At 40.0% G+C, this 144,179-nt stretch overlaps 1 protein-coding gene and 1 pseudogene across 1 annotated transcript; both read right to left on the reverse strand.

Annotated features, from left to right (window-relative positions):
* Positions 1-17,580: 17,580 nt before the first annotated feature.
* On the reverse strand, positions 17,581-73,476 carry LOC130040161 (ras-related protein Rap-1b-like). The gene is given in 7 exon segments (XM_056132203.1): positions 17,581-18,185; positions 18,187-18,265; positions 18,428-18,619; positions 18,912-18,987; positions 24,438-24,514; positions 26,442-26,532; positions 73,366-73,476. Coding segments are annotated over 7 exon segments (1,104 nt in total). The 3' UTR covers positions 17,581-17,707.
* LOC130023442 (uncharacterized) lies at positions 22,147-22,354 on the reverse strand (annotated as a pseudogene).
* Positions 73,477-144,179: the final 70,703 nt, after the last annotated feature.

Here is a 144,179-nt window from a genome sequence, read left to right on the forward strand (position 1 = left end):
TCAAGTATAGGCAACCACAGATTATTTTTTATGTGCTCATAGTTTTTATAGTTGGATGTTACATAATTGTATAGCATATCCATGCTGTATTTAGTCTTATTGTATCATCTTCCTTAACTTAATAAAAATTTAAGTTTCCTTCATATTTTTATTGTTTATTTTATTAAACAATATTATTATTATTATTATTATTATTTTATTTTTGTAGTACCAGAAACACACTCATGAAAGATATAAGCTCTATCACTGCATCACTTCCACAGTCTTTGCTTCGGGGTGCGGTGTATTGCCATCTGGACAATGTTAATTCTCTCAATCCATGAGCAGGGGATGGGTTTCCATTTCCTGGCATCCTCTTATAGTTCTCAAAGTAGCATTTTGTAGTTTTATTGGCATAAGTTCTTTACCTCCTTAGTTAAGCTGATTCCAAGGCACTTGATTTTTCTGAGAGCATTGGTGTGAATGGGATTTCTTTTAATATCACTTTCTTCTCTTTTATTATGTGCATATAGGAAATCCATGGACTTTTGGGTATTGCTTTTATTGCCTGTGACTTTACTATACAAGTCTATTGTTTCTAGGAGCTTCTTGGAAGAGGTTTTAGGGTTCTCTAAGTATAGTCATCTGTAAATAGGGAGAGCTTGATTTTTTCCTTTCCTATCTGGATGCCCTTAATATCTTTTTCTTCCCTAACTGCTATGGCAAGTACTTCCTGTACTATATTGAATAGAAGTTACGAGAGTGGGCATCCTTTTTTTGTCCCTGATCTTTCAGGGAAGGCTTTTGGCTTTTTCCTATTGAAAATAACGCTTGTCATGGGTTTGTGGTAGATGGCTTTGACTATGTTGAGGAAAGTTACTTCAATTACCATTTTGTGGAGAGTTTTCTTCATAAACAGGTGCTGGATCTGGTCAAATGCTTTCATGCATCTATTGATATGACCAGGTGGCTCTTATCTTTTCTCTTATTGATAAGATGGATTATGTTGATTGACTTGTACAATCGTCCTTACATCCCCGGGATGAATCCCCAGGATTCATCCTTGCATCCCTGGGATGAATCTCATTTGGTCATGATATATGAACTTTTTGATGAGTTGTTGCATTCTATTTGCTAATATTTTGTTGAGAATCTTTGCATCTGTGTTTATCACAAATATTGACCTGCAATTTTCTTTTTTTTTTTTTAATAGTGTCTCTTTCTGCTTTTATTAGGGTGATAATGTGCCCCATAGAAACTGTTTGGGAGTGTTTCTGTTTGTTCAAGAGACTAATTTTTTAATTTTCCTTATTTTTCAGTTTTGGGGCCACATTCAGTGGTATTCAGGGGACCATGCAGTGATGGAAAAATGTATCTGATCTCTTGTATAAACTATGTTCTCAGTCCTTTGAGATGCCCCTATGGTCCCATTATTTATTTTTAATTTTTGGCTTTGGGACTGTATACAGAGTTTTTTTTTTATTCTTACCCAGAGTTTTAATTCAGAGTTCAGGGATCCATCCTGGAGGGCCATAAGATTTCATAAGATTTCGGGGCTGGAGCAGTAGCACAGCGGGTAGGGCATTTGCCTTACATGCAGCCAACCCAGGTTCAATTCCCAGCATCCCATATGGTCCCCTGAGCACCGTCAGGGGTAATTCCTGAGCACAGAGCCAGGAGTGACCCCTGTGCATCGCTAGGTGTGACCCAAAAAGCAAAAAAAAAAAAAGATTTCATAAAATTTCAGGGATTGAACCTCACATTCAAGCCAAGTACTTGTGTTTGTATTTCTCTGGCCTCATGTGGCTCTACTTTAAAATAGCTACATTCTCCGCATGGATGATTAGACTATAGCAGGCATGCAAGAGAGATCAATTGAGTAGGTAATTAAGTCAAACACCAGAAAATATTTATTTTTTGCAATGATAATTTTGTGGAGTTTTCTTTTAGATAACATAGATGAAAGAAACAAAAAATTACACAGAACTTTGCTAAAACCTATAGTTATTATTGCTGCCTATTAGTAAGAGCTCATGTTGCCAATTTCCAAGAATTATGGAGGCTCAGATCTGAAGAAACTCTGAGAGGTGAGCATGTTTAACTCCCTCCAGTTATCTAGTCCTGCAGATTCCTAAATCCCCCCAGAAGTTGATCCCACACTCTTTCTTTGCAGTTCATTTTATTTATTCTTTTTTTTCCCTTAAATTTTTATTAGTGAAACACCATGAGGTAAAGTTGTAGACTTACAAATTTTTGTGCTTGGGTTTCAGTTATACAATGATCGAATACCCATCCCTCCACCAGTGTCTATTCTCCACCACCACCAGTCCCAGTATCCCTCCCACTCCCCTTCCCCCCATCCCACGTACCACTGTGGCAGGGCATTCCCTTTTGTTATCTCTCTCCTTTTGAATGTTATGGTTTGCAAAAGAGACATTGAGTGGCAATCTTGTTTGGATTATAGTCTACTCTCATCACGCATTTCCCATCCTGTGAGGAACCTCCCAACACCCTTTATTTGGTGCTCCCTTCTCTATCTGAGCTGCCTTTTCCCCTAGTGTGTGCGGCTGTCCTCAAAGCCATGGAGTAATTCTCCTGGTACTTATCTCGGCTAGTCTTGGGTGTTAGTCTCCTATTTTTTTACTTTATGTTACCCAGATGAATGCAATCTTTCTATGTCTATCCCTCTCTTTCTGTCTCATTTCACTTAGCATGATACTTTACATGTAGTACCACTTGTATGTAAATTTCATGACTTCATCCTTTCTAATAGCTACATAGTATTTCATTGTGTAGATGGAATGTGTAGATGGAAACCAGTCATCTGTTCTTGGGCACTCAGGTTTTTTCCAGATTCTAGCTATTGTAAACAGTGCTGCAATGAACAGACAACTGCAGATGTCGCTTCGACTATACTTTTTTTTTCCTCTCTGGGGTATATTCCCAGGAGTGGAATTGCTGGGTCAAATGGGAGCTCAATTTCTAGTTTTTTGAGAATCATCCATACTGTTTTCCAGAAGGGCTGAACCAGTTGGCTTTCCCACCAGCAGTGAAGGAGGGTCCCTTTCTTGCCACATCCGCGCCAGCACAGGGTGCTTTTGTTCTTTTGGATGTGGGCCAGTCTCTGTGGTGTGAAATGATATCTCATGTTGTTTTGATCTGCATCTCCCTGATGATTAATGATGTAGAGCATTTTCTCATGCGTCTTTTAGCCATTCGAATTTCATCTTTGATGAAGTTTCTGTTTCATTTTATTTATTCTTGCGCACAGATCTTGAAGGTATTATGAGTTAGGGTTCCAAAACAAAGGCAATGCCACATTAAAATGTGGGAGTGAAGTCTTTGGTTTCTTGTACATATTAAAAAATATTGTCAATAGCATTATACCTCCAAAAGCAATATATAGCTTAATGAAATATATAGCAATATATAAAGACATGAGTGAAGAAGTGCTACTGGAAAAACAGTCCTGCAGATTTACTCCATGCAGGGATACCATACACCTTTGTTAAACAAAACAAAAGAAAACAAACGCCCCCACGAAACCACAATATCTGTGAAGCATAATAAAATGAGGCATGCTGCTTTTATTTAGGGGCTGTGGGAGAATGTGCTGCCCCCTCACTTCTATTTTTTTGTGTACTAACGTTGCCTCAGGAACCATAGAGCACTAGTTGAATCCTGTGTCCTCACACCACCTCTTTAATAATTGAAAATAGGAGTCCTGGCCCCTTTTTGTTTTAGGTCTCCAGGGAGAAGAACTTTTATTTCAGCAACTGCTTTAGGTTTGGTATGGTTTTGCTATTTTATCACTTCTTCTAAAGGTTCCTGCTTTTGTTCCTGTTTTCCTTTAGGTAATCAATCTCCAAACATGACCTTTAACTCCGATCTGATGGCCTCAGTCTCAGGTCCTTCTGTCTCTCTTGTGGAAGGTTGGTGTAAATATCATCTACTTTTTTTTTGTCTTTGTGCTTCTCTATCACAAAATTCCCTCAGTCAGTGGAACTTCCCCAATTTTCCTTCTCTTCTTCCTCCTCTATTCTTTTTCTTCCCCCTCCTCTAGATCCTCATCTTCTCGCTCTTCCTCCTTTTTCTGATTCTCCTTCCTCAATGAAAATTGCCAAATTTTCCTATCCAGACCCTTCTCTTCCTCCTTTTTCTGATTCCCCTTCCTCAATGAAAATTGCTAAATTCTCCTATCCAGACCCTTCCCAGTCTTAGATTTTTTTTTTTTTTTTTTTTTTTTTTTTTTTTTTTTTTTTTTTTTGCTTTTTGAGTCACACCAGAGATGTTCAGGGGTTATTCCTGGCTCTGCACTCAGGAATTACTCGTGACGGTGCAGGGGAATCATATGAAATGCAGGGGATCAAACCTGGGTCGGCCGCATGCAAGGCAAACACCGCACTATCACTCTAGCCCCAGCCTTATTTTTTAAAAGTCTCTAGTCAGGTCTTCACACTGAGCTACGAACATTGCACGATGTAAGTTTGTTTCTTTTTCCTGTCCTCCAGAAGACTATACTCTCTTGAACATTTGCTTAACTAATCCATATCCTTGCACTTCTAATTTTGAGGTATCTGCCATCAGACAATCAAGGCTTCTTTACCTTTTTCTCGGTTTATTGTTTAACTGATACTAGTTTAAACCTCTGACAAGGTCAGTAGATCCGTCAACATAAGTCCATTGATGGGTCTCTGTTAGTATATTCTTTAACTTGCAGCCCATTGCATGCAATCTGGTCCAGGTCATGGTGTCTCCTGTTCTACAGGAATCTTCTAAGATATCTCAAAACTTTGTTGATGACACTATCTGCTATGCTTATAACAGTTTGAAAAGTGATTACCAAAGGGAATGTATGCATTTGTTAAATCTTACTATGGGTAAACCCATAGTATCTTTTTCTAGTTCACTGCTGCTATCTGTTAAGGTTCCTAGTAAGTAGTAAGCCCCTGAGGTCTTGGAACTCAGGCAGGGAGTCTCAAGCACAGCAGAATCTACCTGCTTTAGTGTTCATAGTGATTAATTTCTCTAATGTGTTAGATGCTGTTCTAACTGCTTTGCATAGCATTATTTCACATAATCTTTACATTAATCCTACAATGTAGTTACTTTTATTATCTCCATTTTATCGATGATACAATTGTGGGAGGCAGGAATATGAGGCAGCTTACTCTCAAGATCATTTAGCAGATAAGGAATAGTTTGGGACATTTACTTCCAGACCACCCTCCTCCCAACATTTTTCTCTTTCTTGCTTGATGTTCACATCAAGCTCTCTTCCTATATTCAGCTAGTCTCAAGTTTAGTGTTCTGCCCTCTACCTCTAATGTAATAGAGCATAATGACTACAGACATAGACTAAGGAATGAGAGTGACTTGAATTCAAGTTTGTGTTTTAGCTAGTTGTGTGATTTACGGAAAATCACTTAATATCTTTGTCTTGTTTTCCAATCTTTATTATCCTAGTGATTAAACTATTTACTCCTCAGGTTACAATGATTATGATTGTTAAAATTATGCATAAAACACTTTTCCATAGCACCTGTACACTGAGTGCAGACACACAACAGATACTATTGTTCATCAATCCTTATATCAGCTAAATATGCACTGGGTCTGCATAAAGCTCTGAGGTTCCAGCAGAGAGACTTGAGGTTATCACTATGCCCACAAGACTACTCACTGCGAATTCTTTTTCCAGTCTGTTCCAAAGGCTCTCATTCCTAGTGTTTGCCTATCCATCCTCACCTCATGTGACAAGATCTGGACAGCCTGATGCTCGCTGTCTTCCTAAGCATCAACAATCTCTTTTTTAAAACAACATGTTCTGAAATTTTGTTAGAGCATACTGTTCAAGTCTCAGTGCTAGATGAAAGGAGTCTTGAATCGCCCCAAAGCCAACCCTTGGCTTTCTCTGCTTTGTCAGTGGTGGTATTCCTTTAGGATTTGCAATTTCATTGGTATCCTTTTACACATATTATCTGTTTTAGCCCTTCATTCTCATGATTGAATGAAATAATTTATGAATGATCAACATTCTTGCTCAACTTTTAGTAGGAGGAAACCATAATGGGGAGACAGGGTTGACGAAAGAGATGGGCTCCAAAAAAAAGAGAATAATCTAATTTTTACAAGTTCTTTGAAGATCTGCTGCTTCTCAATGCCACTCTTTATCAAAGCACTCTACAAGTTTCCATGGATTTTTGCACATTCCACCTCACTCCCTTCCAGGACTGCTATTCACGTGATGTGGTCCAGTCATACTAACATTTTCCAATTTCTTCAGGGATTTTTAGCAAATGTTTTGGTTCCCACCTCACTGATTACTGATTAATTTTAATCAAGGAAAGAGAATTCATAATTATTTTTAGAATGGACTGAAGCAGTTTTGCTCCTTGAGACCTGGCAGTATTTCTCATTTATTTCCTAGAGTAACTTAATGGAAGACATACAATGATCCTTCATTAAAGATGCATGAGAATGTCAGCAGGCTCTGCAGAACGAGATGTGGGACCAATTCTCAGGTCTGCTTCTTGCTAGCTTTGTGACTTCGAGCAAGACACTTAACTTCAATTCCTGGAGTTAAAATCAGGCTGAATTGCTCCTTGTCTCAGGAGCTTTGTGATAGGATTAAATGAATCATGCCTACAAAGCATTTGACACAGTCCTTGATCCATAGGTTGCTGTCAAAGATGGTTTTTAAAATTATTATTAAGACTGTATGTCAACCACCTACTGTGCGAAAAGACATGTACCAATGTTTCACATGCATCGTCTTCATTAAACTTCATGTCAGCCTTACCAAGTGGCAGATATGGTATTTATTTTATGATAAAAATGCTGAGATTTAGATAGGTTTAGTAATTTGCCTTTGGTCCACAGTTAGCTTCAGTGAAAAGTTAGTGAATACATGAATACTTAGGTTCCTGATGTACATGGATTTTTCATTTCTTCTTCCCAGATTCTGATCTTTGGTTTCCACAGCTCCAAAAATTGAAGGCTTCTTTCCAATTTAGCTTCTTATCCTTCCCTCAGCAAGCTCTGTATTCCTGCCAACTTACTGTTTCAATGTTTGAGGAACATTTTCTCCAACATTTTCTATTTGTGTTTTCCCCAACACCTATTCATTCATTCATTCATTCATTCATTCATTCATCCAACCAATGACTCTTGAACACTGTAGCTGAAGTTGGCTGGGCTAAAAAGTTGAGGAGGTTGGGACTTTGCTTTGAAGGAAGTTATAAGACAGCAAGGATTATGTAAAAGGATGCTATCATGAAATATTGTTTAGATCCAAAGATAACAGGTTATTATATATCAAGATGTGCTATGAGAGGAATCACCCAGAATTTTTGAAAAGAGCTAGTCAGTTTATGGGCTGAAGTGATAGTACAATGGGTAGGACATTTTCCTTGTATGTGGCTGACCCTGGTTCGCTCCCTGGCATCCCATTTTGTCCCCCAAGCATTGCCAGGAGTAATTCCTGAGTGTAGAGCCTTAACACTCTCCCTCAAAACAAAGGAAATGAACAGTCATTCAGAGTTCCCCAGCAACTGTGGAGGTCTCCAAAGGATTCACACACTCATCCCTTAGGATAACAAGTCATTTAAAATATCATCTGTGCTCAAAGAGCATAAAGTTAGCTTACAGCAAGACTAGTCAAGCAAAAACATTCATACACCCCATTGCTTTCTTTTCTCATCTTTTTCTAACTCCTGAGGAACAGAAACCGAAGAAAGTAATGGAAGAAAAGCCTGCATTTCAGGTTTCTCACGTAACACAAGTCTTACTTAAGGAGGAAAAGAAAATTAAGGTTGTAATCAAGTGTGGAGTGAGGAATGTTGTATGAAGGGCAATCTGCTATCTGAATGCAGTGTGGTGCCAAAAAGCATACTAAATTTTATGAACTAAGAGTGAGCAGAAAACTCAGATTGTGTACATGTTTCTTTTAGGGCAAGAGATGACCACATTTTATTTATTTATTTACCCTTTTACTTTCTTTATTGAATCACTGTGAGATAGACCCTTACAAAGCTGTTCATGATTAGGTTTCAGTCATATAATATTCTAACACTCATCCCTCCACCAGTGTTCATTTCCCAGCACTAGTGTCCCCTGATTCCCTCCCATCACCCCCAATCCTCCACCCCTGAGCCTGCTTCTATAGTAGGTGCTTTTCTTTGCTCTCACTGTCTCTGTCTCTCTCCAGAACACATTTTAAAGCAACAGTGGGAGCCCCATGAGTCTGCTTTCTGTTTACAGCAATTTACCCCATGAATCCAATTTACTCAACATACATTTGTTATAGTTATTATTCAACATAGAACTATTGTTCTACAATAGAAATTAAGATGGAAACTATACAATATCTGATGGGAGAACCAAAAAGTAGTGTGCTATTGACTGCCTGGAATTTTCTCTTTATTCTCTTCACTCCTGACATGGATTCCACTCTAAGACCAAGGTCAGTTACAGCTCAAGGTCAGTTCCAGACCAAGATCAGTCTTCCAGCCCAGGATATTTCTAGTATTCTCTGGATATTTCTAGTATTCTAAATATCTAGCTTTCTCTAGATAGTTCTAGTATTCACTTATATTCTTTTATATTTATTCCATATCTTTATATTTATTACATTTTTATTTATATTTTATTTAGCTTACATTTTATTTATATTTATTATATTCTTTTATATTTATTACATGAATATTTAGTATTCTAAATATCCAGGCTTCTCTGGATATTTCTAGTATTCACTTACATTCTTTTATATTTATTACAAGTCCTCTCACTGACTATTGCTCATTAGAAATTCCAGATGGTCACTTTTGTGAATATTCCTTCAATAGGGATGTTCTTGGGGTTATTATGTGCCAATCATACTTGGTCTTTTTATTTTTTAGATTAGATTTTTATTATTAATTTTTAGCCTTTGCGATTTAGAATACTGCTAGTAGTAATGTTACAGGAGTAGATGTTTTTACACACTGCTCCCCCCCCCCCACCAGAGTTTTAGCATCCTGCACCATTGTCTCCAGGTCCCCTCTCACCTCCCATCCCCTTTCTTAGAAGAGCCTGTTCTATAAGCAGATTCTTAGGGTCTATTATCATTGGCTGTTTTTCTCTCTTTTTTTTTCACTCCCTGATATGTTTATACTTCATATACAAGAAAGATAATTGGGTATTTTTCTTTTTCCCTTTGATTCATTTAAGTTTATAGGATGACATCTGCTCTGGTTCAATCTATATTATAGCAACTTGGAATGTTCCATATATATGTATATATGCTGAGTAATATTCCAGTGTATCTATATATCACAGTTTCCTAGTCCATTTCTGTTTGGCATTTAAGTTTCCAGATATTGGCTATTGTGAATATAAGCTTCAATATTTTCCTCACGCTTTCTAGGCCGTGTTAATCCAGTTAGTACAGTGAATCCCAAAGTTGAATGCACAGACACAGCTCCTGTGTGTCAGGCTAGTTTGGTCTTTTTGCCAGCTGTCTATTGTCCCATTGCTATTTCTGGCTGGAGCGATAGCACAGCAGGTAGGGCGTTTGCCTTGCACGTGGCTGACCTGGGTTTGATTCCTCCACCCCTTTCAGAGAGCCCAGCAAGCTACCGAGAGTATCCTACCTGCATGGCAAAGCCTGGCAAGCTACCCATGACATATTCCATATGACAAGAACAGTAACAAGTCTAACAATGGAGACGTTACTGGGTCCGCTCAAGCAAATAGATGAAAAATGGGAGGGTAGTGCTACAGTGCAGCAGTGTTATTTCTAGAGATCATCTTCCCTGTGCTCAGGGCACACCCTCACACCACTCCCCATGATGATGTCTTACATCTGCCAGAACTGCCAGTACCAATGACCATAAATTGGTTGTCTTACTTTTATCATGGGTCAGTAGTTTAAAACTCTAACATCATGCATTTGCCCAATATCTTTGTTTCAGAGGTTGGTAAGGGAGAATCTATTCCCTACCTCTCATCTCCCCTTTTGCGACCTCTTCGACTTCACTGGCATTTCTTGATTTATATCAGTATCACCCTAATCTCTACCTTTGTGTTGGCTCGAGGCCCTATATAAAAGGCCCTCCCGTTGATCATCGATTTGCTCGAGCGGGCCCAGTAACGTCTCCATTGGAGACTTTGTTGTTACTGTGTCTGGCATATCGAATACTCTCGGTAGCTTGCCGGGCTCTCCGAGAGGGGCGGAGGAATCGAACTCGGGTCGGCCATGTTGGCCGCTTGTAAGGCGAACGCCCTACCGCTGTGCTATTGCTCCAGCCCACCTTTGTGTTGGCATGTACTGCATTCTTTTCTGTGTCTCAATATCCCATCATCATATATTTTATTAAAATTTTCTTATTAATTGCCTTTATTGTTATGAAATCTCTAACCAATAATGCTCTGAAAGTCATGTGGTGCTGGTGCTGGGGATTGAACCCAATGCTTTGTACATCTTTTTTTAATTAAAAAAATTTTTTTTATTGGTGAAACACCATGAGGTACAGTTATAGACTTACAAATTTTTGTGCTTCGGTTTCAGTTACACAATGATCAAGTACCCATCCCTCCACCAGTGCCCATCCTCCAGCACCACCGGTCCCAGCATCCCTCCCACCCCCCATCCCCCCATCCCACCCTGCCTCTAAGGCAGGGTATTCCCTTTTGTTCTCTCTCTCTCCTTTTGGGTCCTGTGATTTGCAAGAGAGGCATTGAGTAGCAATAATGTTTGGTCTATAGTCTACTTTCAGCATGCTTCTCCCATCCTGGGAAGATCCTCCCAACACCCTTTATTTGGTGCTCCCTTCTTTATCTGAATTTCCTTTTCCCCTAGCACATGTGACTGGCCTCCAAGTCATGGAGCAGCAAAATTCCTGGTACTAATCTTGGCCACTCCTGGGTGTTAGTCTCCCATTTTGTTATTTTATGTTCCCCAGATGAATGCATTCTTTCTGTGTTTATCCTGTTCTTTCTGACTCATTTCGCTTAACATGATACTTTCCATGTAGTACAACTTGCATGTAAATTTCATGGCTTCATCTTTTCTAACAGCTACTGTACATTTAAGGTACCACTTGAGCCACCTACTATGACTCCTACCATTTCCTTTTTATATGGATTTCAGTTACCTTGCACTTGGAACACACCTGACCCCAGTATGACCTCATCTTCATTGAATAACCTGTGCAATGACGCTATTTCTAATCCAGGTCACATTGAAGTAATGGGGGTTAGGATTTCAACCAAGTTTTTGGGAGAAGACACAGTTCAACCCATCACAGTCAATTCTGGTGCCTCTTCACTCTTCCTGAAAGTTTTTGTTACTAGCTGACCCTTGTATGCACTAGACAGACACTGGCTCTAATGAGGACCCAGGAACTTGCACTAGTGTTTGAGCCATTGTTGGCACTTTTCTTCATTTCTTTTTTATAAACAGCTCTTATATCTTTATGCCCTTCCCTCCACACCCTCCCCCCCCCCCCCCCCCCGCTCTCACACACACACATACACACACACTTACTCTGGCTCTTCATCTCAACCTTAGTTCCTGTCTCTGAACTCTAGTCTTCTGGTACATCCAATTTCAACCTTCCCCAATTCAGTAGCCTTTGATTTGGCTTTTTCTTTTGGCACCCAGTTTCATATTTTCCCATATTCCAGTCTTATTAAATCAAACTTTGACCTCCATCCCTGGTCAGAATCTTGCTCAGGCCAGCATAGCTTCTTCTCAAGGCCACTGACTGCATATGACAAGTGTTCAGTGACACACACTAAAACTCCAGAACCCCGTGGGGGAAGTATTAGCTCTTATGGCAGAACCTATGTGTCCAGGACAGTGTTTCCTCTTCCTTTGGAGCATGCAACTGGATTGTAGGTGCCAGCATCTGGGCCTTTGGGATGACAAGGGGCCTGTTTCTGATTAATAAAGTGTTAAGTACAAGGTATTTGCTTACCTAAAGGTGTAATTCACAAAGCTTGATGTCATCCTCCCAAGTCCCCCTTCTTCTCTTGCTTTTTGGGCACTGAGACCTTGACAGATCTCATGGGGGGGGGGGCGTAAAGTGAGTGGAACTACAGATTAGAAATAGTTTGAGTTCCTCAGGTAGTGTTGACTGCTGCTCACTGAATTTTAACCTTGAATGCTTCTACTTGAGAAAAAAATAAATTCTCCTGCCCGCAGGCATGCACGTGTGTGGGGGTGATGGGGTGGTGGTAGGGGAGAAATTTATTAAGCAGCTAGATATAATTTCCTAGATAAAATCTTTGAGGAAAAAAATTTGAGTATTTTTTTCTCACAATTAGGTTTCTCTATTCTTCCTTCTCAACTTTATCTCTACCTCCAGCTTGCCTGTTTTGAGGAATAAGGAGAGTTATTCCCTCCCTGCCCTCATCTTTCTCTCTCTATCAACTTATAAGAGCTCTCCCCATATGTGTTGTTAGTGCCCTTTAATTGGTGGGATGAGGATCCAGGGTTATGTTGAAAAATTTATTGTTGATAAAGCCTGCACTCTAATTTTAGTTTTTCCTCTCTCTCATTTCATTATTTTTGTAAATGAAAAGGTTACATTTATATGTGAGAGTGTGTTTACATATATGTAGCACTGTTGCACTGTCTTCCCATTGTCCATCTATTTGCTTGAGTGGGCACCAGTAATGTCTCCATTGTGAGACTTCTTGTTACTGTTTTTGGCATATTGAATACACCACGTGGAGCTTGACAGGCTCTGCTGTGCAGGTGGGATACTCTCGGTAGCTTGCTGGGCTCTCCCAGAGGGACAGAGGAATCAAACCCAGGTAGGCCGTGTGCAAGGCAAACACCCTAACTGCTGTGCTATCGCGCCAGCCTGTGTACATATATAGAGTATATATGTTTTAACTTATCAACCATAGCTCCCTGAGACATTTTCTGATATTTTTTCGGTCTCTATTTCCTTTCATTGATAACATTCAGAGAATTTAGGATTATAGACTCACCTCACTTTATTGTCCTTCTTACTTAATTTATTTTTATATAGTGCTAGGATCAAACTATTTAGCTTCATCCTCAGACTCTCATGCTCCGTCGTCCTTCTTAAGCTTCCTATAGGAATCTGTTGGCAGTGTGCTGCCACCTACTCTGCATACAAAGAGCTTGTCTCTTTCTGGCAGTGGTCATGACCCCATTTTGCACAGAGATAATGAGTGTCAACTGCCATCAATTAAAATCTCCCCTCTGAGGGGTGTCCCCCAGGTTTTTTGAGGTCTTTGACCAGGTCCAGGTGTCTCAAATGTTGGTCCAGATAAGTGACTAAAATCTTCAGGTGAAAGTTCACTATCTCAGACAATTTTTCTGCAAAGACAAGGAAATCCAGAAGGTTTTATGAAGGATTCATCAATAGTTTATGATTTTTGGATCTATTAAGACTTCTTTATGTATATAGGAACCTCAGTAATGGCCAGAGAAATAGTACAGTGGTTAAAATATCTGCCTTGCATCAGGCTGACCTTAATTTGTCCGCAGAACTGCTTATAATCTCCTGAGCACCACCAGGAATGATCCCTGAGCACAGAGCCAGGAGTAAGTCCCAAGCCCCACTGGGTGTAGCTCAAATACCTTGCCCTCACATACAAAGAAAAATAACCTCAGAAAGAAAGGGGAAGCCTTTATCCAGATTAAAAGTCTTCGAGTGCCCTTAGGCTTCAGAAAATCCACTGCCAAATCAATAGATGAAGGTTTTATTTTCTAAGCTCTTGAAAAATACTAAGAATTTATAACACAGACAATTACCCAAGAAGCATAGATGCTTCTGTCTAAAATTTAGTTTCCTTGTCTGCCTATACATGCTGATGCTGAGAGATTGAACTTGGAGATCCTGGACCCCATATGATTTACACTTACAGAGTCTCAAGTGTCTGGATGCCAATAACTACCCTCAGGTAAATGATTCTCTAATGTGCTGGCAGCACATTTTCAACAAGGCTTTTCAGAAAGGGTCACTTTATGGGCAGAGAAGATAGGTTTTGTTCTTCAGGCCATTGCATAGAGGTGGGAGATAGAAGACCTTGTGACAGTGGCAAAGCACACACATTGCATTGAAAGTACTAACTCTTAACCTTGATTTTATTTAACGGGGAAGACCCTGCAATCCACTCATCCCAGAGTTGTTTTTTTATGAACACATTTTTATTGAGACAGTTAGTTTGTAAATGATTCATTTTAAGTATATAACACTGTAATTGGAGATCTGTGTACTCTATATTGTGATCACTCTAGAAGTTTAGTTTTCACCCATCACCATTCAATTGACCCTTTTGACCTCTGCATACCCACCCACCTCCTTCCCTGTTGGTTCACTGCCAGATTAGTGGACAAAGATGTGTTGTATGTGATAGTGGTATATTACTCAGTTATAGAAAAGGATAAATCTCACATTTGTGACAACATGAATGGACCTTGCAGAGATTATTATGCTTAGTGAAATAAGTCAGACAGAGGAGATACGATTTGATTTCATTCAGATAAAGAATAGAAAGAAATAGAGTAAGCAAATAAGACAAACACAGACTTTTAGATACAGACAACACCTGTTGCAGAGTTTTTAAATTTTTAAAAATTTTTTGGCTTTTTGGGTCACACTCAGCGATGCACAGGGGTTAATCCTGGCTTTGCACTCAGGAATTACTCCTGGCAGTGCTCAGGGGACGAAATGGGATGATGGGAATCAAATGCAGAGATTTGAGATTTGCACAGCGGTAGGGAGTTTGCCTTGTGCGCAGTCAGCTCAGCCGAGCTGGGTTCGATTCCTCCGCCCCTCTCGGAGAGCCTGGCAAGCTACGGAGAGTATCTTGCCCACATGGCAAAGCCTGGCAAGCTCCCCGTGACGTATTCAGTATGCCAAACACAGTAACAACAACAAGTCTCAAAAATTGAGACGTTACTGGGCTTGCTCAAGCAAAATCGATGAACAATGGGAGGACAGTGGACAATTTTTTAATTAAATATTTTATTAAATAATAATGGCAATGTGCTAGGCATGCCCTAGATCTATGTCCAAAGTACTTAAAAGCCTGTTTACTTTTTTCCTTTGTCAAATAATGCCTCTTGTCTCTTTTACTGTGTCTTGAGTGTAGCTCAGTTGCCTCTTCTTGAGAAACTGACCACCTCCAACATCCATGGCAAGCCCCCTCTGAGACCTTCCAGGACTCTCTCATTCAGCTTCCCTCCTTGCATTAATCTATGTCCCTCAGGGAAATTCATGTCCTGCAGAAAATCTTGAGCTCCTTTTCCCTGGTTTTGCAGAAAAGTTAACTGAGACAATGTGCCTAAGTGAGACTGGATATCAGGGACACAACCAAGATAGAATCAGATCTTTGGACACCAGAATCATATGCTCTCATGCAAGGGCTGTATCTGCTTGGTCATGTAATAGAAACATGCATTTCCTGTTCCCTCTGTAGAAACTTCCTGGGACTGGAGACCTCTTTGGAGCACAGATACTTGGAGATCCTGAAGCAGAAAACAAATACCGTGGCATGCTGCCTTTTTTCATGAACAAAAATATTAGAATTTTATTAACTTTTTCTTTTGATTATTTCAGTTCTTTTTGTTTTTGTTTTCTCAGAATTTCTGCACCTTGGCACTTACTGGAATTAGGGGCCAGGTAAGTCTTGTCTGTGGAATTGAATTCTGCATTGTAGGTAGTTTAGGAAAATATCTTGATTTCTACCCACCAGATGCAAAGAGCATCCCTCTCCCTTAGACAATCAGAATCATCTCCTGACTTGATTGCATGTCCCCTGGAGAACAAGCCTGGCCCTGGTTGAGAACCATTTCTCTAAGCTGGAATCAATTCCTGTATTTACCTCTCTCTCCAATTTAGTAAAACTCTCATGGGACAACTGCCTTGTGCTCAAACCACCCCCCATATCACCCCCTATCATCCCTCCACTTCCTTTCTCTCCCATTATAAGAAATCAGAGCTATGAGGACGGCCACTTACAGGAAACCATAAAATCATTCTCCCGCTCACTCACCTTGGCAGTGAAGATAACACAATCAGGTTACAAAGGCAGGGTTTTTGGAACTTCAAAGCTGAACCGAGGGAGTGGAAGGACAGAGCCAGGGAGCTGAGGTCTTATCTGTAGCTCGAATGTTCTCACTCTTATCAGCACAGAAGGGGACCCTGGGTGGGGGGCAGTCAAAAGGCCAGGTTGCTTTCTATTCTTCACCTGTCCTGAATCCAAATAAGAATAGGAATAAGGAAGGAAAGCAAAGTAGGAAGAAGGGTGACAAAAAGTGGATTAGGGTGGGTGAGTGAGTATGTACTCTATATCCCGCTCCCATTCCTACAATAAGCCTTCCTGACCTGGATTATACTGCAGAGCTTGTGGACCAAGGAACCTGAAACTTAGACATCTCAGTGTTAGTTTCATGAATATCATTATAATACAACCTATACCTTACCTGCTGTTTTTTTTTTTAATAATGCAAGCCCTTGCATGGCAATCCAAATTTATTGAACTACTGATGCTAAGTTATACAAAATTGCACCACTTTAATTAAGGCTTTTAGTTTACATTTGGCCACCTCCAAGTAGTTGTAACATTAGGTTGGTCAATTTAAATACTCTGGCTCCCTTTTGGATAGACACACAATCTTGACACCCAAACGTTAATGCATACAAAGCAACAAGGAATTGTTAAATAAAACAGCAATAGTTACTGCAACTTAGGCCTTGTAACGAATTAAACATGATTAAAATTACTTCCCACATTCACATCCACAGTACTCTTCCACCATTTAACATCTCAACCAAAATGTTACACATGTGAAACAATCACTAACAGGCAAACGTACTAAACCTGTATATTTGGTATTGCAAATACACTTATGCGTGAGCAAGCAAGGGATTCATAGTGAGAATCTACAGTTGCAGAAGTCTGAAAATGATTTACAAAAATTGTCAAATCACTAAAAAACTATTTGAAAATATACACTTCTTGTTGTAGACCCCCACTATACATATAACTATAAATATTGTTCCCTATTTAAACAAAAAAGAAAACATATAATAAGAGATTTGAAAAGCCTGGACATTTCCTTCCCAACAGATATTAAAGGCAAAGTCTTTAATCTAAGACATTATACTGAAAAGACTATCATATTTTAAAGACAAGATCACTGTCTCCACAGGTTTTTAAAAAATTAAAAGAAATATAGCTGTGTTAATCAAAGCACTTATTTGTATAATATAATGATAATGACTTTAATTTCTTAAAAATTTACAATAAACTACAAGTATCAAAGAAGCAAAATTATCTGGAGTAGTCTATATAGGAAATCTTTGGACTTTCTTTAATTATGCTAAAATAGTGGTGCTTTTAGGATTTACATTATTGTACTCTCCAATACAAAGTATGGGGCATGTTAAAGTATACAGTACACCATTTTCAGACATAAAACATTGTTGGATGAAAAATGTCTCTTAGCACTAATACTGGATTGTAGCCTCTGGTTTGACCAGTTGTATACTCTAGGACTATTATATAAGTAAAAATCTCTCTTGTGATACTGTAAAGTGATTGGAATGTGCAAACTGATGTGAATCTGCCTCTTAAAGGGTACCACAACAGGAAAGTCCATTTAAGATGTTGGTAGGTTTAATAAAGTTGGAATGCTGGCACTGTTGAATTGGGCAACAGTTCTTCAGACCTGGCTCAGAGCTACAATGCATTTCGTGTATTAAAGCAGCTGACAGGAGGACTTTTTGCCAGCCTTACTATGCACTGGAGTTTTTCTGTTAACTTGCCACACTAGGTCATAAAAGATCTCATTAACATTTATTTTTGATTTTGCAGAGGACTCTAAGAATGCACAGTTGTTCCATTGTCTTGCTCGATTTTGACCTTGTTCCTTTCCTACAATTCTTCCATCTTCCAAGTCACACTTGTTACCAACCAGAATCACTGGAACGTCATCAGTGTCTTTAACTCGAAGAATCTGTTCTCTCTGATCTTGTAAATCATTACATGTAGACTGTGCTGTGATGGAATACACTAATGCAAAGCCTTGTCCATTTTTCATGTACAAATTCCTCATTGCTGTAAATTGTTCTGCTCCTGCGGTATCCAAGATTTCAAGCATACATTGTTGTACATCTACTTCAACTTGCTTTCTGTAAGAGTCTTCTATTGTAGAATCATGCTTCAACAAAAATTCTTTGAACAAACTGTGCAGTCAGAGCAGATTTTCCTACGCCTCCTGAGCTGAGAACCACACGCTTGTATTCACGCAAGGTGCAAATGTGTCAAAGGCTAGTAAAGAGAGGGTGGGAAGGAAGCAAATCACCAACTTAACCATAGGATGAGTGCTTTCTGGGAACTTCTCACGCTGTCACTGGGTGCTCTCGCCAGCAGCGCGGAACCCTGTGCTTGGGGGCTCTGCTCCTGGCCGCCCCCTTACCTGCTGTTAAGGGAGGACCTTCGCTGAGTAGCGCTGAGTGAGGGAAAGCTGTTTTGAGGCCATCTACTATAGGCAATGAAACCCTAAACATAAATAGCTGCAACTGCAGTCGAGCAATAAGAGTCTTTACGAGATCACTTTGCCAGAGTTGAGGGTAAATCACTTGTAGAGGTTTGGGCAAGTAAGAAGAACCTAAGAGGATAATTAAAGTTACAGAAACTTTCTATAATTTCCAATAAGTTAAACTGTATTTGATATATCTTATGTGCAAATAAACTCATCTCATAAACTCTGGAATAGGGGACCTATTTTAAAGTTGAGAAAATGGAGGCCCTGAAGTGTTTAGTAACTTTCAAGTCACAGAGCAAGTTGAAAGATAAACTGGGAACTGAATTAGAGAGCCCCATTTTAGCATGCATGCTCTAAATCAAGGTGCTGTCTATCCATAGCTCAGAGGGGTCAGGATGCTAGATAGAAGAAATACCATGAACTTGGGTATTGTTTGAAGGAAGAGCAATGGACTCAGTCTTGTAGATGTAATATTTGGCCTGCGAGGAGGCCTGGAGGATGAGGAAGCAGTTTAGCCCTAAGCAATGATCGCAGAAGTGTGGGTAGATGGAATCACGGATTTGGAATTATGGAAAGGGATTCATGGACAGTAAGAATACACTGAAAAGAGAATGGGAGAAAGAATAAAAAAGAAATCCATCTGCATAATGAGAGGTTCATTGGAAATTCAAGGGAGTTTCAGGAAGGAGGGCACGGTCACCAGAGACAAAAGCTATAAAGAAGTCTATTAAGATAAGAGATAAAAAGAGGCATTGTTCTTCACTAGTTTCACGGTTTCTTCTTGGTTTCCCCACGCACATGGAAGCCTTCTTGAGATCAAGAAATGCATGCAACTCTTCTTTAGATTCCTCCCAATGTTCAGACTTGTAGAAGGCCTCTTACATGTTAATGGGTGCTTGGGTTCTTGTTGACCTTTTTCATTATAGAGACAATGAGTTTACATTTAAATTGTGCACATCTGTTGAGGAGGATATTCTGAGTGCCTACAAAACTAGGTAGGTCCTAATTGTTGATGCATATGAGCAGCGACTGCAGCTTCTTGATCTTCTCCTGAATAATCAGGACAAAGTGAAATCTTTTGACTACTGAAGACCATCTCTATGCTTGATTTTTCACTGAACTCTTTTTTGTGTGCTTGTAGTGGGTGGGAATTTGGATTAATAGTTTTGGCTGTAGTACTCAAGTAGTAAGATTGTATTTAGCAATGTCAGTAGAGCTGAGAATTGAACCCAGGATCTCATACATTCAAAGGTATGTGTTCTACCAGTTGAACTACATGTACACTACCCCTGACATTTGGAACATGTAGCTCAATTCTTACAACGTGGGTATTATACCTTAATTATCTAAATGAAGTAATTGTGAGAAATATTTGCTTCTATTATGGGCTGGAGCGATAGCACAGCTATAGGGCATTTGCCTTGGAAGTGGCCAAAATGGCCAACCTGAGTTTGATTCCTCTGCCCCTCTCGGAGAGCACGGCAAGCTACCAAGAGTATCTCGCCCGCATGGCAAAGCCTGGCATGCTCCTCGTGACGTATTTGATACGCCAAACACAGTAACAATTGTCACAATAGAGATGTTACTGGGCCCACTGGAGCAAATTGATGAACAATGGGAGGACAATGACAGTCAAGGGCCATGCTAGTATATGAGATACTGTCAACATAATTATCCAGACCCATCTGACCCAGAAATCTTTAACAAAACCTGCCACATGAACTGATTGCTCCTGTCTCATTTTAGGTGGCATCTTCATTTTGGTGAACTTCACAGCAACAGTTTTTTACGCTCCATCCACCATATTTTGCATATTTTTATTTTTTATTTAGTAAATGATTTTCAGTCATACAACACTGCTATACTACATGCATCATTAGAGTGTCAGAATTCCTTCACCAATGTATCTAGATAACCTCTCACTTCCCTTATCCTACATTGCTCCATTGCAAACTCAATTCTGTAGACAACTCTCAAATTCTATTGTTAATGGTAAATTTTTTTATTCTAATACTATGTTTCTTTTATACTTTTCATTTATTTTATTGGCCATGTCCAGCTGTGCTCAAGACTTATTCCTGACTCTGTCCTCATGATGCTCAGAGGGGCATATTTAGTGCAAACCACAAGCGAGTTAAACATTGAAAACCCTGTAGTACCTTTCTGGCCCTGTACTTTATGAGAGAGAGAGAGAGAGAGAGAGAGAGAGAGAGAGAGAGAGAGAGGAAGAGGAAGAGAGAAATTTCATTTGGTATTTTCCCTTCTCCTTTTAATCACTTCTCTCAGTGTGATACTACCCAGTTCCATGGATGTAGCAGAGAACATCAGGATTTTACCTTTTCTTATTGTTGAATTGAATACGTTTTTGTTTATATACCAGAGTTTTCTTTATCCACTCATCTGTTCTTGGGCACTTGGGTTGTTTCCAGATATTGGCTAATATGAATGATGCTGCAGTGAATGTAGGAGTGCAAATATTTTTACAATTGAATATTTGTGTGTTCCTGAGGAAGATGCCCAACTAGTTAAATCTGACTCCATTCTTAATTTAAAACCTCTGTGTTGTTTACCAGAGAGACTGAAGCAGTCAACATTCCTATTGACAGAAGATGAATTCCTTTTCCTCCATAACTCCACATACATCCCCACCATTGCTTGTTTCTGGCTTTTTTAAAAAACCACACTGGAAAAGCTCATCATTCTCCTGCTTCTGCACTCAGGGATTACTCCAGTGGTGCTTTGGGGACTATATGGGATGCTGGGGATCATATCTGGGTTGGACATGTGCAAGGCAAGCACCCTACCCACTGTACTATTGCTCTAACCCTATTTCTACTCTTTTAGTTTTGTGGCATATTCACTGGTATGATGGTGTATATCTCATTGTAGGTTTGATTTGCATTTCCCTGATGATAAGTCATAAACTTTTTTAAAAACCAGAGCTTCTTATCTATTCTCTACACATATATTTTCATTTATCAAACTTTCTTTCTTAGAATTTTGCCTTCAAACGATAGCTACGATCATTTCTCTGAATTCATCTTACTGTTATATTTCTTCAGAGTTGTTATTTTCAGAAAGTAAGAAGTAAAATGCTGTCCTCAGTACACGTATCTAGATTTTTATCATCTGAATCCTTTTGTTTTGGGGTGGGAGGCAAGTCAAATTTTCCCTCTGTCCAGTTGTACCTTATTTCTTACTTCCCTGGATTCCCTATTCTAATTTTGTGCACCCTGTATTATAGGGTGGGAATTAATGTGCCTTAGTTCTCCTTCTCTTTGGTGCTCAGAGTGCATACCTGTGTTCTGTAAGTTTTAGTTTTCCTCCCCCTTTCATAAGGATTCAAAGACTTTCCAAGACCTCATTAAAAGATTCTAGTATTTTTCCTCTGAGTACTTAGTACCCTGGGTATAGATGACTAGGTATGCATTCTGCTTGATATTTTGTTCCATTCTTTCACTTGACTGTTGATGTCTTAGAGAACAAGGATCATGTAACCTTCCAGTTCAGAGTAGAAGCTGAGCCACTCCATTTAAAATAAGTGAGTGGATTAAAAATTTTAAGTCTTTACTTTTTAATTGAGTATTGTTTTTCACATTATATATATTTCAAGTGTATAGTCTTGGATATCTATGTACTGCTTTTCTTTTTCTTGGTGCACCATTTATGGAAGTACTGTAATTCCAGGTTGATGAGTGGAATAGATGGAGCAAGTCCCTATTCCTAATTTCCTAAATTCCTATTTCCTAATCCAAAAAATACATTTCATATGTTCTCCTCAGATAGAGAATATATCAGTTATTAAATTAATAAGAATAGATACTACACTTGATCTTAGCCAAAAGGGCGAGAAGCAATATCTATATACTACTTTATGTTCACCACCTAAATTCTACTTTCTAGCCTTCACCAGAGTCAACCCATTTTACCCAATTTCCAAGTCCCATTCTCCTTTTCCTTCTATTTTGTTCTTCTCCAGTGAATGATTTTTGAGGAATAGTCTGCACTGGAGCAATAGCACAGCAGGTAAGGCATTTGCTTCGATTCCTCCACCGAGGTTCGATTCCTCCATCACTCTCAGAGAGCCCGGCAAGCTACTGAGAGTATCTTGCCCGCATGGCAAAGCCTGGCAAGCTACCCATTATGTATTCGATATGCCAAACACAGTAACAACAAGTCTCACAATGGAGACGTTACTGGGCCTGCTCGAACAAATTGATGAACAATGGGAGGACAGTGCTATAGTGCTACAATCTACACTGAAATGTAGGAAGCAGTGGGATGGCATGGGGACTCCACAGAGAGGTGGTATCGCAGTGATCTCACAAAAAAATGTCTTCTTGTCTCTTGGAGAGGCACTTAGGATACCCCGCCTCTGCTTCCAGACAGTGATAATCCTGCCAAACCTGTCTGGGTCAAAGCCTTGCCTTGAGTCTCATCTTTGGAGTTCAGATTTCTTTTGGCTTTGACTGAAGCAGGAAACACTTCCACTGTGAGGTTCCCCTCTTGTGTGCTGGCAGAGAACAGAAAGCCAGATGGAAAATACCTCCAGCCCTGAGCTTGGCTGGAAAGCGAGGTGGGTGAGCATGAAGGCCATCTTTCTCTCTCCATTTAAAACATATTTGGCAGGGACAGTAATCCAGACAAGTGCATCTGAAGTGTTGTAAAAATTAGCAGGACTTGGGGATGAAAGGAAAATAATTGAGATGAAGACAAAGCAAGCTATCGCCTCCTCAATTATCTTTCCTCTCCCATCCAAACAAAGGGATGCATTCTTGTTTTAATGGAAACGCAATGCCTTTACTGAAAGGAATGTCCAATAATGGAATGTTCAGGCAGCAAAACAATAACGGAGAATTGGGAGGCAAGTAGGCCCTCCAGGGGCCACCACTTACTTTTCCTGCTGGTGGGAGCAGCCCCTTAGTGTGTGATGTAAGACCATGAACACTTGATGATCTCATCTAAAAGAGAGGAAACAGTCTCTGAAATACAAGAAATCTCACAATCATTCTTCTTCCTTCCACTGGTTAGAAAGTACAGTCACTGCTCTGGCACCTTTTTCCCACTGGAAATAAGCCCTTTCCCTCCCAGACCTTTCATCCTAGTTGGGGAGGGAGAGAGTAAATGCATGACTGTAGCACTGTAGCACTGTCCTTTCATTGTTCATAGATTTGCTCGAGTGAGTCCAGTAATGTCTCCATTGTGAGACTTGTTTTTACTGTGTTTGGCATATTGAATATGTCCAGGTAGCTTGTCAGGCTCTACCCGCTGGTGAGAGAGATACTCTCAGTAGCTTGCCAGGCTTTCTGAGAGAGGTGGAGGAATTGAACCTGGATCTGCTGGGTCTCTGCATGCAAGTCTAACACCCTACCTGCTGGACATGACTAAGAAGAGAAATCAGGCACTGTGCTATAAAGAAAATAAGAGGGGGGGACTGAATAGAAGGTACTGATTTTGGGGGGTAATGGTGGGGTAATATGTGTTATTTTGAGAAGGATTGTGGGAGAAAAGGATAAAGATAGAATTTATCAATGACCTAGCATATATATGTGTGTGTGTGTGTGTGTATATATATATATATATATATATATATATATATATATATATATATATGCTTTTTGGGTCACACCTGGCAATGCATAGGGCTTATTCCTGGCTCATGCACTCAGGATTTACTCTTGGCTGTGCTCGGGGGGCCATATAGGATGCTGGGAATCGAACCCGTGTTGGCACGTACAAGGAAAATGCCCTACCTGCTGTGCTATCGCTCCAGCCTCAAGCCTATATTTCTTGCATAACCCTTATAATGCAATGAGATCCTCAGGGCTTCTCTCAGAGAGGCTTCTCTCTTTTGTGGTTCCTTCTAAGAAGCAGCCAAAAACTGCTCAGAGAAATAAAAATGCCTGGAAATAGATTTCTCTGGGATCTTTAAAGAAAATACCTGGAACCTTCCAGTGACAACTCGAGGATGGGGCTGAATGAGGGCGGACTCCACCCTGGGAGTGGTTAACAGCTGTTCTGAAAAGTCAAAACACAGGTCGTTTACACTTTAAGGAAGTAGGTGCACTTTATCGGTACAGTTAGCAAAGGTAAACATAGCCATGTCTTTTGATGATTCTCGGAAGCCGTTCACCTGGACAATAGCAATGTGCAAGGAAATGCAGCAGTCTTCAAATATTGGGAAGAGTGGCAGGTGGCAGGGGAATCAGCCTTATTTGGATCAGCTATGGTGAGGTGAGAGTGAAGCAAGCATCAGGTTGTTGGTCGGAAAATGCTCATAATCCCAACAAACTAACAACAATATGAGATTTCCAATGGTAGGAGAGAAACACTACATGGCATCACTAGAACCACCTGCTAAAGGATCCTCTTCCATCAGATTAATGAGGATTCAAAGCAGGAATACACTTTAGAGTGAGAGTTGGAACTATATGAATGGTTTCCGACCTTGGTGATACATCAGAATCATGCCAGAACCCAATGTTGACATCTAATAGTATGAACTCTTGGATTCCTTTAGTAATTGAAGATTTAAGGTACTGATGGGAACTTCCATATACAATTACACATTTTTCTCATAACTTGGATAGCATCATGTCTCCTGGGAATTAGCTAACATGATATCTGCAATTTGGCTGGGTTCTACATATAATAAATTTATTTCAATAATCTTTTGGTGAATTATATTCAGTGTGCTGGACATTGAGCATGTACAAAAGGTTCTACATGGTGTCTGATGCATGGCAGACACTGAAGGTTCCTAATTGTCATACCTCTCTCTCAGCACTAGGGAAAAGAAATGGAGATTATAGTAAAGATGTCTCTGCTATTTTTCTGTTTCCAGCAAGAGGGACTGTAGTTGAATTATTTGTAAACTGCCATGAGAAGGACAAAAAGTACAGAGGATAGAGATTTTGATTTGAGGTTTTGTTTGGCAGAAAAATTCCAAGGGGAACTAATGGGGAGGGCAAACTACAGAGAGACATCCTGACTCATTTGGAGAGTAAAGTCTTTGCTACTCAGCCTTGTGGGTGCTGCTTCTGTGAGTGGTCTACTTACCATTTCAGAGTTTTGACAGAGAAAGCTTAACTTGGAACCAAAGTCTCTGGGCAGGAAAATGGAGAATTTTGCCAACATGCTCATTGGAACCTCCCTAATGACTAATTTTTTTTCCCTGTCGCAGGACCAGATCATGGTACTATATCTCATGTTAACTTATTTGAATTACCAACAAGTGGCTGGAAGTCATAGACAAATCATCCCCACTGTGTGCACCAGCCTACTGCAGTCATCCAGCAGCAGATTTCTAAAATTGTTCCTAATCTAAGTTGCACAATTAATCTCTTTTTCAGAGACCAGGAATCATGACTGAAAGGTATAGTTTTGGTGTCTAGAATGGATTTAAACTCTGTAAGTCTCAGGAGGAAAGGAAGGAAAAAGGCTTTGATGATTCTATGGTTAGATCTAACACTTAATAGATGTTAATACCCAGGATTTAGGCATATCAGTTCTTTGGTATCAGTGTATTTCCATTATAAACACAAAAAGTCAGAGTTTCAGAGGTACTTGGCTAAGATACATGTACCTAAGAAACCAGTTTTTTAGTAGGTGTATGATATAATCCTAAACCAGCTTGCAAATGCCCTACCCGCTGTGCTATCACTCTAGCCCCAAAGTACTACTTATTTTTAATGCCCTTTGGAATAATCTGGGAAAAAAATTAAAATACCGAGGTCAGCATTTTACTCCCAAGAAATTCTTGTTTTGTTAACTTGAGGGTACATCCTGGGTCTTTGATTCCTTTTTGTTTTGATTTTGGGGGCCACAACCACCAGTACTCAGGGGTTACTTTTGGATTAGTGCTCAATTGTTCAGAAGTTTCTGCAGAACAGAGCTGGGAGACTGGTGTCAGGGGTCAAAGCCAGGATCCTTGAATGCAACGTACTCTCCAGCTCATTGAGCATTCTTCCTAATCCTGGGCCTTCAATTGTTTTCAAGATCCCTAACTGAGGATTGAAGATGTACTGGTCCCAGAACTGCAAAGTGGGAGAAGCAAAAGCTCAAATAGTAGAAAGGGGGGCTGCAGAAATTCAGCTCTATAGGGGAACTGGGGCAGCATATGACAAGGGACCCAAGGAACAAACAAAACTGGCTCTGAATCCCAGGCCTAATATAAAAACAATGAATGGAACCCAGGAAAGGGAGACTGTATTGTTGGCAGTAATGAAGAAGATGAACACAAAGCCCAATAAGACTCCAATTAAAAACTGGGCTCCAGAGAATGGAGGACAGCAGGAGGATGTAAAATATTTGGGACCTAGAAGGAGCCCAAGTGAATTTAAGATTTCCATAGGAGGCTGTCCCGCTATCCTAAAAACATATTAAGCTATAATCTTGGGAATTATATAGGCAACAATGCTAATGAGAATGATAATAAATGTTCTGACATTAGTTAAGTGAAAAAAAAACTCATAAATTCATTTTACTTTATAGTCTATAGGGGTTTGAATGATGTATTCATGTTAAAAGATGTATTCATATTAGAATTCCTTAAAAGATATATTCATGTCAGAGTTCCTAGGACCTAAGATTATGATCTTATTCAGAAAATCGGTCTTGGTGGCTGTAATTGAGGCAGGGATCTTGACATGAGATCATCCTTTTGTATTTGAAGACAATAACCTAGTGACAAATGTGCTTATAAGAGAACAGTAGGTTTGAGGGAGGAAGTTAAGGGCACAGGAAGACAGAAAAAAAAGACTAAAATGGTGTTTCACAAATATATATATATATATATATATATATATATATATATATATCTCCTCCAGAATCTGGAAAGTCAAGGAAGAAGTTCCTGCTTCCTGAGCTTCTTCAGAAAGCACAACTCTCTCAATATCTTGATTTTATATTTTGGGTTTCTAGAAACCCAAGGAACTATATTCTTTTATTTTTATTTTTATTTTTATTTTTTTATCCCTTTATTTTATTTTATTTTACAGTTGTAGATTTACAATTTTTTGTGCTTTGGTTTCAATTATACAATGATCAGATACCCATCCCTCCACCAGTGCCCATTTTCCACCACCATGGATAATATCCCTCCCACCCCCATCCCCCCATCCCCCCTGTCTCTGTGGCAGGGCAATGCCCTGTGTTCTCTCTCTCCTTTTGGGTGTTGTGGTCTGCAAAAGAGGCATTGAGTGGCAAACATGTTCAGTCCATAGTCTACTTTCGACATGCATCTCCCCTCCTGGGAGGATCCTCCAAACATCCTTTATTTGGTGCTCCCTTCTCTATCTGAACTGCCCTTTCCTCTAGGATACCCGGCTGGCCTCTAAGTTATGGAGTAATCCTCCTGGTGCTGATCTCAGCTATTCTTGGGTATTAATCTCATACTTTGTTACTTTATATCCCCCAGGTGAATGCAATCTTTCTATGTCTATCCCTCTCTTTCTGACTCATTTCGCTTAGCATGATACTTTCCATATTGTACCACTTGTATGTAAATTTCATGACTTCATCTTTTCTAACAGCTACATAGTACTCCATTGTGTAGATGTACCAAAGTTTCTTTAACCAGTCATCTGTTCTTGGGCATTCAGGTTTCTTCCAGTTTCTGGCTATTGTAAAGAGTGCTGCAATGAACAAACAAGTGCAGATGTCACTTCGACTATACATTTTTGCCTCTCTGGGATATATTCCCAGGAGTGGTATTGCTGGGTCAAATGGGAGCTCAATTTCTAATTTTTTGAGAATCGTCCATACTGTTTTCCAGAAGGGCTGAACCAGTGGACATTCCCACCAACAGTGAAGGAGTGTCCCTTTCTCGCCACATCCACGCCAGCATCGGTTGCTTTTGTTCTTTTGAATGTGGGCCAGTCTCTGAGGTGTGAGATGGTATCTCATTGTGGTTTTGATCTGCATCTCCCTGATGATTAATGATGTAGAGCATTTTCTCATGTGCTTTTTTGCCATTCGGATTTCTTCTTTGAGAAAGTTTTTGTTCATTTCATTGCCCCATTTTTGGATGGGGTTGGATATTTTCTTCTTGTGGAGTTTAACCAGTATTTTGTATATCCTGGATATCAACCCCTTGTCAGATGTGTATTCGGTGAATATCCTTTCCCATTCTGTAGACTGTCTTTGTATTTTGGTCACTGTTTCTTTGGAGGTGCAGAAGCTTCTTAGTTTAAGATAGTCCCATTTATCTATCTCTGTTTTCACTTGCTCGGCCAGTGGCGTGGCATCTTTGAAGATACCATTAGCTTCAATGTCGTGGAGGGTTTTGCCAACTTTATCTTCAATGTACCTTATGGTTTCTGGTCTGATGTTGAGGTCTTTAATCCATTTTGATCTTACTTTTGTACATGGTGTTAGGCAGAGTTCTGAGCCTATTTTTTTGCATGTAGCCGTCCAGTGATGCCAACACAATTTATTAAAGAGGCTTTCCTTACTCCACTTCACATTACTTGCACCTTTATCAAAGATTAGATGAGCATATGATTGAGGGGAGATGTCAGTGTATTCAACACTGTTCCATTGGTCTGCAGTTCTGCCTTTGTTCCAGTACCATGCTGTTTTAATTATTACTGCTTTGTAGTACAGTTTGAAGTTTGGGAGGTTGATTCCTCCCATTTTCTTTTTCCCAAGAATTGCTTTAGCTAAGGAACTATATTCTGTTGTACTAAGCTACTCAGTTTGTGGTCGTTCATTGTGCAGTCCTAGAAATTGAACTCATCACTTTTGGGCACTAACAACTCTGGGGCTGTCAGTCTTATTTATTCCAATTCATTGACAAGCTGAGAGATTCTTAATGTTTTGCAGATATTGCAATGGTGAACGCAAATACACACCCAGGAAATCTGGTTCCACAACTTAAACACACAGGTGACAGCATTTGGTTCCGTATGTTGGATTCTGGGGACTCAGCAGGGTTCTACTACACAGGTTCCACAGGGGTCCTGCTTGGTGCCTGAGTTTTTGAATTCCTTTCGAGTCAACTCATTTTAAAGGTCTTGATTGAGTCAAGAACAGGAGAGGGTCAAAGCAATGTTTTAAAAATGGAGGGGACAGAGAAGATAATAAGAGGGAGTAAGGCACGAACATGATGTTTAGCTGGTTTTGATACTGCTTGTTATGCCCTACATATCACTGGGAGTGACACCTGAGAAGAGACTCGGGAGTAACCCTTAAGTAAAGCTGCATGTAGTCAACCCACTGCTCAATAATGGAGGCAAAGTTCACACAACACGAAAGTTACCAAGTAAAAGTGAATAATCCAGAGCTGGTTGGTACCCCAATAGTACTTTACAGTCATTTCCTTAACATGGAGAATTTTTATCATCTCAAAAAGACCTGTATCCATTAGGTGGATGCGTCTAATTCTCTCTCCACTCCACTCAATTTATGTTTTATCTGGAGTGTTATAAATAGCTCACATAAAAGAAGTTTCCATACTATGGTCCTTTGCATGTGGTTTCTTTTTCTTAGGCTAGTGTTTTCAAGGTTCCTACACATAACAATGAAGAATATACCAATACTTTATTCTCATTACTGTTGAATAATAGATTCAGGCACACCTTGTTTTATTGCACTCTGCTTTATTGTGCTTTGTGGGTGCTGTTCTCTCTCGCTCTCTCTCACTAACAGATTGAGGGTTTGAGGCAGCCTTCCCTTGAGCAAATCATGCTTACCAAGTACTGATCACAACCAGTTCCAGAATACAACAAGCAGGTGACTTCTAGTAACGGTTGCTGCTAAGTACAAGAAGGAAATAATGAACAGTTCATATGAGTGTATCTTATACGGTTTTGTGTGGCTCAGAAATGCTCATCTTATTATTTTTTTTCTCTTTGGGTCACACCCGGCGATGCACAAGGGTCACTCCTGGTTCATACACTCAGGTATTACTCTTGGCGGTGCTCAGAGGACCACATGGGATGCTGGGAGTTGAACCTGGGTTGGCCGCATGCAAGGTAAACGTCCTACCCGCTGTGCCCCTCATCTTATTCTTGAAAGCCAATATGATCATATCACAGCCTTGTCTAAACTTCTTCCATGGCCACCTGCTTGGTTAACCTGGTTCCTGCAGCCTTTCCCAAGTACACTGCCCCCTACTCTTTTCTTAGAATCTGCTGTACACATTTGCTCCTGGTCTTCTTAATGATTCCTGCTCAACAGTACCTCGGTGTTTTTTTACTTTCTCTGCTAGCAATATCTTTGTTTCCTGTTCAGTTGGTGAAGTTAAATCCTGCACTAGGCATTTCTTCTGCATGAAGTCCTCGCCACCCTCCATTTCCCCCCACCAATTTTTATTTAGGCACTGTGATTTAAAATACTATTAATAAGAAAGCATCAGTTGTACAGTATTCCAACACTTAATATCCAGAATCAGTCAGTTTTCTTCTACTAGAGTATTAAAGTCCCTTTCCATCCCATACCTGTTAAGGGTATGTACTTTATATTCCTTTATATGTTCCTTTATATTCCACATATGAGATAGATCTTTCTGTGTTTGATCCTCCCTGAGTTGACTCAGCATAATGCCCTCTACTTAGATCTCTGTGGTAGCAAATTGTATTATTTTATCTTTTTTGATAGCTGAGTAGTATTTCATTATGTATTTGTACCACTATTTTTTTTCTCAGTTAAAAATAGACAATTTTATTGTGGGAAATTTTGAAAGCACAATTTACTTCATAATTTTGAATGTGGGGATAGTGGTCCAATGGCATTTTCATAGCACTTTATTTTTATCCATATAATGATTTTGTATTTGGCTTTGTTTTGGGGTCACACCCAGGGTTCTCAGGAATTACTTCTGGCTCTACACTCAGGGAACACTCGTGGTGGGGCTTGGTGCACCTTATGGGGTGCAGGGGATGAAACCTGTGTTGGCCACATGCAAGACAGGTGGCTCTATCCACAGTTGTACCACTATTTTTTAAAAAAATGTAGGAGTACTTATATTTATTCAGCCACTAAATAAGTTGACTGAAGCAGGCATGAACTTCACATTACTTAATTTTTTTTTTGTTTATTGAATATCTGTGAGATAGACCATGACAACAGTGTTCATGATTGGGTTTCAGTCATACAATGATTCAACACCCATCCCTCAATCAGTGTACATTTACCACCACCAGTGACCCCCATTTCCCTCCCACCATCCCCCAAAACCCTACTCTGCACCCCAGCCTCCCTCCGTTTTTGTGCATTATGGTTTGCAATACAGGTACTAAGAGGTCATCGTGTTTGTTCAGGGCATTCAGTATTATTACTGGGATGGTAAGGCAGGAGCAGTTTTTTAACTGGGTGGCAACTTTCCTGAGTACACTGCCTAAGTCACTGTGGATGTGACTGCTGAGGCTTCGGCAGAAGGAGGAAGGTAGCCCATCCCAAACCCAAGAAAACCTGGAGATTTCAGACACAAAACCCACATACCCAAATTTTTAGCAGACCCAAGTAAGGTCTGTCTTGAGATGGTGGAATCAGGCTGGGAGCATGGCAGTATTTTTGGATTGTAGGAGCAAGTGGCTGCCAGGGGCTCTTCCTGGGCAGGCACCAGACTGACCTGCCTCTCTTCAATTTACCCCGATCTGTTCAGTCTTGTGTGGGTCCGAGATTTTAACTGTGTCTTTTGATATTTTTTTGAGATTTATTTATGGGTCTCTGAAACAAGGCCGAAAAATGAGCTTGTATATCTGAGCTGGAAGCAGTTTGTGGGCATGACTCCCACATACCTAACTTTTGGTAGTTTCGTTTCTCAGGAAACTTGGTCCAAAGTTATTGGAGCCTGGCCAGGGGCACAGCGACAATTGGGGGTATCACAAAGCCTGAAGGCACCATCAGGCTGCTGATGCACTCACCCCACAGGTTCAGGTTGACCTGTTGGCGGCACCATTTCTTTATTAAGTCATCTGGGTTGTTTACAGATCCTGCTACTGTGAATTGGCCTGCAAGGAACATTTTCACCCTCCATCTTATCTTCAAAGCAGTGATGGCTTTTGATCCTCATCATCTCCCAAGCAGATCTTAGGCAAGCCTCCTTCACAAGCCCATTTCTGTAAGCAGACGGTCAAGAATGGGTTTCACTTATTTCTATTCTATGCCTAGGCTTGCTCTCAATCCTTGATGAATGAATGAATAGATGAATGGACAGGCAAGACATCTCAAAGCTTAGGGTAGGTAAGGCAGGGAATCGCCATATGTGAGGGTGTACCAGTTATGCCTGTTAAAACTGGTTCTGTACTGTGAACATACTTACCTTTCAGACAAATACTTGGGACTTTACCTGGATCTCCAAATCCTTTTAGTAAAGCAGACAGCTCAGGATAACCTCACTTAAGAGGCTGAACCTCACTGGAGGCTGAATCTTTATTCCTGAGCTTGCCTGTCATGATTATTGAAACAAGGGCTTACTGTCAGCAATCTGTTCATTTTCATCGAGCGTTAGGTGGGTTGCGAAGAACTAAGAAACCGTTCTTGCTCTGCAGGGGTTTCTGTTTCTTGGAGAGAGCCCACAGAATTGCTGTGCAGAAGAACGTAAACAATAAAAATAGAAATAACGACACTTTATGGAGGACTGATGGTGGGCTTGGTAGTGCTCAGGAATCAGCAGATATTATCATACTCTCAATAGACATCCACAGTCAGCCCTGTCAATAACCGAACTTGGATGAGGAGGGAACTGAAGCTCAGGGAGAGGCACAGTAACTTTACCTAGTATCTCACCCCAAGTCTTGGAGGCACCCAGGGGCCAGGGGTTGCTGGGAATGTGGGTAGCAGCACTGCTGTTTTTGTGTTTAGATTCAACCACACCAGATCTCACCTTACTGCTTTTAACTAGGACTAGCGAGCTCTGTATTGAGGCAACTGTTATAAGACCAATTCCTAGGTTCTTAGAAAAAGTTTTGCCTTTAGGTCTTAATCTCTCTCTGTTTCACTCTCTCTCTCTCTCTCTCTCTCTCTCTCTCTCTCTCTCTCTCTCTTTATCTGTATGTGCATGTGTGTTTCCTCTCCTCATTTTAATTTGTTCTGCTGTAGAGCAGTTGGACTGAATTGCCTAATATGGTTCTGCAGCCCCTCCTGCTCCACATCTCTGTATTTGGAGAGAGGACCTTCTCCCTTCTGGTTTACAGGCAAAGGGAAATGATTGTTTCTGGAAGCAAACCAAACATAGGAAAAGCAAAGCCTTGTGGAGTGGGGGAGAAGAGTCTAGCATCTAGTTCACAGAGAGAAGGCTGCCTCATTGAACTTTCTGGCCTAGAGCTGCAAATGTTTAGGTAAAGGGAACTCAGGGTGCATATCTTATTTGTATCCAGGCACGTTTCTGTTCCTGTTGAAAAGGCTTGGCAGCTGAGAACCTGGAGAGAGACGTGCAGGAGGCGGAAGGATTGCTAAAAATAAGTCAGGCCATCAGAGGACTGGAACCCACTTTGTATCTGACACGGGGATATTTCCTCTGATTACTCATGAGTAGGGCAGCAGGAGGGAGAGGGGAAGAGGAGACTTGGCTCTGACGAGGACCTGAGTGGGGGAATGTTGTGGGGATGCTGGTGGAGGAGTGCCTGGGCCACAGCTCTGGTTTGAGTGGAGTTGGAGGAAGTATTTGGTAGTCAAAAAAGTCAAAAGACTTCTGAACCCAGTGCTCTCAGAGAGACTTACTCTCCTTACTCTCTCTCTCTCTCTGTGTGTTAAGGGAGAGTGAGAGAGAGAAAGACAGATAAAGTGAGAGCAAGAGAACACCTTGGAACAGGATGAGGAAGGAGAGTTGACATGTCGACATTAATCTTGCACCTCCCATGATTACAACAACAGTGAGCTTAACAACAGTGAGCCTGCTGTCCTGCAGGGAAACAAATGCTGAGTTCAGGCTTGAGAGAACTGACATTATTCTTCTGTGACAATTGCAGACATGGAGGAGGTCACTCACACATACAACATACAATGCCAAACTTCTGTAAAGACATGTAGGTTTCCTTGGAGCCTGGAAGCAGGATACTCAGCTTAATAAAATCAGAGCCTCTATGCTGCTTTCTACCCATTTCCTGAAAGCACCGGCTCATCCTTCATCCTAGAAAAGCCACCCAAGCATCCCTCTAACTTGAATTGTTTTATTGCATCCCTAGGTAGGTTGAGGTGTAAGACCTCCACACATATTTTGAAGATCTTTATGATTTGTCTGTTATCAACTATTTCCATCTGTTTTCTGCCACCAAAACTATGATTTCCTCTAAAAGAGAAGAGGGAATATCTCTGCTTCTCAAGTAACTACAGAGCAAAAGTCACAAATAATGGAATTGGAAATTGAGCACACTTGATACCCTAACCAATTTGAGGGCAACGTCTTATTGTTTTTCTGCTTTGTGTGCACGTGTGCATGTGTGTGTCTGTTTGTGTGGGGTACCTAGGGAATTCTCAGATAGTTTATTTTCATTTTTCTCCCAATACTTTTATTAGAACATATTAATCTCAGGACATTTTTTTGTCTATTTTCCTAGGCACATAGATATCTCTTTCAATATATGGTTTTAAATATTTTTTAAACAACAGTTTGTATAAATTATGTTTTTCAGATCACTTTTCCACCCAATGGTATTTTAAAAAATTATTGGGGAGTAGGATCAAATAAGAAAAGGATTTCATTCACATGCAGTAAACATGTATTTAGTTTTTGTATGTCTCATCTAGTGATGGATGCCCAGGGAACCATGTGGTGCCAGGGAGGAAACACAGGGACACCCACAAAAGCATATGTTCCATCTCTCTGAGCTATTTCCTGGGTCCCCAGATCATAAAACTTTTTTGTTTATCCTAGTGTCACAACTGAAGTGCTGAGGAACCACACGGTGTTGGGAATTGAACCCAGGCCTCCAGCATGCAAATCCAGTGCAAATCCTAGCCCATAACAGGAATCTTTAATGAATACAATTTTATGGATGTAAATGGACACATATATCTGTGATACTTCCATGGCAATCAAATAACATCTCATTAATTATCAGACAACAGCATGATTAGTTATTGTTTCTTATTTTCATGGTGGAGTCGACTATAAGACCAGAAACTACACTGGCTTACTATAGAAAATGTTAATTTGTTGCTTACAGAAGTCCACAGGGAATTCCTTAATGGGAGAGAGAAAGAGAAGGCTGTAGTGGGTGCTACTGGGATTGCATTTGGTGCCCATCTCTGTCCATCATTTGCAGGTGGGGTTTAATTGAATATGGCAACCAGCTGCCAATTCTTCCAAAAAAATAGTTTGTAGAGTGATGGTGGTAGGGGAGACATGGGTGTTTACATTCCACCTGGTGCTGGTGGTAGCCCTTTGACTAAAACTTTATGACTCTGACTTAGACTATAGATCGATAATCAGATGATACAGATACACAAACTGTCTCCTTCCTGTCCCTTTGCCAGGGACCAGGCTGGGATATGATTCATACTTCAAAGTCTTAAGAATTAGGCCAAGACTAGTCCTTAGCTGAGACCACAGCTTTGCTTGATTGCTTTCCATGTTCCAGGTGACTTTCTTCATTCCCTTTTCTTCATTCCGAGGTCCCTTTCTTCATAGCACTTGTGAATCCCCATCATAGATTCTGCTGAGGGGGAACTCACATAGCAAATCAGGCATGCCAGTTAATGAAGACCTGTTGTGCAAAGCTACCATGCCTATGACACCATCTCAGCACATTTGGGAAGGAGAGAAAGTGAAGGGAGGGTGGTGAAGAGACAGAATGGGTCATGCCTGGAAGAGGTACCCATGGCCATCGCCTACATTCTGCTAGCCAATTCTTAGTCATAGTCACACTTGGCTTCAGGAAGTCAGTCTAGCTAAGTGCTGAGAGGAGAGGAGAGAGTTTATGTGACCATCTAAGTCGGTCTCTGAAATAACACTTCCTATCAAACGTGAAAAAACTGAGAGTTAGCATCATTCATTCATGATTCCATTTTGAGTGGAAACAGATCTGCTGCACCATCACATTGGGTCAAAGATCACAGGATGTTGTCAGTGACTAAAGATGTTGAGGTTCCTAGTTGCAGTGAGACCTTTGTCCCAGGGTTAAATGGGCAGGGTATTATACTACTATGTATGGAAACACTCTGACTTGACCAGAATGTCCCTCATTTCAGAAATAAATTGTAACAACACATTCCTCTACTTCTTTCTAGGGACAATGTATCTATCTATCTATCTATCTGTCTGTCTGTCTGTCTGTCTGTCTGTCTGTCTGTCTATCCATCATCTACATGGTTTGTTTAACTATGCAAGCAACTTAAGCGGGGTCCTACTTTTTCATTTCGATGGGTTTATAATACCTGGTTGCATATTTGAAATGAAAAAAAAGAAATGTCTCTTTCATCTTATACAGTTCTTCTGTATAGTGGGGCTTATATATATATATGGTTTCCATTATGTCTGTAGTGCTTTCACAAGCTCTGTCCTAGTCCAGGCTTAGCTATAGGCAAGACCAGCTGTACTCTACTACGAGTCTCTGGCTCCCTCTCTCACATACTCAAATTTCCTTGATCCCTAACCCAGGAAATCTTTTTTTGTATACCTTTTAGATTAGGAAATGATAAGGGAGATCTCAGTTGGAGCGCAAATTTTAAGTGGGTGCTCTCCTCAAATCCTTCAGTAATCAAGGTAAGAAATGCTCCAATTCGATTCTTAAATATAAAAAATGGATGCAAAAAAATAAGACCTTGAATAGCACATCAAATTTTAAGGACAGCCCTGTTCTGTGTTGACCTTGTTTGACTTGTCTGCCTATAAACTCCTTTATGGCAGGAACAAGAAGAACTTTGCATTCTAGTATGATCCCTGTGCTGTCACTATGTCTGGCTCATGCAGGGATATAAATATATTTGCTTAATAATCTACAAACTGACCACTGATTTTAAGTAAATGGATGCGATTTCTGAGAGAAGTGGTTTCAGATCTGGTCTGTAGTTTCAGTTCATTGCCTCATTCTTGTTATGGTACTCAAGCCTGATATTCTTTTTTTTTTAAACTGTCACTTGATCACTTGATCACTTGACATCCCATTACTCATTGATCTGCTCGAGTGGGCACCAGTAAAGTCTCCATCCGTCCTGTCGTGTCTAATATAGTCCAATGGCATCTGTAAATTATTTTTTTAAATTTTAATTTTATTATAATTTTATAAAGTAGTTCACAATATTTGATGACGTTTAGTATTCAAACACCAATCCCACCACCATTACACCTTCCCACCACTATATTTGGATGTTTCTATCCCAAACCCCACCCCCTGCCCTAAAGCAGAACTGAAATAATCTATTTTGTACTGTTTGTTATGAACAAACCGCTGAAAATTCTCCTAAAACGTTTTCTAGGAGGAGAGTGTGTGAAGATTGTTGTATTTCACCTGGGGGTTATTAAGTCCTCCTATGAGAGATTGCTAATATGTTGTTAAGGGTTGAGCCTTGTAAGTATACATATCTGGGAATATATTTCCCTCTAGGATTGGTTGCTTTCTATTTTAAACCCCGTCAAATACGGTGCAGTGCTCTTAGAGTATGAGTGGTGTGAGGTATGAGATATTGAAGAATACAGTCACTCATGGGTGAGGCTTGGTCCGAGCATGTGGAGAGTGGCCATGAGCATGATGGAGGTTGAGTTCTGGAGGGTTGTGGCTGTTGGGGCTGGGTCATTTGGGGTAGGCAGGAGCCTCACTTGCCCCCCTCCGAGGTGCCCTGAATAAAACAGACTGGTGTGTGGCTGGCCACATGGCTATGGCAGTGTCGTGTTTTGCTCTCTTCCGAGAGAGAAGGACAATGAGTCTCTGGATCAGGACCGTGATGAAATTATCTGGTGCCAGACAGATGTGGCTTGTGGGTATCACTGTAGAGTTGCTGGAAGTGTGGGGGGATATGGGCAAAGGTTACCCATTCCTGGTTCTGTTGAACCCAGAGTTTTCAGTCACTAGTCCTGCATACTTGGGTCTTCTGCAGATTCACTTGTGGTTGAAGGCCTGGTATTCTTGAGGCGTGAAATGAAGCACCCGAGATCAACTAGTCTGGACTACACAGAAATGGGTGGGCAAGTTTCAGTTTTCTCCAGTAAACTGTATTTTAAGTTTATTGCTTCATACTGGTCAATTGAGTGAGCATTTTTTGAACACCACCTTGGCCAAGTGCCTGCCATACAGCTATGTGAGACAGTTAAGACAAGACTTCTATTTTTAATGAGCTGGTGATCCCTTTGCTCTACAAACAGTTTAGCTCTACTGCAAATATAGGAGTCATGGTGTGGTTGCTATTAGAGCATGAAAGAGGGCTACAAGCTCAGAAGGGAGGCTCAGGGAATACTGGGGATAGAAAAGATTCCTTAATGAACTAGGAAGGAGGAATGAGGGATTTAGGTAAGAGGAAAAGAAACAGATTTATGAACAGAGAGCACAGTGTAAGTAGAAGTCCAAGGGCAGGAAACAGCAAGCAATCTGTGTGTGAAATGTGCATGGTATGTATGTATGTGAATTTATGTGTGTACATAGGATCTTTTAGAAGTCTAGTATTTTTTTTTTATTAGTGAAACACCATGAGGTACAGTTGTAGATTTACCAATTTTTGTGCTTGGGTTTGGATTATACAATGATCAAATACCCATCCCTCCACCAGTGCCCATTTTTCACCATCATGGATCCCAGTATCCCTCCCACACCCATCCCCCCCATCCCACCCTGCCTCTGTGTGGCATTCCCTTTTGTTCTCTCTATCATTTTGGGTGTTGTGGTCTGAAAAAGAGGCATTGAGTGGCAATCATGTTCTGTCCATAGTCTACTTTCAACATGCATCTCCAATCATGGGAGGATCCTCCAAACACCCTTTATTTGGTGCTCCCTAGAAGTCTAATATTCTTGAGGCATGAAATGAAGCATCTGAGATTAACTAGTCTGGACTACACAGAATTGTGTAGGCAAGTTTCAGCAATTTGTTTCTAACACATTGTTTCATGGCTCTCTTGGTAGATTGACCACTTTTTTTAAATATATATATATATTTATTTATTGAATCACTGTGGGAAAAGTTACAAAGCTTTCAGGTTTAAGTCTCAGTCCTGCAATGATCAAACACATTTCCCTTCACCAGTACTTATTTTTTACCACCAAGAACCCCAATATACCCCCCTCCCATCCCTTCCAATACCTGTGAGGCAGATGAATTCTACATAACACTCTATCTACTTTGATTACATTCTTTATTTCTACAAAAGATGCACCATTATTGTTTAGAGTTTACACCCAACAATCAGAACTGCTGAAAAGGCATTTTGAAAAAATTTGTTTTCTACAGTTAGTTATGAACCATATGATGTTGCGCGGCTGCAATAGCAGCTGCGCAATTTTGGATTTCTGATATTTTACTTATTAAGCCTGGAAGTATTTCTGCCAAGAGCTAGATAATTACGAGATTGGTTTCTGTGGCTCTGGAGCCATGACTGTGCCGGAGAGCCGCTCCTGGGGGGCAACTTGTGACCTCGGTAGGGCATGAAGGACGAGCTGGGAACACTCCCTTCCCATGAGGTTTCAGTTGCCCAGTCACTGCTGGCTCATACCTGGCTTTCCAAAAAGCTCCGAGGAGGCTGCCATCTTGCTGCCCAGGGGGGAAAAAGGCAGAAGGGAGCAACACCCCTTCCCTCCTGGGTAGGGATGGTATCGTGGATTAATGCATAGTCTATTCACTTTTCTGCTGCAAGCTGCTGCACTCTGCATTAAGTCTTTGTGCTTCTGGAGCCATGGCTATGCTGGAGAGCCACTCATTGGGGGGCAACTTGTGACCTCGGTAGGGCGTGAAGGACCCTGACCACTGTTATAACATTCTATGGGTTGTCCTGGTGAATGATACCTAGTTGTTTTCTGAGATGGTTTGGTATATGGTCATATGTTTGGGAGCAGCAGGAAGTCATTGGTCAGTAGAGCATAGAATGGGTTAGAGTTGAAATTTAGCAGAAGTTTGGTTACAGAGCTAGACATAGATGCACTGCTCCTCCAATTCTCAACTCAACTGCAACCCATTAGAATTTCTCCTCTCATGCTTGGGTATGTCTCCAAGGTTGTCACCTGCTACTTGCCTCTCACACACACCAAGTAGGGACATTTTTTCCTCTTGATGCAATCTCAGCCAGGCCCTGACACCAGATTGAGTGTTGCTACTGACCCAAGGCAACAATGTCTGTTATAAGTCTTTGATACAAAGTCACAGTAAAAGCAGTGGACACCACTCCTTTGCCAAATAATTGTCAGTCCCTGGCTGTGGGTTGCTTATCAGAATAACCCAGTAAAGCTTCCTGTCATAATTTGCACAAGGTGTGGGCTTATCTTTCGGGAACCTTTGGAGTGGTGAGTGGAGTTGCAAACCCTTCCCTGCGGCCCATTTCATCCTGAGATGAGTGTTGCTCTAAGAGAGATGAAAAGTGCCCTGCCTAGTCATTAAGATTTACACTATCGGCTCTTCCAGTCTGTATCAAAAAGACATTTGTGATGGCATTTGACCCCAGGGAAGAATCTGGGCCATTGGATGGCAGTTGTAGCTCGTTTATCTATATCTTTTGGCATAAACTCCTTCAACTAGCAGCTTCCCACCAAAATCTGGTTTCAGTCTGCAGCGTTGGACAGAAGACACTGCAGGAAATTCTGCCAGGGAGACCCTCTTAGCCAGACTAAGAGAAATCAATTGTTCAGGGAGAAAAAGTATTTTGCATACCTCCCACTTCAACCTCCTAACACAGTGATGATAACTGACTCCTATTCTTTCCCGCAGTATGACCTTGAGTGTTTTCTTAGTCACTCTAAACCTCACTTTATTCATGAGTAAAATGGGAATACTTTTCCTTGTCTGTCAGCATCAGTAATGAGAGTGTATGTGGAATGGGGTTGAGGGGTTAATGCACAATATGCATTTGATCAGAACTGGGTGACTTTTGTACCTAGCTCCAATTTAATTCTCTCATCAAAACTGAAAAAGGAAGTACAGCTTACACAGAGAAAGTTAGTAACTGATGCTCAGATGTTGACTGCAAAATATTGGACTCAGAAGTTGAGCCCTTCTCATAAAGTTTTCTTTCATTTTCTATCAGATTATACTTATGTCAATGTAATTTTTAGGCAGGTATTAATCCTGTATCAAAGTACATAAAAATTAAATGGCTTATATAAAATACTCCCAAAGTCTCATGGTTTACTTCATTAATAAAATAGTTTCTTTTTTGGGGAGGGTGTGAGTGAATTATTTTAATAATAATAATAATAATAATAATAATAATAATAATATATTTGTGTTCTCTCAGAGAGCCTGGCAAGCTACCAAGAGTATCCTGCCAGCACGGCAGAGTCTGGCAAGCTCCCTGTGGCATGGTCAATATGCCAAAAATTGTAACAATAATGGGTCTCATTCCCCTGACCCTGAAAGAGCCTCCAACATGGCACTGTTGGGAAGGATGAGTAAGGAGAACCTGTTAAAATCTCAGGGCTGGGATGAATAGAGATGTTGTGGCACTCCCTCGAGCAAATTGATGAACAATGGGATGACAGTGATACAGTGATACCTTGATATTTGTGTTTACTAGGAAACATTACAATTTAATTTGTAAAAACTCATACTCATTTTTTTGAATGCTAAATAGGAGACTTTTCATCCCTTTGTATTTTATTTGTTTCTCTTTCTATCCTTTAGTTAGTTGCATTTCATATGCAAATGCATTAAGAGGTCATCAGGTGGGAGCTTTTCAGGGATGGGAATGATGGGAAAGCCTTCGGGTCTTGCCTTGGAATTCTAATAGTCAGGCCTGATACCCATTTCTTCACAATAAGTGAAGAAAAGGATTTTCTTCCAAAATGGATTTTCATTTTAATTAATATTTTATTGAGGTATCTATAGTTTATAATAGCGTTGAATCAGTATTTTGTACTGTTTTGTACTTGTAGAGCTGTTATACCACTCTTGCAATCAGTGTGTATCAAGATCTTCACCATATATGGAGAAGAGACCATTTGGGATGGTAGATGCATGCTGAAAGTAAATTATGGACCAAACATGATGGCTGCTTAGAGCCTATATTGCAAACCATAACACCCCAAAGGAGAGAGAGAGTAAGGGAATGTATTTGCCACAGAAGCAGGTGGTGGGAAGGGGTGGGGGTGGGGGGAGAGACACTGGGAACATTGGTGGTGGAGAATGTGCACTGGTAGCAGGATGGGTACTTGAACATTGTTTGATTGAAGTGTAATCATGATTTGTAAATCTGTAACTGAATCTCATGGTGAATCATTAAAAAAAAAAAGAGATCCTCACCATAGTTCTATGCTCTTCCCCTCATCCCTTTAGCCTTAAAATGGACCTAATTTTTAAAAAAAATTTGTTTTTGGTCTGTGCCCTGTGATGCTCAGGACTAACTTCTGGTTCTGTATACTCAGAGGACCTGACCTGTCCTGTTGTCCTTTTGGTGCTTGGGGGTGTGGGAGCTGGATTGGTCCTATGCAAGGAAAGCACCCTATAGGGCTATACTATCTCTCCAGTCCCAGAAATGAACCTTAAAGCAAAAGCAGCATTGACATCTTCCTCTATTTCAAGTCATATAAAATCATCAGATATGTCGTTCTAAAGAAGAAGGGAGAGAGAATGAAGAGCTTGGTTCTAGACAGGGTAGCATTATCTTTTTTTTTTTCTCTAGAAATTTTTCTTGGGTCTTGAATGCAGAATCATTGAGAGAGATAGTGAGCTTCTAGCCTGCTGGCCAAATCCCATAAAACAACTTCATAAGATCCTGTGCCTTGGGTTGGCTCTGCAGCTATACATTGCAGGAACAGGAGAAGATTTCTGGGCTTTGACTACCATTGACAGTCACCAGAGCTATGGTTGGGACATTTTCCTGGGGGGCTGAGACTCTCCCTACCCTGGAATTTGCTGCATAATTTAGAACTACATTTTCTTGAGAAACAATTGGGAAGTTCCCTGAAAAACAAAACATAACAAAATCATAACAACAAGAAAAAAAAACCTGCAAAAGTTTTGGAAAAACTGGGACAAATTGGTTGTTCTGTGTTTGCCTTAGGTTAAAACAATGCCTTCAAGCCCAAGGGGGAGTATCAGTAATCTTCTCTTGTTTCTGTAGAATACATATCAATAAACTTTCTGTAAAGAGTAGATAGTAAACGATTCAGGTTTTGTAGACCATATGGTCTTCGCTGCAACTCTTTCCCTTGGCTAGGGTAGTAATCTGGTACTATAGACAATCTGTAATGAATTAGCATGGTTGTGTTTCAAAAAAGTGTGTCTGTCAATCCAGACTGGATTCTGTGGATGACTACACCTGGCTAACACTCATTCTGGAAAGGTTTCTATTTATGACACCTGTCCAGCTCGGCCACATGTATCTGTACTCTGGATAACTTTGTTTAGGAAGTGTTATTACCCAGTGGTTACAGAAGACTTGAACTTCAGAGTTGAGGGGCATTGCCATCTGGGGGCTGAAAGACCTTGAACAAATTGCTTTGCATCTCTGGGCTTCTGTTTCCTCTCTATAAATTGGGAAGAGTAGGAATGACACATGATTGATCAGAATGAAAGGATGGGGACATACAGTCACTTTTTGATGAGCAAGGGATCAGAGACTGCAGGACTAGCTTTATTCTTGGGTTGGCTCTGCAGCTATACATTGCAAGAACAGGAGAAGATTTGAGGAACCGGGTGGGGTGGGTGTTAATAAAGGCAGAGAATAGCAGTTCCTTTATCTCTATCCCCAAGCCAGCTGCCGGAGATAGACATGGGACTTTTTTCCTCATGTAATTTATAACCCCAATGGTCAACAAACTATCACAATAAATAGAGTTAATTGCCAAAGAGTGAGAAGTTAAGGATGGAAAGCAGAGGATGGAAAAGCCCCTTTCCGTAAGAAGGAAGTTTCTGGAGGGAAGTACTTCTCTTGACCTGTCTGGAGAGCTATGAGGACAAAGATACAAGGACTGCAGGGTTGAGAGAGAGACAGGTGGCTTTTCCCTGGGTGTGAGCCTGGGTGAGGCTATTTGGTGCAGGGGTGTGGGCTCAGGATGTGTGTGGAGGAGTGTTTGTATGTCTCCAGTAGGTAATTTGTGGGTGTGTGGCTGTCTGATGACAGATGAAGGGCGGCCCTGATGTGACAAGAGATGTTTACATCTGTAACTAGAAGAAAGACAGGACTTAGGGTAGGAGGGGACTCAGAGAGGGCTTTGTCTGCTTCCCTAGCCCTCCTGCCCTGACCTTATGGCTCCATGAAGGACTTGTGTAAAGACACTCAGCTAGGTGACCTTCAGCTTGCTCACCAAGTGTGCTGCACAGCCATCGTCAGCCAGAGACTTGGCGAACTCTGCAGCTCAGTTCAGATAGTGCTGGCTCATCCTGTCTGGTTTTCAGTTGACATAGGAAGGCAGGGCAAGTACTGGGAAGAGAGAAGTGCATGTTCACAGCAAAAAAAAAAAAAAAAAAAAAAAAAACGAAAGAAAGAAAGAAAAAAAATGAAGCTGACTGCCAGGAACCAGTCTCAGGAGACATAAGTGGAATTTGAAGCTATATTTTGATTATGGTTTTATTAAAGCAAATTAAAAACCTGCCACTTGATCTTTTTTTTTCTGGGTGCATGTGTGTGGACTGGAGTGATAGCACAGTGGTAGGGCATTTGCCTTGTGAGAAGGCAGCCTGGCTGAGCCGGGTTAGATTCCTCCACCCCTTTCGGAGAGCCCAGCAAGCTACCGAGAGTATCTTGCCCACACCGGAAAGCCTGGCAAGCTACCTGTGATGTATTCAATATGCCAAACACAGTAACAACAAGTCTCAAAATGGAGACGTTACTGGGCCCGTTCAAACAAATTGATGAACAACGAGAGGACAATGACGGTGACAGTGCATGTGTGTATGCGTGTGTGTGTGTGTGTGTGTGTGTGTGTGTGTGTTGCATTGCCATGGACTGAACACAGGGTCTCACATATGTGAGACACGTGGTTTACAGGTCTAAACTGCTGCTGTTAAAATTCTTCCATTTCCAGAGTAAAAGCTAATTTTAAGACCGTGTTAAGTTATGGGTGTGATTTCCTGGAAGAAGTTGCTTTGTTCCACGATATTCTTAATATGTTTGCAATATGAGTTGGTTTATGAAAATCTTGGAGGAATTTCAGAAGATAAAGAGGGTTTTGCCCAGAATCAGGTTTGCTTTATCAAGAAGCACACAGGGTTTTCACCTAGAGATTTTAGTAATTTTTATTTTTTTATGCCCACTGGCAGGAGTTGGGACTTATTAAAATCTCGGTCTTTTCATGTCCCTACATCAGATTTGGGGATCGTCTCAACTATTGTCAGCTCCTCTGTCTGGTGGTATGTCTGGCAGGTTTTCAGCTTGTATTTCCATCCAGGAACTGCTGCTCCTGTGCTGAGGTAAAAACAGCCAAGTCTAATAGGCTTATGAAACTGCTTTATTCAAATAAATAACTTCTATGTACAAGTAGTTAAGAGGACTGAAAAATTCAAAGAATATGATCTCAAATAAGATAATATACAAATTATTCCAACACAACTACGTCAAGATTTTAGAATGGATGCTTTCGTGCTCTTTCCTATGCATGGTGTACGTGTGTTTTCCATATTTTCCAAATGATGTCAGATCATCCTGTGATTTAGAGTTCCTGCAATTTTCTTTTTTCACTCCTAGCAAAATAGAAGTGATTCTAGGAGGAGTTTTAGCCTCCCCCCCTCTGAACCCTGACATGGTATTATCAAAGGGTCAAGGAACTAGGAGATAAGATGTTTCATGATCCATCCCAACTGATTCCAGCCTCCAACCTAGGTACCCGAACTAGGAACCAGCCACATGTATAGAAAAGATCCCAGGCGATTACAACCCGCAGCCATTTAAGTCACCCAAAGCTACAGGAGTCATTCCAATCAGGCTCATACACTTCCAGAATTCCTGACCTACAGGAGCCCGAGTCTTATAAAATAAACATCCATTTTATCAGAAGTACCCATTTGGAATGGTTTATTTTGCAACATTAGAACCTAATACTGGAACATCAAGGAATCATCGTTCAGAATCACTTCAGAGAAACCCCTTTCTTGTGCATGGGATCTGACTTTCCAAATCTTCAGGAACTTGCTTCCTGTCTTGCATCATCATCATCTTTTATTTTTTTTAATGTAGAGTACTGCTATATATTCAGCCACGGATTAGCTGATTGAATTGGGCATGAACTCCACCTTACTTTTTTTTTCGTAATTTTATTTATTTATTTATTTTTCTTCTTATATTTATTTATTGAATCACTGTGGGAAAAGTTACAAAGGTTTCAGGTTTAAGTCTCGGTCATATGATGATCAAACTCCTTTTCCTTCACCAGTACTCATTTTTCACCACCAAGAACCTCAATATACCCCCCTTCCACACCGTCCCAATGCCTATCAGGCAGATGATTTCTACATAACTCTTCTCTACATTGATTACATCCATTATTTCGACCAAAGATGCACCATTATTGTTTAGAATTACCCTCCCCCCCCAACAATCAGAATTGCTTAAAAGGCATTGTGAAATACTTTGTCTTCTATAGCTGGTTATGAGAATCATATAATGTTGCGTGGCTGCTATCGCGGCTGCATGGATTTTGGATTTCTGCAAAGAGTCAGTTAATTACAAGATTGGTTTCTGTGCATAGAAACCAATTTCATATGGCTGTGCCAAAGAGCCGCTCATGGGAGGCAACTCGTGACCTCGGTAGGTTGTGAAGGATGAGCCGGTACCATCCCCCTTCCATGGGACTGCAGTTGCCCCATCACTGCTGGCTCATACCTGGCTTTCCAATAAGCTCTGAGATGGCAGTCACCTTGCTGCTGGGGGTGAAAAAGGTGGAAGGGAGCAACTCCCTTTCCCTCCCGGGTAGGCATGGCGCCATAGTTTAACACATGGTCCATTCACTTTTCTGCCACAAGCTTCCAGGCTCTGGACTAAGTCCTTTTGCCTCTGGAGCCATGGCTGTGCCAGAGAGCCACTTATGGGGGGCAACTCATGACCTTCTTGGGAGGGCGTGAAGGATGAGCCGGTACCACCCCCTTTCCCATGAGACTGCAGTTGCCCTGTCACTGCTGGCTCATACCTGGCTTTCCAATAAGCTCTGAGGTGGCAGCCATCCTGCCGCCAGGGGCGGGGGGGAATGCAGAAGGGAGCAACACCCTTTCCCTCCCAGGGAGGCATGGCCCCGTAATTTAATGCATGGTCCATTTACTTTTCTGCTGCATACTGCCGGGCTCTGAATTAAGTCCTTTTGCCTCTGGAGTCATGGCTGTGCCAGAGAGCCACTCATGGGGGGCAATTCATGACCTCGGTAGGGCTTGAAGGACGAGCCGGTACCACCCCCCTTCCCATGAGACTACAATTTTCCCGTCACCGCCGGTTTATCCCTGGCTTTCCAATAAGCTCTGAGGAGGCGGCCACCATATATGCAGTCCAGATGCATTTCTGCCAAAAGCCGCTGGGTTTCGAGATTTGTTTCTGAGTCTCTGGGATCATGGCCGTTAATCAGCTTGATCAGGAGCCAGAGAGGCCACCTGTAGACGATGACTCGGGATCTCACTGGGATGGAGAGGAGAGGGCCGGTTCCACCCCCATCTGGTGAGGCCCCGCATGTCTCATCACTGCAGGCCCAAATCTGACTGTCCAGCGGCCTCTGGAGGATGGTGGTCACCAGGCCATCAAGAGGAACAGGCCAAGGCATGAAACCTATTCCCACCTGGAATGGCCCAGCTACAGTAACCCACTGCAGGAACAGGACACATTTCTGCCAAAAGCCTTTGGGTTCCGAGATTTGTTTCTGAGTCTCTGGGATCATGGCCGTTAAGCAGTTCAATCAGGAACCAGAGAGGCCATGCCTCCAATTATATGGCTGAGCCGGAGGTGGTTTGTGGGTGTGTTTCCCACATACCTAACTTTTGGCCATTTACTTTCTTGGTAAACTTTGCCTCAAGTTTTTGGGGTCTGGCCAAAGGCACAGCACAGATTGACCCCCTTGCATCTTCATCTTTTTATTGGCTCTTTCACCCTGCTCACTTCCTCCACTCACCCAACTAATATAGTCAATCCTTCTCCAAGGGATTAAAACCTTCTGTCTCAACTCCACCATTTTGACAAGTCACCAATGTTTTCCTCATTGTTTATGGAAGGACTTTTTGTTCTTTTGATCTTGACTAGGTACAATCCATTTTCTTCTGTAGCACTGTAGCAATGTCATCCCATTGTTCATCCATTTGCTCGAGCGGGTACCAGTAATGTCTCCATTGTGAGACTTGTTGTTACGGTTTTTGGCATATCGAATATGCCATGTGGAGCTTGCCAGGCTCTGCCGTGTGGGCAGGATACTCTCAGTAGCTTGCCAGGCTCTCTGAGAGGGACAGAGGAATCGAACCCTGGTTGGCCGCATGCAAGGCAAACGCCCTACCTGCTGTGCTATTGCTCCAGCCCTGTTTTCTACTATGGAGGTTTAATTATTCAACTCTTCTCTAAACTCCACCCAAAGGTCATTTCATTTCATGAGATCCTTTTCAGCTTGTGGAAGTTTTCCTACCCAATTCCCAGCCAATGTATTTTCTTTTACTCTTTCCTCATGTAGTAGTCTAGGCAGTTTCCTTCTATTTTTGATCTCTCTCTATCACCCTGAATGGTCTTCTTTACCCATAAACTCAATAGTCTTCTCTGTGGGGATGACTTCCCAATACCATCTTCCCACTTAAAACTTCCCTCAAGCTGCCGATTCCAAAATCCAAACTGTCCATAAGACATCTCCATAATTTCTTTGATGCTTCAACTTACTAAAATAAACTTTGAGATTCTTTTTATGTTGGTGTTGGATTTTCAGTCAGACCTTGGTTTCTGGAGTCAAACAAACCTGAGCTCAAATAATGACTCAAAAATTAGATGTTTGTCCTTCAGAATGTTTCTTCACTTCTCTTCACAGGTTTTTTTTTTCTTTTTTGGGTCACACCCGGCAATGCACAAGAGTTACTCCTGGTTCAGACACTCAGGAATCGCTCCCGGTGGTGCTCAGGGGACCATATGGGATGCTGGGAATCAAACCCGGGTCGGCCATGTGCAAGGCAAATGCCCTACCTGCTGTGCTAGCGCTCCAGCCCCCTCACAGGCTATTTTTCCCCCTCTTTAAAACATGATAATAATAGACCTAGGGTATTAATCAGCATCAAAATACACCAGCCTAGCCAGTATGACACTGAGGCTTATCCCTGGTGCCTCCCACATGTTCTGAGTATGGTCTCAGCAGCCTTGCTGTTCAGGAACCTCCAAGTTGCAATGCTGTATGAGTTCCAGAGCATATCCAGGTATATGCAAGCATTATTTTTCAGTCTTATGTTTTCTTCCCCAATCCCCCACTTTTTTTTCTAAATTTCACATAGTAAATGGAAATCATAAATCTGTGTTAGCGCTTTTGGAAAACACCTCTGTGACTATACTATGGTTTTGATGCCAGATCTAGCTTTTCCCTTTCTATCTTCCTTTTTCATTATTACAGCTTTTTACTTTAGCTTCCCATCTCATTATTATAGCCTTTTACTTTAGCTACAGACTTTGAAAGAGTAAATCCTTGTCATAAAAGAGTCATTATCCTTACATGTTCTCTGCTTTCTGCCTCAAACATTTGCTTTGCTTGGTTGACTGGAAACTCCAACTCTTTCAACACATTTTATCCCAAATGCTACTTCCTGTGGGGGAACTTTACTATTGTTTTGTACCCAATGGTCCATTGTCCAGATTTTGTTTTACATTCCTTTGAGATAGACCAGGCCTCAGTATTTGACTCTTACCTTATGCATAGACCTGACCTTGTGTTTTGAAATTATATCAGATTATTTGTTGTTACTCAAATTACTCAGTTAACTCAAATTACTCAAAATTGTATATCTAATACTTAGAATAGTTGTTTGTAACATAGGAACATCTCAATAAATATTTGTTGGCCAATGTATCAATGGATAATGTCTGGTGATAAGTTGCAAAGAGAACAAAGATTCTATGAATGGAGAATTATATTCAATTTGTTTCCTCCATTTCTTTACCGGCATAGATTTGGGTAAATTAAATCTCTAAACCTTGCTGACTTCCTAAAAAAGCAGGTTTGGGGATATTCCAATAATAATGAAAACAAAATCGCTTTGGTATATAAGAGTGAAATTCCGTACAAGTATTCCTTTTAATGGTAATTATTAACTGAAAAATATGTAGCATCTCAGTTTCATTCTGGCTTTGCTAGACAAATACTAGTCTATGCATGGAGTCTTGGAGAATAGGAAATTTCACGTGAATCCCAAGAGCTGAATACTTTCACCCAAGCCACCCTCCCTTCTATCATTAGATGGGCACCACATCTTCCACCTGCAATGGAAGCTTCAAGCAGATAAGTTCCTGCTTTGATTTCCTGCCCATGTTGGGGAAGGTTTATATTAAGACTTCCCTCCCTTTGGAGTTTTATGAAGATTTAACATCCAGGATCCAGGAAGGGAAGCCCTATTTCCTTCTCACGATTGTTTAAGTGGATTTGATTTCAGGGAAGTTTCACCTAACCTCTCAGAGGGTACACACTCTGCATCCTATGATCTTGTGCCTTTGCTCACTAACATTGAGGTTTTATCAGTTTCCATATCAGTGTTTGTATTTTTTATCAGTGTCTCTCTTAGACTATATCTGGTTTCCTTCTTCCTAGCACAGTGCCTGACGCAGGCTTAATGTCAGAAGTGCTTGGAGAGCACTTCCTTTTGACTTTTCTCCTAAATTCTTCATTTGCTTTCTTTCTTTGTTGACCTTCCATACCGATCCTTTATTTTATGTTTATGTCTCACTTCTCTTTGAACTCCAAATGTTATTCCTTGATCTGTCATCTGCTATAGGTAATCAATAATAGTACTAGGCAGAGTAATGTACTCTTCCCCCTCCCATTCCCCAAGACCTATCTATGTCTTTTTTGGGGGAGGTACCACATCTTGTGGTGCTCAGAGTTTATTCCTGCCTCTGTGCTTAGGGGTAATTCCTGGCAATGCTCAGGAGTAATGTCTTAATCATTATAAACTGGTGTCTATGTAATCTTACATGGAAAAATAATTTTAGTAGGAAGGAATAATTTGAAGATCTTAAATTTTGGAATTTTGGATCCTGGAATTTTGGTTAAATCTAATGGAAGCAAGGGATATCCATGGAAGCGAAATAGGGGGACCATAGTAAGAGAGAAAGACACGTGATAATGGAAACTGTGGAACAAAGAAAGACTGGGAAATGCTACAGAGCTTATTCTGGAGATGGAGAAAATGACCATAAACCAAGGAATGCAAATAAAACAAACAAACATTTTTTTCTCTACATCATTAAGAAGGAATGCTTTACCTGTACCTTGATTTTAGTCTAGCAAAACCTACTTTGAATTTCTAAATTACAAAATGATAAGATAATTTGCTTTAAGTTAGTAAAGTTGTTATAGCAATAATGGATGACAAATGCAATACTTTACATTACAGAGAAAGTGTTATTTAGAGGTGAAGAGATATGACAGGGATTGAGGTGCATGCCTTGCATGCTGCTGACCCCAGTTCTATCTCCAATACAACATGGTTCCCTGAGCATCTCCCAGTGCAGCCCTAGAAATGCCTGCACACTAATGGAATGGCCCAAGTAATCCCTGTGACTAAAATGTCTACACATCACTGCATCTTCAAGCCCTTGCATTGAACTTCTGGCTGAGTTGACTGAGAATCACTAGGAATCACTAGGAATGGTCTTTCTTTGATAAGCATTTGGGAGCTCTGCCTAAACAAAACAGCATGGTTGGGGGCATATTGTAATTGTATTCCAGATCTATCTCATGTTAAGTTGTAGGAAACAGGCCTTATAATTTAATCTCTATGATACCAGTATTTTTTCTTTGACCTAGAAAATTTTAAAAAATCTTCCTCATTAAGCAGATCCATTCTAGGTCCCCCCACCTTTGCTTTTTTATAATGTCACAGCCAAAACACCAAAATATTTTATTCTGATGACACAGAAAGCATTTAAAAATGTTCTTTTCCAGTCTTTTTGCTTCAATCACTTTCTCTCTCTTTCTCCTGCATGTTTTCTTGTGTATGTATGACATGAGCATGAAATGAGACAACGCAGGAAAGGAATCCCTGTTTTTCAGGGAAGAGGCGAAATAATCTGTAAAAGGAGAATTAGAATTGGAAAAGCTGAAAAACAGGCCCTGGAATTATTACTGACCTTTAAGATGGGTAGGTGCTCGTTAGAACCCTGGATCAAATCCCATTCACCACTTCATTTTGTAACTAGAGTTTTATAGGTCTGTTTGCCTTCTACCATGACAGATTTTAGTAGCTGTCACAGACACTATTTTGCCTGAGAAACTTAAAAATTGTTTATTATTTAGCCCTTTATAGAGACATATTTTCTTCAATATACATTTTTTGGGTCAATATTTGGTATTTGCAGGTGATCCAACATCTGATTAGAGGAGCTGCAGTCTCTCTTCTTGGAGATTTCCCCAACTCCTTGTATGCCTTTTACTATTTTATTGATTTTCAGGGCAGTATAAGGAGATGGGAACATATTTGATGAAAATGGATGATTGTTTACACCAGCACTTAGGGAGGAGGACAGAGTAGCAAATAAATCAAGGGGTGTGGGATGGAGAGAAGGAAAAGGATGAGAAAGTCATGGGGAAACAGGGGTTGGTGCTTTGACTATACTGGTGATATGGGAGAGTGGTCGAGCTATATATCCAAAGCAGACACAACAACACTGGAAACATGAGATCTAAGCTGCAACCACTGTATTTTCTTGATTTTTTTTTTTTTGCAAGAAGGAGAGGGGCACATCTGGTGATGCTTGTGGTTATTCCTGGCTCTCCACTCAGGAATCACTTCTGGAGGGCTTGGGAAAACCATATGGGATGTCAGGGATTGAACCTGGGTTAGCTGCATGCAAGGAAAACACCCTGCCTGCTGTATTATCTCTCTGGCCCCTCAACTACTTAACTTTGTAATGTGTGTGTCCAGGGGGCATGTGGGGTGAGGTACAGGGACAGAGAATGGGAACACTGGTGGAGAGAAGTTGACACTGGTTGTGGGATTGGTATTGAAATATTATACACCTGATGGGCTGGAGCGATAGCACAGCGGTAGAGCGTTTGCCTTGCACGCAGCCAACATGGTCAACCTGAGTTCGATTCCTCCGCCCCTCTCGGAGAGCCCGGCAAGCTACCGAGAGTATCTCGCCCGCACGGCAGAGCCTGGCAAGCTCCCTGTGACGTATTCGATATGCCAAACACAGTAACAACAAGTCTCATGATGGAGACGTTACTGGGCCCGCTCGAGCAAATTGATGATCAACGGGAGGGCCTTTACCTTTACCTTTATACACCTGATACTCAATAACTTTGTGAATATCTATCAATAACTTTGTAAATCACAGTTCTGTAATTAAATGAAAATTTTTTAATATGTGGATGAATTGCCATCTTTGGTAATTTTGGTTTGAGCTGCTTATATAAAATTTAGAGGAAAATTTTTGAAAACAGTTGACAAGGAAACCTAGCAAAGCATGAGTACATACAGAAGTGATTTCTAGTATTTCATGGAATCTTCTCAGTCCTTCACATTCATTACTCCATTGTGTCTTATGGACTACTCTTTGAGAAAGAGAAAAAATAAAAATGTCACCTTCTCTTCACCCTCGTGTTCTTTCCTTCCCAAACCTTCTCCACTCTCCTGTCTTTCCCCCATCTCATGCTTCTTCCTCTTCTATTTCTTTTTTCTCCTACATTGTCCTGTCCCCTGCCTTTTCTTCACCTCTGTCTTCTTTCTTTTCTTGTTCTCTAGATAAAGAATATTGATTTGGGTTTATTTCAATCAAAGCAGTGTGTATTGCTGAGAATTGAGAGAATGACATTAAAAAGAAAAGAGGATGGATATATTTGTCCTGGGAACTTTATTAATTTATTTGTTATTTGTTTATTTATTTGTTATTTTAAAACATTTTAAACCCAATACCAATCAGATAAGGGGTAAATATCCAGGAAATTAGTAGACAAGACAATAACAAGACATTGGTAGAATTGTACAAAAAATAAAAAAAACCCCCTCCAACTCTATAAAAAATAGTGAGAAGAAATGAACAGAAACTTCCTCAAAAAATAAACTCAAATGGCCAAAAGGCACATAAAAAATTCTCTTTATCACTAATCATCAGGGAGATGCAAATCATACAACAATGAGATATCATCTCACACCACAGAGACTGGCACACATCCAAAAGAACAAGAACAACCACTGCTGGTGCGGATGTGGGGAGAAAGGGACTCTCCTTCACTGCTGGTGGAATGCCGACTGGTCCAGCCTTTCTGGAAAACAATATGGGCATTCCTTCAAAAACTAGAAGTTGAGCTTCCATATGACCCTGTAATACTACTTCTGGGAATATATCCTAAGGGTGCAAAAAAGCACAGTAGAAATGACATCTGCATCTATATGTTATTGCAGCACTGTTCACAGTAGCCAGGATCTGGATTCATCCCGAGTGCCCAAGAACAGATGACTGATTAAAGAAACTTTTGTACATCTACACAGTGGAACACTATGCAGCTGTTAGGAAAGATGAAGTCATGAAATTTACTTATAAGTGGATGGCCATGGAGAGTAACATGCTAATTAAAATGAGTCAGAAAGATAGGGACACATATAGAATGACTGCACTCATTTGTGGGATATAAAATAACATAATATGAAACTGACACCTAAGGACAGTAGAGACAGGAATATAGCTACGTGGTTGAAGCCTGCCTTATGAGCTGGGGTAGAAGACAGCTGGTATAGAGAAGGGATCACTAAATCACTAATGGTTGGAGGGATTGCTTGGGATGGGAGATGTGTGCTGAAAGTGGATAAAGGACCAAACCTGATGGGTTCTTAGTATCTGTATTGCAAATCATAATGCTCAAAAGTAGATAGAGTAAGAGGGAAATTGTCCCAGAGGAAAGGGTAGGGGTTGAATGGAGGAGGGGGAGGGTTACTAGGGACACTGGTGATGGAAAATGTGCAGTGGTGGAGGAATGGGTGTTTGATCATTGTATGACAAGATCTTGAAGATGAAAGCTTTGTAACTGTGTTTCACAGTGATTCAATAATAAAAAAGGAAAAAACTCAAAAAATAATAACATATTTTTAATTTATGAAGAATCTGTGACTTACAGTACTATTAATGATGGTTTCTCATGTACATAATTCTAACCCCACATCTATCACTAATGTTATATATGATACTATACAGCTCTAAAAAAGGAGTAAAAATCATGCAATTTGATTTAGATTAGAGATAGATTTAGAGGATATCATTTTAAATGAAGTTAGTCAGAAGGAAATGGATAGATACAGAATGATCTCTCACACAAATGGATGTAAAGATATGCAGCAAAATATCAATAAAGGGCTAAAGGCAAAATAGCAAGAGAACTGGCCATACAACCTAGTTTGCTCATCAGGGGGTTTGAAAGGGAGGGTGCTGGGATCTTACCTTTTAGATCAGCACTAACAGGGCACCTATTCAGTAGCAGGCAATTCTCTGGGAACTGAAGACAGAGCTTTAAGGAAGCCTAGAAACCTCCTTGAAGTTTATACTCAAGAAAAAGAGGGGAAACAACACCAGAAGCATGAAGTGAAGGGGAAACACTCAACTGAGATGAGAATGAAGGGAGACAGTTGATGAAGCAGACTGGAAAAAGAGGTGGAGGAAAGGGCGCAGTTGTCAGGCCAAGCCTTATGAAAGAATTGCTCAGTCTTGTGGCTGCACCCACTGCAAAGAGAGCACAACGAACTTTCCCATTTCTGATCAATGTTCCTCAAGCAAATCCCTCTGGACTTCTCTCTTCAACTCTTTTGAAATTGCAGTTTCCATTTCCCTCTCAGTTGCTAGGTAGTAAAAACTCTTTAGATCAATTTTGGCCATACTCTTGGACACATTCACACCCTCTTCCCATTTACCATCTTCTCTAAGTCTGGACACTGACCTACTTCTGGATTCTGGAAACCTTTCCTGATAAATTATACTTGTCCCTCTGTTGTCTGTGCTCTTGGTGTCTGCCTCTTTTTTTGACGTTTAGATGAGGCCCAGATTATATTAATGTATCTGTCTGTCTTACAAATAAATTAGACCTTCTTTAAAGGAAAGCCCCGAGTTTTGTTCTGTGTTACTTCCACCCACGTGCACCTAAAAACAGAGGTGAGACAATACATTTTTTCCCCAATAGTTATGAATCCTGATTTATCCTATAAATGACTGAGTGATCTCAAACTCTAGACCTAATCTCTGAATGGATTGGGAAATGTCAGATTCAGTATTTTCTTTCTTTTTGTGTTTGCAACTTTTCGTATATACATATTGGTATGTATATATACACCACAAAAGTAATCTCATAAAGTACAATTAGTTTCTTTTCAAATAGTTTGGTTTTGTACATTCTGGATATTTTATATATTTAATATCATAATGTTAATATATCACAATATATTTAGTCTTTTAGGTCTGTCTTCTTTCATTGTTTCAAGGTTCATTCATGTTGTGGCATATATCAGTTCTTCATTCTGTTCATGACTGAATAATATTCCATATGAACATAACATATTTTTATAATCCACTCATCCACCAATGAATACAAGTGTAGTTTGCAGTTTATGACTTTACAAATGATGCTACTATTAACAGTATCACACCAGGTTTTTGTTTCTTTTGTTTTTGGGCCATTCCTGGTGGTATTCAGCGTTTACTCCTGGCTCTGCACTCAGGAATCACTCCTGGCAGGTTCTGGGGACCATATACAGTGCCAGGGACTAAACCTGTGTCTATGTGTAGAGCAAGTGCCCTATCTTCTGTACTATCCCTCTTACCCTCTTATATCAGTTTTGTATAATCTTTTGTTTTTGGTTCAATTCATACGTAACAAATAGAATTTCTGGGTTTTATGGATTGAATTCGGTGTGAATGAAGAAAATTTATATTTTTCATCGATGTCAGGTGAATGTTGTGAATTCACTCGAGTTGTTTACTTCCTAGCGCCAGACACTTTTCCAAGTTCTAGAGATTTAGTAGTAAACAAGCTGATAAAAATTCTTTTTCATAAGGAGTTTCTATACTGGCTAAGGAGACATGCAACATACTTAATAAATGAGTAAAAAACATAGGCTGGTGGGAGCACAGGATGTCACTGTTCAAAGAGTGAAGGAAATAGGGGGCAGAGAAGAAAAAAAATATGAGACAAAAAATAAGCAAGTCTGGGGGCCATGTGAACCACTGGTAATGATTTTGCTTTACTCTCAGAGAGACTGAGGTCAGTGGTGTAGTGTTTGAGAAAAAGACTGATATGATCTGTGATCTGATTTATGCTTTTGTAGGTTATTTTCAGTGGGTTTGCTGAGGATAGATGATAGGAAGGCAAAGATAGAAACAAATTCTATTTGAGGAAGTTGGCAGAGTTGAAGTGAAGGATGATGGTGGTGTGGGTCAGAGGTAGAAGATGAGATGATGAAGTGTTGGATTCCAGGAAAAGCATGTATTTAATAATATCGAGCATCTACAGTAAATCAGAGATTGTTATAGTTTCTGAGGTTTAGATTGTAGTATATACTTGTTAATATGGATACAATCACATTTGCCACTTATTCCATACAAATTGAACTTGAAAGGGAATAGTTTGCTCAGCCAATTACTTATTTATTCAGTCCATTCACCTACATTTTTGAATCCTTATTATGTCACAGACAGTGTTACCTTCTGATACAGAGTCACACAAACCACATTCTTCCCTCAGTGACTCAACATCTAGAAAAATATTTAGTATCTGAGTAAAGTTTGTATGCAATTACTACATAGTGCCTGGGACTAGGGGTTCCCATACTTATTTTTTTTCCTTAAATTTTTATTAGTGAAACACCATGAGGTACAGTTATTTACCTACAACCCTCTTTCAGGGAAAAATAGTTTCCCCTCCTGAAGATTTGCCTTCTTTAGGTAAACAAATAGAAAATACTCCTTTTTCCCTAAGACTATTCTTGTCCCCTGGATCATTCCAAGCCCCCTATATTACCCAGTGCAGTCATGCCCACATTGGAAAAGACTGCTCAGAAGTAAAACACAGAAAATAACAATAAATAACTCCTGAGTATAAATCAAGACAAATATGCATAGGAAATAATACAGCAAAGTGTCAACGATTCTCCAGAGTTTTGAGGTGCTTCATTCAGGCTTTTTCATTGTTCCATTCATTACATAAAAATGATGACACAGTTGACACAAATTTGATATATGGTATTTGCTAGATTTTGTACCAATCACTTGATATACATTGTACTCAGAGGTTTAAGTTTTCATAGCAATGCTTTGGGTCAGAAACTCTCATGAGTATCACTTTACAGAGGACGGAAGTTAAGGACCAAAAAGCTAAAGACCCTGAAGTTGACAGAGTTAAGAGATTATGGAGCTGGAATCTTAAAATCTGATTACAAAATTTATGCTTTCAGCAATACTTGGATTATATGTAGCTCTTAGGGAGGAGCACAAATTGAAGATACATACTTAATCCATAAACCTCCTACTAGAGGTAATTGCATTTATTTATTTATTTATTTACTTACTTGGGAGAGGGTTTTTGGAGACACACCTAGAAGCATTCATAGATACTCATGGTAGTGCTTGTGGGACTGTCTAAAGTGCTGGGGATTGAACCAGGGTCAACAGCATGCAAAACAAGTGCTTTACCCCTTGTAATATCTCTTTGGCCAAGTAGTAAGTGTGTTCAGTGACTTTTTACAAAAGGTTAAACATAAAATTTTATGACCAGACTGATGAGTTGTGGTATTTCATTTGGGGTGGGGCGGGGGGGGATGGGGTGGGGAGTTGGGAGGGATACTGGGATCATTGGTGGTAGAGAATGGGCACTGGTGGAGGGATGGGTATTCGAGTATTGTATGACTGAAACACAAGCATGAAAGTTTGTAAGTCTGTAACTGTACATCACGGTGATTCACCAATAAAGAATAAAAAAAAATAAGTTCTTGTTTGACCATTGAACATAAATTATATCAAAGAGGGGGTAAACATAGTTAGTTCAGGGAACGATTAAAGAAGAGTGATTTCTTTACTGCTTCTTACTCTTTTTATCTTTCACCAAAGTGATGAAAAATAAGAAAGTAATAACATAAAATTGCTATATAATAAAATAGCTGTTCACTGCAGATATTGTATATTAAGTAGTCTCCACTTAGGGTCAAAACACCAATCAATCTGAAAACTGTTCAATTCTACAATTTCTCCCTATTTTATGTCTGAGCTCTTTCTGAACAAATCAAGGAAAGAAAAATAGCTTCAGATATGGTGGTTTCTGCACTATTCAGGCTGAAATTCATCATGGATTTAATGGGCTTTAAAGTTTTTTAGAAATCCACTTAGCATTTTGTTTGGTTCATAGTATCACATCATTCCTCATGGTGGACTTTTATAAGCTCATGTTTACTTGGTATTTTTAATATTTTGGGGAGCTCTTTTAGGCAGTTAGTCTCTTCTCTAAGTAACACATGAAGATAGAGGTTGATAATTATTACTTAATAAAGACTTTTTGGAACGTAAATTTTAATGTACAGCTCAAAGGGAGTAAATAATCAAAAGGGATAAAGAGATATGGAGAAGCTGTGATTATACTGACCTCCAAAATGTAAGATCCCCTCTTATATAAACTTTAGATTCCAATAACTTCTTTCTTCAATTTATAACTTCTTTCTGTCTTACTCTAACTTTTCTTCTACCAACATTTTCTACTTCTTGCCCTGTTAAATATAGATGTAAGTAAATTCTACAATTTTTCAGTAGGCAGAAGTATCTTTTTTATGTTGTCCTATTTTTTTTTTACTTTTTTTTTCCCCCTTTATTTTATTTTATTTTTTTAAAGTTGTAGATTTACAATTTTTTGTGCTTTGGTTTCAATTATACAATGATCAGATACCCATCCCTCCACCAGTGCCCATTTTCCACCACCATGGATAATATCCCTCCCACCCCCATCCCCCCATCCCCCCTGTCTCTGTGGCAGGGCAATCCCCTGTGTTCTCTCTCTCCTTTTGGGTGTTGTGGTCTGCAAAAGAGGCATTGAGTGGCAAACATGTTCAGTCCATAGTCTACTTTCGACATGCATCTCCCCTCCTGGGAGGATCCTCCAAACATCCTTTATTTGGTGCTCCCTTCTCTATCTGGACAGCCCTTTCCTCTAGGATACCCGGCTGGCCTCTAAGTTATGGAGTAATCCTCCTGGTGCTGATCTCAGCTATTCTTGGGTATTAATCTCATACTTTGTTACTTTATATCCCCCAGATGAATGCAATCTTTCTATGTCTATCCTTCTCTTTCTGACTCATTTCGCTTAGCATGATACTTTCCATATTGTACCACTTGTATGTAAATTTCATGACTTCATCTTTTCTAACAGCTACATAGTACTCCATTGTGTAGATGTACCAAAGTTTCTTTAACCAGTCATCTGTTCTTGGGCATTCAGGCTTCTTCCAGTTTCTGGCTATTGTAAAGAGCGCTGCAATGAACAAACAAGTGCAGATGTCACTTCGACTATACATTTTTGCCTCTCTGGGATATATTCCCAGGAGTGGTATTGCTGGGTCAAATGGGAGCTCAATTTCTAATTTTTTTTTTTCATTTTTTTCCCCTTTATTTTATTTTATTTTTTTTAAAGTTGTAGATTTACAATTTTTTGTGCTTTGGTTTCAATTATACAATGATCAGATACCCATCCCTCCACCAGTGCCCATTTTCCACCACCATGGATAATATCCCTCCCACCCCCATCCCCCCATCCCCCCTGTCTCTGTGGCAGGGCAATCCCCTGTGTTCTCTCTCTCCTTTTGGGTGTTGTGGTCTGCAAAAGAGGCATTGAGTGGCAAACATGTTCAGTCCATAGTCTACTTTTGACATGCATCTCCCCTCCTGGGAGGATCCTCCAAACATCCTTTATTTGGTGCTCCCTTCTCTATCTGGACAGCCCTTTCCTCTAGGATACCCGGCTGGCCTCTAAGTTATGGAGTAATCCTCCTGGTGCTGATCTCAGCTATTCTTGGGTATTAATCTCATACTTTGTTACTTTATATCCCCCAGATGAATGCAATCTTTCTATGTCTACCCCTCTCTTTCTGACTCATTTCGCTTAGCATGATACTTTCCATATTGTACCACTTGTATGTAAAGTTCATGACTTCATCTTTTCTAAGAGCTACATAGTACTCCATTGTGTAGATGTACCAAAGTTTCTTTAACCAGTCATCTGTTCTTGGGCATTCAGGCTTCTTCCAGTTTCTGGCTATTGTAAAGAGCGCTGCAATGAACAAACAAGTGCAGATGTCACTTCGACTATACATTTTTGCCTCTCTGGGATATATTCCCAGGAGTGGTATTGCTGGGTCAAATGGGAGCTCAATTTCTAATTTTTTGAGAATCATCCATACTGTTTTCCAGAAGGGCTGAACCAGTGGACATTCCCACCAACAGTGAAGGAGTGTCCCTTTCTCGCCACATCCACGCCAGCATCGGTTGCTTTTGTTCTTTTGGATGTGGGCCAGTCTCTGAGGTGTGAGATGGTATCTCATTGTGGTTTTGATCTGCATCTCCCTGATGATTAATGATGTAGAGCATTTTCTCATGTGCTTTTTTGCCATTCGGATTTCTTCTTTGAGAAAGTTTCTGTTCATTTCATTGCCCCATTTTTGGATTGGGTTGGATGTTTTCTTCTTGTGGAGTTTAACCAGTATTCTGTATATCCTGGATATCAACCCCTTGTCAGATGTGTATTCGGTGAATATCCTTTCCCATTCTGTAGACTGTCTTTGTATTTTGGTCACTGTTTCTTTGGAGGTGCAGAAGCTTCTTAGTTTAAGATAGTCCCATTTATCTATCTCTGTTTTCACTTGCTCGGCCAGTGGCGTGGCATCTTTGAAGATACCATTAGCTTCAATATCATGGAGGGTTTTGCCAACTTTATCTTCAATGTACCTTATGGTTTCTGGTCTGATGTTGAGGTCTTTAACCCATTTTGATCTTACTTTTGTACATGGTGTTAGGCAGAGTTCTGAGCCTATTTTTTTGCATGTAGCCGTCCAGTGATGCCAACACAATTTATTAAAGAGGCTTTCCTTACTCCACTTCACATTACTTGCACCTTTATCAAAGATTAGATGAGCATATGATTGAGGGGAGATGTCAGTGTATTCAACCCTGTTCCATTGGTCTGCAGTTCTGCCTTTGTTCCAGTACCATGCTGTTTTAATTATTACTGCTTTGTAGTACAGTTTGAAGTTCGGGAGGTTGATTCCTCCCATTTTCTTTTTCCCAAGAATTGCTTTAGCTATTCGTGGGGGCTTATTGTTCCATATAAATTTCAAGAGTGTTTGCTCCATTTCTTTGAAGAATGTCATGGGTATCCTTATAGGGATTGCATTGAATTTATACAATGCTTTCGGTAGTATTGCCATTTTGACAATGTTAAGTCTCCCGACCCATGAGCAGGGGATATCTTTCCATTTCCTCATGTCCTCTTTTATTTCCTGAAGTAGCGTTTTGTAGTTTTCTTTGTACAGGTCCTTTACTTCCTTAGTTAAGCTGATTCCTAGGTACTTGATTTTCTGGGGCACAATTGTGAATGGGATTGTCTTTTTCATGTTGCTTTCTTCTCTCTCACTGTTTGCGTATAGGAAAGCCATGGACTTTTGGGTATTGATTTTATAACTTGCAACTTTACTATACGAGTCTATTGTTTCTAGGAGTTTTTTGGTGGAAGTTATTGGGTTCTCTAAGTAGAGTATCATATCATCTGCGAATAGTGAGAGCTTGATTTCTTCCTTTCCTACCTGAATGCCCTTAATATCTTTTTCCTGCCTAATCGCTATTGCAAGTACTTCCAGTACTATATTGAACAGCGGTGGAGAGAGTGGGCATCCCTGTCTCGTCCCTGATCTTAGAGGGAAGGCTCTCAGTTTTTCCCCATTGAGGATGATGCTTGCTGTAGGCTTGTGGTAGATGGCTTTAATTATGTTGAGGAAGGTCCCCTCTATACCCATTTTGGCTAGGGTTTTCATCATAAAGGGGTGCTGGATCTTATCAAATGCTTTCTCTGCATCTATTGATATGATCATATGCTTTTTATCTTTTCTTTTGTTGATATGGTGGATTATGTTGATTGATTTCCAAATGTTAAACCATCCTTGCATCCCTGGGATGAATCCTACTTGGTCATGGTGTATGATCTTTTTGATGAGTAGTTGGATTCTATTTGCTAGTAGTTTGTTGAGGATCTTTGCATCTGTGTTCATCAGGGATATCGGCCTGTAATTCTCTTTCTTTGTGGTATCTCTGTCTGCTTTTGGTATCAGTGTGATATTTGCTTCGTAGAAACTGTTCGGAAGTGTTTTTGATATTTCAATTTCGTGGAAAAGCTTAAAGAGCATTGGGAGTAAGTCCTCTTTAAAGATTTGGAAGAATTCACTAGTGAATCCATCCGGGCCAGGACTTTTGTGCTTGGGGAGACTTTTTATTACCATTTCAATTTCCTTGATAGGTCTGTTCAGGTATTCCAGGTCTTCTTGGTTCAGCCTTGGGAGTCTCTAGGAGTCTAGGAATTTATCCATTTCCTCGAGGTTTTGATGTTCTGTGGCATAAAGCTTCTCAAAGTACTCCCTGAGGATCCTCTGAATTTCTGTGGTTTCTGTTGTAATGTATTGTCCTATTTTTTAAATTGAAGTCAAATTGGTATATAACATTATATGTATAGCCTTTTAAAATCAACTTTTATGTATATTATATTCATCTCTATAATTCAAATTTTCATATATCACTATAAAGTTGGCTTCTTCATCCAATTTCCACCTCCATTTCCAAATTTACCCCCTAAGTCCCATTCTAGGGTAGAGCCAAGTTTAAGATTATCTGTGTAGAAGACATTGGAAGATAGATTTCTTAGGAAATAGAAGGGAACAATTCCTTAAAATTATTATTCTAAAAAGTTTAATAGTAATTTTAATAAAACAGATAACAAAAAATTTTATTGTTGAAAATTGAATTCAATTTCAAAATGACTGTACAAGGTGGGAATTATTATTGCTTTGATTTTTCCCCCTTTAAATATTTTCTAGGGGCTGGAGAGAATACAACAGGCAGAGCTATTTTCTTGCATGTGGCTAACTTGGATTTCATTCCTGGCCAACCCTCCCCCGCAATGATCCACTGAGCCCCAACAAGAGTGATTCCTGAGTGCAGAGCCAGGAGTAAGCCCTGAGCACAGAGCCATGAGTAAGCCCTGAGCACCACCAGGTATGACTCACAAACAGAAACAAAGAAAACATTTATTTATTTATTTATTTGTTATTCACATCTAGCAATTTTCAGGGCCTATTTATTAACCAAGTGCTCAGGAGTGCCCTTCTGGTGCTTGGGGAATCATATGTGGTGTCAGGGACTCAAACTGGGTCACGTACATGCAATATACCTTGCCTCTTGTATTATCTCTCTGACCCTGATTTTTCTCCTCCTTTTACATGGACTCATTTGATTTGTACAAGTACATGACACCCTTAGGAAGAGAATCTCTGGGTTTATTTTTTTCCTTTATATTTGTGTCTTGTTTTACCATGATCCATGATTTCAACTGAAGTTGTCAGTGTAATGAAACCAAACTAACACTGCAAGAGCTGACTATTCTGCCATTTTCCCCTAGATCTCTGGGTTGCACATCAAATCTGGAATGGATCACTCCAGACTTGGTTAATATGCCTATAAAGTTCAAAACAATTTTCCTAGCTCTATGATTATCAGTGATTTCAAATTTGCAATGCAACCATGCTTTATCATCCCAGTTGAAAGCCAGATGATCACTTTCTACCATGGTATTCTAACACCTTTTTTTTTTTTTTTTTGCCTCTCTTTAGAAATTGTTGATGCCCTTATGTGTGCCAGAAAAACATTCACTAAGATCACCATGGCTGAACAGAAAGACAGTGGAAAGAGACTGAGAAGATGAGTGTATGGAACTTTTACTGCCCCGATTTTAAAGGTGAGGACATTTACAGAAATAGAGCTTCATTTCTTCAAAGTCATGTGGTTGTAATTGCCATAGGTGGGGGTTTGAAGCCCACATCACCTTTTTGTAGTTGAAATTATTGTACTAACAAGGCTGCAATGAGCCATGCCATATTCAGTTACCCAATCTGAGACTCTGTCACTATTTTTTGCCACCTGGCACATTGTCATGCACAGAGTGCAAAATATTTCCAAATTAGAGCCCTTCCTTATTCTCTCTTTGACAGCCGGGTGTCAACACTCCACAGATCCAGGAATAGCACTTGGAAAGTTCTTGCAGCAGTTGGGAAAATATTCACTCCCTTCCTCCTCCTGTGGCTGGTTTTCAAGCCTTAAGTTATGGGTTTAGGAGTCTAAACAGTGTGAACCTGTGGAACAAGACATAATTTGGAGTGACAAGGAAGGCTACTTTTTGGCAGTTGAACCCAGAAATGATGCTGCTTCTATCTCTCTGGATTTGGCTCTGAGAGAGGGGCTATAGGTACTTAACATAACATCTGTCTCCAAAGTGTCAGACACATTTTTGTTTTTGGGTCACATCCAGTTGTGCTTAGAGGTTACTCCTGGCTCTGTGTTAGGGATCTGGTGGGCTCTGGGGACCATATGAAGTGCTGGAACTGAATCTGGGTAGGCCCATTCAGGAGAGGGGCCCTACCCACAGTACTATTGTTCCAGGCCCAGAATCAGACAAATTGCTCTTATAAAATTTAGCAATGTTATCCAAAGTTGAATTGAAATCCTGGTATGGAGGTGTTCCAATAAGGGAAAATATTTTGAGCTTTGAAGTCAGGCAAACATTTTCTTCCCAGCACTACCCTCTTATTAACTGTGTTAACTTAAAGCAGTTGGTCAACAATGCAGATCCTCAGTTTGCCCACCAGTAAATTAGGATACGTTTGGCTATCTTATGTAGTTATTGAAAGCTTATGTCATTGCCGTAGTTTAACATACGATACTATTGTCAATAATACTTCTGAGTTTCTCTTTCACGATCTTTATGTCTTTAATATTTTCAAAGTATCAGTATTTCTGTGTTATTTGGATATTTGTCTGTATTAGAAAATAACTCCTGTGAAAGAGGGTCTAGGTAAACAACTTTTGGATGCGTTTATTTCTATAAGCATACTTTATTTGCTTATAACAATAGTAACTTCTGGAAGGTCATAGGGGTAAGTATTAAAAGGAAGATAATCTTATATACAAAAGTTTATTTTTTTGATTTAGGCATTTGTAAGGGAAATAGAAGAGTTAAATGGGTATATATGGATATATAAAGAAATGATATGAAGTGTTTAAAAAAGTAAGTGATTCTTCTATTTGGAAGACTTTCTCCAGTCATGCCCAGATAGGGGATTGTGTCTCATCAAACATGCCTCTCAATTACTAATCATATATATTGAAGCCATTGCTACCTTGGTGAATTGATCAGTGTTATCCATTGAAAAGGAATATGAGGTCACATTTGCAGTTTTGGATTTTCCTGTGCAAAAATGGCAAAAGAAGGAGTTAGGAATCAGGGACACATACTTTCTAGCACAAGGGTTAGAGTTCAGTTCCTAGCACTGTTAAACCCCCTGAGCACTGTTGTTGGAGATAGTCCTGGAGGGCCCTGAGTACTACTATCTGGTGATGTGACTCCAGTGACCCCAGCATTGCCAGTACCAAGAAGCTGCAATACCACATCCTCGATCCTAGTACTGGTGGTACCCTGAGCACTCATTAGGACACCCACCCAAAAGATTCAAATAAATTATAACAGTAGATAATACTTAGTCCAATATACTTAAAAATTATAAGTTCAATTATAAGTTCAATTAGTAATCAATGTAACAACACGGGAGTGATACATCACATATATTTTTACATTGTCTCCAAACTTTGGTGTGTATTTAACATTTATAGTATATCTAAATTTTGTCTACCTATATTTCAAATACTTTTTGCCACCCATGTGAAAAGTGGTACTCATTTTGGACCATAAAGAGCTAAGTCGTGGGGACTTTTATCCCTCTTTGTATCACTACTCAGACTTAACTCTGTGTCTAAAGGTATCTATGACTACTCAAATTTCAATACATTTGGTACATGAATTTGGATTCCATTTTCATACTTTTACAAAAGTCAGCTTACGTCTTGCTACTTTTTGTTCACTGCTTAGTTGAGCAATAGTGTCTTCTATATGTCTTCTCCTTTCACTCTGAACCACTTGTTGGCACTTTCCCGAAATCTCATTGAATTTGCTATTGCAGGAGATGTGCTCATGATGCACCAGATAATTATTCAACACAATGTTGGTGTGGCTTCAGGGTCTCCCAGCAGACTGCCTTTGGTCCTGAGCAACCCACTTAATGAGCAGACGCTGAGGAATTGGAACCAGTTAAAAGAAGAGCAGCAGAGAGTGGCAACAAGTTGCAGTAGACAGATTTATGTGAGGTAGTTGAGAAAGATGGGCCTGCTGAGTCTACAGAGAAGACTGAGCCAGGTGAGGTGTTTAGTCTGTAGCAGACACATAAAAGGATACGCTGAGGACATCCAATTATTCTCATTAGCTAAGAAGTGGGGGTTTGCTCTCTGGCAGGACAAATGAGCTGGTGCAGGAGACAAAAGTCAGCTATGTGGTGGAGAAAAAAAAAAGAGGGTTTGTAGGATAACACTGTTTTGTCCTTCTTGCATACCCTCAGGTGGTTTAGGTATTTTGGGTTGCTCCCATCACAGTGTTCTCATTCCTCTGTGTTTATTTGTAACTTCTTTCTTTGTGCTCTGTTGACTTGTAAATATTGTTTTTCTCTTCTCTCTAAGTCCTTTGCATAGATTATTCAGAGCAATGTTTATTTTGTATGGACACAAGAAGACATAATTTTGTAATATGATTCTCAGTGATATTTCCCTCCTGGGCATCTGTTCTCTCACCTAAGTCTCAGCTGCCTTTACTTCCTACTGCCCCCAAAAGCAGGGTCCAGATGAGGAACTGGATGGAACCAGGGCAAGCGGTAAGCTATGTGCTACCCTGGCATTGAGATGGGCCTAGCCAAAGCACCATAATGCTTAACTATAAGTTAAGAGCTTGGTCATGGACAAGGTTTGGGGCAGCAGACACACCTCTGTACAAACTACTTTCTCTACTTAGAAGTTTCGTGACAAAATCTGCAAATGATTTCATCTGTTTGGGTCTTGGTTTTCCTATATTTAAAATCAGAATGAAAATTTAGTCTTCAAAATTTAATTTAGGGTATTAAATGATAGAAAATACATAGAATCGCAAGCTCAGTACTTGGTCTAAAGTAAAGACGAAAACAAAATGATGGCTTGAGGAACCGATTGGGATGGGAGATATGTGTAGAAAGTAGATAAAGGACCAAACATGATAATCTCTCAGTGTCTGTATTGCAGACCATAATGCCCCAAAATAGAGAGAGAGAGTATGGGGAATGTTGTCTGCCTTGGAGGCAGGAGGAGGGTGGGAAAGGAGGGGTATACCAGGGATATTGGTGGTGGGGAATGTGCACTGGTGGAGGGATGGGTGTTTGATCATTCTGTGATTGTAACCCAAACATGAAAGCTTGTAACTATCTCATGGTGATTCAATAAAATTAAAAAAAATAAATGAAAGAAAAAGTGATGTTCCTTTTCAGCTCTTATGAATTTTTTAAGGGTTAGACCATGTGTGGTGGTTGGCAGTAATAAAGACTCTCAGATGTTAACTTTGCAACCTACTTGCATGGTTAGACAGCTGATAGGACTTTCATGGGGGATGAGAATTGCTGTCCCAGAAAATAACTAAGGCATTTTCACAACAAACTCACATCATGTTTATTAAGTGCTATAGGCACAGAAAAGGAAGAAAAAAAAACTTAGAAGTGTTCCAATCTGACAAGAAGATGGAAATAGCTTTCCTTTTTGCATTCCAACTCTTGTGATCCCTACTTAATTCTGCAGAGGAGCTATCACTGGTTTCTCCCCACTTGTTCTTTTCTTCCTAAGTGAGAAAACAGACTCAGAGAGGATTTGTACCCTGCTTCAAGTCAAGACATCCAAAAGTAGCAATCAGGATTCCAACTCTGGCCTGGATCTGATATCCAAGCTCCAGTTACCAGGATTTTTCCTTTGGGGCTAACAAGTGTCTGCTATGCATGAGACTCCAACAAGAAAACTAGAGAGATTTCATCCATTTTAGGAAGGGAATCTTTCTTCTTTTCTACTCCCTCTTCCCAACTCTTTGGCTGGCTTTGTAATTCTCATGAAATCAGACTGTCTGGTTTCAGTGTTTCTCAAATGTCTGGGGAGAGTACTACTCATGGCATGAGATTGTGAGAAAGTTATTCTCTTTTTAATTTTCTTTCTGTCCTGGAGAGATTTTCGGTTTTGTTTTCCTCCTTTCCAACATATGCTTTAGTCTTTCTAAAGGGGGAGAGAGAGGGTTCAGGAACAGAGTATTGGGTGAGCAATGCTAATTATCTGAAATCTAAAATTATCTTTATATTTGTACAATATTTTCTATTTAAGCTAACTTAACCTGGTTTTATACTTATGGCAATGGCATAGTTTCCTTGCCATAGTTAATTAAAATAAAAGTAACTCAATTAAACACTCTATAAATGATGCTACCTGTGGTGCAGAGAACTGTTAAAATTATAATGATATGTCTGAAGTGTTCATGCCATTGGTTCATCTGACCCACAGAATGGGCTTGGAGGGCAACTCCTTTGAACGCGTTTGTTTGAGGATGCTCTGGGATTTAATCCTCCGGACCTTACTCAGAGTGATTCTAGTTTTATTTTACTGATGTTCTTTACCTTCTGTGTGGCTTTCAGAATATAAGGACGACATGGACCTAATTTTTTCCACAATGAGCATTTATGAATATCATGTGGTTAATTGTCAAATTATTTTTTAGTACTTATGCAAGACTAGTTAGGAAACTTATTTCCCAGAGAAATGGTACAAGTGGTAGATCACATATTCAGCTTCTAGGCATCACTAGGTGTGGCCCTTGTGGCCCCCAAGCAACAGAGACCTGGCTGTTATAAAAGCAGAAGAAAATGTGGTAATATATTTTTTGTCTCTAGGAATCTGAAGCTCAAATGATGTGATATTATCACTGCCTTATGAAGCTGGGGTGGGTGCCCTTCTTCTCAATGGTAAGATGCAAGTACCATAAGCTTTTCAGACCACATGTTTTCTGTCACATGTCTCAGCTCAAATATAACAGTTCAGGAGGATCCATAAACAACATGTAAATGAGCATGGAGAGTCCCAGTAAGTCCATATTTTTCAAAATATGCAATGGGTTGAATTTGGTGCGTGGACCAAATGTACTGATTCCTGATTCCGAATATATTTATCTTTCTGTATTTCCCCCATTTCTGCATACATATAGATACATACAGCCAGTGGTTTTTACACAGGACGCAAGAAATCCTAGTGGTTAATGAAAGCTTGGACTGGGACTTGGTGCTCTCTACCCTATGTTTTCTGAGACATAAAATGATTAAAAAATAGACACGTTTTAGGATTCATCAAAGAATCAAACAAGAGAGGCGAAATGTACTCACAATATGGTAAGTAGTCAATACATTTCATATTTCCAGGCCAGAGGGATAGTATAGCTGTAATGTGTTTGCTCTGCATGCTGTAGACCCAGGTTTGAGCTCTGGTACTACACTTGGTCTCCTTAACTTCTCAAAGAGAGATTTCTGAGCAAAAAACTAACTGTGAGCACTGAGCACAGCTGCGTATAGCCCCAAAGCTAAAAAAAAGTTTTAATATTTCAACTTCAATTACTTTCATATTCTCTCAACATAATACTAAACTAGAATGATTGGCTCTCCTTCCTTTGGAAAGTCTTTGCAGAAGAATTTCTTCCACCGCCCCGCCCCCGTCCAAGAAATCATGTTGTGTAGATGTAATTTCCCCAGGTGCAGTATGTGACTTATGTGACTCTGATTCTGGCCTTCTGAGTTCCTTTGAGTTTTGGGTGTGGAGAAAATCAAGTAACTTCTTCCAGGAATTTGTGGAAAAGAATTTCTAGGCAGACTGCCTAAAAGCTACACTATATTCTTAGAAAGCAGCTGTTGTATCTGTTAAGAGTTGACTATGTGAGACCATTGGCAAGAGCTGTTTTGTGAGTCCTAACCCTGAGACTTAGGACTTCAAAGGCTATGACTGACAGCACCATTCACCATCTATACAGACCAATCACACTATCGAAATAATCCTAGGAGGTTGCTGTGTTTCTGAGATTTTATCATCGTTTTGACAGACCTGCCTGCATCCTGCAGACTTGGCCCTCTCATATCTCCCCAATCCAAGACCAAAAACAGCAGAAAGATTAGAAGAAGAGAGGACTTCAGGTCATGACTGAAGTTTTCTTCTATAGTTCTGCCCAAAGGACCCTCTATTAGCCAAGCTAAGTTCTATTCCCACCCTGCTCTGCTGTTGCAAGACATCCAGCAAGCTTATTCTCTTGGTGTCACTGAAAGATAGAGCTTTCGTGGCCTTTGACAAGGTCTTAATTTTATTCCTTTGTTTTCTGTAGGAGAATTCTGGAGCACTAGAAATGTGTGGTGCTTGTCTAAAATCTGTGCAGTATCAATAAAGTCACATTTTCTGAAATTCTTATTTGGAACTATGTTCAGAGTAAGATATTTGACCTTTTGCTTGTCTCCTAAGACTTAAGCATGGGACATTTCATTTCATTTCATCATCCTGTTATTCGTCGATTGCCTCGAGCAGGCCCCAGTAACGTCTCTTTCATCCTAGCCCTGAGATTATATTCAAGGCTATTTAGGAGAATGAGACCCATCATTGTTACTGGTATTTGGCATATTTGGTATGCCACGGGGAGTTTGCCAGACTCTGCCCTGTGGGCAGGCTACATTCGATAGCCTGCAAGTTTGTCCAAAGTAGGAATAAGACAATAAGATGTCATAAAAAAAAAATTCTGTTAAGATGTCGCGCGGCCGCAAATGCGGCCGCGCGGTTCTGGGATCTAGATTTTATAGTCTCTGAGTCTTGGCCGCTGATGGGATTACACGGCGCCAGGGGGCCAGGTGGTGGGTGTGACCCCCGCCTACTGGAATTTGGAGGATCTGGGTGAAAGATGCTCGACTCCAATTCGAGTAGGCTTGGAGGTCTCGGCCCCGGAACCCGCGTGGCTTTGTCCCTCTGCCAGTACCTTCATGTGTGCGGAGAGTGGTCTCAGCATGGTGGTGGCTGGTCCTGGAGGTCTTCGGCTGCCGTAGCCCTGGTCGGGGCGGGGAGGAAAGCTCAACCCGCTCCCCTCCAAGGGACTCCGGGAAGGAACACCCAGGCGCGGGGGCAGAGACATGGGACAATGTAGAAGAAATGTTTTTTCCTCCTTTATAACTCAAATTGTCAATTAGTCCTTATATGTCACTATCCTAATAAATATATTTATAAAAATGCACGTATTCACATAGATGTATAGTTTACTTTCTCATTAAGTTATTATTTACCTATTTCATATATGTTGAGTGCCTGCTATATTTCAAGTGTTATAATAATGATTCTGCAGTGTTTGTATAATTGCATGTATCTGTGCATTTTTTATGTGTAGGGAAGGTGTGGAATCATAAGAAGCAATTTAGTTTTGGGCCTCAGGAATTTATGGCTTCTCAGGTTCAGAAATTGGGGAAGGACTTACCTGGATAGATCGTTTGTGGTCTCCCACTGGATTATAGTCAGTTGTTGGCTGGTACTTCATTCTTCTGTAGTCTAAAAAAGGACTGTAGGACATCCAAGTCGGTCCTTTCATGAGGCTAGCAAATTGGTGCTGGCTGTTGGCCAGGGGACACAGTACGTTACTATAGGATGCTTAGATGTCCTCATAGCATGGTAGCTGTCTTTCCCCAGAGTAAGCAGTTCATTTACCCAAGTCAGAAATTACAATATTTTTTGATGTTTCCTAAGGAGCCATACATCTCTTCAGCTGCTATATTTTATTGGGCCTGCCATGAATCAATGTGAACTGACTATATAGGAGCATAACTTCTTTTAAGTTAGAATCATTGGGGGCCATCTTGTAGAGCGATTTCCATGTATTTTAAGTTGGAAACATAGGTGGTTATAATTATTTATTAGAAACAAATGAAGAGGAGTAGCGTTTAAGGGAGCAAAGATATAAAGCACTTATATAAAGCATCTGATTGGGAGACAGTGATAATTGCAAAACTGTGAAAGATTTTTTTTTTGAGGAAGTAGTATAAAGCATAAGCATGATGGTAAAGGATTGAAGGGAACATGTGGGCAGTGTTTCAAGCAGAGAGAAAATTCTTTGGATTGCAACCTGAATGTTATTTCCTTTAAAACTTTAGCCCTAAGAGATACAATACGAGAAAGATCTGTGTTTAAAATAAGTTGGGAAAATTCAATATATTTTCATTCTTGTTAAAGATCTACTCATTGGACACTGTTCTCACTGAAACCCTGAGGTGTTGATAAATTTATTACTAAAGAGATCTCTTAATAGCTTATCCCTATTAACATGGGAAAATTTAATGTTTTATGGAACAAGTTTTGAGAAAAGCAGTAGTAGAGAAGCAAATCTGTGCTTTGGGTTTCCACCATGTACCTCAAAGCAATTTACAAAGCAGAAGAAGAAACTGTCTTTGTGTCTTCAATTTTTCTTATCTGAAAAGTACAGAACAGAGAATTAATTCACATAACTGCTATATTAGTGAACCTTCTTTTGATTACAGGAAACAAATGTATGATTAAAATATACTTAAGGAAATAAAATAGTAAGTTTGGCCAGATAGTACAGTGAGTGAAGTGCTTGAAGCCAAACTGAGTTCAATCCCTGATAAATGGTCCCTCTGCACACTGCCAGGAGTGATACCTGAGTGTAGACCCAGGAGTGTGACCTTAGCACTGCCAGGTTTGTTCCCAAAACAAAACAAAAAATGTAAATAAAAGACAAGAAAGTTTAGGCACATAATGAAAAAAGGCAAGAGTAATTGTTGGTGCTCAATTGGATCTAGGTAATTAAGCTAGATAGATCATTGGCAGTCTATGTTGATTTTTCTCAGCCAGGGTCTTTCTTTTTTGATGGCTATTAACGTCCTAAAAATACTTCAACATACCTTATATCAGTTTGGTGACCATAGAGAAAGATGATGGCTGATTGTTTCAGCAAGAAGATAGCAGTGGACATTGATTGGTTTGACATAACTCATGTACAAAGCATGTAAAACGTGATACATTTGTTTGAGCTGGAGAAATAATCAACTTTTAGAATTAAGGGGTTGGGCACAGTCATTCTAAACCATATGTATTTAGACAGAAGTTCTAAATAGGAAGTTCAGTAGTCTTCAAATTGTAGAGAGGGATTTTTGGAAAAAAGGGCCCCAGTTAAATACAATCAAGAGGTTTCCATTGCCAGTCCCATTTGTAAGTGATCAGTTTCTTGGCTATATACAGAGAACTTAGAGATATTAAGGGACCAATTAATTAGTCCCCTAAAGTGTATGGAATCACAGATACAAAAGAGCAACCCAAGGTGGGTCACTAGCTGATGACTTTATACACCCACCTTCCAAATTAAGAGCTCCAACTCACACCTCAGAGAAGCTACATATTTTTACCCCATTCGCATATAGACAAAATGGCGAGGAGCTTTTGTTTGTATTATTTTGGGGTCACACCTAGCTGTGCTAAGGATCTACTCCTACTTTAATGCTTGGGGTAATTGTCTGGTGGTAATCAGGGGATCATGCATTCCTGGTGTCCCCTGTGTGTAAAGCCTTTTGAGTCTCCTTCCCAGCCCCAACAAGGAACATTTTTTTTTTCCGTGCCAAAGGTCTCTAATAACCATAATGAAGTATTCATATAAAGACTGTGCCAAGGGAATAGAGAAGGAGGCGATTTATTAATTCAAAACTAGTGACTTTCAACTCATTTTAGGTATCAGAATTATCTGAGAATATTAAGAAATACAATACCAATATTCTATCCCCAAATATTTCTATTTAACTGGCCTGGACATGGATATTTTAAAATGTCACCAGGTCTGTTTTGAAGCACAGCCAAAAGAGAAAAATCACTGCTCTATACACTCTCAGCTGCTTCTGGATAGCTTTGCTTATCAGGAACTTCCTACACTGAGCACAATTCCTGATCTATAGTGAATACTCAAGAATTGCTCGAGGTAAAGGTAAAGGCCCTCCCGTTGTTCATCGATTTGCTCGAGCGGGCCCAGTAACGTCTCTATCATAAGACTTGTTGTTACTGTGTTTGGCATATCGAATACGTCACGGGGAGCTTGCCAGGCTCTGCCGTGCGGGCGAGATACTCTCGGCAGCTATCGCTCCAACCCAAGAATTTGTCTGTTTTTTTTTTTTTAAAGAAACAAATGAGGTACTTAAAAACAACAACCAGTGACATACATTGGCTATCTCCCTGTATATCCTGAAAATCAATGGGAAATTTCCTTGGAAAGGAAAAATATACCGGCAAAGTGCTGTGTGTGTAGGAGTCTTAGCACTCCACTGCAGAAGGATTTTCCTTTCCACCACTTAACTAATAGGGCATTCAATCAGAGCACACAGATGATTTGCCTTAGGGCCTTAGAGAGGAATAATGATAGGTTTCTGGGGTCTATGATGCAATTACAAGTAAGCTGATGGAAAGAGATTAAGACTGCAATTTGGAAACATAAAAGGTTAATATGGACTAGATGTTTTGAACCTGAAATTGATTTTTGGGACAGCAGACCAGTGCTAGATACACAGCGCCTCTAATGCAGAGGTGAAGCTGGTATAGCTGGTGCTGAGTTCCTATTTATTACTCCTACTCCAGCTGTTCCTTAGGAGCATCTGGCAAAATGCAGGTTATTCCAGTCCTTGTGGATTTGACAGATTTGACAGACTGATGCATAAATAGCCCTGATTTTATGAGCTGAGTGGGTGTAGAGTTGTAATGACTGTAGGTCCCAGACCCAGTGGCCACAGAAAAGACCGAAAGAAAGATGATTCCATAAGCCCTCTTTGTTGAGCCATTTAGATCCTGGGGGTTTTACTATATTTTCCATAAAATTTCCATTATCAGATATAATAACCTCTTAGAGGATAGGTTCAGGACCACAAAGTAAGCCAAACAATGTCTTATTCCAGCTTCCATAGGATGCCCCCACACCGATTTAAGAACAACCATTCCAACAGCATACTATTAGGATAATTATTCCTGCTGGGTGGCAAGGCAGATTTATAATCTGTGTCTAAAATAACAATAGGTTAATTCCAGACACTGAAAGTTTAAGATGATTTGCTAAGGATTTCTTTTAGTCAATGACTTGGTATAGTTGTATTTATATCTTAGTATGTTATTTTAAAGGTTGTTCTCAAAAAACACACAGAGAGAAGGAAATATAGTGGTTCTTCAATGCCTTGGTCCAGAAGTTCCACAGAGAACTTTTGATTTAACCACTCACCTTGCATGCCAATAAACCCTTGATAGAACTTAATACTATCCTTTGCAGACATAACTTATGGTATAATTCTCCCCTTGGATTCCTTAGCCTACCTCTAATGCTTCTGTTATCTTGGTTGAAAAGTTGGGGAATCTCTGTGAATAGGACCCTCTGGAGTGGTGCACCTTATATGACCATACATGGTAGTGTCAATATGCTTCACCTTTTATAATTTGTATCTCACTTTTTTCCACCAATAAAAACTTTCTTGCACATGAAAAAATGCCCTACATCACTAATCATCAGGGAAATGCAAATCAAAATAACAATAAGATATCATCTCACACCAGAGACTGGCACACATCAGAAAGAACAAGAATAACCAGTGCTGGTGTGAATGCAGGGAGAAAGAAATTGCCTTTCATTGTTGGTGTGAATGCTGACTGGTCCAGCCATTTTAGAAAGCAATATGGGCATTCCTTCAAAAACTAGAAGCTGAGCTTCCATATAACCCCGCAATACTACTTCTGGGAATATATCCTGAGGGTGCAAAAAAGCACAGTAGAAATGACATCTGCACCTGTATGTTCATTGCAGCACTGTTCACAATAGCCAGAATCTGGAAACAACCCAAGTATCCAAGAACAGATGACTGATTAAAGAAAATTTTGTACATCTACACAATGAAACACTATGCAGCTATTAGGAAAGATGAAGTCATGAAATTTACTTATAAGTGAATTGAGTCAGAAAGAGAGGGACAGATATAGAATGTCAGCACTCATTTGGGGAATATATGGTATATAAAATAACATAATATGATACTGACACCCAAGGGCAGTAGAGACAAAGGCCAGGATCGCTATATCATTTGGAAGTCTGCCTCATGAGCTGGGGGAGAAGGAAGCTGGCATAGATCACTAAGTCAATGATGGTTGGAGGGATCGATTGGGAAGGGAGATGTGAAGTGCTGAAAGTGGATAAAGGATCAAACATGTTAGCCTCTCAGTATCTATATTGCAAACCATAATGCCCAAAAGTAGAGAGAGAGAGTATGGGGGAAATTGTCTGCCATGGAGGCTGGGGGAGGGTTGAGATGGGGGAGGGATGCTGAGGACATGGGTGGTGGAAAACATGGACAGCTGGAGGGATGGACGTTCTATCATTGTATGACTGAAACTCAAATATGAAAGCTTTGTAACTATATCTCATGGTGATTCAGTAAAAATTTTAAAAAAGTATAATTTCATAAATAAAAAAGAAAAACTTTCTTAATTCTGAGGACAGGATTTTTCTTTGCCATGCTTCTGAGGATTGTGATCTCTGTATCCTCCTGTGGCTTTATTTGTGCCTGTCATCCCTGACTTAAGCCAGTTGACTCATTTTTGAGTTAACCATTCATTTAGTCTCAGGCTTTACCAACCACAGTAAATTTTTTTTTAATTTATTTTTTATTTTTAGTGAAACACCATGAGGTACAGTTGTAGATTTACAATTTTTTGTGCTTGGGTTTCGATTATACAATGATCAAATACCCATCCCTCCACCAGTGCCTGTTTTCCACCACCATGGATAATATCCCTCCCACCCCCATCCCTCCCATCTCACCCTGCCTCTGTGGCAGGGCAATCCCTTGTGTTCTCTCTCTCCTTTAGAGTGTTGTGGTCTGCAAAAGAGGCTTTGAGTGGCAAACATGTTCAGTCCATAGTCTACTTTCAACATGCATCTCCCCTCCTGGGAGGATCCTCCAAACACCCTTTATTTGGTGCTCCCTTCTCTAACTGAGCTGCCCTTTCCCCTAGAATGTCTGGCTGACCTCTAAGCTATGGACTAATCCTCCTGGTGTTGATCTCAGCTATTCTTGGGTATTAATCTCATATTTTGTTTCTTTATATTCCCCAGATGAATGCAATCTTTTTATGTCTATCCCTCTCTTTCTGACTCATTTCGCTTAGCATGATACTTTCCATGTTGTACCACTTGTATATAAATTTCATGACTTCATCTTTTCTAACAGCTACATAGTACTCCATTGTGTAGATGTACCAAAGTTTCTTTAACCAGTCATCTGTTCTTGGGCATTCAGGTTTCTTCCAGGTTCTGGCTATTGTAAAGAGTGCTGCAATGAACAAACAAGTGCAGATATCACTTCGACTATACATTTTTGCCTCTCTGGGATATATTCCCAGGAGTGGTATTGCTGGGTCAAATGGGAGCTCAATTTCTAATTTTTTGAGAATCGTCCATACTGTTTTCCAGAAAGGCTGAACCAGTCGACATTCCCACCAACAGTGAAACAGTGTCCCTTTCTCGCCACATCCACGCCAGCATCGGTTGCTTTTGTTCTTTTGGATGAACCACAGTAAATTTTTAAAAAATATTTTAATAGTGAGACATCATGAGGTACAGTTGCAGACTTACACATTTTTGTGTTTGTGTTTCAATTATACAATGATCAAATACCCATCCCTCCACCGGTGCCCGTTTCCCACCACCATGGATCCCAGTATCCTTCACATCCCCCATCTCCCCATCCCACCCTGCCTCTGTGGCAGGGCCAACCACAGTAATTTATTTTCTTTATTTTGGAGGGTGGAGTTGAGGTACATCCAGTGATTTTTGGGGTCCATTCCTGGCTGTGTGCTCAGAGATCACTCCTGGAGGTTCTTAAGAGCCATATGCATTGTCTGGGACCAAACCAGAATCAGCTACATGCAATGCAAGTGCCTTAACAACTGTACGCATCTCCACCCCTTCAGTTGCACTGCTTTAAAGAACTGCTTTTTAATATCTGTTTTAAGGTGAATTTCCTGAGGATAGGGCCATGCCATTCTTTTTAGCTACACATTTTATCTGCCAAGCTCACTACCTGACTCAAAAATAATCTAAATTCTAATATTTAGATCTTTTACTATGGGAGCTGCTCAATCCTGATTATTCATTAGTTTGTAGTAATTGTCTGAAAGCATGACAGAAAAAAAGGTCAAAATTAAAGAAATTGGAAGTCATGTATGTTACTTTTGTAACATATTATGTTACTGTGAAACTGTTGAAACCAAGTCTCCTGGAATACTCTAGGGGCAGGAATATATAGAAAGTAATTTTTACATCGAGAATTTATTACTACTCTTTTCCACATCTTCAGTGCTGTAAGGTTTAGTGATGTGAATAGGTTACAAAGACTTCTAAGTTACTGCGAACTTAACTGTTTAATCATATCTATGTCATCTACTATTTCATGATTCTTTCAGAGATGTCATTTAAAGTGAAGAGTTTTCATTGAGTTTAAAGATATTCTTCACAGTAAGGTTGAAGAAGTGATTATGAAACATATTAGAGTGTCTGATAAAATATACTAGTGAATATTCTATTTCTCTATGTGATGATTATGTCTCCCACTAAATGTTATTTCTCTCTGCTTCATTTATTTGCTGTAAATTTTCACGGGCTCTATTATCTGAGATCAACCACTATCAATGTAAGTTTGAACAAGATCTCTTCTGATCTCTTTATCAGTTTTTATATCTGTGAAATAGGAATAGTAATGATGCTTCCCTTTGAGGGTTATAGTGCAGATTCAATGTGACAAAATGGGTGCCTGAAATACAAAAAACAATTTGCAAGTGTTATTAATGCTAACATTATGTAATATTATTTCTCAGGTATTAAGGGCAGAGTATTTGATGTTTCAGAGTTTACACATGGACCAAAATGATGTGTTTAAGAATATAATTAAATGGACATAAAAGTGAGAATTTATAATTGTCAAGCCACATGCTCAAATTATCTACTTAAAGTTTTAATATGATACTATTCTGGAAAATTTTCTGTACGTTTAAGATGGTAAAAGGAATGTTCATCAATATTGGTTAGGGTAAGATTAGGGAAGTCATGTATACTGAGTTGAATCTGAATCATAAGTTTAGGGTTGATCATAGGTCAAGGTCAGAACCTTGGAGAGCTCTGAGAAGATGCAAGGAAGTCCATTAGATACAGCAGGGCCAATCTCTGTAATGGCCATGTGGGAATGGGAACGGTTTTACACTTTTTTTGTTTTTGCTTTTACATTAATTTCTGAGCTTCTACTGGAGATTGAAGAAAAACAAATACTATACTATAGTATAGTATAGTATAAAACATGCTTTTCTTTTGCCTTGGAGATGCTGTGAAAATGACCTACCCATGATCTAGAACATATTATTTTTGAGGTCTCAGGAGAAATTTTCTTTGGAGTTAAGCTAAGCAAAACTTCTATGTTTCTTTGTTTTACAGATGATAGCAAGTGTAAACTGTGTGTTTTCTCTAAATGTGTCTTACCTAGGGAACTCCAAACACACCTATCCTATATTATCTACAGTGAAGAATTGAGTCTTTATGACAATATTGTTTGTGTTCTTTTTCCCTCCTAGATATATTTATCACTTTATTTCTTGTAATCCATTACTTTTACTATTTATGTTTTCTTAAGCTCTGTTTTTAAATTTTTAATTTAACAATTTTGATATATTTTGTATTTATATCCTCAAGGTAAAGGCCCTCCCGTTGATCGTCGATTTGCTCGAGCGGGCCCAGTAACGTCTCCATTGGAGACTTTGTTGTTACTGTGTCTGGCATATCCAATACTCTTGGTAGCTTGCCGGGCTCTCCGAGAGGGGTGGAGGAATCGAACTCGGGTTGGCCATGTTGGCTGCATGTGTAAGGCAAACGCCCTACCCGCTGTGCTATCGCTCCAATTTATGCTCTAAAAAATAAATCAAAACATAGATGTTTAATACTCTTAAAATAGATTGAAAACCAATCTACCATGAGATTTAACATTTCACTACTGACTATCTATCTGAAGAAATAAAAAAACACTAAAATGAAGTGACATATACACATCTATGTTTATGACAGTATTATTAACCATAGTTAAGATATTAAAATAATCAACTCCTGCAACACAAAAGTAGATTAAAATATTATGAAGATAAAGATGCTTATAAACAATGGAATACTACCCTGCTATAATAAAAGATGGAATCTTGTCTGTTGTTACAACTGGGAGGTAAATCTAACTGAAACCAGTCAGAACAAGAAGGATAAGTCTTAGATGTTGTTACTTACATAAAGAGACAAAACAGGAAAGAGAGAAAGCAAATGAAAATAAACACTTGGATTCTGGTCATAGGACTGAAGTTACTAGATGGTTGGATGAGTGAAAGATTGCGGGAAGTCCAGTGAAGTGTGAAAAGGGACACTGACACTTTGAATGTGGTCATAGTATGGCAACAAACACTAGGATGGTTGTGAAATTGTATTTTCAACATTTTCAGTCTTATAAGTCAAGTTACTTCAATAAAACAAACAAATAAGCATCAAACAAATGCCCTTCCTAACAAGAGTAAATAGGTAGGGAATACAAGGAGTCTCAGGGCCTAGGAATAATATGTGTGGATGAACAGCAGCATCCACAGCATCAGGCAGGGTAAAACCATGACTGCAATTTTCCATGATAATTCTCCAGATTTCTTGATTAATTTCTAAGACTACAATGTTCTCACTTATAGAAACTACCTCTCTGATTTGAATTAGTTTCGATCTTTTTGTTTAAGTTTCCTGCTTAAACATAAAGATGTTGCCTTTGCCTTTCCATTAACATCTAGCCATTTAATTAATTTCCATTAACCATTTCTAGCTCCTGGGTCTTAAACTTATACTTAATATTGAACTTATATACTATACAACTGTTAGGAAAGATGAAGTCATAAAATTTGCTTATAAATTGATGGTCATGGAGAGTGTCATGCTAAGTAAAATGAGTTAGAAATAGAGGGACAGATATATATCTATATATAGATATATATCTATACTCACACATATCTATATATAGATATATATCTATATTTCACACTCATTTGTGAAATATAAAATAATATGAGACTGACACCTAAGGACAATAATATAATTTGAGACTAGTGCCAGAAAGATTGCTCCATAGTTGGAAGCCTGCCTCATGAGCTGGGGGAGAAGTCAGCTGGAATAGAGAAGGGATCATTAAGTCAATAATGGTTGGAGAGATTGCTTGGAATGGGAGATGTGTGCTGAAAGTAGGTAAAAGGAGCAAAAGTGATAGCCTCTCGGTGTCTATATTGCAAATCATAATGCCTGATAGTAGAGAGAGAGAGAGAATGGGAGAAATTGTCATAGAAGCAGGGGGAGGATGGGATGGTGGGCGGGATACTGGGAACATTGATGGTGGAAAATGTGTACTGGTGGAGGGATGGGTTTTCAATCATTGTATTACTGAAACTCAAACATGAAAGTGTTGTAACTGTATCTCATGGTGATTCAATAAAAGATACTGAATTTATGTTTATGTTTTGCCTTGCATGTGGCCGACCTGGCCAACTCGAGTTCAATTCCTCTGCCCCTCTTGGAGAGCCCAGGCAAGCTACCGAGAGTATCTCGCCCACACAGCAAAGCCTGGAAAGCTACCCGTGATGTATTTGATATGCCCAAAACAGTAACAATAAAGTCTCACAATGGAGACGTTACTGGGCCTGCTCGAGCAAATCAATGAACAACAGGAAGACAGCGCAGTGCAGTGGTACAGTCTGATTTCTATAATTGGCTCATGTAAATGATTATACTTCTGATATTTACTCCAAACATTTTAATACTTTTCTGTTCAAGATTATATTAATTTCTAGTCTCAGACTCTGTTCCTGGCCATATCACTTTTGGATACATGCTCAAATTAATTCCATGGTGTCTTGATGCCTACTTTAAAGAAGAAACTATGATGGATGGCTATTAAATTTAAAGGAATGCAGCTGGTAATCTTTAACTTGGGAATCCTTAACTTCTCCTCAAATAGTAAGGTTTTAAATACTGGAAGAGTGAAAATCAAGTAACACATGTAGCCTCAAGGTAGTATTATTGATAGCAACTACTCAATAAATATATATTTAAAGTGTAAGGGGCTGGAGTGATAGCACAGCGGGTAGGGCATTTGCCTTGCACGCAGCCAACATGGCTGACCCGAGTTCGATTCCTCTGCCCCTCTCGGAGAGCCTGGCAAGCTAGTGAGAGTATCTCGCCCGCACGGCAAAGCCTGGCAAGCTACCCGTGATGTATTTGATATGCCAAACACAGTAACAAGTCTCACAATGTTACTGGGCCCGCTCCAGCAAATCCATGAACAATGGGAGGACCGTGACCATGACCGTGAAAGTGTAAGAGTTTATGGTTTAGAATACTTACCACCCACTCCCCAATTTGGTCCACATGTATAGCTGGCATTTATAGTAACACCCTGGATGAGGATAACTGAGTCCCAAAGATATAAACTGATTTATCCACAGTCATCATAAGTAAGAAATAATGAATGCTTAGTTTATGAACAAACAGATTCTGTTTTCAAAGTCATTCTTCTAATATTGGTTACATATATGTGTTTGAAGAGATGGGAGAGAGCCATTTTGGGAAAAAAAAAACAGGCGATGTATTCATGGCTTTCTGAAAATGTAAGAAAATCTTTAAAATTTTGCTTGGCTTCTCAAGATTGGGTGCCACACAAATACCACACTAAAAGGTGGGGGGAAAGTCTGGATAGCCTGAAGTTGAGGAGGCTTTTTTATAGGAAAATATCTTGCTCTTCTTTAATTATGCCATTACTAAAAAAGGATAAGCATATATTATTACACTTTTACCTATTCTGGCAATTAAGATTGTAATCTGGATGACTACTAGAGCTTGTAATGAGATTATATCCTTCTAATAAAAGCATGATCCAGTGCAGTAATAAAGAACACTTCAGTTCTACTTAGTATTCTATTGATCTTAGGGGGAGGTACTAAAAGACATTAAAAGGCATCCTAAGTGAGAAAGATTTACACAAGAAGATTATAATATTGAAAATCCTTATAATTAAGTATACATAATTTGGGGGCATTTTTTCTAATTAATTTTTCTAGGTCTGAAAATCCTTTTTATTAATTATTTTTGTTATAATATTCCTTTAAGCAAACAATATAATTTTCAAACGTCCACAGAACCAGTGATCAAATAAATATTCCCTTTGATGCATTTAAAGGTGCTTGATAAATTCTCTAGGTACATTATGATGAAAGGTATCTTTGTTGAATTTTTGGGGAATTGAGAAGGCAAATGGTAATAAATTTATCTTAGACTTGCTCACGAGAAAAAAAGTCTTTTGTTTTGGTTTGGTTTGGTTTTTATTTTTATTTATTTATTTTAAATAATTTATTTACTTTTTTAAATTGAATATCTGTGAGATAGATCATTACACAACTGTTTGTGATTGGTTTTCAGCCATACAATGATCCAATAGCCATCCCTCCACAAATGTATATTTAGCACCACCAATGTACCCTGTTTTCCTCCCACCGTCCCCTCAGATCCCCTTCCACAGCTCCAGCTTGCCTCTTTTGGCAGGCACTTTTCTTCTTTCTCTTTCTCCTTTCTGGGAATTCTGGTTTGGAATACAGGTACTAAAAGGTCATTGTGTTTATCTAGGGCCTTCAGTATTTTTATCAGAAATGTAAGGCTGGAGTAGCTTTTGAACTGGGTGGCAGCTTTGGGGTGTGGACATGACTGCCGAGGTTTCCAGAAGCACAGGGAGATGGGGGAGGGAATCTCATCCAGATCCTGAGAAAGCCTGGAGATTTCAGTCACAAAAACCACATGCCCAGTATTTCAGCAGATTATATCTTGGTGATGTCTGTCCCAAAATGGTGGAGTCCAGCTGGGGGCAAGGTGATGTTTCTGGATTTTGGAAGCAAATGGCTGCTGGGGGATCTGCTTGGGGAACAACCAGGCTGACCTGTCTCCTCTGATTTACGCTGGTCTGTTCAGCCTTGCACGGCTCTGAAATTAACTGTGGCTTTTGATCTCTTTCAAGATTTATTTATGGACCTCGGAAGCAAGGCCGATACATGAACTTGTATAGCCGAGCTGGAGGTGGTTTGTGGGCAAGACACACACATACTTAACTTTTGGCCATTTAATTTCTTGGGAAACTTGGTCCTGAGTTGTTGGAGTCTGGCCATAGACACAGTGGCAATTTGGGGGTGTCAGGAAGACTGAAGATGCTATCAGGCTGCTGATGCACTCACCCCACAGGTATAGGTTGACCTGCTGGCAGCACTGCATGCCCTGGTTTTTGTTTTTAATGAGTAAATATTGGGGGATGCAACAAGTCTGAGGAGACCTATATAAAATGACTCTTTTAATGTCTTGAGATTTTTCTTTTTCTCTCCTTCTCTTTGATTTCTTGTTCATTTTCATCTGTCTCCCAGTCTTCTCTCTTCCCCACCACCGTCTGACCATTTTACCTACACTGTGCTGGCTGGTTCTGGTCACCCCACACTTATTTTCTGTGCATTGCCAAAGTTATTTTATACTAAAACAGAGAAAATTCTTATGATTTATCAAAAAATCTAATGAAAAACTTCTTTTTTCTGGCTTGGATTGCATATGTGCTTTATGGACATTCTCTGAGTTCTTGTAGATATGGGTCCCAAGTACTCTGCAAATAAAAAACCAAGCAAACAGAATTTGAGACTCTTCTTTTACGCAACAAATGATGTATGATTTACAGAAACAATATGCTTGCCTCCATGAATTCTTTCCAATCAAAACTCTTTATTTTCTTAAAGCTTTCTTATATTTTAAACTAGAATTATCATGTATATCTTTCCCATTGTCATATTTAATTTTTAATTCCTGAGTTTCCCTTATTCTACTTTTTATTCTCCTCATTCTATTCCCTCACATTACCTTCCTCTTAATTTCTGTTCTACTGTTTAAGTCAAGGACCTTACTACTCTTTGCTAGGATTATTGCAGAAGACCCCCAAATGGGTTTCTTTTCTAGTCAAAAATTACTCACTCGGTTTTACCCTTTTTTTTCTGCATGGCAATTCTGCAGAAGCACAGAGCATAGCATTTCCAACACAAAGGTGACCCCTTTGTATTTTATGTACAATGGATTCCATAAACAGTATTCTATACACCACATTCTTGCTACTCAGTGTGGACCTTCATGGTATGATGTTATTTTTTTTTTTATTAGTGAAACACCATGAGGTACAGTTGTAGATTTACAAATTTTTGTGCTTGGATCTCGGTCATACCACGATCAAATACCCATCCCTCCACCAGTGCCCATTTTCCACCACCAGGATAATATCCCTCCCCCTCCATCCTCCCATCCCCCCATCCCCCCCTGCCACTGTGGCAGGGCATTCCCTTTTGTTTTCTCTCTCCTCCTGGGTGTTGTGATCAGCCAAAGAGGCATTGAGTGGCGAACATGTTCAGTCCAGTCTACTTTCAACCTGCATCTCCCCTCCTGGGAGGATCCTCCAAACACCCTCCACTTGGTGTTCCCCTTTCTATCTGAATTGTCCTTTCCCCTAGAATACCCAGCTGGCCTCTAAGTTATGGAGTAATTCTCCTGGTGTTGCTCTCAGCTATTCTTGGGTATTAATCTCATATTTTATTATTTTATATCCCCCAGATGAATGCTATCTTTCTATGTCTATCCCTCTCTTTCTGACTCATTTCGCTTAGCATGATACTTTCCATATTGTACCACTTGTATGTAAAGTTCATGACTTCATCTTTTCTAAGAGCCACATAGTACTCCATTGTGTAGATGTACCAAAGTTTCTTTAACCAGTCATCTGTTCTTGGGCACTCAGGTCTCTTCCAGTTTCTGGCTACTGTAAAGAGTGCTGCAATGAACAAACAAGTGCAGATGTCACTTCGGCTACACATTTTTGCCTCTCTGGGATATATTCCCAGGAGTGGTATCGCTGGGTCAAATGGGAGCTCAATTTCTAATTTTTTGAGGAACGTCCATACTGTTTTCCAAAAGGCCTGAACCAGTTGGCATTCCCACCAACAGTGAAGGAGTGTCCCTTTCTCGCCACATCCGCGCCAGCAATGGTTGCTTTTGTTCTTTTGAATGTGGGCCAGTCTCTGAGGTGTGAGATGGTATCTCATTGTGGTTTTGATCTGCATCTCCCTGATGATTAATGATGTAGAGCATTTTCTCATGTGCTTTTTTGCCATTCAGATTTCTTCTTTGAGAAAGTTTCTGTTCATTTTATTGCCCCATTTTTTGATGGGGTTGGATGTTTTCTTCTTGTGGAGTTCAACCAGTATTTTGTATATCCTTGATATCAACCCCTTGTCAGATGTGTATTCGGCGAATATTCTTTCCCATTCTGTAGACTGTCTTTGTATTTTGGTCACTGTTTCTTTGGAGGTACAGAAGCTTCTTAGTTTAAGATAGTCCCATTTATCTATCTCTGTTTTCACTTGCTCAGCCAGTGGCGTGTCATTTTTGAACATACCATTAGCCTCAATGTCATGGAGGGTTTTACCAACTTTGTCTTCAATGTATCTTATGGTTTCTGGTCTGATGTTGAGGTCTTTAATCCATTTTGATCTTACCTTTGTACATGGTGTTAGGCAGAGTTCTGAGCCCATTTTTTTGCATGTAGCCGTCCAGTGATGCCATCACAATTTGTTAAAGAGGCTTTCCTTACTCCACTTCACATTTCTTGCACCTTTATCAAAGATTAGATGATCATATGATTGAGGGGAGATGTCAGTGTATTCAACTCTGTTCCATTGGTCTGCAGTTCTGCCTTTGTTCCAGTACCATGCTGTTTTGATTATTACCGCTTTGTAGTAAAGTTTGAAGTTCGGGAGGTTGATTCCTCCCATTTTCTTTTTCCCCAGAATTGCTTTAGCTATTCGTGGGAGTTCATGGTATGATGTTATTTGTTGCATATTTTGTTCCCTTTTTTAATTGAGGAACTGTGATTTATAATAGATATTTATAAGATTCATATATACATTGTTCCAATATGCCCTCCACCACACACACACACACACACACACACACACACACACACACACAATTGGAGTGTCTGCTTTCCTCCATCATCATCCCAGGGGCCCCACCCCACAACTCACAGGATTATAAATTAGTGTACTAAAATAAAATAAAATTTAAAAAATTAAAAATACTACTGCCACCACCACAAAAGTCAATAACATAGTGGCCCCCTATGCCCCCAAAATAAATCAAACAAATGCTTTGAGTGACCTGACTCTCAGTTGTGAGAGTAGAGCTATCAACTTTTCAACTTTTAATTTTCATTTTTTTCTAATGACCTTGTTGTGGTACAGAAGTTTCTGCTTCATGTCTCAAAGGGCAAAAAGATAATTTATTCTTTGTTTTTGTTTCTTCTTTCTCTAATCATATCCATATGCATACATAGTTTATTTGTGACTTGTCTTTATCTTTACTCAAACTGTCACTAGCCACTCTAGAACACTGCATTCTCAATGAATTTTAATCTTCTGTCCACTTAGTTGTATTGAGCAAACATTGACTGAAGATTCTCTAGGTGACAGGTCCTGCTCCTAAGAGCTTATAATTAGAGAAAATGATTTTACTTATTTTATACACAAATCTTCCACAAACCTTACATAATAGTTTGTCAAAAATGCCTTGAATATTTTATTTAGTAAATATTTTGATCCCCAGGCTGAGAACAAAGAACTGAAGTTTGGATTAGTGTCTTTAATACAAAAATGTGCAATGCTCAGTCAACCTCAAGAAGCACTCAGTTTAGTGATAATGACTTATAGAGTAGATGAATTTCTACAGTTACATATTTCCAGAACAGTAATATGTATCAACACTGAGCATTCAATAGTCAGAGGGGAAACAACTCCATTGGTGATAAGAAAGAATTCAGCCAGTAATTATGGTACATGTTCTATGAACCAGATGGTTCATTAGCTATTTTAAATGTTGTTTATGCAATTCTCATAGCAGAACTTTGGATATATATATATATATATGTATATATATAATATTGTTTTTTGGGTCATACCCAGTCATGCACAGGGGTTTCTCCTGGCTCATCTCTGAGAAATTACTCCTGGTGGCACTCGGGGGACCATCTGGGATGCTGGGAATTGAATCCAGATTGGCTGTGTCCAAGGCCTACCTGCTGTGCTATGCTCCAACCCCCAGTTATATTTTGGTTAATAATATGTATCTCTCAATTTCCATCCCTTACCACTTATATGATGGTAATTGGACATGTGATTGTCTAGAATAACATTGTCTTTTCCAGACTCCTTGCAGATATATATGAACTAAGTTCTTGATGATTAATATAAGCTGAGGTGTTGTCTGAATGTTTTCAGAATTTTTTTCTTTTTTCTCATTTTTTTCTCTCTCTCACTCTCTTTCCTCTCTCTCTCTCTCTCTCTCTCTCTCTCTCTCTCTCTCTCTCTCTCTCTCTTTCTCTTTTCCTGAGGAAAGGTCACATCTGGCTGTGCTCATGGGACTGTATGTTGTGGAGGGAATTTGAACTAGGATCAGGTAGATACAAAGCAAGTGGCATAACCCTCATACTATCATTCTGGCCTGTGGAAACTTTTTTAGAGATTTGGTCTAGATGCTTTGCACCCATTTCTTTATGCACTTATTTCTGTTGGCTTGAATATGGATATGAAGTCTGGTATTGGAGCAGCTTCTTAGACTATGAGGCAATCTTGGGAACAGAGGACCATTGTATGAAAGCAAAACAAAATAGATTGAACCTACAATATAAAATGTTGGTGCTGTAGTGTTACCTTAAATATTTGAATGTCCCCTTATGGATATTTTACAAGTTAGAGAAATAAATTTCTATCGGTTAGATCACTGTTATTTTTATGTCTTCCTTACAGTGAGCAGTTTTGACTCATCTGTAAAAAGATAAATAAATTCTTCATCTGTAAAAAAGATTCCTTATCTTTTTACAGATGAGGAAAATTATATTTTAAAAAGCCTATTTTGATATTGTCCAGAATTATAAATGTTTGTTACATGGGTATTTCTTAATTTAAAGATAAAATCTCTCATCACTGTCACTGTCACTGTCCTCCCGTTGTTTATCGATTTGCTTGAGTGGGCCCAATAACGTCTCCATTGTGACAATTGTTACTGTGTTTGGCATATCGAATATGTCACGGGTAGCTTGCCAGGCTTTGTCATGTGGGCAAGATACTCTCGGTAGCTTGCCAGGCTTTCTCAGAGGGGCAGAGGAATCAAACTCGGGTCGGCCATGTTGGCTGCTTGCAAGGCAAATGCCCTATCTGCTGTGCTATCGCTCCAGCCCCTCTCATCACTATTCAAGTCTATTTCATTTGCTGTTGATTTATCCCCTATTATTATTTTTTTTGGGTCACACCCAGCAATGCTCAGGGGTTACTCCTGGCTCTGCACTCAGGAATTACTTCTGGCTATGCTTGGAGGGCAGTATAGGATGCCAGGGATTGAACCATTTGTAAGGAAAATGCCCTACCTGCTGTACTATTGCTCTGGCCCCTCTACCCTATTTTTTTAAAAATAAAATCATTGTTATCTCATTCAGTTCCTCAACACAGTTTGACTCAGAAGTCCTTAATGTTGATTTGATTTTGCTCTAATTTTCAAGAAATAGCTCACGGGCTTCTTTGCTTCAAAAATCAAGAAGCTGAAAGATTGGTAGGCTAATAGGATGAAAAATGTTCATTAGGTACCATGACAGTAAATTTTACTATCTTCATTTTGTAGTACAATCCATTGTTTACCCAATCTTTTTTAAAATTAATTAGCAATTAACACTGCTAAGGATGTGAAGATGCCCATTAATAAAGCTTTGCAAATTGCTCTCATGATCTGAGGAAAGATGAATTTCAGTTATTTCTTTCTCTCTATCATTTAAAGTTATAATCAGTTATGTTTATACTATAATTTATTATTTACTCTTGTCAGTAGTAACCAATACTAAAAATAACCTAGACAAAGAGCATGAGTGCACGTTCTCATCTCAGCTATGTCATAAACTACCTTTGTGACCTTGAGTAATATGCCAATCTTAATTGGTAGTTAAGATGACATCCCAAATAACTGGGTAATTAGATAAGATAAATTATATTTCCTTAGAAGATAATCAAATATGCATAGAATAACAGGAACTTAAGAGTGAATCTCTAATATATTTATGTTAGAGAAAAAATTGTTACAAAGAAAAATCAACTATTCAACCAACAATAGCAAGAACAAAACATAGAGCAACAAAAGCAAAACAAATGCCCCACCTTTCAACTGGTCATCCAAATTGACCTATATTTTGGTTAAGCTGTACAGACACAACACCATTTCCCATCTTATTTAAATAAGCTCTATAATGCATTCACCACAGGCTAATGAAAGCAATGCACCATAACAAATGAGATTAAAACATGTTTTATGAGACGTCAGCAGGTGTCCTCATGCAGTGTGTTGACCATATTATAGATTATTTCTGCAAACTGTCTAGAAGTAGCAATGCCATGAGTCAATCATGGTCTGCAGACCATGATTGTCCTCCTTACTCAATTTAGTTTTCCAAGAGCAAATCTTCACTTTTGGGCTTTTCTTCAAATAAAAAGCTTTCCGCCTTACCCAGTTAAGATCTGATTATTGCTCTAAGTCTTTGTTCTGTTCTTGTCTCTGTTCCTTTTGTCATATACTTTTGAGAATTCAGAAGATACTGAATTTTCACTGATTGAACAAAAGGAAAATAGGTGACTGTGTACTTCTTAACCTCTGCCTCCTTCTTTTGTTGATGTACAATACTATATAAATTTCAGGATTATAGCTTCTCATCTCAATAAGCACTTATCCTGCATAAAGCCACCAAGGTACTACTCACCACTGCCCAACTTACCTACTTTTCTGTTTCTTCTTATCTATCACTCTTCACCTTTCTCTCTGGTAACTATAATTATTTTTCAGAGTCTAAATGACTGTTTTTGGTTTTATTTCCTCCCCCTCCCCCCATTTTAGTTATGGGCATGGTCAGGGAGTCTGAACAGGAAGTCTCAGGTTAGAATTGATTCATAATGTTATCAAGAAAGACTGCACAAAAGGTATACAATACAAATTGGTTATATACTGAGCAACGAAGATAAATACTTTGCACAATATAAATGTTAAATATTAGTATTTCAGTAGTTTTTCAACACTTTATTATTGCCAAAACTTAGATGCAACTAAGATATATTTCAGTTGCTGAAGGACTAAATAGACTTACATTCATAAAATAGAATGTTATTTTTAAAAAATGACCTATCATAACATGAAATATATAATAAAATGTAAATATATATTTTTAAATGAAACAAACTTCTCTGAAAAGTCCACATATTATATGGTCCAGTCATGTAACATAGTTTCCAGTCAAAATTGTGGAGAAAAAAAATTCAGTTACCAGGTATTAGATTATAAGGAGGGATGAATAGGCAGAGAAAAGAGGATTTTTTTTTGTCAGTGGAACTATTTGGTATAATTCTATAATCTCAGCTATAAGTCTTATACAGGTTTCTAAATCCATAGAGAATATAAGACTAAGAGTGAACTTAATGTATATAAACTATGTACTTGGGTGCTAATATGGTTTATCAATCATAAGAAACATACAACCTTGATATGTGAAGTTACTATTGGCAGAGTCTGTGAGTATGTGGAATTAGGAGATGTGTGGGAACTCTTTAGATCTTATACTTAATTTTTCTTTGAAACTGAAACTGCTCTAAAAGATAGTCCAAAATGCTTTTTTTTTTTCCAGAGAAGGAATTCTCTGAAAATTTCAGACAATTCTGCTCTGACAGTGGCCAACATTTCCTGGTGTATCTTTCACACAGTCTATTTCATCAATGTTCTCAATATCCCTTAGCAACAGATTAAGGCACAGAATAGAAGTTTTAAGCAACTTGTCCAAGGTCATAGAAAAAATAAGCAACAGGAAAGAAATAGAATATATGCTTGTCAGATTCTAGTCTGTGTTTATAGTCATTCATCCTCCACCCTCCGCAAAAATATAAAGTTTGAAATACATATCCCCTTCAGCCTCTGGTCTGCTCCCTGTCAGTGTGAGTGGGTGGCACCCATGAGCACAGTGGACTGATTGTCCCACATGACTCATGAGCGGCAGCCGGAAACTGGTACCTGAGAAGTCTTATAAAAGTCCTCCTGGCAGTTTGCCTTCCTCATTACTACACCTGGGATAATTATAATAGCCCTTTGTCTGTGGAAACTGACATCAAAGGTTCTGACAAAGAGTGTTTCTGGTGGGAACTATGATTATTCCCATTTTATGGCCGGAGAAACCGAGGAATGGATTTGTTAAGTGGCTTGCCCAAGGTCAGCAGGTGAGTCAGGGTATTGGGTCTACCTAGGCTGGACTCCCAGGCTATATACAAACCCTGGCACCATAACCCTGTTCTCAGCTCAAGACACCTGCCATGTTCATTAGTTTAATATTACTGTTCTGTGGGTAAAAATTAAGGGATTAAATGTATCCAAATAATAGCATCTGTATCATTGTGGGGGTCAGAATAAAGGAGACTCAATCTCTCTGGGAAATAGGTCACTGAATCGAGTGTTCTTTTTTCAGACTTCTAGAATATGCAATTATTCCAGATAAAAAAAATTCATAGCTAATGGCATTATTTTTCAGCAGTGGGGATCAAACTCAGAGTTTCATGTAAGGTTAGTGCTCTATTGATAAGCAAAATCTCCAACTCCCAGTGACCATTTTTATCTTGCATAAAGGTTTGGCTTGCAGGTCACATTGGCATACTCTAACATACTGTCTTGCAAGCCATTATGTCAAGAAGAAGAAGTAGATGGGAAGAAAAGTCAAGGATTTAGCTTATTGGGGATTTTGTTGGGGAAGGGGACATTGTCTATGGCTTTCTATGACTTGTTCTATGACTTGTCCCTGTATAGAATTTGCATGTGTTAACTTTAATGTGTATGCCAAGTGGTTTAATTTGTTCAATAATTCTCATTTTTGGGATCTAGATGGAATTTTTTTAAGGCTCAGTGAAATTCATTTGCTGGGATCCTGTTCCTAGTTGGGGAGAGATAAATAATGAATCTCACTGTAAAATCAGCATGTTATATCCTCTCTGGGAAAGGTTTGAAAAGATTAATCTGAATTCACCTAGATATCCCAGGTGGCTATCCCTTTTTGTTGCTGCTAGCTAGTTATATACTTTTTTACTCCCTCTGCTTGAAAATTTTGACTCATCCCTCAATGCTAGCTCTTCTTTGAAATGTTTACTTCAAGGAATAGTGAGATATTTCCTTTCTCAGGAAGACTCCCTCTCAACATTCTGTATTGGCCACTATCATAAATGAATCAGAGTATTGCCTGTTTATGACATATTTTTGTTTCTACCATGAAACTGTGAGATCCCTATAGGACATACCACATTTAGATAAAAAATTGGGGTCATCAATAAATCCATTTGGTGTTGACTCAGTTGAACAAGAACCACATGGGAGATGCTAGTACTGTCCTAGTACCTCCAGTTGTTATTCTACCCTTACCTTTATTCATTTTCTATATGAAATTTTCTATCATTTGTATAAGTCATGTTTCACTCATGATTAGTTATTCTGAAGTTCAAAAACTTTACATAAAGAACATTTCATAAGGAGGGTCTTTCCATAAATATATTATTTATATAAATGTGTGAAAGAATATGTAATACTCCACGTGTATTGTATAGAATTCTGAAATAGTGTTACCCCCATCCTGACTTAGTGAAGTGTGGGTGAGTTTTCAGGACAAGAATGGAGATGTGACATTGATTTGATGGTTCAGCCAGCTTTTATTTTTTTAAATATTGCTCCCTTTAATTAAATCGTATGAATTTTCACCAGGTTGATCTGGTGCCACATTTATATTGCTAAGATTTGGGGGCAAAGGTACTGTTTTTTTTCCCTTAACTTTTTATTAGTGAAACACCATGAGGTACAGTTGTAGACTTACAAATTTTTGTGCTTGGGTTTCAGTTATACTATGATCGAATACCCATCCCTCCACCAGTGCCCATTCTCCACCACCACTGATCCCAGTATCCTTCCCACCCCCACACCCCCCCCCCATCCCACCCTACCTCTGTGGCAGGGCATTCCCTTTTGTTCTCTCTCTCCTTTTGCTCTATACTTTCATGTTACGATGTTTCTTTCTTTCAATATCTTGCCAATTAGCAACCAGAGGGATTTGGTGGGGATGGAGGGAGAATCCACGGCTCTCCTGGGTCCAAAAGAAGGTGGACAAGTAGAGATGGTGGAGGTCAATAGTTATACAGAAAATGATCAACATATCATCTGTGTGTGACCTCATTCCAGAACCTACACTTGGAGAATAATAACAACAAAACATAGGGAAGTAAATTAGATAGCTGTAGTTTGCACATACTTCCTTAGGAAAGTTGCTTGAGAGTTGTTGTCTCTGAACTCAATTTCTTCCACTGAAAAATTGGGCTGAACATAAGTATCTCATAGGGCAATGTATGACAACTATACAAGAAAATAATCTTAAAGTGCTTAGACCAGTGGGTGGTGTATGATATGTGTTCACACAATAGAGATTCATAATTTACCAACTTCTTTACCCATTACTCATTCCTGTTATTTTCCCTGGGTGTTTTAAAAATTGTAGTGGATATTTCTGGGCATAGATTCCTTCCTCACCGTATATTTTGTATTTTGTAGCATTGAATAGTGAATATTACTCCAAAGAAAGATGAGAGAGTTGTGGAATTGGATATAGTATGAATACAAACAAGAATCTACTTCTTTTTACATCCCTTCTTAGTTCATAAAATAAGGTTATGACCTCCTTGAAATCAGACATGTTGATTAGTGAAGGACAAATCTCATCTTATTTTGGAAGGATGTAGGCTATCACTTCTTGGATAGCCAAAGGGAAGAAGAAACTATGCTAAAATTTTAATTTAAGATTCTAGAAGTTAGTACAACAAAATCAAAAAAGTTAACACTGGTGTACCCATGCTATTTAAACAAAAAGAAAGATTCTAGAGTGTACTTAATTACCCAATGAACGGGTATAAGTTTTTTTTGCTACCTATTTACACAGTTGCTAAATTATAGTATTTAGCTCAGTACTCCTATTTCTCCTGTGCTGTGCTATGGCTAACATGTAAAAACTATTGGCAACGATTAACCTATGCCTAATAAATATAGTATTAAATGAGTTTATCTAGCACTGAAAAATCTGCATAGATATAACTTTAGGGAGCACATAAATCATCCTCTAAACTAGTGATTCTTTCCTCAGAGGGCCTGTTTTGTATAGGAAGGACATTTCATTAGGCTCTCCAAAGCCCCATTTATTTAACAGCTTTCTTCCAATCTAATATCTCTCATCTAATGGCCTTGGTATTATAATGATAGACATTGTGGAAATAGAGGAAGAGAAAGAGGTAGATAATGCATAGATTTATAGGGGGCAGATGATACATTTGAAAATGCCTTTCTGTGATTGTCGAAACATTCATTTCTTCACCTGATTTATCTCTTAAGGACTCTTATACTTAAAGCTGTCTTTTGCATGGGAGAGTGTCTGGCTGACGTGGTACTTGTGGTAATAGGCTTGTTTCTAAACCAGAATTTTCCCTTTAGAACACTGTTCTTTGAGGAGTCATTAGCAACATATAAATGGAAATTCCAAAAACCTAGGGTAAAGATGATGAGAGTTTCTGGTGAACTCAATAAAGAGGACATTAGGAAATTGACTCTATTATAATGAACACCAAGGTCTCTCTCTCTCTCCCTCTCTGCCTCTCTGTCTGTCTGTCTGTCTGTCTCTCCCCATTGAACTCCTCCTGCCAGCCAGCCTCCACTTATTGTTCACTGCTCATTGTCTTCTTTATCAAAAGGACACAATTTTATTTGACCAAATTGTAGGCCAATATCACTCTATTTCCTTTTCACAAGTAATTATAAAATTAGTTACACACCTCTTAATAGAATTAACATTTTTTCAACTTTTTTATTGGGTCCAGGGCCCTTCTTGATGAGTCTTGCCAGTTGGCTGGATGTTTAATGCAAGGGCCTGAGGATATATTGTTATTCTGTCCTGGTGTGGCAGGGCATAATCTGGGCCACCTCGGCAGTGCTTCAATACTGGTGGCCTCCAGAAGTGTAACAGTGATTTTTGGGGGACCTGAGATACCTGGGATAGAACGGTGTTGGCTATGTGCAAGGAAAATGTTTTAACACCTGTAATCTCTCTATGGCTCATGTTTGCATGGTTTTAGGACATGAGAACATTTGTGGACTTCCCTCTAATGTAATAAATAAATAGTGTCACTTCTTCCCAGAGCTGCTGCCTCCTCTTTCTTTTTATCTGCCCTTCTCTTATTTCTTATAGCCTTGTATTTCCTACAACCTTGTCACATATATAGAGACCTTTTTAAGCTTTGAAAATTGCTTTACTTGTGTTTTTAAGAGGATTCATTAAAAAAGGGCTTATTAAGATATCAAGGGCATTCAGATAGGAATGGAAGAGGTCAAGCTATCACTATTTACAGATGACATGATACTATACTTAGAAAATACTAAAGACTCTACAAAAAGCTTCCTAGAAACAATAGGTTTGTGTAGTAACGTGGCAGGTTACAAAATCAATACCCAAAAGTCCATGGGTTTCCTATATACAAATAATGAAAGAGAAGAAAGGGTTATTTAAAAACCAATCCCAACCCGACTGCCTGAGAACAGACAACTGGTTAAAGAAACCGGTAGATCTATACAGCAGAATACTATACAGGGTTTAGGAAAGGTGATGTCAAGAAATTTGCTTGTATGCAGATGGACATGGAGAGTATCATGCTATGCAAAACGAGTCAGAAAGAGAGGAACAGACATAGAAGGACTGCACTCATTTGTGGAACATAAAATGACATAATATAAGACTGACACCCAAGGATAGTAGAGACAAGAGCCAGGAATATTTCTCCATGGTTGGAAGCCTGCTCATGAGCTGGGGGAGAAGGCAGCAGGAACAGAGAAGGGATCACTAAGTCAATGATGGGATAGTTCCGGATGGGAGATGTGTGCTGAAAGTAGATAAAGGACCAAATTTGATAGCCTCTCAGTATCTGTATTGCAAAGCATAATGCCCAAAAGTAGAGAGTTTGGGGGAAATTGTCTGCCATAGAGGCAGGGGGAGGGATGGGGCATGGGGGGGGGTGATACTGGGGACATTGGTGATGGAAAATGTGCACTGGTGGAGGGATGGGTATTCTATCATTGTATGAATGAAATTCAAATATGAAAGCTTTGTAATTATCTCAGGGTGATTCAGTTAAAAAAAAGTCTTGTTTACAATAGTGCCTCAGAAAATCAAGTACCTTGGAATTAGATTAACTAAAAAGATGAAGGGCCTATACAAAGAAAGCTACAAAATACTATTTCAAGAAATAAAAGGAACACTATGAAATGGAGACACAGGCCCTGCTCATGGATCAGGAGGCTTAATGTTGTAAAAATGGCAATATTCCCCATAGCATTATATAGATTCAATGTGGTCCCTATAAGGATATTATCAATGATATTTTTCAAAGAAATAGATAAAACATTCCTGAAATTCATATGGAACAATAAATATCCATGAATCACTAAAACAATCCCTGGGAAAAAGATGGGTGGCATCACCTTCCCTAACTTCAAACTGTATTACAAAGCAATAGTAATTAAAAATGCATGTTTTGGAATAGAAACAGACCTGCACACTGATGAAATAGAGTTGACTATTCTGACACAGACTCTTAAGTATATGATCACTTAATCTTTGATAAAGGAGCAAGGAATGTTAACTGAAGCAAGGAAAGCCTCTTTAACAAGTGGTTCTGGGAAAACTGGACAGCTACATGGGAAAAAAATTAACTCAGACGTCTGTCAAACACCAAGCACAAAAGTCAGATCAGAATCAGTTAAATTCCTCAATATCAGGCCTGAATCTAGAATAAAACTTAGGCAAAACCCTCCATGACATTGAGGCAAAAGGCATCTTTAAGGGGATGAAACCCATTGAGCAAGCAAATGGAAACAAGCATAAACAAATGGGAGTACATTAAACTAAGAAGCTTTTGCACCTCAAAAGAAACAGTAATCAAAATACAGAGAGAGCTCATTGAATGGGAAAAATTATTTACCCAATTGCCATCAGATAAGAGGCTAATACCCAGGAAATACAAGACATTGGTAGAACTGCACAAGGAAAAATCCTGCAACCCAGTCAAAAAGTGGGGAGAAGAAATAAACTGAAATTTTCCCAAAAAAAAGAAATACAAATGGCCAAAAGGCACATGAAAAAATGCTCTGCATCACTCATCAATAAGAAGATGAAAATCAAAATACTAATGATGTATTATCTTATACCACAGAAACTGGCACACGTCAAAAAGAACAAGAACAACCAATGTTGGTGCAGATGCAGGGAGAAAAGGACCTCCGTTCATTGTTGATGTGAATGCTTACTGATCGAGCCTTTTAGGAAAACAATACAGACATTTCTCAAAAAACTAGATATTGAGCTTCCGTATGACCCACCAATACCACTTCTGTAAATACATCCCGAGGATGCAAAAAAGTACACTAGAATGATACTTGCACTTGTATGTTTATTGAAGCACTGTTCACAATAACCAGAATCTGGAAACAATTTGAGTGCCTGAGAACAGATGATTGGTTAAAGAAACTATGGTACATCTACACAAAGGAATACAATGCAGTCATTAGAAAAGATGAAATCATGAAATTTGCTTATAAGTGCATGAACATGGAGAGTATCATCCTAAGTGAAATAAGTCAGAAAGAGAGGTACAGACACAGAATGACTGCACTCATTTTTGGAATATAAAATAACATAATATGAGACTAACACCCAAGGTCAGTAGAGACAAGGGCCAGGAGGATAGCTACATCATTTGGAAGCCTGCCTCATGGCTAGGGGAGAAGGCAGTTGGGATGGAGAAGAGACCACTAACTCAATGATGGTTGGAGGGATCACTTGGGATGGGAGTTGTGTGCTGAAAGTAGACTAAGGACCAAACATGATGTCCTCTCAGTATCTGTACTGCAAACCCTGATAACCCAAAGTAAAGAAAGTAATATGGAAGATGCTTGACACAGAGGCAGGGGGTGGGATGTGGTGGGGGGTGGCAGGAGGAATTCTGGAGACATTGGTGGTAGAAAATGCATACTGGTGAAGGGGTGGGTGTTCATTGTATGACTGAAACTCAATCATGAAAGCTTTGTAACTGTTTCTCAGAGTGATACAATAAAATAAATACATAATAAAATAAAGATGGAAAAAAGGGGTTTGTTTACATGGGCCAACCTCAATGTTGTTCAGAGATTGGGCAGGGTCACATCCTATAGTCCTGAGGAAGGGAGAGGCAACCTAACCCTGGACACCACATATGACAGGTATGTGCTCCACTGCATTGAGTTTATTTATTTTGGGAATGGGTGGGATAAAGCATACCTAGCAATGCTCAGGGTTTTGTTCTGCATTCAGGAATTATTCCTGGCAAAACTTGGGGACCCATATGGGATACTGGGAATTGAACTAGGGTTGACTGAGTGCAAGGCAAATGCCTTATCCACTGTGCTATCGCTCTGGCCCCAGATTTTGAGTTTAATTTATGGCCTCTCTATGTCATAGTTATTGGAAATAATGGATTTTTAAATTTTTTTCCTTCACATTCTTTTGACAATAAATTATGACTGAAAGAGTAAACTTTCTGCAACAAGGAGGAACTTAATTTTAGGATATATGTGAGTAATAGTATTACGTTTAATTTTGTGGGAAAAAATAAAACTTTACTTTGATAGGCATCAGATGATCTAAACCCCTCCCCATGCATATACTAAAAACTCTAGAACAGCATGAAATATATTTTACACTTTAGCTGAGTATTTTCTAAGTAATTCTCTTCCTGTTGTTGCCTTTCCCTTGTTTCTATTATTTACATCCATGTTCAAACTATTTAGTTGACTTTCTGCTTCCTCCTTCCCTTCCTTTTGATGCTTTCTCTTCTTTAGTTATTATATGAATATCACTGTGATGAAAAATTTCAGGGAGAAATATTCATCGATGGTGCTGGTAGTAGGTTTCTTCATTAATGGTGCTGATACTAGGTTTCTAGGAATAGAATTATAGCATTAAGATATATAGATTTTGAGGGTCTCCCAAGTTATGCTGGAGGTGTCCTGGGGCCACTACTGGTAATACTCATAAATGATGAGTTCAACAATGGTTCAGTGTTGATAGGGCCTGACAGTACAGGAATTGTCAGAGCTATTTTTGGTGACACAGGGAGAACTTCAGAGCCATTCTGACTGGTCCTGGGATGAGGGAAAGCAGTTTAGAGAATTTGGGCAGCAAAAGTATGTACCTCTGACCACTGAGTTATATTTTCCATTCCACTTAAATACTTTTTCTGCGGGGAGAGAGCCTCCCAAATGGTACTCATGAGTCCTGGGCCTCCCCTCCCAGTAATTCTTGACCAACTGGGCTGTCAGCTCAATAAGAGAGTTGGAGGATGCAGTGCTTCCAATGTCCTGTGGTGCCAGGGATTAGCTGAGTCACTGTTGTGGTATTCATAGGTCTTTTCTATGTGAGGAAAATGCCTTAACCACCATACGGTCTCTCTGGACTCCATTTCAAAGACTTTCAATAGGACTAGTAAGTGTCTCTCAAATACATGTGTGGGAATCCCTACATGTTCCTGATCCAAGTTTCATATAATGTTCTCAGTTGATATATTTCTTCTAATTTCTTTATGACTAACATGTTAGTGTGCATTTATATCTTTCAAGTGTGGGTTATATGAACATTGTTTTGTTCTTTATTATCTGGAAATTTCAAATTTCACCTCTCCTTTATTCAATCAATGCTTTGGTAATTTTACTTCTGCTCTTTCCAGAATTTAATATTCTATATAAAACTTTCTTTACATTAGCCCATAAAATATGAATTAACTAAATTATTTATATAACCATTCAACAAGATTTCATGAGCACTACTTACATGCCAATCAGAGTTTGAAGAATCTTTAAGAGTTATAGAATCACTATTTCTTCCAAACTTTATTTTGCTTTAGTACTTTTCATGTGTCATAACTTTTGATTTCTAATTTACTTCTCTTTGCCAGAGATTAAACCCACGGCCTCATGCATTCAAGGCATCTGAGTTAAATCCTGGCCCTATTTCAAAGTTTATTGTATTTTACTGAATTAAGAATCTGGGGGGCTGGAGCGATAGCACAGCATGTAGGGCGTTTGCCTTGCACATAGCCGACCTGGGTTTGATTCTTCCACCCCTCTCGGAGAGCCCGGCAAGCTACCGAGAGTATCTTGCTCGCACAGCAAAGACTGGCAAGCTCCCTGTGTCATATTCTATATGCCAAACACAGTAACAAGAAGTCTCACAATGTTACTGGGCCCGCTCGAGCAAATCGATGAACAATGGGAGGACAGTGACAGTGACAGTGACAGTAAAGGACCTGGGAATTGATCTTCTTCATCAGATCTCAGTTAGATGCATGATCTGTATAATAGATTATACATACACTGAAATTTGTTTAAAATAGTGCTTCGCATTTGGTAAACATTAATTTTGCTTTATAGAGCATTTAAGGAACATAAAAATTATTAATAATCTTTTTTATTTATTTATTTATTTATTTATTTAGGCTCACACCTGGTGGTTGTCAGGGGTTATTCTGCATTTGTGCAGGAGTTGCCCTTGCAGGGCTTGGGGATAATTCAGTGCTGAGGCAGGGACTCCTGTGTGCACAGCAGGAAAAGTATGCACACCAACCTATGAGCTATATCCTGGCCCATTATTTTCTTTCTTTCTTTTTTCTTTCTCTTTCTTTCTTTCTTTCTTTCTTTCTTTCTTTCTTTCTTTCTTTCTTTCTTTCTTTCTTTCTTTCTTTCTCTCTTTCTTTTTGCGTCACACCCAGCAATGCTCAGGGGTTACTCCTGGCTCATACACTCAGGAATTGCTCCTGGCGGTGCTCGGGGGACCATATGGGATGCTGGGAATCGAGCCTGTGTTGGCCATGTTGGCTGCGTGCAAGGCAAACGCCTTACCTGCTGTGCTATCCCTCCAGCCCTCTTTCTTTCTTTCTTTTTTTCTTTCTTTCTTTCTTCCTTCCTTCCTTCCTTCCTTCCTTCCTTCCTTCCTTCCTTCCTTCCGTTTCTCTCTCTCTCTTTCTCTCTTTCTTTCTTTCTTTCTTTCTTTCTTTCTTTCTTTCTTTCTTTCTTTCTTTCTTTCTTTCTTTCTTTCTTTCTTCCTTCCTTCCGTTTCTCTCTCTCTCTCTCTTTCTCTCTTTCTTTCTTTCTTTCTTTCTTTCTTTCTTTCTTTCTTTCTTCTTTCTTTCTTTCATTTTCCTTTTTGGATCACACCCAGCAATGCTCAGGCAGGGGTTACTCCTGGATCTTCACTCAGGAATTACTCCTGGCAGTGCTCAGGGGACCATATGGGATGCTGGGAATCAAACCCACAACGGCCGCGTGCAAGGCAATTGCCCTACCCACTGTGCTATTGCTCCAGCCACCGGCCCATTATTTTCACTTTATAGATGAGAAAAATGAGGGCTACAAAGATTTAAAATGTCACATTGAAAGTAAGTCTTGGGGTGTAGATTTAGGTCCATTTCTACGTACCTTTTCCTGCTGAGTAAGTTGGTTGACCTGTGAGAGGGAATGCAATCTTCTGGATTTGCCCGTATGTCCAAGTGGAATTTGGACCTGTTCTCCCTTTCATGACATAATGAAATTTCAGGAGTAAAAATAGGAAACTGTTTCTCTTGGTCAAGTGGTCCTATTAGCAGATGGGCCCCATCAGGAAGAGAGATTTGGCGTTATCTAAAATGGACATCCTTCCCACAGCAATTCTTTGTATATTAATCACTTCCTAATCCCTCTTTTCTTAAGGTGAAGAAGATGCCATTGAAGTTTTGGGAAGTGAGAGAACAAAAAAAAAATCTGGCCCAGGATATAATCCTAAATAAAAGAATTTATCTTTTTCTTTCCATCCTCTCCTGAATAACTTTACTATCTCTTCACTTGCTTGATAGACATGGCTGGCGGTGCAGACCATGTTTGGAGGGTATCCAGGATTGTGGAATGTGAAACACGGTGCAGATGTGGGCACGGTTTCTCTTGTAAGCAGGTGTCCTGGAGTCAGGGGTCAAGTTAGGGGGATTAATATTCTAGGGTCATTCATGTGCTACCATTCTTGTCTCAGTTCCAGTTGTTTCTTTCAACACTGCAAGGACAATGTTTGTGGTTGGCAATTTGGCTTGCCTGGGAAAAAGTGTTCTGTCACTAGCTCCAGTTGTATGACAGTCCCTTTGTTCCTGCAGGTGGAAAAAGCTGGATACTCATCTTTGTCTTAGGGGTTATTCCCAGCCTGTTCACTGGGTCTTTCATTCTCCTACTCTGGTCAAATTCTTCCTAGATGCTAAACACTTCCGTAGTTCCCTGCTTCCTATGGATCAAGTCCAAGTTGCTTACTATAGCATATAAAACCCTTTTACATCCTCTCTCAGTCTTCTGTTTTTTTTCTGTTTGGATCCAGTCAACACGTGGGTGGTTCTTTTGTCAAGCCACATTGGGCCTTCCAACATGCTCTTGAGCTTCTTTCTCAGCATGGTGAACTTTTCCCCTTTTAGAGAACTCTTCTTTTGATTCTTTTTTAAGCATGCTTCCTCCCAAGAAGACTTTCTCTCTCCTTACTTAATATTATTTGTGAACTCGTGAAGTCACTTTGGTATTATCATCTCTAGGTAGGGTATTCACCTAAATAATTTCTGAATGCATTTTCATGTAACACATTGTTCAGTGAAGAAAGGAATAATCTTGAACATATGCAAAGTATTTATTCATTATATAAATTGCTTTGCCACTATTATCTACCTTTAGAAGAATTTTTATTAAAAAGGGAAACTGGGAACAGGTTCTGGGAAATGTACACTTGAGGAGGGATGGGTGTTGGAACACAGTATGACTGAAACTTAATCATGAATAGCTTTATAAAGGTCTATCTCACAGTGATTCAATAAAAAATTAAAAAAATAAAGAGCCATAATTTATAAAGTTACTGATAGTTGAATTTTAGGCATATAATAATGAAACACTATTTTATCTGTACAGTAAGCCTAAGGGTGACTTTTTTTGTCTCATTTTGACATAAACACACACAAAAGAGAGGTCTATGATGAGAATTGCTGTGATAGTCTTAGAGGGCCTTCTTCCTCTAAGTCTCTATGATTTGGATTAAGAACAAAACTTTGTTGTTAAGTTTGATGGTTGCTTTTTATTATACATGTGCTCCATTGATTGAAGCCATTGAGATATTTGATTGACTTTGTATAATGTTTATGTACAGAAGAGCTTTGTATTTTTAAACTGTGTGGATGGATTCTTATTGTCTGTAGTAAAAAGCTTTAGTTTCTCAGCCAGACATTCTAGGTTTTGGCTCTGATCTAGATTTTCAGTTTTAGCTTTGGCCACTTTTAAGGCCATAGTAAATTACTCCTTGTCTATAAACCAGAGATTGGCAAACTTTCTGTGAAAGGCTGGAGAGTGAACACTTTAGGCTTTGTAGGTCAGATCATCTTTGCTGCAATAGCTCTGCTACTGCAGAGTGAAAACAGCCGTAGACACGCCTTACATGAATGGGTCTGGCTGTGTTCTAATAAAACTTCATTTATAAAAATTGGAAGTGGTCCAGAGTTAGCTTGAAGGCCGTATTTTGCCAACCACTGTTATTACTGTTTCTGAAAATGCCATGCATTATTTCCCTTCTCTTCAGTTTCCTTCCCTCCTCTGTGTTCCTGACTTCTGTCTTTCCTTCCCACTTCCTATAATCTTTAACCCTGTCTTTGTTTCTTTTGTCATTATACTTGGCAGTGCTCAGGTCTATGATACTCTTGCCTCTGGACTCGAGGGTCAATCCTGGTACTGCTCAGAGGACCTGTGGGTGCCAAGAATCAAACCAACGTCAGCCGCATGCAAGGCAAATACCCTACCCATTATGCTATTGCTCCAGCCCCTCCCAGTTTCATTCTTTTTATTTGAGGGACTATTCCCAACAATACTATATCCATAATAGTGGATCTAACTTGATCTTGGGAACCAACAGAGTCACAGTAAAAAATGCTTGGGGGATGTCCATGTCATGCTAGGGATCAAACTTAAGGCTTAGCATTATGCTAGGCATGTGCTCTACCACTGTCCTCAGATATATTTAAATCATTGTGGGGGCCATACAAGTGACATGCTCATACCCAGTGTCTGTCTATGCTCACCAGGACCATTTCTGATAGTGCTGGGTGGGGAAATATAGTGCCAGGGATTTATTCAGGGTTTTATCTATTTCTGAGCACATCTCCAGCCTTGTCCATCTCCTTTTAATATGTGTCTAGCAGTTATTTATTTATGTATGTTGTTTTTATATGATCTGTAGTTGTTTCTAGCCAACAGATAAAGGAAATACAACAAAGAATTCTTATGGCTCATGACGTAGATTTGTACCCCTTGATCTGATTCAGTCTTTATATTGTCTTTCTCTTTGTCCATGAGCCTGCTTTTGATTTCATGTCTACCCCAACCTCCTCTTCTGTTTTGCTTTACTTACACTTTAGAATTAATCATTCACCTCACAGTTGTGAGGTATTTGTAACGATAATCCTGACTTTATTTTAGTCCAGTTGAATTCATCCTTCTCTGGAAACCAAGGATGAATGGTCTTAGGGTTTGAGTTTGCTTTTCTTTGCTTGTTTGGGCCACATTCAGTGATTTTTAGGGGATACTCTTAATTCTGTGCTTGGGAGTTTCTTCTGGGAATGGTGGGGACCACGCACAGTACCTGGATAGAATCTAGGTCTCCTGTAAGTGCTCAATCCATTGACGTATATGTCTGGACATATGGTTCAATATAGTAACTTAAAACTGTTCTATGGTACTGTCTTTTCCACCATTTTCAGTAGACTGCCTGCCTGATTTTAATGGATCTAGATAGCAGGAATAGGAGATGCAGTGAATGCAGTGCCTGGTCTTTATATATATATATATATATGTATATATATGTATATATATGTATATATATGTGTATATATATATTTTGGGGAGTGGAGGGTGGGTACAACTACACAACTACATGTTTAGGGTTAACTTTTGACTCTGTTCTCAGGAACCACTCTTGCTAGGGTTCAAGGGACCATATATGATGCTGGAGATCAAATTCAGGTTGGATGCATGCTCTTATCCACTGTAGTATTTATCTGGCCCTAGCTGTGCCTGGTCTTGGGCCAAGTGCCAAAGGGATACAGATTAGAATGATAATAGACTGTGTTCTAAAGAAGTCTAGTGAAGAGAACATACAACTATTTACAATATATTATGTGAAGAAAAAAATATTATGACTTATAGGAGAGAGAATAGTCAGAAACATCCTCAATTATCCTCTCTGAATTTTACCTTCCTGCTAAAAACCTTGCTGTCGCCCCCTGTTGTGTCAATACTGCATTCCCTATAGGAAGGTTCTCTGAACTCTCTCATTGCTTTCTTAATCCGTTGAATTGTACTCCTTTAGAATTCCCAGTAGAAACTTTGCCCTCAGTCATACCAATTCTTTTTTTTAAATTTTTTAATTTTTATTAGTGAAATTGAACTCCCATTTAACCCAGCAATACCACTCCTGGGAATATATCTCAGAGAGGCAAAAAAGTATAATCAAAGTGACATCTGCACTTTCTTGTTCATTGCAGCACTGTTTACAATAGAATATGGAAAAAAACCTGAGTGCCCGAGAACAGATGACTGGTTAAAGAAACTGGTAAAAGAAACTTACATCTACACAATGGAGTACTATGTATCTGTTAGTAAAGATGAAGTCATGAAATTTACATACAAGTGGTACTAAGTGGAAAGTATCATCACTTATCACTTAATCACTTAATCCCCGTTATTCATCGATTTATTCGAGCGGGTGCCAGTAACGTCTCCATTCATCCCGGTTGCGTGCTAGCGTAGCCCAATGGTATCTGTTCGTTTTAGGAACATGTAGAGCCTCAAACCGATCATTTAGGGTCTTGACGAAGAAGTCTGACCATCTTATAGGTGGGCGTCCACGTGATCTTTTGATGTCTCGTGGAATCCAATCAGTAATGGCTCTAGTCCAGCGGTTGTCTGTAAACCTCATTACATGTCCAGCTCATCTGATTTTTGATGTCTTGGCAAATGAGACAGCGTCCCTGATTCTTGAGCGTTGACGAAGATCAGAACTCTGGATTCTATCTCTCATTTGAGTGAATCGTGATATTCCAAGCATAGTTCTTTCGATTCCTCTTTGAGAGACCCGAATAGTGTTCTCATCCTGTTTTCATAGGGTCCAGGTCTCTGAGGCATATGTTAATGCAGGAAGAATAGTGGAATCAAAGAGATGTGCTCGTAGCTGGAGGTTCTTTGTCCTTTTAGTTATTTCTTCAATGCTCTTGAAGGCATTCCAAGCCGCTCTCTTCCTCCTGCGTAACTCAGGTGCCAGGTCATTCATCATGTTGATTTCTCGACCTAAGTATATATAACTGTTGCATTCGGAGATGGTGGTTCCGTTGAGAGCGAATGGAGCATCAGGAACAAGGCTGTTTCTCATAAACATTGTCTTTGTAAGATTCAGCTGTAGTCCGACCTTTCCACACTCACGGTCAAAGTCCGCAAGCATTTGTGCCGCTTGGCTGATGTTTGGTGTTATTAGAACGATGTCATCAGCAAAGCGGAGGTGGTGTAGTTGCCGACCATCTATCTTCACTCCCATGTTTTCCCATTCTAGTCATCGCATGATGTTCTCGAGGGTGGCACTGAAGAGTTTTGGTGAAATGGTATCACCCTGCCGAACCCCTCTCTTGATATGGATGATTACTTCTTTGTAGAATGGTGAGATCTTGGTAGTGAATCCGTAATAGAGCTCACGAAGGATCCTGATGTATTGAGTTTGTACGCCCTGATTGGCTAGGGCTTCCATGACCGCTTCCGTCTCAACAGAATCAAAGGCCTTCTTTAAATCAATGAACGTTAGACAGAGCGGCATCTTGAACTCCCGAGATACCTCAATGAGCTTGGTTATTGTGTGGATATGGTCAATGGTACTGAATCCTTTTCGGAATCCAGCTTGTTCACATGGTTGTCCTTCATCTAGTGTTCTGCTAATCCTATTCAGGATGACTCGAGTGAATAGTTTGTAGATGACAGACAATAGGCAGATTGGGCGATAGTTGCCAATGTCGTGGATGTCTCCTTTCTTGTATAGTAGTACAGTCTTGCTGGTTTTCCATTGGGATGGAACCTTGCATTCAGACAGGTAGCGTGTGAAGAGTCGAGCTAATGTATTGACGAGTACTGACGGCAGGTTCTTCAGGTGTTCAGGTCTGATCTTGTCTGGGCCAGGTGCTTTTTGTTTCTTTACCGACGAGATGGCATGTTGGATTTCAGAAGGGAGAACATTGGGAACGACATATCCATCATGTGGTATGTGGTATGTGGGCAAGTGGATGTGGCTATTAAAGAGATCTGAGTAGAAGTCATGAATAATCTTCTCCATTGCTCTTCTGGAAGATGTGATAGATCCATCATGATGTCGGAGGTCAGTCATCTTGGTTTTGTAGTTGGTGAAGGACAGGCGGGCATTACGAATGTTTTTCCCAGCTTCTGCTGCATCTACCAGTACTGCTGCTCTCCTGTTTTTGAGGTCATCCTTAATGGCTTTTCTGCACTGTTTTGCCAGTTCGGACGTTTGCTTGTGGTTGCCTGAGGCACGTGCCACGCCACGTTGGCGAATAAGTTCAAGAGTGTTCGAAGAAAGACGGTTTTTTGTGGTTATCTCTCTCTTGGCATTCCTTGCACAATCATGGAGGTGCTGAATCATTCGATCGTATTCCTCATCAATGTTGTCAATGACGGCATCTTCCCATGTTGCTGCAACAGAGCCAAAGAGTTCCCAGTTGGTGGTTGTTCTGGGAGTCCTCTTCTTAAACCTTGCATTCTTTTCTCCTCGTTCTGTGAGGTAGAATTTTGCACGAAGAAGACGGTGGTCTGATCCCGTTTGGAATTTTGGGACAACAGCAACATCGGTTAGGCAAAACCACCGATTGAATATGATATGGTCTATTTCATTGTGGAACCGTCCATCGGGAGACTCCCATGTCCAACGTTTAGATTCAGCCTTTTGGAATTGTGAGTTACCATGGAAGGTTTTCGTTGACATGATGAACTCAGACAGTCTGTCACCCTGTTCGTTCCATTCCAGGCCATTGGTTCCGATGTGGAGTTCATCGACTGATCTTCTTGGTCCTATCTTGGCATTAAAATCACCGACAATGATCTTGTAGAAGGTGTGATCTTCTTTATAGAATTTCTCCAGCTCCATGTAGAATTTTTCAGTTTCTTTTTCACCATAACTGGATGTTGGTGCATAGACAACAAAGATAGAAACTGCCGGTAGTGAGCCACATTTATTCAAGTGTAATCGTCCGATTCGGGTTGTTAGGCATTCAAATGAATCAATGCTCGTGACTAAGTTTGTGTTGACAAGGATACCGACACCACCGACGCCTCTTTTATCACATGTTCCAAGGAACAGTTCTTCTCCAGTGTTGAAAACAGCATGATGGGATTGATGTCTTCTCGTTTCGGTCAGACCAATGACGTCGTACTTGATTTTTCGTGCTTGTACCATAAGGTCTTCAATGGATGCAGCAGATGCCAGCGTACGAGCATTAAAAGTACAGACAATCATTTTTGTTTTTCTGCGTTTTGGCAGCCTATGTCTGCCTTGGTGTTTTATCAGCTTCTCCTTCCATATCCTTCTCGACTCTGCATAATCAGGGTTAGGGAAATGAGATCCATTTATTACTGGATTTGGCATATCAATTTGGTCTATTTGGCATAGACCACGGATAGCTTGCCAGGCTCTGCCGTGTGGGTTGGATATTTAAGGATATTTAAGGTACCCTGACAATTTAGAGTATCATAAGTAAAGTATCATACTAAGCAAAATGAGTCAGAAAGAGAGGGGCAGACATAGAAAGTAACAAAATAGGAGACTAACACTCAAGAATAGCCAAGATTAGTACCAGGAGGTTTACTCCATGGCTTGGAGTCCAGCCGCACATGCTGGGAGAAAAGGCAGCTCAGATAGAGAAGGGAGCACCAAATAAAGGGTGTTAGGAGGATCCTCTCAGATGGGAGAAGCATGCTGAAAATAGACTCTAGACCGAACATGATTGACACTCAATGCCTCTTTTGCAAACCACAGCACCCAAAAGGAGAGAGAGAACTAAAGGGAATGCCCTGCCACAGAGGCAGGGTGGGATGGGGGAGATGGGGGGTGGGAGGGATACTGGGATCAGTGGTGGTGGAGTCATGCCAATCCACACCTATTCTCCTCAAGGCCAGCATCATCAGTCACTGACTGTGCCACTTGGAAAGGTCGCTCAGTAACTTTGAATCTTAATTCTTCCTTCCTTCCTTCCTTCCTTCCTTCCTTCCTTCCTTCCTCCCTCCCTCCCTCCCTCCCTCCCTCTTTCTGTTTCCCTTCCTTCCTTCCTTCCTTCCTTCCTTCCTTCCTTCCTTCCTTCCTTCCTTCCTTCCCTCCCTCCCTCCCTCCCTCCCTCCCTCCCTCTTTCTTTCTTTCTTTCTTTCTTTCTTTCTTTCTTTCTTTCTTTCTTATTGAATCACTGTGAGATACAGTTACAAAGCTTTCATGCCTATCTGTAAAATGATTAAAGACCCACACTGCTATTTTTTTATTGAAAAAAGTATTTACTGAAATATATATATAATATTTTGTCTGGTTCTTGACACTTAATACATCCTCAACAAATACTCATTTCTTCCTGGTCACACCTCCTTCCTTTCTTATTATTCTTTGAGACCTTAACCACACTGCAAGACCCATTTACATTTTTCCTCTTTCATAATGCCTTATCCAGTTATTTCAGACAACAATGACTTTTGTCCTATTCCTAAGCAGTTGCTAAACAAAGGATTACAGAATAATACATGTAATCCTTAACTATATTTATTGTGTGGGTTATTTTATGACCCTAGATGCAGACAGATTGCATTTAAGAATTTGCTCCCTCAGTGTATAGCAATGCAGTCTCAGAAAAGTAGTTCAATTTATCTGAGCCTCACTGGTAAAATTAGACTATAATATCCCTATTACCTAACCCAGTTACCCTTCAGTTTTTCATTCTTATATCAACTCTTTCTAATACTCATTATCAGTTATAATTACTATATGAATCACAGCTATTTTTCTTCTTCTACTGGTGATAACAATTGGCAAAAGAACAGAAACCTTACCTATAATGTGCTCAATGCTATGTCTAATGCCCAAAGATCTCATTAAAAATTTAGTGAATAAAGAGAGTAAGCTGTTTATAGGTGAGTTTTGAAATTTTGAGGTTTGGATGAAATGACTTTAAATTTCACAGTAAGTGTGAGTTCTATAGCAGAGAACTGAGGGCCAATGTCTGTCATTTCCATTGCATATTAAATGAGGCAGATGTGACACTTCCCACACTAAGATGTAAATGATAGTTGGGAGAAGAAAATGTAATGGCCATGCAACCAACCTGTAGGATCACAGATCTCTGAGAGTCATGTGGGTCTTATAGGAAATGAAAATATTAATAAACAAATGTTAATAAAAAAATGTCAATGCATGTTAATAAATGTTAATAAACAAATAAATGTTATTATGCTATAAACATATAACTATTTATGTTATAAACAAAAAATATTATTATGTTATAAATAAATTTTAATAAACACATAATAATAAATGTTAATAAGGCCCTCCCGTTGATCATCGATTTGCTCGAGCGGGCCCAGTAACGTCTCCATTGGAGACTTTGTTGTTACTGTGTCTGGCATATCGAATACTCTCGGTAGCTTGCCGGGCTCTCCGAGAGGGGCGGAGGAATCGAACTTGGGTCGGCCATGTTGGCTGTGTGCAAGGCAAACGCCCTACCGCTGTGCTATAAACAAATGTTAATAAACCAATGTTAAACAAAATGTTAATAAAGAAATGCCAAAATCACTCTCTTATTTTTATTGATTGCTGACACATTAGCTATTTATCCCTAACTTTCTAATGTTTGTTACTAATTTTAGCTAATTGAAGTAGGCAAAAATGCTCCTACTTTCTACATTTGCTGGTGTGTGGGGTTTCCAAAGGGAAGACTGTGGTGGGCTCAGGGTACTTACTTCAGACTCCGTTATAGGCTGCTTCTACTTTCTTGAAATTTCCTCCAACCACGTTTTTGTCTGAAATTTAGCATATTCAGCAATCATTCCTTGAATAACTAATCCATGTCCTGTAGCACAGGAGATATATGGAGAAAACAGAGAAGGATCAGACACAAAGTCTGCCCATTAACTTTCCTGAGTAGCTAGGGAGATGGATAATGGCTCACATTATTTTAGTAGAATGTGGTATGTGCTCTAACCATAATATATACAAAGCATCATAACTGCAAAGTGAAAGGAGTGGCTTCTCAACCACTAAACAGACAACTTGGAGAAACTGTCATGGGCAAACTGACATTAATGACTGAGTATGGTAAGAGTGTGTCTTATGGAGACAGTGGAAACGGCATATTGAAAACCAGAAATTGGAATCATGAGCAAATACAGATACATGGTGAATGATGTGTTGAGAGGACTACATTGGTGGAACACAGGGAAAGAGGGGATGGGTGCAGAAAATTAGTGGACAAAGGCCAGAACACAATCCTATGTATATCCCTTAGGGATGAGGCAAGTTGGGCTTTATTTTGTTACCCATTCCCATGGGTAACCTTACCCAAAGAGGTGTTCTCCTGCCAAACTGGTCATTGTGACTGCTGCTGTTCTTAAGTGGTCCATAACAGGCCTCCATTCCACATACCGCAGTGTTTCTCTACTCATCGAGTTGGGAAAGCCTGTTGCTGACGTGTGCAGAACCCTGGGTCTGTATACGTGTCCCATACCCAGAGAGCTATGTTTTTCTGGATCTTACTGACCCGACTGTCTGTGAGGCAAGATGACAAATGGCAGGGGTCCTGAGTGCCAGGGAACATGACCCCAGGTCGAAGCCAGAATTCTTCAGAGCCATCAACAAAGGTGTGCTATATTCTCAGTCAACTACTCCGTGTCTAATTCATTTACAGAACTTGATGATACTGACAACCCTCACAATCCCACTTCCTCTACCTGTCTGGATCGTTGCATTTTAACTTCAAAGCTGCCTTCAACTTGAGAATCAGGATGGAGCAATCTTCAGGGAGAGCTTTCAGCTTTGTTTCCCTGGCCTGTGACTGAGTCATTTCTATCATCCAGCCGATAGAAATGTGACTGTCTTTGTGTGAAAAGATTTTTCCTGGCTTCTGTTTGCTTTGGAGCATGTCAAGAGCTCTCTGTGGTTATCTCAGTGTAAATCTGTCAAAGGGCACGGTTTTACTTTTCATGACAATGTGGGAGTGTAGAAAGAGTCCTGGATTTAGAAATCAGGAAAAGGAAAGGAAAAGAAAAAGGAAAAAGAAACCCCCTACTCTTGTTTTCAGGTTCATGGTTTCCCCTCATATGCCAGGTGTTCTAGGGCAATTCAACTTCTCAGTGAAAGTGAATCCCTCCTGATGATACTGAATTCACAGGATCCCCATGAGTCCTCAAGGATATTACACAGTGAGAATGACTTCTGTGTTGAAAAGTAGTTTTCATATTTTTATCAACCTTCAATCTTACATTAATTTTTATTGAAAACAGGTGTAAATAATAATGGCTTTTATTTTTCTTCCCCAGAAAATGTTTCTCAACTAGCTCAGTCCTCATGCCATATTCTTTTTCTGAGCCAATGAAAAGATAAGATTCTACATCTTTTGAACTTAGGCACAATACTTCTTTTGTTATTTCTATATTTATGCATTTCACGCCTAGGATGAAGTCGCAGTAGGTATCTGGTATGTCTTTCTGCTTGGCACAGAACTGAGCAGAAAGCAGATACTTGGTATTATTGAGTTAAACTCAATCGCCACTTATTTCTTTACCTGAACTAATAAGGCATATGGATCTCCAAGAAAATTTCTTAATAGGGGTCATTCTACTATTGAAATGTTCTATTATTAACAAAAATGTAATATATTTGTTTAAATGTATGACTCAGTAGTTAATGCTGTTTAGCAGACCACAGCATGATAATACAATGACAGGAAGTTGTTCCACTGTCGTAAAAACATGAAATTTTTTTTATGCCTTCCAGCCCCTTTGCAGTGAGGATGCCTATCTGATGGACTTCTGACCAATAGGAGGTATATTGTCCAGAAACTGGCAAGTATGATGTATGTTCTGCACTAAACCCAGACCTGGCTAAGAAACTTATTATTTCACTTTCTCTATTTGGTAATTGGTCAGTTAAAGGGAATTCAACAGCAGAATTTGAATAGAACATTTTTCTGTAAAGATTGAAGTTGTAAATATTTTAGTCACATTGCTTGGCTGATGATGGTGCTCTCTTGTCATTACACACTGTAGTGTAGAACTAGCTATGTATGACAAGTAAGACAAGTAAACATAGATAGCTATACATGACAAGTAAATAAATGAACATGGTTGTGTTTAAGTAAATTTTTATTGACAAATACAGTCAATAGTTAAATTTGGTCCACGTGCCATGATTTGCTGATGTCTGGCTTGGAGGATCATATTATTGCAAAAATCAGGAGCCTGACATGGAAATATATTCTGTCCAGATATCCACTTGGCCTCTACAGTGACTGAGAAATTTACTCTTCATTTTGTTAAGTTTTGGGAATATTTGACTTGTTAAAACAGCTGATGATAATTACATTGACCAGTGTTAGGTTATTCTGAAATTACATTTTCTTTAACTTTCCAGTTCCATCGATCATCAGTTCTGTCCATTTTTCTTTCAACCATATATATATATATATATATTTTATTTATCTAATCTCATTGCTCACATTGATGTAGGCAGGTAGATAGGGAAACACCCTCGGCAATGAAACTTAGGTCAACAGAACTACTGGGAGGAAAATCCTAAGACTGGTCCACTCTGTGGACACAGAAAACAGAACTGATAAGACCTCCAGCAGACTCTTAGGAAGTTGGACCCCTCCCCATGAAGTTCCTTAAACCTTTGGACCTCTCCCTTAATCTGATTAAAATGTGATCCAGCTCCGAGAAGAGCCTATAGAAGACACCTTAAACAAAGGCAGCACACGCATATGCTGCCCAAGCCTATGTGGTGCTCGCGCCCACATGGCCAAGCACATGTGGCCACTGAGCACATGTGTCGCCCACATTTCCCCTCTTGAGATGTGTACTTTCATGATTTTGTGTCTAATGTTGGAATGTGTCTAGGGACTCTCTCCGCCCTTGGAAAAGCCCATGTTCATTATTCTCTCTCTCTCTCTCTCTCTCTCTCTCTCTCTCTCTCACTTTCTCTCCCTCCACACCTTAAAAACCCTCTAAATAAAATCTATTTATTTCACTGCTTGTCTACTCCTGAAATTCCTTTCTGCTAGGCGAGACAAGGTCCCAGTAACCCTGGGTCCTGGGTGGCAGAGGCGGTTGGGGAGAAAGTGACCATCTTTCTCCTCCCTGCTTCACATAAATCACCCATGGGGCCCACTGACATCAACATGGGAACACTTATCATTGATCACGGATATGACTTCAATAGCCTTCAGATTGCTGCATTCCCTCCTCAGCATATCTCAACATCCTGGATGAAAAATTGGATAGAGGATGTTTCAATCACAGGCTTTAAGGCCATTTCTCTCTCTCCCTCTCTCTCTCTCTCTCTCTCTCTCGATCGCTCGCTCTCTCTCTCTCTCTCTCAAACTCTCTCTGAGTCATGGCTCATTCATCTGGTCCTTTCACATGTCCCCTGCTTGAGGCATGATGTCCGATTGGTGGCAAGGCCGCTCTGGGTTTAGAAGCGTGGGATTAAATAGTGACTGCCACATTCAGTTGCAGTTTGGTTTTATGTCTATTTCTTCATCTCTTTTTCTACGGTAATGATCCCTTCCTTGAACTTCTTGGGGTTGTCCTCTTTTATTTCTGCTTGGATTGTGACATCCTGCAATTCTTTCTCTGGAGTTGTGAGCAAGGGGCTATTTTATCTCCTAGAGTAGATTTTGCAATGTCTGGGGACATTTTCAATGGTCTCTACTATGGAGGTGCCCATGACCTTTGGTGTTTAGAGTCTGGGGGAGTCGCTAAACACCCCACAGTGAACAGACTAGCTCCGTCAGAACAGAGAATGATCTAAGCCCAAATATTAAAAATGTTTAGAGTGAGGGTTCTGTCCTCAGGAGGTCTGTGTTAGACTATGAACATTCCAATTCATGCCTAAAGCGTGTTTGTTTGCCAGACACAGAATTCAGAGGTTATCCAGAGTTACAAATTTATTCATAATTGAGTCTCAGGCATTCAATGTTCCACCAATTCCTTCACCTGTGGTTTCCTTCCATACCTAGCAGGCACAGCAGCTATATTTTGAACTTCTATCTCTCTGATTCTACTTTAAGTCCACTGCCAATTCATTGACTCAGAAGGATCAGCATTCAAGTCTATGGAATCAAGCCAGGTTGAGATGGGGAATGCTTCACATATTAAACGCAGGCTGGCTAGCCAATTTTCAATGAATGGCTTGTAAAGAGGTGGTATTATCTTTAATGTCCCAGGACAAATCAGTAATATCTTCCCAGAAGAGGGGTACTGGGAAAATCTCAATCAAGATGGAATAAGAGGATAAAGATAAGAAAATGAATTATAATGGGTTGAAGGGGAAGCTTAAACAGGGGCAGTAGACAAGTCAGTGGATTCATTGTGACTGTGTGGACTATTGGAGGCTAACTTCAAATCAATGTCTGTCACATGACTTTTATCTCCAACTCTTCTGGTAACTTAAAAGTTTATTAGTTTATCCCCTAATAGTGCATACTCAAATATTTTTATTTATAATAGTAGCACTGTACCACTGTCATCCTGTTGTTCATCAATTTGCTTGAGCGGGCACTGTAACGTCTCCATTGTGAGACTTGTTACTGTTTTTGGCATATCAAATATGCCACGGGGAGCTTGCCAGGCTCTGCCATGTGGGCGGGACACTCTTGGTAGCTTGTCGGGCTCTCCAAGAGGGACAGGAGAATCAAACCCGGGTCAGCCACGTACAAGGTGAATGCCCTACCCACTGTGCTATCGCTCCTAATAGTACTACTCGTATTTATAATTTTATTTCTAACTACTGTGCAATTCTCAAAAAAGAAGCTGAGAAATAAATCAGATTTTCACCACATTTTATAAACTCAGGAAAGATACTGTAGATGCTGTTTATCCCTATTTTCTTCTTAGTTTCTCAACATTTATTAAGTTGGTGCCAGGGATTGAACAAAATGTCTATCACGTGCAAGGCAAGTACTCTCCTGCTAAGCTACTTAACCAATCCCTGTATTTTTATGTTGCATGCCTATAAATTTTGAATAGTTAAATGGGGAACTATTAACTAATGACAATTCCAGGACAAATGTTGTCCCTTTGATAAATAATTCTGGCAAAGTTGATTGTCTAGTCTTCAGCACACATATTAGGATGGTTAGAATTAAGGAAACAGTTTTTAAGAGCAGTTTTATGGAATATTGGGAGGAGTGACTTTTGACAGACTGTCAAAATGAAAAATGATAAATTCAAGTAACAGATACAAGTATGCAGAATACTTCAGTTTTAAAGAGAGGACTTGGTACTGTAATAGTACAGCATGTTGAGTGCTTGCCTTGCAGATGCTCAACCTGGGTTCAATGCTTGGCATCTCATATGGTCCCATGGACACCACAAGGAGTAATCCCTGAGGACATAACCTAAAGTGATCCCTGAACACCGCTAGGTGTGGTCCCATAACAACAACAACAACAACAACAACAACAAAATGTTTATATTGTGCATGATTAAGAGAAAGTAACATAGTGACTGAAACTTCTTAAAATGGCAATGAAGTGTTTTTGTAAAATTGAGAGGGATTATTAAAACAGTGTGGACTCTATGAAAAACTATCTGGAACTTTCTAAAAAATTAAAAATAGGATGACTATATGATCACTTGATCCCCCGTTACTCATCGATTTACTCGAGCGGGTGCCAGTAACGTCTCCATTCATCCCTGTTGCGTGCTAACATAGCCCAATGGCATCTGTTCATTCTAGGAACATGAAGAGCCTCAAACAGATCATTCAGGGTATTGACGAAGAAGTCTGACCATCTTGTAGGTGGGAGTCCACGCGATCTTTTGACATCCCGTGGAATCCAGTCAGTAATAGCTCTAGTCCAGCGGTTGTCTGTAAACTTCATTACGTGTCCAGCCTATCTGATTTTTGATGCCTTGGCAAATGAGACAGCATCCCTGATTCTTGAGCGTTGACGGAGATCAGAACTCTGGATTCTATGTCTCATTTGAGTGAATCGTGATATTCCAAGCATAGCTCTTTCGATTCCTCTTTGAGAGACCCGACTAGCATTCTCATCCTGTTTTCGTAGGGTCCCGGTCTCTGAGGAATATGTTAATACAGGAAGAACAGTGGAATCGAAGAGATGTGCTCGTAGCTGGAGGTTCTTTGTCCTCTTAGTTATTTCTTCAACGCTCTTGAAGGCATTCCAAGCCGCTCTCTTCCTCCTGTGCAACTCAGGTGCCAGGTCATTCATCATGTTGATTTCTCGACCTAGGTATATATAACTGTTGCATTCGGAGATATAGCAATTTTATTTTTGAATATTTATCCAAATAACATGAACATATTAATTTAAAAAAGTTAAACTCATATTCATTGAAACAGTATTAAACAGTATTTTCTCTTTCTAACCCATAGAAAATAACTAAGTGTTCATTTATGAATGAATGGATAAATTTTGATATATACATATATCCAGTGATATGCTATACAGCTATAAAAATGATAAAATTGTGCCTTTTTCACAACATGGATGGAACCTGAGGCAATTAAACTAAGTGAATTAAATGAGAAAGAGAATTGCAGGTACTGGATGGTTTCACTCATAAAAGAACAAAACACAATAAAAACAATTCTTAGACTGGCAAAATGGTGGTTATCAGAGGGAAAAGGGAAGGGAATCAAAGAATAGTGAATGGTGCTAAAATTTTTGCGTGTAGTAAACATGTATGGAATTGTGATACCATACCTGAAGTTTATATTCTAACATAAAACAATCATACAGCAATAAAAATGAAATAAAATAAATATTTTAGAATACAATGACCTTTACACCTTAACTATTTGGTAAGAGAACAAAGTTCAAGGCAGTGAAGGTAACTGACTGAAAGGGCATATGTAGCTTTCTAGAGCATAACTCAAGGAGCTAAATTAATTCCTGTTTAGAAATGAATTGATTAATGTAATCAGAATTATTATTTATGATTTAGTCTTTCAGCTGTGAAGACTATTTCAGGTTTATATTGTCATGCACGCTGACATGTTTAATCTTTTAATTCTGTAGTTTAATCTTTTAGTCTTTGGTTGACAAAGGCAGACAAACATTTTAGGAAACTAAGCTCAATTTGAAGCAGGTAGGACTTAAAGTGAGATGAGTCATGTGGTGTTTCATTAAATAGAATTGTTGGTTAAATAGAATGATTCTTTTATTTATTTATTTATTTATTTTAGCTTTTTGGATCACACCTGGTGATGCTCAGGGGTTACACCTGGATCTGCACTCAGGAATTACTCCTGGTGGTGCTTGGGGGACCATATGGGATGCCAGGGATAGAACCTGGTATGCAGGGCAAACACCCTACCTACTGTACTGTTGCTCTGGCCCCAGAATTGTCCTTTTAGAATATGAATCTCTCTAATTTTGTCCGTTCAATGTGATATAACAAGTTCTGGGTAGCCCACTTGAACCTTTTATAATGAAAGGATGCCTATCTACCCTGAGATCTCAAAATTCTTTGTTCAAGCATCCAAGGTAGCTTGTATCACCTTTCACTTTTTTGTCTGTTTGAATCCAAGTTGTGGATTCCCCAAGAAAGGGCTCTTATAAGATTTTGGTGCCTTGAATATCTAAAAGGTTAATATGTAAGTGGGAATAAATTGACAGCTACTCATTCTCATCTCAGTTGGCCATGTCTGAGCTCATAACTTCTGGTCTTGACTCATTCCAGAAGAGTCTCCTCCTCCTGTCTCAACTGATGACCATCTCCTTTTGGAGTTGGCCATTTTTATTGCTCTATTAATGCATCAACTCATATCAATTCATTCTGCCCTCCCCTGGCCAGCCTGTTTACTGCTTCACTTTGGAAGCAATTAGTGTTTTGACTGGTCTTCTTGTGTTCAGACTTAGTCCTTACTTAGTGCATCCTTGAAGTGCTCCCTGGTAATGCATCTTGTTTTACATACAGTGGAAGAACTAGAAGCTCTTCTACCACAGTTAGAAAATAATTAGAATTATGAAAATTTCAGTAACACATATGTTACTTCCTGTGTGCTGGGTGCTGTTCAAAGCACTCAATATGTATTGTTATCTAATTGGCATCATATTCTATGAGAAAGGCATTTCTATTTTCTTTATTTAAAACATAGAATCACAGAGGATTTAAGAGATTTTTTTGGGAAAGAAATATTAGGTAGTAACCTAAAAACTCAAATTCATTTTCTTCAGTTTTATTTTTTATCTTAATATGATTTTGTGTAAGTGGCTGGGGAATTGCTTTAGTAGTAGATTAAAGAATAGTAAATATTTTATTTGGGGTTTTGTTTGAACATGAATTTTGTCCATTCATTCATTCACTCATTTATTCAAGTATGTATAAGAAATATTGACTGAATTTTTCAAGCGATGTTCTAGGTTCTATGGATACACGTTTAAATTAAGATGTTAGGGTTATTAGTGTCTTATAAGGTTTACTTTCTTATGAAGGATTATAAACATACAAAATAAAATATTTCAAAGTTAGTAATAAATAGTACACAGAGAGCTTAGTTGACTGATGTGACTGAGTGGTGAGAGAAACTGAGGCAAATGCTAGAGGCATGGTAGAAGTTAAATAAGACAAGATATGGGAAGGAGAGTAGGGGGTGAATCACCAGATCAAAGACTCTGAGGAAGCAACCAGTTTGATGTGCAGCAATTGTTGTGACTGAAGTTTAATGAAGAAAAAAAGTGAATCAAGATTTCAGGGAGCAAGATCAAGTTATGTGGTCCTTTTAAGGAAAATGTCGAGAGCCTTGATTTTGTTGTTAGTGTGAGAGAAGACACTTGAGATCATTTAAGTAAGGAAGTAAAGTAACATGCATACCTCATTTCAATTTCTGCAAATGTACTACTGGTGGAAAATGGGTTATTGGGTTGCAAGAATAGAAGCAGACAGTGAGGTAGAGACACATAGCTTTGCCTGGGATATGAGAATGGGGATAGAGAGGAGCAGACACATGTATTTATATCCTGGAGGGACATGACTATTGAAAGAAAATAATTATCATGAGATTTGTTGCTTTCCACCAGGGCAAGGATAACAAAGGGAACATAGAAGTCATACTCCTATCTGAAGGGTTCCTATGGTTGACCACCCAACCCCAAGAATAGCTGTTATTTACTAAATAATGTTCAAACTGTGAAGTGTTGGAACTAATTCAAATTAGTACATGACTAGGATAGATCAATAGGCAGATTAGGCCATGTAAAAGGCACGAAAGCAGAAGGCCCGGACCAGAAGAAGGCCTTATCCCTTTAAAGATGAGCATTACTTCCATCACACAAGTGCCATGAAATATTCTATCACTGTGTAAAAATTTTTCAAGATGTTGTGAAATGCCTACTCAGGGTATATCAATATACAATTAATCATTTTCCTTCTTACTTATCCACATTCATCTGTACATACTTATTTTCTTGGATGACAATGGAGATGTACTGGTTATATGAGACATATTTACAGATTGCAACAAATTGAAGATTCTGCAAGGAGCATATAGGCAAAGTGATTTTATAGACTAAAGAGATGGTATAAGGGTTAAGACACTTGTCTTGCCTCCTACCACCCCCTGTTTGAATTGCTGGCACCACATATGACACTCTCCATGTACCCTTAAGATTCAATCCTGAAAATAGAGCCAGTTACAGTCATTGAGCACTGAAGGACATGGACCAAATACCCACCTAGTACCCATTTCACCCCATTTACCCCTCCAGAAGAAAAAAAAAACTCAAAGTGGTTTCACAGGAACTTCTAGGACTGTTCATTCATTTAGATGAGATAATTGATAAAATGCATGGTGGAGCATTATTGTTGGTGTACATTAATGTTGTATATGACAGAGGTTGCTGTTGGTGATGAAGATGTTGGCTTCATTTGCTTGTACTATTTCTGACAATGCCCTCCATACTGTTTTAAATCTTTGGAATTATCTGCTCTGCAGATACACAGAGGATCTTTAGCAAGTATATGATGCAGCGTGAGGACACACCCCAGTGCTAAGGGTATACTCTAAGGACATAATGTTGTTTAGCAGTCATGTTCTTCACGTTCAACCTGCTCAGACTTTAGTTACTTCTTTATTATCAGATGATCTCAGTTGTTAACCTGGGCATTGCTTTCATTTTTCATTTATTTTATGATTATTAGTTGGAAATTGGTCATTGTAGAAAATTTTGAGTATCCAGAGAAAAATTGAGTGGAGCAGAAAAACGTTTTCCCATTATCTTGTTAGCCAGAGGCAAATCACTCTTGTTTGCATATTTGCTTTTGGATTGAAACTTTTTTCTCATGCACACTTTGGTTCTAATGAGGAGATAAGTTTATGTTCTGTGTACAAATTTTAATCCTACATTTCCCCACCTGTATTTGTCTCATAAATCCTTATTGATCATAGTAAGTACTCTTAATGACATGTTCCTTTATCCCCCCAAAAATATGATAGATATAACACAACACACATTAAAGGTACACAGTGGTAAGGTAAAGGTAAAGGTAAAGGCCCTCCCGTTGATCGTCAATTTGCTCGAGCGGGCCCAGTAACGTAATCAGCACAAAAACTGCCTCTGTCATCAGGGAACTTTTAGTCTGGAAATAATAGAAAATATTTTCATTTTGTTGTTTTTGTTTATTTATCTACCTATTTATTTTTTGTTTGGGGGGCCACACCCAACGGTGCTCAGGGATTACCCCTGGTTCTGTGGATAACTTCTGGTTCGGCTCAGAAGTAACTCCTGGTGAGGCTCCTGAGACTATATGGGGTGCCAGGGATTGAATCCAAGCTGGCTGTGTGCAAGGCGAGCATGTACTCTGGTCATGTTGAATTTTATTTGTAAGAGGATTTTCTTTTCCCAGAAAGCAGAACTCTGTTAAGATCTATATGCAGGTAAATTGTGGGAATTAACATTAGGACATTTATCTAATCTCTATTTTTGACATTTTGGGATAAGAAAAAATTGATAAGCTCTTTTTACCCATGTGACCATAAAGAAGGCATCAAGATTAAAATGATAAAATATGTATCTGGACCTAGAGCTCTCATTCTAAGTCAAGGAATCATTTTTTCTTTTTCTTTTTTTGACCACAAAACCCACTTTTTAAGAAATTAAATCACTGTGAGATTCGCAGTTACAAAGTTGTCTATGGTTTGGCATCACTCATGCAATGTTCCATACCTGCTCCTTCCCCCAGTGTACATTTCCTACCACCAATGTCCCCAATTTCCCTTCTTCCACCCCTCACCCCAGGATGCCTGTGTGGCAGACACTTTTCTTCTCTCCCTGTATCTCTGTCTCTGTTTCTCTCTCTCTCTCTCTCTCTCTCTCTCTCTCTCCTTTTGATCATTATGGTTTGTGGTACCGGTACCGTAAGGTTATCATATGTATCCCTTTACCTACTTTTAGCACCCAATTCTTGTCTGGAGTGATCATTTCCAACTGTCATTGTCATAGTGGTTCCTTCTCTCTCCTAACTGCCCCCTCCCTCAGATCCCTACTTGTGGCAAACTTTCAATTTTGGGCCATTCCCCTGGCCCTCATTTCTATTGTCCATGGATAATAGTCTCATACTGTGTTTTTTATATACCACAAATAAGTGCAATCATTCTATATCTGTCCCTCTCCTTCTGACTCATTTCCCTCAGCATGATACTCTCCATGGCGATTCATTTATAAGTAAATTTCATAACCTTTGTCATAAAATTTGCATCATTTTTTCTTAAAATGAGTATTACATGAGCAGCTATCATGTTCAAATAGTGCTGTTAGAGTGTAAGTCTTGGCTGTCGGAAGTGTAAAGGATTTGAATAAGTTTATTCTTGCCAAGGTGTTGGTGATAGCAATAGTTTATTGATATTAATATTAATCATGATATTTTCACTTATTTAGATTAATTATTATATTGGTTAATAAAACCAATATTCATGACAATAATAATTCATATTCATTCACTTAATATTGTATAAAATAGAATATTAAGTGGATAAAGTTAAGGAGCTTTTAATTCCAAAGCTTACCATCTGTAAAGCTAAGACTTCCTTTTGTCTGGAATGTTCTGTGATTCAAACATTTGTAATATTTCTTCTTATGCAAACCTACAATATAAGTTAAGAGGCTGGACTCGGGAGTCAAGCCATGGAATTTAAGCCCAGTCTCTACCATACAGCTAGTCATGGGGATATGGGCTTCTCACTCAGTTTTTCTGATCTAATGTGCTCATATCTAAATGGAGATGATCCTGAACTCCTTCTCATTGATTTGTTGTAAAATTTAAATACAACAATAAGTGCATTTAAATGTCACCTTATACATGGTTACACTCTCAAAAGCATTTTCTGTCACTAGGCTGTTATTCTTATCATTAGCAAGATCAACAGTCTTCACTTACCTTTGAGATACCCTGTGCTCAAAAGAGATCCTCCTCCTTCTTCCTTTTGGCTTTGGAAGAAGATAGCATTATAATTTCTCTTAACTATAAGAAGGATGCAAGATATAGGAAGATTAAGCAACTGATTCTCATGGAAAAGTTGCTTATTTCAGTCTGTTTTTGTGGCAGATGGACTTGGCAGATCAAGTAGATAGAGTAACACTCTTGTATAGTTCATGTACTTTCTGACTTTGTGGGGGAGAGAAGCATCCTGTGATTTTTTTTGATGTCCCCTCCAGAAACCATCAGCTCAAGTAGCACAAAAAGACATTGCTGTAAATGTTGCTGCAATCGTGTATATTGTCAGTGAAATTGGGTTTCAATGACAGGGACAAACCTGTGATGCTCTACTTTTGATGGGCTGACCCAGGGTCTCACTGAGATTTAGGAATATATTTTACATCAGTAAGTTGAGGCTGTGTTATCAGATTAATAGCTGCTGAGATTGTGTGCCTCTGTGGTTAATGAGGGACATTTTTGTGGGTAGTGACATGAGGAGGAAGGAAGAGTGATGCATGATAAAACTTGCCTTCTTCCCTGTCTCTCAACACCAGATTTAAATTACCATTAAGGCAGGGTAGTCTGGGAACAATGGCAGACCCAAGCATGTCTGAGTGGGTAGCTGTAGCATCAAGAGGCACTGCCTTAAATTGCCTCCTGCTATTCCTTCTAGGAAACTGGGTAGAGAAAGAGCCTATGAGGTACCTCCCTGGGATAAAAACAATAATATTTATGTTCTACTGTTGTTGGAGTCCTATTGTCCAATATGTATTATGAGACATATCATAAGGTCTATGTCAGTTGATTTCCAGAGAGTGCATAGGATTCTTTTACATATGGTACCTAAATGGAACATTAGTTCTAACAGTAAAAAAATAAATACTGCAACCCATCTTATTGTTTTTCTTGATTCACATAATTGTGACTGGTTGCAGCCTCTGATAAACAGTCCAGAATACCTGGTATCTCCACTTTGTTTATGCCTTAGAGCTTTAAGAAGATTTTCAGGTTGCAGGGGTTACTGTGGGTTCTTGACGGGTGATCAGTGAGTTGTCTAGGATTCTTGCCTAGGCTTTTCACTATTTATTGTGTGAACATCTTGGTGCTCTTTCACCCATTAGAACCAGAGAATGAGAGATAAAACACTCATATTCCTTTTCCCAGTTTGTGTGTGTCTGGAGGATCAGAACTGGAAAAAAATGTTAAAACACTTGGTAGACTTGGTAGAGGAGCTTTGATGAATTCGGGAGAAGCCCTTAACCCAAGACTACAACCAGGGCAGGCTTTCTGGAGGAGCACACATTTCATTTTATTATCCACTATGACCTACTAATTCAACAAATTTTAATGGAATCCTTACCATGCCAGGTTCACAGCCAGGTGTTGGGGACACAGAAGTAAATGTGCTCTGCCTTAATGAAACATTTATTGGAATCTTGAAGAAACAGAGAAATTCAAGAAGGAAAGAGATCATGGAATGGATAAGAGGAAATGTAGGAATAGTGAGCAATAAAACATAGTACTGAAATACTCCATTTTTTGATGAAGAATTTTAGCACAGCGGGTAGGGCCTTCGCCTTACACGCGGCCAACATGGCCGACCCAAGTTCGATTCCTCCGCCCCTCTCGGAGAGCCCGGCAAGCTACCGAGAGTATTCGATATGCCAGACACAGTAACAACAAAGTCTCCAATGGAGACGTTACTGGGCCCGCTCGAGCAAATCGACGATCAACGGGAGGGCCTTTACCTTTAGTAAGTACAATGGATTTAAAAGTTAGGAGTAGTTAACCATATAAGGGATTTCTGTAATGACAGGTAAAGGCAGGCTTTTCATTCCCATGTGATATTAGAAACTTTCTTATCCCTGTAGGTATATCTATGTGTAGAATAGTGAACACCACATAGTAGGGTGGTCAACAATATTTGTTGAACCATTAAATAAATTATCCTTGAGGAAAACTAAACATTATTCTGTGAATAGATGATGACAGTCCCAGCTTCCATGGATAGTGAAACAAAACCACTCTTGAACATTTAATGAATCTCAGCGATTAACACTACAGTAGGCCTGATCTCAGTTATATATCTGACACCTTTCATTCATGTCTAACGCGCTAAATATCTGCACAGATTTGAAGACTTCTGAGCTGATTTTTATAGAGCAGTAAATGATGCTGGAATTTTCTAAGATATACTTCTGATTTAAAATATTCAGAAAATGGAAATAATTTTGATGATGCTCTTATCCATTCAATTCAATAAGAAGAGTAGAACAGCAGTTTGGCTAGATGCTATTATTGATTCTGTTCTTGAGATATCTCTTCTTTAGGAAACCTTAGATCTCAGAGTTAACCCTTATGTTTAACCCTTACATGTAATGCTTCTGTGCTCCTTTTTGTCTATTTTTTAAAAAAATCTTTTTGGGGGGCTGGAGCGATAGCACATCAGGTAGGGCTTTTGCCTTGCATGTGGCTGACCGGGGTTCGATTCCCAGCATCCCATACACAAAAAGCAATAAAAAACATTTTGGAATTATATTTTCCCCTTTCATACCTTACCCCTAAAGCATGAGCATTTTCAGTGAAGATACTTCATCTTATTTTACTTTAACTTTTTGGTGACTTTGAAAATACTTTGTGACATGCAATTGAGGATTTGAACACAACCTGGCAGGGGAGATGGGAGAGAAGACAATGATGCATCTGGATCTCCAAGGGATCACGGCCTTTCAAATATTGTGGTGCTGGGAGTAGATAATAACTATATTTGTGTTTTGAAAGCACCATAGGAGGTAACATTTAAATTTGGCAATAATTAGGATTTTTGCTGGAAAGAAAGATTTTATGAAATTAGGGGAGTTTTTTAAATATTGGAATATTTTTGGTGTTCTTTCTGGCTTTATTCACTCTGTTTTTTTGCAGGATTGTGCTGGAAGCAGTGGACCAGATGCTGACATTGTTTCTTACTCTCCATTATTTTTGATAGCCCATTTCACAGGTTAGGACTCTGGGACCAAGGAAGGGGAAATACACAGTGGGGATAGAGCTGGATAAAAATTGCTGATTTTGTGCCTTGTTCTCAAAAGTAGCTGTCTGTTATTCCATGTATTCTCTTGCCAGATGTAGTCTTGGAGTTTCCTGCAGGCTGGAAAAGGATTTCCTTTTGGATGATGTTCAAATGGGTCAGACATGTTGTTTCCTTATCTTCTGCTATTGTTGAAGAGTAGCCAGCTGGTTTCTACTGTTTGCAAAATAGAACAGTAGGAGAGAAGACATTGTTTCCCCATATATTAAAGATCTCCCACCTCACTTCTAATTCTCTTTCCACTTTATTTTGGGTTTTATATTAAAATTAGGCAACCTTAAACTGGGAGCTCAACCTTAGCTTAAAGATTGGGAATGAGAAGGTTTGGGATGACTTCAGCTGGAGGAATTTTGTCTTTTATTTCTCAGGATCATGGTTGCCTTCTCCCCAGATACATAACTCATGTCACATATATGCACACACAGACAATGCTGCATCTGGGTTTGGTCCAAGGTTGTTCTTGGAAAGCAAATTAATATGCAAATGAGAATTCAAATTGAATTATGCAAACACATATGAAAATATGATAGTAAGAAGCAATTTAAGCAAACAGGCCCTGCCACCTTTTCTTTGCAGAAGTGTTACAATGCACGAATGAGCAGGAGCAAAGTTCTTTGATTCTTCACAAACTCAAAACAAACCAGATTCTATTTTTAAGTGTGTCACTGCTCTCTGTGTTGCTCTCCTCTAAGATCAGGGCTCTCATTAGCTGGGCACTTGTCATTTCCCAGACTCTAGTCTACCCTTGATCATTATTATTCAATTCTGTGCTCTTCATTGCACTATGAGGAACATACAGTTCTCACTGTTTTATAGCAGAGGAAGCAAAAGTTCTGGATGGTTTTTCAAAAGGTGACTAACTTAGCCCAACAAGTCAGATTTGGAATTTCATATGTGATTTGATCTTAGGCTAAATTAACAAGAGCAATAACCCTTTTCTCTTTCTGTCTTTTGGTTCAATTTTCAGGATGTTTGTTCTCTTCTCTTCCATTAAATACTTTTAAAACCTCTGTTAGAAATATAGGCTACAAAAAAACACACAAAAATACACTTCATCACTAATCATCAGGGAGATGCAGATCAAAACAACTATGAGATATCATCTTACACCACGAAGACTGGCACACATTCCAAAGAACAAAAACAACTGATGTTGGCGTTGATGCGGGGAGAAAGGGACTCTCCTTCACTACTGGTGGGAATGCAGACTGGTACAACCTTTTTGGAAAACAATATGGACATTTCTCAAAAAAACTAGAAATCAAGGTCCCATTTAACCCAGCAATACCACTTCTGGGAATACACCCCGGAGATACAAAAAAGTACAATAGAAATGACATCTGCACTTGTATGTTTATGGCAGCACTATTTACAATAGCCAGAATTTGAAAAAACCCGAGTGCCCTAGGACAGATGACTGGTTAAAGAAACTTTGGCGTATCTACACAATGGAATATTATGCAGCTGTTAGAAAAAAATGAAATAATGAAATTTGCATGTAAGTGGATGAACACGGAGAATATCATGCTAAGTGAAATGAGTCAGAAAGACAGGGACAGACACAGAATAACTGCAGTCACTTGTGGAATATAAAGTAACATAATAGGAGACTAACATATAAGAACAAGAGAAGTAAGTGCCAGGAGAATCGCCCCATGGCTTGGAAGTTGATCTCCTCTGCTGGGGATGGAGAAAGGAGCACTAAGTAAATGCTGGGAGCATTGGTGGTGAAGAACGGGCACTGGTGGAGGTATGTGTACTTGAACACTGTTTGACCTGGAATGCAATCATGAAAATTTGTCTGTAACTATCTAATGGTGATTCATTTAAAAAATGAATTAAAAAAAGAATTATAGGCTCTTTCCGTATATCCAGTAGGAAAGGGATTGATTTGCCAGGGAAGATGAAAGAAAATTCTATTTCTTTTTTTTTTTAAATTTTTATTAGTGATACACCATGAGGTACAGTTGTAGACTAACAACTTTTTGTCTTTGGGTTTCAGTTATACAATGATTGAGTACCCATCCCTCCACCAGTGCCCATCCCCACCTCCAATGCTCCCAGCATCCCTCCCATCCCCCCACCGCCCCTTCCCACCCCATCCCTGAGGCAGGGCATTCCCTTTTGTTCTCTCTCTCTTTTTGGGTGCTGTGGTTTGCAAAAGAGGCATTGAGTGGCAATCATGTTTGGTCTATAGTCTACATTCAGCATGCATCTCTCATCCTGGGAGGATCCTCCCAACACCCTTTACTTGGTGCTCCATCTGATCTGATCTGCCTTCTCTCCCAGTGTGTGCGGCTGGCCTCCAAGCCATGGAGTGAACTTCCTGGTACTTATCTCGGCTATTCTTGGGTGTTAGTCTCCCATTTTGTTACTTTATATTCCCTAGATGTATGCAATCTTTCTATGTCTGTCCCTCTTTTTCTGACTCAAGGAAAATTCTATTTCCCAGAAGTGCTAGAAAGTATTGTATTGAATGATTGATTCACAGGTACATTAGGTAGTCTCATAACTGCAAATTGGAGTCGAAACTAATCTGGACATTGGGATTTTGTTAGAATTTGGAATGGAGAGTAATTGTTTACATAGTCATAGGGCGCTGCTATTGGGTGTTTGGAAGATATTATAAATAGGAATACATTTAAGGAAATAGATTAAAAAAAAAGTATCACTGTATCACCGTCATTCCGTTGTTTGTGGATTTTTGTTTGTCAATTTACTCGAGCAGGTGCCAGTAACATCTCTGTTCCTCCCAGTCCTAAGATTTTAGCAGCTTTGTACTCGTCTTTTCCCATCGATTGGAGTCTCTTTCAGGGTCAGGGGAATGAGACCTGTTGTCGTTACTGGCTTTGGCATATGGAATACGCCACGGGGAGCATGCCAGGCTCTGCCATGAGGAAATAAAAAAGTAGAAGCTAAAAAGCGCATGTAACTTCACTAAAGTGGCACATATAAATCCTTAATGAAGTATTTAAACTGTGATCAATTAATCTAATTTTACTAGTAAGTCTGCCTTTTCACATTAGAAAATGTTTTTTTAAATTTTTCCATTTATTTATTATGATGTAAAAATACTGCTATTTATTCATCTATTGGGTCGGCCATGTTGGCTGCGTGCAAGGCAAACGCCTTACCATTGTGCTATCGATAGCACAGTGGGTAGGGCGTTCGCCTTACACGCGGCCAACATGGCTGACCCGAGTTCGATTCCTCCGCCCCTCTCGGAGAGCCCGGCAAGCTACCGAGAGTATTCGATATGCCAGACACAGTAACAACAAAAAGTCTCCAATGGAGACGTTACTGGGCCCGCTCGAGCAAATCGACGATCAACGGGAGGGCCTTTACCTTTACCTTTACCTTATTCATCTATTGATTAAGCTGATTGAATTAGGCATGAACTACACATTACTTTTTATTTGGAATGTTAATTTCATTTTATTATTTTATTATTACCTTTCCCCCCCTTTTATTGATTCACTGTGAGATATGGTTACAAAGCTTTCACGTTTGAGCTTCGGTCATATAATGATCAAATACCCATCCCTCCACCAGTGCACATTTTCCACCACACACACCCGGTTCCAACCCTTCCCCTGCCTGTGTGGCAGACAATTTCCCTCATACACTCTCTGTACTTTGGTCACTTAATCACTTAATCACTTAACTTCCCGTTAGTCGTCGATTTGCTCGAGCGGGCGCCAGTAACGTCTCCATTTGTCCCTGTCGCGTGCTAGTGTAGCCCAATGGCATCTCTTCGCTCCGGGAACATGGAGGGCCTCAAACCGATCGTTCATGACCTTGACAAAGAAGTCTGACCATCTGGTAGGTGGGCGGCCACGCGGTCTCTTGACATCCCGTGGAATCCAATCAGTAACAGCTCTAGTCCAACGGTCGTCTTTAAATCTCATTACGTGACCAGCCCATCTGATTTTCGACACCTTGGCAAATGAGACAGCGTCCCTGATCCTTGATCGTCGACGGATGTCAGAACTCCGGATTCGTTCTCTCATTTGAGTGAAACGTGATATTCCAAGCATAGCTCTTTCTATTCTTCTTTGGGAGACCTGAATGGCGTTCTCATCTTGTTTGCGTAGGGCCCAGGTCTCTGAGGCATATGTTAATGCAGGAAGAACAGTGGAATCAAAGAGATGTGCCCGGAGCCGGAGGTTCTTCGTCCTCTTAGCTATTTCTTCGACGTTCTTGAAGGCGTTCCAAGCCGCTCTCTTCCTCCTGCACAGCTCGGGTGCCAGGTCATTTGTCATGTTGACCTCTCGACCTAGGTACACATAGCTGTTGCATTCGGAGATGGTCGTTCCATTGAGAGCGAATGGGGCATCAGGAACAAGGCTGTTTCTCATAAACATTGTCTTCGTAAGATTCAGCTGTAGTCCTACCTTTCCACACTCACGGTCAAAGTCAGCCATCATTTGTGCTGCTTGGCTGATGTTTGGTGTTATTAAAACAATGTCATCAGCAAAGCGGAGGTGGTGTAGTTGCCGACCATCTATCTTCACTCCCATTCCTTCCCATTCCAGTCGTCGCATGATGTTCTCGAGGGTGGCACTGAAGAGTTTTGGTGAAATGGTATCACCCTGCCGCACCCCTCTCTTGACATCAACAATCACTTCTTTGTAGAATGGTGAGATCCTGGTAGTGAATCCGCAATACAGCTCACGGAGGATCCTGATGTATTGGGCTTGAATGCCCTGATTGGCTAGGGCTTCAATGACCGCTTCTGTCTCAACAGAATCAAAGGCCTTCTTTAAATCAATGAACGTTAAGCAGAGCGGCATCTTGAACTCCCGAGAAACCTCAATGAGTTTGGTTATCGTGTGGATATGGTCGATGGTGCTGAATCCTTTGCGGAACCCTGCTTGCTCACATGGTTGTCCTTCATCTAGTGTTCTGCCAATCCTATTCAGGATGACTCGAGTGAACAACTTGTAGATGACAGACAATAGGCAGATCGGGCGATAGTTGCCAATGTCATGGATGTCTCCCTTCTTGAACAGTAGTACGGTCCTGCTGGTTTTCCATTGAGATGGAACCTTGCATTCAGACAGGTAGCGAGTGAAGAGCCGAGCCAGTGTATTGATGAGTACTGACGGCAGGTTCTTCAGGTGTTCAGGTCTGACCTTGTCTGGGCCGGGTGCTGTTTGCTTCTTTACTGACGAAATGGCGTGTCGGATTTCGGAAGGGAGAACGTTGGGAACGACATACCCATCCTGTGGAATTTGGTATGTCAGCAAGTGGACATGGCTATCGAAGAGATTTGAGTAGAAGTCATGGATAATCTTCTCCATTGCCGTTCTGGAGGATGTGATGGATCCATCAGGACGTCGGAGGGCAGTCATCTTGGTCTTATAGTTGGCGAAGGACAGGCGGGCGTTACGAATACTTTTCCCGGCTTCTGCCGCATCTACCAGTATTTCTGCTCTTCTCTCTTTGAGGTCTTCCTTGATCGCATCTCTGCACTGCTTTGCAAGCTCGGACGTTAGCTTGCGGTTGCCTGAGGCATGCGCCAAACCACGCTGGCGAATTAGCTCAAGAGTTTTCGAAGATAGGCGACTTTTTGTGGCTATCTCTCTCTTGGCGTTCCTCGCACATTCATGGAGGTGCTGAACCAGTCGATCGTATTCCTCGTCAATGTTGTCAACAATGGCATCTTCCCATGTTGCCGCAATAGTACCAAAGAGTTCCCAGTTGGTGGTCGTTCTGGGAGTTCTCTTTTTGAACTTTGCAGCCCTTTCTCCCCGCTCTGTGAAGTAGAATTTTGCACGAAGGAGACGGTGGTCCGATCCCGTTCGAAATTTTGGGACAACAGCGACATCAGTCAGGCAAAACCGTCGATTGAATATGATGTGGTCTATTTCATTGTGGAATCGTCCACCGGGAGACTCCCATGTCCATCGTTTAGATTCTGCCTTCTGGAACTGTGAGTTACCATTAATGGTCTTGGTCGACATGATGAACTCAGACAGTCTCTCACCCTGTTCGTTCCATTCTAGGCCATGGGTTCCGATGTGAAGTTCTTCAGCTGATCTTCTCGGTCCTATCTTGGCATTAAAATCACCCACAATGATCTTGTAAAAGGTGTGGTCTTCTTTATAGAACTTCTCTAGCTCCATGTAGAACTTCTCGATTTCTCTTTCATCATAATGAGATATTGGTGCGTAGACAACGAAGATAGAAACTGCAGGCAGTGAGCCACATCTATTCAAATGTAAACGTCCGATTCGGGTTGTTAGGCCTTCGAATGAATCAATGCTCTTGGCCAAGTTTGTGTTGACAAGGACACCGACGCCTCCAACACCTCTTTTATCGCATGTTCCGAGGAACAATTCTTCTCCAGTGTCGAAAACGGCATGGTGAGATTCGTGTCTTCTTGTCTCGGTCAGACCAATGATGTCGTACTTGATCATTCGCGCTTGTACCATCAGGTCCTCGATGGATGCATCTGATGCTAGCGTACGTGCATTGAAAGTACAGACGATCATTTTTGTCTTCCTTCGTTGTGGCAGCCTAGGTCGGCCTTGAGATTTTGTCGGCCTCTCCTTTCTCATCCTTCTCAGTGCTGCCATGTCGGTGAAGCCTTCAGGGTCAGGTGAATGAGACCAGTTGTAGTTACTGGTTTTGGCATATCGAATACACAGCGGATAGCTTGCCAGGCTCTTCCGTGCGGGCGGAATACTCTCGGTAGCTTGCCAGTCTTTCCGAGAGGTATAGAGGCTTTTGGGGTGACCTCTAATCACCCTTGTAGGTGTTACCATATTTGAACCCTATCAAATATGGTACGACAATTCCAGAAGACGGGTATTTAGTATCTTATGATGTGTCGCGCGGCCGCTTGCGGCCGCGCGGGTCCAGAAAGTGTCCTGGAGTGTGGCGACGGCTGGGTAGTGGAAGTAGTGTCGAGAGTGGAAGTCTGCCAGTGGGATATTTATCTGGGTAGGGTGGGTCTCCTGTGCACAATTCGATCCCTGGGTGGTTGATGGAAGCAGACAGGGCAGGGTAGGGTGGGGCTCCTGATTAGAATCCCTTTGTCACCTGTGGTGGTGGGAGCAAGCAGAGAAGCTCTGTCCCTGGGTCCGCCGAGCCTGGAGTCCAAGGTCTCAGAGAGTTCCGCTTACCTTGTTCTGTGGGTCTTCAGTTGTGCGTGGGTCTTGGCCGGAGCTGCCGCGCGGGTCCGGAAAGCGTCCTGGAGTGTGGCGACGGCTTGTTCTGTGGGTCTTCAGTTGTGCGTGGGTCTCGGCCGGAGCTGCCGCGCGGGTCCGGAAAGCGTCCTGGAGTGTGGCGACGGCTGGGTAGTGGAAGTAGTGTACTTTGGTAACATTCGATATTTCGACACCAGTCCCACCACCTCAAAACCTGCCTAAAAGGCAATGCTAGACAATTTGCTTTGTATTGCTTGTTACGGATAGAATATAATGTCCAGGAAATTCTGTGTCATTCTCTTCTGGGAGCTTTAGTTTATAGTCTATGGGCCTATGGGATTACATGGCCCTGGGGGCAGTTTTTGGGTGCGACTGCCAAGCTACTGGAAAACTGGAGACCTGGGGGGTGGGGGGGAGGCCCAGTCCTAGTCAAAGTGTGCTTGGAGATCTCAGTCACAGGTTACCACATATCTGGGTTTTCCTGTCGGTCTGCTCTTGGGTGAGGTTCATCCTGTCTTGGGTTAGGCATGCCCCCTCTTGGGTAAGGCATGTCCGAGTGTGTGGAGAGTGGCCTTGGGCATGGTGGCGGTTGGGTTCTGGAAGTTTTCGGCTGCCAGGGTTCTGTTTGGGGCAGGGAGGGAAACTCAACCCTTCCTCCTCCAGGGTGTCCCAGTGAAGACAGCCTCGCATGGGGTCAGGACATTTTTCAGCTCTCTCTTCTGGGAGATTTAGTTTATAGTCTCTAGATCTGGCCATTGATGAGATTATATGGCACCAGGGGCATATAATGGGTATGACTGCCAAACTACTGGAAAACTGGGGAGCTGGGAAGAGGAGGCCCAGTCCCGGTCCAAGTAGGGTTGGAGTCATGGGTTCCCACTTACCTCCACACCAGCGGCCCTAACTGTGTCTTTTGATCTCTTTCGATATTTATGGGTCTCTGAAATAAGGCCAATAAATGAGCTTATACAGCCGAACTGGGGGTGATTTATGGGTGTGGCTCCCTTGCACATAATTTTTGGCCATTTAATGTGTTGGTAAACTTGGCCCCAAGTTGTTGGGGGCTGGCCAAAGACACAGCAGCAATTTTGGAGTATCTGGAAGTCTGAAGGCACCATCAGGCTGCTGATGCACTTGCCCTGCAGGTACAGGTTGACCAGTTGACAGCACCATACCCCCATAGATTTATATAGTTGTTAATGATTGGATTTCAGTCTTATAATGTTCCAACACCTATTCCTTTTCCCACCACCAAAGGTCCCAGTTTCCCTCCTGCCCCCCGACCCCATCCTACCATCTGCCACTATGGCAAGCACTTCTCTCTCTCTCTCTCTCTCTCTCTCTCTCTCTCTCTCTCCCTCCCTCCCTCCCTCCCTCCCTCCTCTCTCTTTCTTTCTTTTTCCTTTTGAGTATTATGGTTTGCAACAATACAGGTAGCGAAAGATTATCAGGTATATCCCTTTATATGTGCCCTTTACACCTCATATAGTCTCTCTCTCTCTCTCTCTCTCTCTTTCTCTCTCTCTATCTCTTTCATTTTGGGGTCACACCCAGTGATGCTCAGGGGTGATGCTCTTGACTCTGCGTCAGGAATTGCTCCTGGCAGTGCTCAGGGGACCATATGGGATGCTGATGATTGAACTTGGATCAGCTGCATGCAAGGCAAATGCCCTACCCTCTGTACTATCACTCCCATCACCTCCTGCCCCCACTCTTGTAGTAAGCTTCCAATTTGAGATGAACTTCACAGTATCAATCAAATTTTTAAAATTTCCATTTCAGATGGTATAAAAAAAGACCCTTTACGATGTTAGGAAGTATGGTGATAGAAACTTGAATTGGGATATTTAGACTATCCCACTGATCCGTCTCAATGGAAAACCAGCAGGACTGTACTACTGTACAAAAAGGGAGACATCCATGACATTGGCAACTATCGCCCGATCTGCCTATTGTCTGTCATCTACAAGTTGTTCATTCGAGTCATCCTGAATAGGATTGGCAGAACACTAGATGAAGGACAACCATGAGAGCAAGCCAGGTTCCACAAAGGATTCAGCACCATTGACCATATCTACACGATAACCAAGCTCATTGAGGTTTCTCGGGAGTTCAAGATGCTGCTCTGTCTAACATTCCTTGATTTTAAGAAGGCCTTTGATTCTGTTGAGACGGAAGCAGTCATTGAAGCCCTAGCCAATGAAGGCATTCAAACTCAATACATCAGGATCCTCCATGAGCTGTATTACGGATTCACTACCAGGATCTCACCATTCTACAAAGAAGTAATCATTGATGTCAAGAGAGGGGTTTGGCAGGGTGATACCATTTCACCAAAACTCTTCAGTGCCACCCTCGAGAACATCATGCGATGACTGAAATGGGAAGGAATGGGAGTGAAGATAGATGGTTGGCAACTACACCACCTTTGCTTTGCTGATGACATTGTTTTAATAACACCAAACATCAGCCAAGCGGCACAAATGCTGGCTGACTTTGACTGTGAGTGTGGAAAGGTCGGACTACTAAGGCGGCTTGGAACGCCTTCAAGAGCATCGAAGAAATAGCTAAGAGGACGAAGAACCTCCAGCTCCTGGCACATCTCTATGATTCCACTGTTCTTCCTGCATTAACATATGCCTCAGAGACCTGGGCTCTACGCAAACAGGATGAGAACACTATCCGGGTCTCCCAAAGAGGAATTGAAAGAGCTATGCTTGGCATATCACGTTTCACTCAAATGAGAGAAAAAATCCGGAGTTCCGACCTCCTTCGACGGTCAAGAATCAGGGATGCTGTCTCGTTTGCCAAGGTGTCAAAAATCAGATGGGCTGGTCATGTAATGAGATTTGGAGACGACCGCTGGACTAGAGCTGTACTGACTGGATTCCAAGGGATGTCAAAAGACTGCGTGGCCGCCCACCTGCCAGATGGTCAGACTTCTTCATCAAGATCATGAACGATCGGTTTGAGGCTCTTCGTGTTCCTAGAACAAACAGACGACATTGGGCTATACCAGGATGCGACAGGGACAAATGGAGACATTACTGGCGCCCGCTCGAGCAAATCGATGATTAATGGGAAGTCATGTGATCAAGTGATTGACTTCTAGGTTTAAATGCTAGAATTGCTTTTCCTGAAATCCAGAAATGTTATCACTGATTATAAAATAATGCAGAATAAAAACACTTGGCCTCTTCTTTTTCTATTCACCTCAGGATGTGACTCAGAGTCTTTGGAAAGAGCACAGATTCCCCAGGTTCCTGCTCCACTCGTGTAAGCTCTCTTACTTAGAGGACAACTATAAGTAGAATAGTGACAGCAAGGAGCTCAACCAAGCATCTGGCGTCTGATAGACATTCAGGGAAATCCTGGGCTTAGAGTGACTGGCTCCAGTTTGCTTGGGGCTGAAGAGGTTTCTGGGAGGGGTCACTCTCAGTGTTCAAAGTGTAAAATCTCAGACATCTGGCAGCAAGTGGGTCACTTGGGTGATATCAATAAGTCATTCTAAGAATGAGTTGCCTAGGGAAAAATGCTCTGGTTTTATGGTTTAATGGTTTAATTTTACAGTAAGGAGTTTAAGCCCAACACACCAAACTGTCCATTCTATATGTTGACTGCCTGACCACTGAACAGATGACTTCCTGGGCTTTAATTTGACCTAGTAATAGAATATAGTCCACATGGAGAGAGTTTGAATAATAATTATTTTTTGACAGGTATAAAAGTTTCCTGCACTGGGAGCAGATCGTTAAACCCTAGCTTCTTAAACAATGAATCAAAAAACTGTATGATGTCCCTCAGTTGGAAGTGGGGTTGTAAAAAATTAGTCTACAGAAAAAAGATCCTGTGTATGCAAAGAATAAAACTTGATTCAAAATCAAATGCTTTGGGGGTATGGTGCCGCCAGCAGGTCAATCTGTACCTGTGAGGCGAGTTCATCAGAAGCCTCATGGTGACTTCAGACTTCCAGATACCCCAAAATTGCTGCTGTGCCTTTGGCCAGACCCCAAAAACTTGGGGCAAAGTTTATCAAAAAAGTAAACGGCCAAAAGTTAGGTATGTGGGAGACACACCCACAAACCACCTCTGGCTCAGCTATATAATTGGAGGCATGGCCTCTCTGGTTCCTGATTGAATTGCTTAACGGCCATGATCCCAGAGACTCAGAAACAAATCTCGAAACCCAACCGCTTTTGGCAGAAATGTGTTTGGTCCCTGCAGTAGGCTATCAGCGTTGGGCCACCCCAGGTGGGAATAGGTTTTGTGCCTTGGCCTTTTCCCCCTGGCGGCCCGATGGCTGTCATCCTCCAGAGACTACTAGACAGTCAGGTTTGGGCCCACAGTGACGAGATACATGGGGTCTCACTGGATGGGGGTGGAGCCAGCCCTTTCCTCCCTATCCCAACGAGTTGCCATCCACGAATGGCCTCTCTGGCTCCTAATCAAGCTGCTTAATGGCCATGATCCCAGAGACTCTGAAACAAATCTTGAAACCCAGCGGCTTTTGGCAGAAATGCATCCTGACCGCGCAGTAGGCTACTGTTGTCGGGCCACCCCAGTGGGGAAAGGGTGCTGTCCCTCTGCCTGCTCCCCCTTGGCTGCTCGGTGGCTGCCATCCACCAGAGGCCATTAGACAGTCAGGTTTGGGCCCGCAGTGATGAGATATGCGGAGTGTCATGGGATGGGGGTAGAGGCCGGCCCTTTCCTCCCCACCCCAACGAGATCATGAGTCGCTACCCACGAATGGCCTCTCTGGCTCCTGCTCAAGCTGCTTAATGGCCTTGATCCCAGAGACTCAGGAACAAATCTCGGAACCCAACAGGTTTTGGCAGAAATACCTCCACATTTAAATGTTAAAATTTCGGAATTTCAAAATTGCGTGGCCGCTACTGCAGTCACCCAATATCATATGTTATTCATAATTGGCAATAGAAAAAAATTGTCTACTGTTGCCTGGAGCGATAGCACAGCGGTAGGGCGTTTGCCTTACACGCGGCCAACATGGCCGACCCGAGTTCGATTCCTCCGCCCCTCTCGGAGAGCCCGGCAAGCTACCGAGAGTATTCGATATGCCAGACACAGTAACAACAAAGTCTCCAATGGAGACGTTACTGGGCCCGCTCGAGCAAATCGACGATCAACGGGAGGGCCTTTACCTTACCTTACTGTTGCCTTTGAAGCAGAACTGAGTGTTGGGGTAAAATCCCAAATAATAATGGTGGGTGTGGTGTTGAAATGTTGAATGTAATCAAAGTATAGGGAGAGTAATTTGGAAATCATCTGCCCCACAGGTAGGGGGAGGGTGTGGGATGTGGGGTATACTGGGGATTTTGGTGGTGGATAATGAGCACTGGTGTATGTAAGGGTGTTTCATTGTATGGCCGAGACTTAAACCCGAAAGCTTTGTAACTGCTCTCATGGTGATTCAATAAATACAATTATAAAAAATGGGGAAAAAAAGTAAGGTGGAGTTCATGCACAATTCAATCAGCCTAATCAGTGACTGAATAAATAGCAGTACTCCTACGTAAAAAAAAATCAAATACATAATAAATCCAAAGTGTTTCAATCGGTGCTTTTCCATTTTGCATTTCTCAGGTGAAAAGGGATTGTGAGTGGAAAAAGTTTAAGAAGCCCTCATCTGGCTGGTAGACAGATTGTGGGCTTTGATGAGATCTTCCTGCAATCCAACCTTCATCCAAGAGATTTCTCATCTCTTGTTTGCCTAGGTGGGAGAAAGGGAAATGAGTCTGGGCAGCAATAATATTAATTTCTCGACCTCTTCCCCTTACCACGTGCTACTTTGTGATACTATGTCATTATTCATGTAATCTTCACCACAAGTATCATCAATACCCTTGACCCTGAATGTCTCCCATTTATAGATGTGGGGAATGAAGTTAAGGGAGACAGAGAATATTGCTGAAGGCTACCCAGCGAAGAAGTGATGTTAATAGAACTTATGTTCTGGAACCAGTTTTTTTATGACAACACTCTGCGTAGCTGAGAACAGAGGTTCCTTCCTGCTTCGCCACCTCAGGAGGCTAAACTTCTTCTTTGTGTTCTGCTTTGTGTTCTGCGTTGAATGTAGTAAATGAAGAACCACAAAGTCACTGTCTTGAGCAAATGCTTCTTATCTCTGTGCCATTTTAGGGGAGGAAGCTATCTCTGTTCTTTTCACACACAGAAAATTAGAATGAAAACAGATTTTGTAAATGCAGATTGTGACTTTGGTAATTTTTTAATGTAGCAGAAACCTTGTTACTCATGTATGCATGATTCATTTTCTCTCTCCTTTACCATATATGTGCATATATATTTATATATGTTCACATATATTTCATCATTCCTTGCAACTTCAGAGTATTCCATTGTTTCATTTTGTACATACATATACACACGTATGTGTACACATGCATGTGTCTGCACATACACACAAAGATATTTATATATAAAAGGAGATTCTAGAAAGAATAATTGATTCTAAAAATACCTCCATCAACAAAAGCAGCTGCAAAGTTGCCCAAGGTTCTGAGAAGTCAGCAGGAAGTCTTGTCAGTGAATTCTCAGTTGCAAAATAAACCTTTATTTCAGTACAACATGTTTTATAGTACCGTAAAGAGAAGGGAAATTAATGGCTCTATCTATTATCAACAGAACCAAGAAAATACTGATTCTTTGTTTTTCAGGGGGCAAGAAAGTATGAATATTTACTTTTTTCAAATTGAATCACCGTGATATACAGTTACAGAATTACAAACTTTCATGATTACGTTTCCGTCATACAATGATCGAGCACCCATCCCTCCACCAGTGCCCATTCTACACCACTAATGTTCCCAGTATCCTTCCCGCCATCTCCACCCCTTCCAGGCCCCTGCCTGACTCTGTAGCAG

The sequence above is a fragment of the Sorex fumeus genome, unplaced genomic scaffold (genome assembly GCF_029834395.1).
Source record: "Sorex fumeus unplaced genomic scaffold, SorFum_2.1 ptg000002l, whole genome shotgun sequence".
Classification (NCBI taxonomy): Eukaryota; Metazoa; Chordata; class Mammalia; order Eulipotyphla; family Soricidae; genus Sorex; species Sorex fumeus.